General features: G+C 38.0%; 7 protein-coding genes and 1 long non-coding RNA gene across 20 annotated transcripts in view; 2 read left to right on the top strand and 6 right to left on the bottom strand.

The window, feature by feature from the left end:
• Nucleotides 1–4,033: 4,033 nt before the first annotated feature.
• On the bottom strand, nucleotides 4,034–12,732 carry LOC127641193 (methyl-CpG-binding domain protein 3-like). 5 transcript variants are annotated; one of them, XM_052124006.1, is made up of 9 exons: nucleotides 12,448–12,732; nucleotides 10,147–10,268; nucleotides 9,151–9,219; nucleotides 8,038–8,197; nucleotides 7,641–7,778; nucleotides 7,445–7,535; nucleotides 5,835–6,012; nucleotides 5,373–5,525; nucleotides 4,034–5,082 (listed from the first exon to the last, which is right to left on the bottom strand). In XM_052124006.1, the coding sequence occupies exons 2-8, from the start codon at nucleotides 10,149–10,151 to the stop codon at nucleotides 5,378–5,380; spliced, it is 789 nt and encodes a 262-aa protein (XP_051979966.1). In that variant the 5' UTR covers nucleotides 10,152–10,268; nucleotides 12,448–12,732; the 3' UTR covers nucleotides 4,034–5,082; nucleotides 5,373–5,377. The 5 variants fall into 5 exon arrangements, with proteins under 5 accessions (XP_051979966.1, XP_051979967.1, XP_051979964.1 ...); XM_052124007.1 differs by having other exon boundaries at nucleotides 9,151–9,216; XM_052124004.1 differs by lacking the exon at nucleotides 10,147–10,268.
• Nucleotides 12,733–13,741: 1,009 nt separating this feature from the next.
• Nucleotides 13,742–16,003, bottom strand: LOC127641127 (uncharacterized). Its single transcript, XR_007970147.1, has 3 exons — nucleotides 15,931–16,003; nucleotides 15,648–15,677; nucleotides 13,742–15,398 (listed from the first exon to the last, which is right to left on the bottom strand). It is a non-coding gene; the product is annotated as an uncharacterized LOC127641127 (long non-coding RNA).
• Nucleotides 16,004–16,799: 796 nt separating this feature from the next.
• Nucleotides 16,800–45,060, bottom strand: tcf3b (transcription factor 3b). Of its 6 annotated transcripts, none has more exons than XM_052123902.1 (21): nucleotides 44,555–45,060; nucleotides 41,211–41,307; nucleotides 39,786–39,861; nucleotides 34,048–34,115; nucleotides 33,874–33,946; nucleotides 33,626–33,666; nucleotides 33,368–33,500; nucleotides 33,211–33,257; nucleotides 28,609–28,708; nucleotides 28,163–28,299; nucleotides 27,905–28,001; nucleotides 27,588–27,646; nucleotides 26,265–26,343; nucleotides 25,927–26,003; nucleotides 25,163–25,366; nucleotides 24,871–24,982; nucleotides 24,614–24,767; nucleotides 24,120–24,173; nucleotides 20,478–20,713; nucleotides 20,044–20,196; nucleotides 16,800–19,847 (listed from the first exon to the last, which is right to left on the bottom strand). In XM_052123902.1, exons 2-20 carry the CDS (start codon nucleotides 41,283–41,285, stop codon nucleotides 20,051–20,053), a joined length of 1,968 nt encoding a protein of 655 aa, XP_051979862.1. In that variant the 5' UTR covers nucleotides 41,286–41,307; nucleotides 44,555–45,060; the 3' UTR covers nucleotides 16,800–19,847; nucleotides 20,044–20,050. The 6 variants fall into 6 exon arrangements, with proteins under 6 accessions (XP_051979862.1, XP_051979863.1, XP_051979865.1 ...); XM_052123903.1 differs by having other exon boundaries at nucleotides 25,163–25,363; XM_052123905.1 differs by having other exon boundaries at nucleotides 33,883–33,946.
• A 19,124-nt stretch (nucleotides 45,061–64,184) lies between these two features.
• zbtb7a (zinc finger and BTB domain containing 7a) lies at nucleotides 64,185–84,600 on the bottom strand. 4 transcript variants are annotated; one of them, XM_052124205.1, is made up of 4 exons: nucleotides 84,458–84,600; nucleotides 76,576–77,112; nucleotides 75,638–76,485; nucleotides 64,185–71,497 (listed from the first exon to the last, which is right to left on the bottom strand). In XM_052124205.1, exons 2-4 carry the CDS (start codon nucleotides 77,032–77,034, stop codon nucleotides 71,050–71,052), a joined length of 1,755 nt encoding a protein of 584 aa, XP_051980165.1. In that variant the 5' UTR covers nucleotides 77,035–77,112; nucleotides 84,458–84,600; the 3' UTR covers nucleotides 64,185–71,049. The 4 variants fall into 4 exon arrangements, with proteins under 4 accessions (XP_051980165.1, XP_051980166.1, XP_051980167.1 ...); XM_052124206.1 differs by lacking the exon at nucleotides 84,458–84,600 and adding an exon at nucleotides 83,272–83,424; XM_052124207.1 differs by lacking the exon at nucleotides 84,458–84,600 and adding an exon at nucleotides 83,106–83,225.
• A 2,003-nt stretch (nucleotides 84,601–86,603) lies between these two features.
• Nucleotides 86,604–98,273, bottom strand: map2k2a (mitogen-activated protein kinase kinase 2a). Its single transcript, XM_052124193.1, has 11 exons — nucleotides 97,650–98,273; nucleotides 97,175–97,385; nucleotides 96,930–97,076; nucleotides 95,794–95,871; nucleotides 95,060–95,111; nucleotides 91,977–92,101; nucleotides 91,569–91,782; nucleotides 90,917–90,981; nucleotides 90,733–90,794; nucleotides 88,926–88,971; nucleotides 86,604–88,369 (listed from the first exon to the last, which is right to left on the bottom strand). Exons 1-11 carry the CDS (start codon nucleotides 97,730–97,732, stop codon nucleotides 88,259–88,261), a joined length of 1,194 nt encoding a protein of 397 aa, XP_051980153.1. The 5' UTR covers nucleotides 97,733–98,273; the 3' UTR covers nucleotides 86,604–88,258.
• A 2,377-nt stretch (nucleotides 98,274–100,650) lies between these two features.
• On the bottom strand, nucleotides 100,651–110,940 carry pias4a (protein inhibitor of activated STAT, 4a). Its single transcript, XM_052123914.1, has 11 exons — nucleotides 110,883–110,940; nucleotides 108,836–109,214; nucleotides 108,631–108,715; nucleotides 107,047–107,088; nucleotides 106,838–106,928; nucleotides 105,436–105,564; nucleotides 105,163–105,268; nucleotides 104,899–104,972; nucleotides 104,617–104,777; nucleotides 104,382–104,533; nucleotides 100,651–103,108 (listed from the first exon to the last, which is right to left on the bottom strand). Exons 1-11 carry the CDS (start codon nucleotides 110,907–110,909, stop codon nucleotides 102,849–102,851), a joined length of 1,506 nt encoding a protein of 501 aa, XP_051979874.1. The 5' UTR covers nucleotides 110,910–110,940; the 3' UTR covers nucleotides 100,651–102,848.
• Nucleotides 110,941–115,249: 4,309 nt separating this feature from the next.
• foxq2 (forkhead box Q2) lies at nucleotides 115,250–116,578 on the top strand. The gene is made up of 2 exons (XM_052123614.1): nucleotides 115,250–115,648; nucleotides 116,225–116,578. Exons 1-2 carry the CDS (start codon nucleotides 115,250–115,252, stop codon nucleotides 116,576–116,578), a joined length of 753 nt encoding a protein of 250 aa, XP_051979574.1.
• A 24,364-nt stretch (nucleotides 116,579–140,942) lies between these two features.
• Nucleotides 140,943–144,179, top strand: part of onecut3a (one cut homeobox 3a) — an 11,773-nt gene continuing 8,536 nt past the window's right edge. Inside the window, exon 1 of the mRNA XM_052124454.1 lies at nucleotides 140,943–141,987. Coding sequence (XP_051980414.1) covers nucleotides 140,943–141,987 — 1,045 coding nt within the window. The remainder of the gene's footprint in view (nucleotides 141,988–144,179) is intronic.

The raw sequence follows: 144,179 nt of genomic DNA, 5'->3' as shown, positions 1-144,179 counted from the left end.
CACTTTCAATGGAAGTCTATGGGGCAACTGTACAATTATTCACTTACAATGGAAGTATATGGGGCAACTGTACAATTATTCACTTACAATGGAAGTCTATGGGGCAACTGTACAAGTATTCACTTACAATGGAGTCTGTGGGGCAACCTTACAACTGTATAACTCTACAATTATTAACCTACAATAGAAGACTATATGTGACAACCTTACAACTGTACAATTATTCATTTACAATGGAGGTCTATGGGGCAGCTGTACAATTATTCACTTACAACGGAAGTCTATGGGGCAACTGTACAATTATTCATTTACAATGGAGGTCTATGGGGCAACTGTACAATTATTCACTTACAATGGAAGTCTATGGGGCAACTGTACAATTATTCACTTGCAATGGAAGTCTATGGGGCAACTGTAAAGTTATTCACTTTCAATGGAGGTCTATGGGGCAACTGTACAATTATTCACTTACAATGGAAGTCTATGGGGCAACTGTACAATTATTCACTTGCAATGGAAGTCTATGGGGCAACTGTAAAGTTATTCACTTTCAATGGAGGTCTATGGGGCAACTGTACAATTATTCACTTACAATGGAAGTCTATGGGGCAACTGTACAATAATTCACTTACAATGGAGGTCTATGGGGCAACTGTAAAGTTATTCACTTTCAATGGAGGTCTATGGGGCAACTGTACAATTATTCACTTACAATGGAAGTCTATGGGGCAACTGTAAAGTTATTCACTTTCAATGGAGGTCTATGGGGCAACTGTACAATTATTCACTTTCAATGGAGGTCTATGGGGCAACTGTACAATTATTCACTTACAATGGAAGTCTATGGGGCAACTGTAAAGTTATTCACTTTCAATGGATGTCTACGGGGCAACTGTACAATTATTCACTTACAATGGAAGTATATGGGGCAACTGTACAATTATTCATTTACAATGGAGGTCTATGGGGCAACCTTACAACTGTATAACTCTACATTTATTAACCTACAATAGAAGACTATATGTGACAACCTTACAACTGTACAATTATTCACTTACAATGGGGGTCTATGGGGCAACTGTACAATTATTCACTTACAATGGAAGTCTATTGGGCAACTGTACAATTATTCACTTACAATGGAGGTCTATGGGGCAACTGTATGATTATTCACTTACAATGGAAGTCTATGGGGCAACCTTACAACTGTATAACTCTACAATTATTAACCTAGAATAGAAGACTATATGTGACAACCTTACAACTGTACAATTATTCACTTAAAATGGGGGTCTATGGGGCAACTGTACAATTATTCACTTACAATGGAAGTCTATGGGGCAGCTGTACAATTATTCACTTACAATGGAGTCTATGGGGCAACTGTACAATTATTCACTTACAATGGAGTCTATGGGGCAACAGTACAATTATTCATTTACAATGGAGGTGTATGGGGCAACCTTACAACTGTATAACTCCACAATTATTAACCTACAACAGAAGACTATATGCGACAACCTTTCAACTGTACAATTATTCACTTACAATGGAAGTCTATGGGGCAACTGTACAATTATTCACTTACAATGGAAATCTATGGGGCAACTGTACAATTATTCACTTACAATGGAGTCTATGGGGCAACTGTACAATTATTCACTTACAATGAAAGTCTATGGGGCAACTGTACAATTATTCACTTACAATGGAAGTCTATGAGGCAACTGTACAAGTATTCACTTACAATGGAGGTCTATGGGGCAACTGTACAATTATTCATTTACAATGGAGGTCTATGGGGCAACCTTACAACTGTATAACTCTACAATTATTAACCTACAATGGAAGACTATATGCAACAACCTTACAACTGTACAATTATTCACTTAAAATGGGGGTCTATGGGGCAACTGTACAATTATTCACTTACAATGGGGTCTATGGGGCAACTGTACAATTATTCACTTAAAATGGGGGTCTATGGGGCAACTGTACAATTATTCACTTACAATGGAGGTCTATGGGGCAACTGTACAATTATTCACTTACAATGGAAGTCTATGAGGCAACTGTACAAGTATTCACTTACAATGGAGGTCTATGGGGCAACTGTACAATTATTCATTTACAATGGAGGTCTATGGGGCAACCTTACAATTATTCATTTACAATGGAGGTCTATGGGGCAACCTTACAACTGTACAATTATTCACTTACAATGGAGGTCTATGGGGCAACTGTATGATTATTCAATTACAATGGAAGTCTATGGGGCAGCTGTACAATTATTCACTTACAATGGAAGTCTATGGGGCAACTGTACAATTATTCATTTACAATGGAGGTCTATGGGGCAACCTTACAACTGTATAACTCTACAATTATTAACCTACAATGGAAGACTATATGTGGCAACCATACAACTGTACAATTATTCACTTACAATGGAAGTCTATGGGGTAACCTTACAACATTACATAAGTGCCATTACTAAAGGAATATTCCAGGTGCAATACAAAAAAAGACAAACTCTGGGTAACAGTGAGGCACTTATAATGGTAGTCAATGGGGAAAATCCCTAAACTTTAAAATACTCAAGTTTCAATAGTATAGCTACAAGACTTAAAAAGTATGCGTGTTGTCATGATTTCAGTGTGATAAAATCACTTCCGAACCAAAGTTATAAGTTATATTTTACAACTTTGTTACTATGACAGAACCCTGTAAAACCTAAAATGACCACTTTACAGTTCAAATAATACTCAAGTTTTCATCAGAAGAATGAATGTACACTGGCGGCCAAACGTTTGGAATAATGTACAAATTTTGATGTTTCAGAAGGAAATTGGTCCTTTATTAACCAAAGTGGCATTCAGCTGATCAAAAAGTTTAGTCAGGACATTACTGATGTAAAAAACAAATCCATCACTATTTGACAAAAGTCATTTTTTATCAAATCTAAACAGGCCACATTTCCAGGAGCCATCACTCCAACACCTTATCCTTGAGTAATCATGCTAAATTGCTAAGTTGGTACAAGAAAATCATTTACCGTTATATCAAACACAGCTGAAAGCTATTTGGTTCATTAAATGAAGCTTCACATTGTCTTTGTGTTTGTTTTTGAGGTACTAGAGTATGCAATAGACTGACAAGTCTTAAGGTCAATAGGTCAAAAATGGCAGAAAAGAAACAGTTTTCTCTAGAAACTCATCAGTCAATCATTGTTTTGAGGAATGAAGTCTTTACAATGCTTGAAATTGCCAAAAAACTGAAGATTTCATACAAAGGTGTACACTGCAGTCTTCAAAGACAAAGCACAACTGGCTCTAACAAGGACAGAAAGAGATGTGGAAGGCCAGATGTACAACTAAACAAAAGGATAAGTACATCAGAGTCTCTAGTTGAGGAATAGAGACCTCACATGTCCTCAACTGACAGCTTCATTGAATTCTACCCGCTCAACACCAGTTTCATGTACAACAGTAAAGAGAGTAAAGAGTGTCTGGACAAACTGACAGCTAGAATGCCAAGGATCTGCAAAGCTGTTATTGCTGCACGTGAAGGATTTTTTGATGAGAACGCTGAAGTTCTGAAAAAATATATATATATATAATTCAAATTGTAATAGTAATTTTTCATGTTATTAATGTCCTGACTATACATAGTGATCAGTTGAAAGCCACTTTGGTGAATAAAAGTACCAATTTCTTTCCATAAGAGCAAAATCTGTACATCATTCCAAACTTTTGGCAGCCAGTGTAAGTGCTTTTATAATATGATAAACTTCACATTTTCTGTTTTGAAAGACTCCAAAAAAAGTTAAGGCTGTACGAGTCTAAATAACTTTTTGTGGTAATCAAAATATTGCCACTAATGCTGTCAATTATGCTAAACTTGTATGGAACTCTGAATATTTATTTGACTTAATATTGGGCTTGACTTGTATTTACAGCAGAATGTACCTTATAAATACTAGTGTAAAATTATATCATTACAGACAAGAGAATGAATAAAAAATATTGAACACACAGGAACATTTTATTTAGAGAAATGCACAAGTAAACATGGCAGTTAGCGTGTTGATGTGGGCAATGACCAAAACATGGAATAGATCTTTTGCAAAACACTTTCCACCTGGCAATGTGTTTTTCAATTGCTGCCTCACAGGATGATGTTTACACATCACATTGTATGAATCACCATTCACATTTCAATACCAAATTCAGAGGTTTTTTTTTTCCTATGGAAATGTTATTCAGTGTCAAGTATGAGTAGCTTATAAAAAACAGGCAATTTTAACAAGCACCATATGAGATTGGGATCGGCCATCTCTGCACCATAAGATTCCTTGTAACTATGAATATCTTTATCAATGCCTCACTTCCCTTGAGACAACATTATAAAATGTGTGGCATTGTGGATAATACTAAAACTTTTGAACTAAATTTGAACCAATATGAACCTATTTAACTGAATAATACTGAATTTGATTGATATTGGGATAGAAGTCAATGCATTTATCAAAAAACACTGTTATCTCTTCAATGAAGCTTAAAACATATCAACTACTTTGGATGCACTTGTTTGGTCCGTCTCTTACCCCTTTACTTACAAATCTATATTAATCAAAGACATGGGCATGCATCCACAGATTTTTTGTCAGCTGTGTTTTGTATTTTTAGCAACCACTAAAACTCGAGGATTGTATTTTTGACTTGATTGTCATTTTCCATATCAAATCCAAATACACCCTCCTTTGAAAACACCTTTGCAATATTACTCAATGCACAATCTTTCCTTTAGAGGGATAGTTCACCAAATGCAACATTTTTTCAACATTTTGGTTTTTTAGAAAATACTAAAATCTTCAAAAAATAAAAATTACAAAACAGAAAAAGCATTAAGCCTGAAAACCGAGCAACAGTCTTTGTGAGATCCCAACTTGTGGGCGCAAATGGATATTCAGTAAGGCTGGGAGATGTTTCATGGTAACATGGTTTGCTGATCAGTAGAGCATCTGGCTGTAGTGTGACTGTGCTGGGAAATCTGCAGATAATTCAGACACATTCGAATGCCCTGTGAAGAAAAACATTGCAACAACACTTGCTTATAGAGGGACATTTCAACGTATGTGACTATTGTCTTTAGGAAACAAGAGCAACAAGCTACAGTGACCAAAAATGTAGCAGTGATTCCAAAAGTGCCAATATGTAACTGTCATCTATGCATCCTAATTACACGACTTGCAGTAAAACTTTATTCTGATCAACTGTAGCATTCTGTGGTCAAGTATTTTTGTATAGTGACTAAATAGTATCTTTTTAATTATTCATTGCACATTAGGCTTTTCATATTTGTGTGCTTACCTTTGCTATACTTCCTCCTTGTCATCATTACAATTTCCCTCCTCTTTGACAGCATCTTCGTCATTGGACGTTTCCTCCACGTGAGCTAACATGTCGGCCATCAGAGCCTCCTCCAGTCGCTTCCGAACGCTGTACACAAGCTCTTCCTGCTTTCTGTGACGGTCCAGAAAAAGATGATACTGATACACAAGCGGCAACAATCAGCCACATAATCTTCTAAGGAATGTAAAATACATTCTCTTTCGGAAAGTAATAAAGCAATAAGTAATTACAAATTAGAGAACTATCCATTTTATAAGCACCTTTTTACTATAATATGCTCCATCACTGAACAATTTGGTTAAGTCAATCATACCTAGTATGTAACATCTTGCAATGTATAATATTTATTAAAACAATATTCATTACTAAAATATTGTGTATCATGCAAAGGAAAATCCAATGGATTGACATCTGAAATACCTAATATCCTCATCTGTGACAATGAAGGCCTTACAGAGAGGTTGAGCCGTGTTAAGCCAAACTCCCGGGTTCTTCTCCACAGCGGCAGACAGCTGGCCTGTGATAGGAGCTGCACTGGTATGTAGTGCACTGGCAATGGCTGACAACAGGGTCTTATCTGTGCACCCTGGGCCAACTCCTTCAATCACAATGAAATATTATAAAATAATTTTTTTGCAATCCTAATTTTTTTTTATGTGTATGGAAATAAAAAATATATTATTATAACATTAATTCTTTGTTTAGATTGAATTTTAAATGTAAATTACCATTTTATTTTATTTTTATAAATGTGTTAAATGTGTAAATGTTCATATGTCTTTTACTTGTAGCAAACCAAATAATAAAATGTGAAAACATTTATTACATTGAAAAACATTTATTACATCTTTCAAAATTGAAAAAATTCAATATTTGATATTTTTAATTTTTGAAAATGTAATTTACTTTTAGCAAGCCAAATAACAAATGTATACTGAAATAAAAAATAAGTAATATTTCAAATGAAATATTACTTATTAAGAATTTTTTTTAATGTAATCACATTCTAGGGCCCAAGCACTGAAAGTGCGGGAGACCTATTGTTTTTCTAAGGATTATTATTATTATTAGGGCCCAAGCACTGAAAGTGCAGGGGGGCTCTGTAGTGCCCCCTTGAAAATGGGCATGTAAGGAGGGCACCCCCATTTTCACCTACAGTCACCAAAATTGGAACATATATTGTTCTCATTAAGCCAAACAACTTTCATCAGCTCCGCCCAACAGGAAGTCGGCAATTTTGGATTTTCTGAAAATAGCAGGCACTGAACTTTAATATACTCCTCCTAGGGGATTCATGTGACTGGCACCAAATTTGTGTAACATCATGCCAAGAAATTGTAGCTGCTAAATTGTGAACCCATTTTTTATATTTTGAACGGTGTCGCCATTGCGAAGCAATATTTATGGCGAAAAATGGAAAACAGGAAGTGCCTTATATCTTCTGTGTGCATTGTATGATTTTGATGAACATTCAGCTGTATGTTTGGTAATGGGAGCTGATCACATGGATGTGACTATTTTGGGTCATGGACATAGCATCACCACCTGGCAGCAACAGACTTTAAAATAGTCATTTTATATTTACCCAAATTGCTTCAAAATTGTTTAGAATAATGTCAAATGCATGTGTCCACCTTGCATTGTTTTCTGAACGCCACCAGGTGGAAATGGACCCATGGTGCTTGGGCCCGTCATCGCTTTTTGCAGCTTTATTTACTAGTTGTAATAATTATACTTGTAGCATAATCGTGATTGAAAAAAGTGTTGAACATAGTTTTAATTATAGGACTGCTATTAAAAGTAATTTAATTTAATTCATTATTTAATCATTTATTGGTTCTTAAGTAGTTAAAATTACTTAAAACTGACATTATCACAAAGTATTGTATTTAAAAAATGTCTACCTTTGTTTACCTTTATACAATCTTGGATCACAAAGTATTAAAACATTGACTTTTCTTAATGTATCCTTTAAATGAAATAGCAAACATAGCTTTAGAAGTTCACCTCAACCAGGTGTGTTACCGTACCTTGTAAGCCTTTAGGTAGATCCATTGTTTTCACCAGCTCCTCTGCTATGTCAAAGGCATTGAGGCCACTCAACTTCTTCTCCCAAAAAAGCTGTCAAGGAAAACAATATTACCATCGGGCCCCTTTAACGAACTACTTATTTTGGCCAAGCACTTATGAATAAAATCTTCAATAAAACTGTAGCATTAGATTTACCTGTCTAGGTTGGTCAATAGCCTTCTGTGGGTCAGTCTTGACCTTATTGCTGGGGTGGTTGGTAACTTTTGTGACAGGCTGTTTGAAGATGGAGGCAGTCTGTCGCACTGGGAGGGATGTGTTTAGGTCGGGTTTGCTCTATCAAACAAAGATGTGCAATGGAACATTCTTCATTTCAATTAAAATTTCCTGCTATAAAAAAACAGTTTAAAGCAGCTTAAATTGCAAGATGGTCTTAAATGGTTTAGTGTAGTGCTGGTATATCAGCTTGACCAGACTAAAGACTAAAATCCTTTATGTTATGTAAACACTGCTTTAAAAACAATGGAAAGAAGTTCGAAAAATTACGAAATTGCAACTTTAACATAAAGTGCATAGCTGATGCAAGTCAACTCACCTTAGTCTGGCTATTGTTGTCATATCGGGGTCTCTGTCTGTTTTTGTTCAGCTTGCTCATGAGCATCTTTCCTGTGCGGAAATCAAAGGAACTGAAATCCATGGAGTTGCCAAGGTAACGAGCCAATTGAGGCTTGCTCCGGAACTTCTTCCCAGTGGGGCTGGGGGGAGCAAAATAGGACAGATCTGAGACATTTGATAAAGCCGTCTAGATGCAAATTTGGAAAGAAAATGAACTGTATGGTGACCATTTCGGTATTGCATACAGATATAAACACACAGGATATACAGATATATGCAAACAATGACATGCAATGACTCGGTTTTGTAGCCTAACTGAGAATGAATTTTGATATGTACCAAGTCTGTAATGACAAATGATAATGTAATTACAACATAAACACTGTGAGGACCAGAACTCTTGAAATACAATGAAATATATAAATGCATTGCTTTACTGTCTCTTAACATTGACAATTAGGATTGCATTAAAATCACATATAAAATGTGATTTTAATGCTAAATTTACATACATAAACTGAAAGGAAGTTCACCATTTTGCTGGACATTTAATCTCAATTAACTTTAAAATAAATGTAGTATGAAGCAGTAACTACGTCTAGAGTATGAATACATTTGCAAAGCGATGTCATTCAGTGCCATTCACCCTGTAAGCTGTTGTTGTCAATCTGTTCTGCCAAGTGTGTGCATTTGTTACGCTGGCTAGACTATCAGTAGACTGAGATAATGGTAATATTGTCTAGATCGCAGTGTGCAATTGTCGTGTACAACAGAAGGTGGGACTCTTTTTTCGAGATTTTCCAAAAACTTAGCAGCCATAGTTGCAGATCCATCCTCTCTTGCATCTGAAGTAAAGCCTTGCACAGTCCCGCTAACTTTAAATTCTATTAAAAGTTAGTAATAAGTTGAACAGGTGTGATGCAATGATTACTGAATATTCTGTATGATGATACCATGAACATTTCGTGTTTGTTTCAACTTCATGCAAGAATCTGGACAAACGTTTGGTTTTAGTATGGCTTTTGTCAAGCTTGTCAAGCCGTGCAAACATGTAACATCAATGGATTTTATAATTTATTAAATAATACAATACCACAAGCTATACAAACGACCTGACTCCCCCCTCTCCCGCCTCTGTTCTTCCTCCTCTTCCTCACCTCTGCTAAAAAAAAGAACAGTCATGTCTATTTACAATGTGTATTCACATAGCAGTCCTCGAAAATAGGTTTATTCAGACCAGAGAGTTTAGTCTAAAAGAATAAAAGCACAAAATAACAGTGTTGCCTTCACATCTCACCACCTGTGTGGATTGATCACACAGAAATGAGTTAGAATAGTGAGTTTGTTTTTAAGATTTCCGAATAAATAGTTCTTTTGAATGCATTAGTTTTCATGATTCGGCCTAACCGACTTGCAAAGCAGTTGTGAATCACTGCTTCACATGGTGACTCAGCTACAGAACTTCAAAGAGAAGAAACAAGTCAAATTATTCTGTAAAAACAGTGACAGCATGAAACTGAAACACAAATATAGTCAGTGAATATGACCAATACAATCCAACAAATGGAACTGCAAACATGAACTTTAGCTGTGCCCCAAATGATGCGGCCTACACTATGCACTCGGTCGTCTAGTGCATTTTCTAAGTGTAGTACAGTCCCAAATGGAACACTAATGGTTTTCCAGCTTAAGGTATTGACATTTCAAGTGGTTGAAATCTCATTTCAACACGTATATCTCAAATAACATAAATATTCACACAGCGTGGGGTGAAGGTAAAGCATTCAACTAACATTTGTAAGGTGCTGCATTTACAGAAGTGTTGCTAATTGCCACATTTACCATAAATTACTACTGTTTTGGCAGTCCAGATCGCGGCCAGCTAGGTAACTCTGCCCATTCTGCTAGGTAGGGCAAGCCACATCCGTTGAGTGCTTGAAGTGTCCAACATTCTACACTCCATTTTTTCGGTTGAAGTTGTACATTATTTGGGAACTTGTATTACTCTTTTTGTTGCATTTTCAATGTGAACACACTTATACTACAAAATGCCGTAGAATAGTGCAGAAGTCTGCGATTTGGGACGCACCTCATGTTTTCAAACAGCTTTCCGAATACACCCTCCTTCTGTTATTGGTCGAACAAACAGATAGTCCTGCCCCAAACTCATGCCATTGGTTGAGGTAATGTTGCTATGTCAGCCTGGACGGGCTGGTTAAACAAACAGAGCAATTTTTAATCGCCAGAAATACAGTGTTTACAGCTTTTGAGGTAATCAACTAAAATTACTTATAGTTGTCTCTGCATATTAAGCATTGACAAGAGAAAGTATTTTAACATCTAAAAGATATACACTTCAGCTATAAAAATAGACTTTTTGAAATTGTAATAGAAAACATTGTGAGATTAACAGCATTTGACCAAATATTTAACTACAAAAAGAAATCAAAAAAATGAAAAATACTGCGCAGGGACCCCTGGGATTACTATAGAGTGCAATAGTGTCCACCTACTTTTTCAGCCGTCTGAGTTCTGGAAGTATTTTCCCAATAATCCCAATAAGCCATGAACCAACCCAACCAGCTCTGAGGTGAACAACATTATAAACTTTTGAGGCAAAAAAGTGTTTGAACAAAATGACAAAGGTACAAGACTGTGTACTTACCGTCTTTCACAAGGGCACAAACTACAATCCCATGAAGCGAATGACATAGTCGAAATAAAAGGATGGGAATAACTAAAACTTTTAGGTTATATAAAAACAATATATTTCACATCACGTGTACTGTTAAATAGTCTGATATAAACATACATTTAAGTAGTTTAAGGGTGAAGAGACGCCGCCTGTATTGCGTCATTCACAGAACGTTATGGGAGTGGGCTCATGGGCTCATTTCGTGGGCTTTGTTGGCCACGGCTCTCTGATTGGTAAAGCTTTCTCTGTTGAACCTTGGGTAATGTAGTTGTTCACCAGAAATTTCACAATCAAACATGACATTTATGAAACAATTAAGTTATAATAATGCAGATCATTGGCTTCAACGGAAGCATACCATCGATGAACAACCTCGTAGCTCATATGGTAAGTCTGCCATTAAACTTTTCTAAGTTATTGTTGAAAATCAATTAATCTAGGGAAAAAAATTATGGGATTTTTACTCCCAGAACCAGACTGTTGCACTTTTCAGTGATGACCCGAAAAAAACAGCTTTAACCAATTTGTGAATACGAACCAATTCGTTCAACCTGAATCGAAATTCCCAATACTACTTGGGTTCACATGCTGTAACTACCCCCATATGAAAATTATGCACTCAAAATCCCCTTCACAGCTGGGCCTACTTTTAAATGACAATCTCCCCTTTATACTTAGTACCTGACATAACACACATGGCTTTTCCTTTCAGACAATCCAAGCAATGCACTCACACTAATTTACTCTCCATGATGATTCTGCACCCACTGACTTGCAGACGATCTCATATACGTTCATTATACACAAACATGTGTTATGCGAGCAATGGGCCTTTATAAAGATAATATATTAAATGGCTTTGATTTGTCATTTTGAAAATCGTTCCGCCTCAGCTTCATCATCACTAGTTTTGGGCTCTTCTAGTCAATGGAGGATTCATCCGCTTGGAAAATGGGCCACACTGAAATATACAGATTCAATAATCCTGCAGTGGTACTCATAGATGAACATGCATGCATAATTAGTTGCACACTTTAATGTTATTCCACCACAGTTTAATGAATGGGACATTCATCCGTGAGGAGCGTTGATAGATCGATAGTGTAAACAAACGTTTTACTAGCCGGCAGGTAAAACTGCAGACATTTTTGTCGAAACGCGACTATAATCTTTGATCAGGAGACTGAATGAAAGATCACAGGTTTTTAAAAACCGCGTAAACATCATGCTTTAAAACAAATCCATGAGACCCCAAAGAGCATTGTGCATTCAAATGACAATTCGTAGCGGGACGAAAAGAGATGTATGCTGCACCTGGTCCCGGGCGACGTTAAAAGCGGTGGTAGAGATGTATTTAGCGAAATCTGGAGCCATTGTCATTTTAAGAAAAGTAGTATTCGCTACCCACGACTTCGCTTTATCTGTGCATACATGTAGCATTAAACGTAGTGTTGTTATTAAGACAGTATTACATTGCATAATACTTTATTATCCCTAGTTTGCATTGTATTACTTTCTAAAAATAAACATTTTAAAGCACTGCGCAAAGCGCGACCCTAGTCCGGCAGAATGGAGACGATTCTACTCAAATTAACAAAAGCGATTGCTCCATTCGCAAAACAGCGTGACGATAAATGTACATGCAATCGAGGTCGCGATTAAATTATTTCGCGCTATTAAATCGGTTATACTTACTCGTTTTTATCCATCGTGCATTCTCTGTTGGTGTCGCCTTTTTCGTGAATGTTAAATCCCCCTCTCTTCCTCTTTACTTTCACTCCCCTCCCCCTTCAATGAGACAAATGAAAGACATTATGTCCGATTAGGGTTGACTTAACGAGACAAAGCCCCGCGGTAGGGTCGGGTAACCATAAACCACCCGACGACAATACAATACACCGTTTTGTCTTCAAGGAACAAAGACTGTCTGTTATTTTTGTGAAACAACAACAAAAGTATCGTCATTAGGGTCTACTTAAACAGGTGATGTTACTTTACAGCTATTCCTGCTGTGTACTAGAAAGTTCGTGTGATCGCACTGTCGAGTACAAAAACGTACCATACTAAACAGTTACAGAAATGCCAGATACTAAAGTTATTGCTAAAATAATTTCCGTGTTCAAATTATCTAACAAATACAAAAAGTGAAGCTCAATCGATTTGCGGAATAATGTCAAACCATAAAAATAATTTCGATTCGTCCCTCCTTTTCTTAAAAAATTGAGGTTACACTTACAATGGAAGTGAATGGGGCCAATTTTTTATGGGTTTAAAAGCGGAAAAATGAAGCTTATAATTTTATAAAAAGCACATACGTTCATTATTCTGTTAAAAGTTCTGTGTTTTATTTGAGCTGTAAAGTTTTTTCCATCAACGTCTTTGATACCGCGGACTAGGGCCTACTCCTTTATGCGTATTAACTTCTAATTATTTAATTGATGTTCATCGTAATGGCATTGAAGTTATAAAATTGGATATAACTTTACACAGAAAAGGTTAGAAAGCGATTTAATCACACTAAAATAATGTTAACACGCATATTGTTTGCGTCCTATTGCTATAGTTTTGCAGTGGTGAGTATTTTAGCGTTTACCGATTGGCCCCATTCACTTTTATTGAATGTACCTCAATGTACCCAAATTTGTTTCTGTTAGAGAAGGAAGGACAGGGCAGACTGATTTTTTGTGGTAATCAACATTATGCCACAAATGCTGTTGATTGAGCTTAACTTGTGTTGAAACCGGAATATTCCTTTAATACTGTAAAGCAATATAGTATCTGCTTTAAACAGTTTAAGAAGCTCTAAAAATCCTTGTAATTTTTTTTTTTAAAGGTGCACTCTGTAATTTTTTCCCTCATTAATAAAGTTTAACTCCTAAGGACATGAATTGTAATTTTGCAATATATGTAGGAAATCATGAGCACTCACATTAAAATGAAGACTCCAGTCAAATCAGTAACCTTAAAAAGTTGTTTTATTCCACATGGAGAGGGTCCACACATGGGGGCGGCCATTTTATAATCACACGACCAACCGAATATTGCTCACTTAATCTCAGTAACTGTCCTATTATTTGACACTTTCATCATTGATTAAAGTAATCACGACTGACTGTGAATCCTACATTTCTACAATGGCATCTGAAACTGAAAACTATTGATTTTAAATGATGCTGCATCCAAGCCGCTAGGTGTCAGTGTAAGTACAAGATGACACAAAGACAGAAGTTACTGCGTGTACCTTTAATCTATAAATTAATTAATGTACTTATCTATTGCAATGGTGGCTGATACCAAATTACCACAGTTTTGTTGTAGAAAAACCTCAACCTCAACACTTCGTTGTCATTCCCGTCAAAAACCAAAGATGTCGCTGCAATCCTTGAAATCTTGAAAGGATGGTTCTCTTCAATCTTCATTTTTTTCATCACCAGCGCCGCCTAATGGCCGGTCAAAGGACATTACCTAGATATACAGTGTGCAGTGTTGGGTGTAACGCGTTACAAAGTAACGAAAGTAAAGCGTTTCAAGATTTCATGTGCTCACAATCAATCTCAGCGAGCTCTGTGTCAGCTCCCAGCACTGGCTGGAGGAGAGAGAGACACGCAAGTCTGGGCCGTCAACAAATCCTCCTCAAATCCCCATTCTCGCGCGCCTCCCTCGTGTGTCCCCCTCGTGTGTCCCGCTGCAGCTGCCGAGCAGGAGGAGAGAGGATCGGCTTAGAAAACAGCGCACGTTTCCGTCTGACAGAGGTAGCCTATGTATAGCTCACAAGGTCAAACATTTGCAGAACAGCGTCTTGAAAAAGACGTCGCTAAGTTAACGCCTTTTTATGCCCTTTATGTATTGTACACAATAAAACACAATGCAATAGTGTTACAGATGCGCAAGTGATAAAGGATTCCCAATTTGTCCGAGCACAAGCAGGGAGGTAGAAATAATCCACTCTCTGAAAGTTGTGTAAACACACACATACTGCACATGTACACACAAACAGATATAATGCACACACATGCATGATGCATCACACAAGCAAACCTGTATGTGCACACCGAAAATAAACAACAAGCATTCAAATACACAATGGAAAGCTGTTTGCAAATGGGATTTCAGTAATGTTTTCAGTTAATTAGTATTCTTTTTCTGTCTTTCACACTAACACAAACACAGGTAAACAAGCATACTGTACACATACATGCCACACACAGCTAAGAAGGTTGTAGATAGCGGACTCACACACACACACACACACACACACACACACACATACCTAAATATACTACTTAAGCATATTTGCGATAAAAAAGTTAAGTTGCATTTTTAGAAATGCATTGTTATTTTTTTAATAAAATTTTTAGTCATATTGCTGTAATATGGTTAATAATTCAGTCAATATTAACGTACTAAAAGAGCTATTAGCGTCACATTTATTTTTTTCCCCTGCAAGTTGGATTGGTTTTAGAAAGTAACTTCAAAGGAAAGTAATTCATGATCTAATTACACAATTACACACACCAACCGCTTTCCACAAATCCATGATACTGAGTTAGACAACAAGTCATTCTTCTTGAATTTGCCTCTAATGTAAGGAACATAATCCAGAATGAGCTGCCAGTCTGTGAAATAGACAAGAGCCACTCCACCTACTGCAACCCAACCAACCAGTGTGGGAACCATGGATTGCATGGGAGAGAAAAAGTAATAAATATATAAAAACATTAAGATGGACAAAGATATACAATGCACATAAAATATAGAAGAAAACAATACATAAACACAACAGTATAGTAAATATATGCATCAATTAAACGTGCAAGACTGTATTCAGATATGCAATATTGCTTTGTTTCACACTGCATTTTTAATTATTTATAACTACTATAAACTTAACCAACCTGGTGTTGTTTCCTGTGCAAACATCAGTACTGTAGGGGTGCAAAAATTGGAAACACTTAATTGTTGACCAGCAAAATCAAAACTAGAGCAAAATGCTTATAGTTGATTTTCAATGGTAGCCTATAGGTACTATGCCAATATGTTTTCTGTACACTATCAGTCCACCTTATTGTTATTAGCATGTTGTTCCTGAATCATAACAGTGGATAGAAATGCTATTAATTCTAAGTTAACAACCTATTCTAAATGCCATCTCAGTAAATCAAGGATACGTCAACTTACCACGCTCTGACAATGGAGACATGTTTGGGTCCGATCAACTTTGTGATCTTTTGCATGTTGTCAGTGACCTTCTTCTGTTTAGATAAACAAGTTAAATGGCTATTTAAGGATCCTAGACTCAGGGGCGTAGATTCCAGGGTGGATGTGGGGGTGGTTTACCAACCTACAGGTTAATAACGAGTCATTAATTTATCACACATTGTTTTTATTTATTTTTCAACACAACTTGAACAGGCCCTTGAAGCCTTAGTTATTATTTATTTATAAACAATTTAGTAAATAATACACCAAAAACCATTGATAATACCTTGTATTGCATGCCAGAGCGGCTTATTTTGTGTTTAATTCTTTTTACCACAAGATGGCAGTAAATTGAACCTCATACAGAAGCTTTGAGTAGTGAACAGATTTTTAAAACATTTGTAATATAAGCCACATTGCCTCAGAAAGCTTCATTTTCCCATCACTACCACTGATCTTATTGAACTCATAAATTCAAAACCCCCATTATAAAAACTCATTGAAAAATTCCAGAGGGAACCAAAGGTGAATTAGATTTCCAGGTCACAGCTGAACAGCTCTATTCCAGAGACTAGCCCGAGACGGACCACTTCTGTTTAAATGAATGGGAGAAAATGGAGTGCCAAATATGGCGGATGCAGAAAAGGAAGCCCCGCCTTACAGGAAAAAGTGCCAATCGCCTTTTAGTTACAGACATCGTCTGCCAGTCAACTCGAGAACGCACATCCTTATTAGCTGGACCAGTCAGAAAAATAGCATCTTATTAATAAAGTCTTATTTATTACAATTTTAAAACTCAACACATTTCTCTGAAAAGACAAGCAATGACAAAACTTTTATTACAATGTTTTTATTTATTTAACTCATTTGAAGGTATACAAGATCCAAAGCAAGACATTGAAAAAAAAACTGTATAATTCTGTTATTAAAAATGGCACATTTATTGCTACATTACTGTTATATACATGACAGTTCTCAATACCTACTTTGTTATATATATATATATACAAATGACAAAAAAAAAAAGAGACAAAAACCGGAGGCACTCTGAAGACAAAACAGCAGTATGGTTCATGTTCCCTACTGCATCTGCAAGACACCAGGTTCTCTAAAATTCACACACATCGTAATAATGCTGGAAATCATTGGCAGCGATTTGACTTCGATGAGGTGCGTGATGAATATTTAATTCAAATGGTTCACGCGGTTGTACATTCAAGAGAAAATGCTTCAGACACTGGGGGGTGGGGGCAGAAAATCTCATGCATATTTTCAAAATCAGATGGTATTAGCTGGATGTGATGAGAATAACTTAGTCTGGAGCAGTGTTTGACACCCAATCCCACTCACGGAGCCTCTAATAACATTGAATCTCCCAAATAAGGGAGACAAGCGAAATGTGCAGTGTTGGGGGTACTCCAGGACCCAGTTTGGGAAACATCGGTCTAGAGTGTTCAGGCTCCTACCTTTGATGAATCAATTAAGATCCCTCCATTTTCTGGTGTGCTTAACAAAAATCCCAGGACTAGAGACACTAGCATCTCAAAACCAAAACCTAGTCATACCAAATGTGACTAGATCCTAAAACTGCCAAAGTGGGGCACAAACAGCATTGTAATGAGGACGAAAGACTTGTACACCAAGACGAGTCTAAATTGCCAATTAAATGCCAATATTTCCAGAAAAACAATATTTATGAGAAGAAAGAAAATTATAAATGAGCCATTTTTGCATTTTCAAATAATAACAAATGATCAACTTTACAACAACAAAAAAAATGAAGAAAGGTTTAGGCACTGACAAGGCATCACTCTCAAAAATGACAGTCTTGAGAAGAAGGCCACAATATATAAATGTTTGACAACTTTTTTTTTTTTTATCAAAAATTGATATTACACTTCCATTATGATTTAGAACAACCTCCTCTGGATGATGGCGAAATGTTTGAAATTATATCCATTGTGGACATTTTAACAATTGCACAGGTTTTAACACCAATTTTATCATACATATCAAACCATCTGGGACATCTTCTCACGCACATGACATCTGTGAAGCTGCACGCTGACTGTATGAGACATATACATTGAAATGACTAGAAGAATGATCAACTAAACTCACAGTAAGCCAGTCTGATAAGACTAAGCGAGTGCTCTACATTTGAATGTAACATTCAAACAAGTTGGATTATGTGCGTTGGTTAGACAGCAATGAATTGTATTGGCAAATGTTTCCTGACGCACTACACCATTGCCCAAGAACACCTCAAGCTTTTTCCTTAGAGCAGGAAACTAGGCTTCAATCATTACTCACCTCGAAGCACCCTCAATCACCAATCAAACCTCTTTCTATAATTTCATTTTTAAGTATCGTGTTTTTTAGGGGCATACCTTATGTTTCCAAAAATATATGCAGGGTCTTCTGTAAATGTGCAGTCCATTTCGATCATACTGGTCTCGGAGCGTTCACTTGCACTATAGACTCTACACTTCAAACTAATATGTTTTTGCTATTAAGAAATCTACAATGTATAGACTAACAAAAATATATTTATATATATTCTTAAATTTTTATCAAATCGAAATAACATCCCTTACATATTTGTGAGGTGGACACGTGTTAAGGTTGCAGACTTTTGGCAACAACGACAATGAGCCATCAATGCGAGTGAGTGATGATTGTAAATATCCTTACAAAAACAACAAAAAAAAATTGGCTTACAAAAGGTGAAAAGTCAACTTAATTAAGTGGAGGGGTTTAGGCCACGCCCTCACAAAGCGGTTCGCTATGTTTACGCTTCCCATCCATCCTCCACCGAAAACACTCTCCTTAACCGCATACTTCGAAAACGAATGACGTTTTCAAACTAAAACGGATAAATGTGGACGTGGCCTTCCTTTGAAAACGCATTGATTTTGCAAAGTTTACACCTCTCATTCACACTGAAACAGCATTTTTCACTGCTGAAAACACATTCACACATAGTTTGGAAAACGATGATGTTAGGAACCTAAAAACAGATTAGTGTGGACATGGCCAAAGAAACACAACATTCGGAATCCAAGCATTGTTGTTATAATGGTAACAGAAGCTGACACTCCTGTATGATGTGGTTGGCAACTCCAAATATGTCTGTTCATATTTCTTCTGATTGGCTGAACAATCCTAAACTGAAGTCAATGGCATTGTGAGAGCTGAATAACATCAGATGATGAATGATGCTGGAGAGGCAAAACAAACCTCCTGTTTTGAAACAGTCTGGAGAGCTGTGACAGCCCATGTGCTTTTCTCCCATTCTGGAAGAGCCCTGGGCCACAGAGCACAGGCATGCTGGGATACATAGTCCTCAAAAGCACCACAGTTTCTTCCCCACTTCTCATGGGGTTTGGTTACACAACGCACGTAAGACTGTACCTTTCAGTTGGGAATGACAAACCACTTTAAAAAAATCTGCTCATATACAAGCAACTCCCAAACGACTTTGTTCCACACAATTAAGCAGTTTGCATCTGATATAAAACGTAACAATTAGGCACAAATCCATGATTAAATTGGACGTTCGTCTCAATGAAACAGACTCTCTCTGCAGTGGTAAAATGTCAGTTGTGGTCAGAATGCATCTAGTCCTATGATCCATCCTTTTAGGGAAGCAGAAAAATACAAAAAACTGACAAAGAGTTCTTCACATTTGTGCTGGTAATTGTGGTCTGGAGTGATCACGGAAAAGCTGCGGTGTCAGTTTTAGCGGTAGGTTTGTGTCCAAAAGTTTGGAGGGTGCATCTCTCTATTTCATGGATGATGTGCTTTCTGAGTCACTATATGCACACAGAGAGGATGAGAACGATGGAAGAAATTGAAGGTCACTTCTTCCAAGTGCCCAAGAAATTTTACTAGATCTACAGAAGACAGAAAATTCAAGATGAGTTGCATTATTTTAAATAGTTGAACAATAAAACTGAAATTTTTAGCACTTTCTATACACACTAACTGAGCTAATGTTGGTGGAATATACAACTAGTGAAACGAAAACCTGACAACCTCACTATGAATGGGGCTTCAAACTTAACAGCTATGAATGGATATCTAACTCACCACATCATCACATGTGGCTGACAGAGTTGCGTCCATCTCCTCCCAGGCCCGGATGAGGTCCGGACAGCTGCATCGGAGTGTCTCCAACCACCCCAGACACTTTTTCTTCCTCACGTCGCTTCAAACATGCTGCTTTGGGGTTCAGGTTTCGTTCTGGATGAAAATGTATGTAAAACAAAATGAACAGAGATCACCTTAATTATAAGGAAGTCCAATAAATGGTTTAAGTATAGCCATTACTCTGGCACAAAGCATTTTATTTATAGAAAAAAAAATAAAAATTAAAATGTCCCTTTAGGAGTCATAAAACCCACTGCACCAGTATACATTCTGCAGAATATTCAAATTTCACTCAAAATTACATCAGTCAAAAAAGCTAAATGGGTTGCAAATGCTGTATTAAGCTGACTTTAAGTAATGAAACTTTAGTATACCGCGGACTTGTTGCTCCAGGTTTAGTATGACGTTGACAGCCTGGTGAAGGATAAGCAGTTTGGTCTGAGGTTTGTCGTTGCTCAGGTGGAGCTGACACATGCGACCCAGTTCTTTGAAGGCCTCGTTGATGTCGCGCACTCGCAGTCGCTCTCGTGCGTTATTGGCCACTCGCCGCTCCTTCTCTCGCTCAACCTTCAACTCCGGCGGCAAGTCCTCATCATCTTCATTGTCTTGACTGTGGAGTGAGCATTACATGAGTGAAATTGAGTTTACATTTAAATTGAGAGAAAATAAACTTAAAAATATAGCAATGCAAAACAAGAAAAACTTTAGAAACATTGACATGCAAATAGGGATGTTGCAACTATACAGTTTCACTGTTAACCGTAAATAAAAAGGTTAATTTAATCCTAAGAATTTAGAATCTACAGTTAAAATCCATGCTCACAGGCGGACAAAAGTTTGGACTAATGTACAGATTTTGCGGTTTCGGAAGGTATTCCTGACAAGTATTGTCTCTGCTTTCTCTAGAAACTCATCAGTCAATCATTGTTTTGAGGAATGAAGGCTATACAATGCTTGAAACTGCCAAAAAACTGAAGATTTCATAAAATGGTGTACACTACAGTCTTCAAAGACAAAGAACAACTGGCTCTAACAAGGACAGAAAGAGATGTGGAAGGCCAGATGTACAACTAAACAAGAGGATAAGTACATCAGAGTCTCTAGTTTGAGAAATAGATTCATCACATGTCCTCAACTGACAGCTTCATTGAATTCTACCTGCTCAACACCAGTTTCATGTACAACAGTAAAGAGTGTCTGGACAAATTGACAGCTAGAATGCAAAGGATCTGCAAAGCTGTCATGTGGATGATTTTTTGATGAGAACTCTTTTAGTTTTAAGTTCTTTCTACAAATTCAAATTGTAATAGTACATTTTCACGTTATTAATGTCCTGACTATAAACTTTTGGTCGCCAGGGTGAGTGATTACACACACACACTTGTGTTATTAGTATTATTGTGTAATATTAGGCAGGTGGTTGTAATGTTGTGGCTGGTCAGTGTATATTGTATGTGTATAATAAATAAGACATTTAGGTTAGTGAAGCTGATACTATGATTACAGACATGTCTGCATGGTGCTTTGCCAGGTACATGAACTAAACGGCTACACACAAACTATATAACAATTTATAACGGCATTATCCTAATATCCACCAAAAAAAGCGACTTAAATCTGCTATTTGGGAGCACTTAAATGACTGAGGGTTACTCAAGACAATGGATGTAAAATATGCAGACAGTCATATAAAAGGTGCACTTCTTAAAAATGGGACAGGATGTTCCACTAGTAATCCAACAACAAACTACTGCGATTTTAGCAGTGGTGCTCATTTAAAGGGATGAATTGAGATGCATCTTGATGGAATGTTTAAGTGTGCGCTGTGTTTTTGCATGTAGTTATCAGCGTGGTAAACTTGAACGAGAATGATTTCAGATGAAACTTCTTATTTAAAGCATTGCTTGTGTACAATTTCACCACATTCAACAAGACATTTAAACTGTAGTCAATATCGGAATTTAAATGATTTTTTTATGGTCGGGTGCCTGACAGACGATTGCTCTAAAAACTGTTGGAAATTACAAAAAACAAATTCAGAATGCCGTAAACTACTGTTCATGCTGCACACCCACAATAATCTTACACGTTATGCACTTACAATGCGGCACTCCGATTACATTGAAGCGCATAATTCTGTGCCCAGGATGCACATAAGCGGAGTTGTGCCCTATTTTGGATCATCTCTTATGATATACATCTTATGTACTTCCTAAAATTATTATTTTTTTAATACCGTTTTCAAGTTTGCTATAACTTTTGGTTTCGTTTTAGTTTGTTTCATGAATAGTTTTGCTAGTTTTTAGTTTGGACACAATTCAATTTCATTGTTATATATTTTAATTTCAGTTTTAGTGTAGGAATAAACAGAATTATTTACAATTTAAATTCTTACGCCACCCTTTACACACACAGAGTTGCCGTTTGCATTTTTAGCGCAATCATGTAATTAATATGTGCAGTGCTTAGAGTGATGGACTTGAGGTGAAGAGCACCATTAAATGTTTTTAACGCTACCAAATCACAGTGATTCCAGTCTTGACATACCAGTCTCAAACAAATTTACTAATGAGTTTTCGCATTTCCTATATTAATGGGAACCCAAACCACAGATATTGTGAAACACGAGGTCAAAGTCTGCTACCGACAGCACTCTTCCTTTCTGCATCTTAAACCATGAATAATTTGTACTTCAAGTGCACTCAGGTTTATTGGATTTTTTCCTTTAAATTTCAACACCACAAATCATACGATTGGACGGGACCATGCATTTGCAAGATTCATAATCAAACTCGACGTACCATTCTCCCATTTCTTACCAACCATCATTCATGACCCGGTCATCTTTATCAGTATGTATATTGAATTTCAATCGAAAGTTATCATCCCTATGCCCTACTCACAGAGCTTCTGATTTGGGCACTCTAAAGGCAGCATTGTGGGGGAAAAAAATATTTTTCCTGTGGAACAACACTTCAAGTGGCATTTTGAAAATGCTCATCAGTAACGAATGTTAGTTTAGTTTTTGTTTTTTATTGACCTTGCAATATATTTGTTTTAGTTTACGAAAATAGCCCTGGTGCTTAGCATCCACTAACATGATCAATTGCGACATATTACTTTTTTGCCTCAGTGCTGTTGCATAATCATAAAATTAGCAAAAAACAATTAACCACCTTTCTTTTTTTTTTTTCAGATGGTAATCGAACCGTCAAAAGTTCTCAGGCTTTAAAAGTGTGTTCATCAACCTGTTACATGTCCAACAGAATCAAACATGCATATTAAACTCCAGATTATTGGAATTATGTGGAAAAAGATAACGGACCCTTTTCTAAGATAACGGACCTATTATGACGCGTTTCTGCCTTCTTTAACATGTAAATGTAGCAAACATTTTTCCAATTTTAAAAAGTGTAAATTTATAAAATTGTAGCTTGTATTATATTAACCTGAAATACATTTTCAGTTACCACAGATGCGATTTTAGGATTTTAACAGCTGCTGAGGGAGTGACAGAACATTTGGCCTGTTCTCTCTTCTTACTTGCTGTTATCCAGTGCTTTATATATTTATCTTCTTTTGTAAAGCTTTCTTTTGCTGTTGGAGCAAACTGGTAAGCAAAATAAAATTAGCTGTGGTCTTTCATTCACCACCAATCAAGTATAGCCAACTTGCCATCCGATTGCGAATGCTGACATGTGAAAAGGGTCCATAATAAAGAATAAAAGTTGTGTCCAAATGTTTGATTGGTATTAGATTAGAGCCCATTGTACATCCAAAGACATTCATCCATAGCCAATTCTAGTTAGTAGTAATGACAATCAATACATAGGAGAAAGTTATCCCCACCTGCATCAAAATCATCTAAAAATCATCTCTTGGTCTTTCAAAGACAACACTACATTTTGAATTTTGTGTGTGTGACATTCATACATTCAGTGTTTAAAATCAAATCAATCAGTGTTTAAAATCATCCCATTTACAAACATGCACTCTATGGTTTGAGATAGACTTACTCTTCTCCCTGGTCTGATACACTTGAAAGGGCTTGATGGGTAAACATCTCCTTTCTGAAAACAATGTGAGAGGTTGGGAAGGGGAAGAACACCATAAAAACAGGGCAGTATGCATGTTGGAGAAGCCCAAACACTTTGAAATCAGGCATGGCCCAATGTGATAAAACATTTGCATAAACACAAACTTTCTTAGAGGCGGCATAGCTTAGATGTTGTCTGTTGCTACAAATCATTTATCAGTTAAATATATCATTTTGGACAAACAATCCAAAAATCAATTGTGTTGATCTGACTTAAATCCATTGATTTGTTTGAGATCTGAAAAGTTAAACAAGAACAAATGAAATACTGTTTTTACAAACCCAATCCAAATGTTGATCACATATGGCTTGAAATCAGATTAAATGTAGATATTTGGAGATGTTTTTCAGTCTGATTGGAATTCAAGTAATTTTATTTGTCATTTGAGACACCAAACGTATTTAGTTACATACCTTGGTCTGGTGCGAGATGGTTTGCTTTCCTTCTTCTCTTCCTCGGATTTATCAGCCACGGAGGAGTTCTCCTCATCTTCCTTGTCTTCCCTTTTAATGTCAGACTTGTTCGACGAATGTGTGGCAAGAGCCAGGGCTCCTGGCAAACCTGAAGCTAGAGACACGAAATTGCTAAAAACGTCCCACCTGCAAATCTTGGTTCTACATCTGTTGTTTACATGTTTTGTTGGTTCAAAAAGCAAGAAAATGTTCCTCACTGTTGAAGCCCTCTGGTGTTCCTCCAGGCTGTGGGGTGCCTGAAGCATGAGCTGACTGTAACAGGGTGCTGCTTGGAGGAAGGCATGCATGGTCCTCGTGGTGGCTTCCACCCTGTTGAACAGCATAACAAGGAGAATAAATAGCACATATCAAAACCCACATGTGCATTATTACTGCTACTTTGAAACTATAGCTTGGCCAAGCTAGTAGTTATTTTTCACTGAGCAAAATTCTTGTTATCCATTGTTCATTTTTCAAATGTTTGGTTGATAGTACCAAGAGTATACCAACCATGGCAGGGTGTCTGTTGCTGAGGGGCAGTGCAGGGTTGGAGTAGGCCTGAGAGAGACCCCCTATGGCTCCACTGGATGTTGAGACGGCACTCAGAAGGCTGTGCATATCTCCGTGGGCTCCGGGAATACCCGGTGGTTGACCCACCGCATGACTGCGCAGGACGTGGATAGCCTCCTCCAGTCGGTCTTCCATTTTGTTCTGCTGTAGAGGAAGATAATTGACATTTACCTGACAGTCAGTACGTTTACATGCACTTTAAAAGTTTGATTTCAAACAGACTAAATCAAGAATCCATCTTTTTAAAATATCATGTAAATGCTTCAATCTGACTGAAATTGACCAATGTTTTGCAAAGTTGTCCTAACAGACCTAGATAATGCTTCATCTGGCATGTATACATGTTAATTGGACCACAATTGGCCCCATTGCTGTCCGCATGCTCTGAAAGACATAGGTGAGGCGTAACGTATTTTACTGGCACATCCTCAGCTGACATTGTTTCTTCAAATATTTGATCATGTATTGAGTCATGTATACTTGGATAGATAAATGAAGACGCAAAGCCCAATGTAATTAGACAATTTATGTACGACAGGACTTGATTTCATCCATTAGGATTTGACTGGATAGTAAGAAGTGGGCTATGAGATTATTGGTCCATATTGTTCATTAATATAGACCAATTAACATTACCCAACACTATTGCATGTTCCTCTAAATCCCTCAAAAGTTTAGAGACAAAAGGTCCTTTATAAACCCACCAGTGCATGTAGTCCACCCTCATAGTTAGGAGACAGAGCAGTCTGGCCAGAGCCTCTTTGCCATTGAGCTGCACCTGCTGAGAAGAACATAAGCAGCTTGAGTGTGGCACATGGATTGCTGTAACGTTGTTAAAACAGCAGAGGGCACAGAAGAGCTTCACATTCACATTATGCCTCAATCTGCCAGCACTCACTAAACCAATCAATCTAAAGAGAATGATTTATGATTCTTCTGGTTCCTTCCTCTGTGTGCCAATATTAGTCTCTGTAGTTCTAACACAAAACCATCTTGCCCTCTGATCTAGTTTTGATGGAATACAATTGCTTATCAAGCTTACTTGCAATGGCCTGAGGGGAGCCCACAGGAGTGGAAGGAGTGGAGGGGAAATTGTTGCCGTTATGGTCTGAAGGGTAGATCTGTCAAATCAAAAACACATACGGTGAGTATTCTCTAAAGGACATAAGGTACATGAATATCAGTTAGTATCAGTATATCTGGCTAGTGTCCTGCTGTGTGATACTTTAACTAAACGCAATCAAAACAACAATTTTGTAAACCTTCTATAATGATTAAAATGCATGCAGTTTTTATGACCTCATATTATTTGAAGTGAGACAAATAATATCGGTGGACCGACATATCAGTGAAGAAATAATTTGGCAGATATTTGGCATTTTTTAATTATCAGCCGATAAATGTTAATTTTTTTTCAAATGGTTTGGAAAGCTGTGACAATCTCCTCCTTGCATGTGAAGGAGCCAGGAACGATATACTGCAGAGGCCGATACATCTACCGATATATATATTTTTTTTTATTATCGTCCGATACATTTTCCAATTTCTCCAAATTATTTGGAAAGCTGTGACAACACCAACAATCACCTGCTTGCATGTGAAAGTGCCAGGATCAATATACTGCATTTGTGGTGTTGTCACAGCTTTCCACACCATTTGGACAAACTGGAAAATGTATTGGCCAATAATTAAAAATGGCAAATATGTATCGGCCTCTGCGGTCTAAATGGTTTGGAAAGTGGTGACAACACCAAGAATCACCTGCTTGCATGTACAGGAGCCATCGCAAGCATGTCACAGATCGTTTTGTTGTTACTTGCTATCATGTTAACACAATAGACCAGTGGCAACAAGATTTTGTTTGGGCTAATAAATAAAAACAATATAAAACATACATATATATATATATATATATATATATAAAAATAACGTATCGGTCGAGACTACATTTAATATTTCTACTTGAATTATTTTGCCACACCGAAGTCTTATTGAAGTGAACTGCAATAAGCTGATCAACCATTATTAATCAACTTAAAATGATGATTAACAAGGACAAAAAAAACTAGTGAAATAGTGGCTGAATAAACAGAAAATATACACTTTCCCCTACATATTCAAATACATTTTTACCTAAAATCTAGATATTGTATAATATGGTAAAAAAACAAATTTGATGTCCATGTTATTTCAACTACAAGAGCACTGTAAAGCTTTGCGCTCTTCAGTTTCCTACAGCTGTGTCTAAAAATACTCAATAATTAAACGTAAAGATATGACAGAAAGTTTGACTGAATAATGGTACCCTTCATTAATGTCACATGGCCAAATATTCGCTCATTGTGATTAATGGAACATCACTCACCGAAGCAAGAGCTTTTCCGATCTCATCACCTGAGCTGCCTGCGACCGAGCCCCTACTGGCTGTGAGAGACAATGAGACAAACGTATTAACTTATTAATTACTGCACATGTTAAGTCACATTTCCATTCAGGTGATTCATAACCTGCTAAAAAGTACCATTCAAATTCTAAACGAATGACGGAAAGCCTGTTCCTCAAAATGAAGTTTCAGTCGAGTCAAAGACCAAAAATTTGTATTTCTTTACATTAAAACCGAATTTGTAGATGGATCAAAGCACAATTCACGACCATTCAATTAAAATGGTGAAGATAAGTTACCCATAAGGCTATCTGATCCATTCATAGGTGATGAGTGACTGTAGGCTGCGGAGCCCGAATGGAAACCATTGACGTCCGCTCCACGCAGAGGATAGTTCTGCAAAGACAAGGGTTGAAATTAGCCACAATATGAACAATTCTCCAGAACCACAATTGAGCTACTATTAGTCAGAAAACAAATTGGCTAAAATGTTATATCAGAATTACTTTTGATAATCATGACAACAGCTCAGCTAATTTACATGTCAGATGACATACCATCCTGTCTTGTGGGTTGATGGCAGAAAATGAGCCTGGTTGACTGATGTGTGGTGAATTGCCCAGTATGGCAGTGTAGCCTGACTGACCTAAAGATCCGGTGGGGGCCCAGGGGTCGGAAGAGGAGTGAAGGCCCTCTGCGAACAGGATAGCAGATGGGAAAAATCAATATTAGCAGTCTATGCAAGAACTAATGCAGTTGTGATATTATAATTGATATACATATTTGTCTTTGTGCATGGTTGCAATTTCAAATCAAATAAACAAAATACAACATTATTTAGTCATTAATAATCTATGTTTGTGCAAACACTGGTATGTGAACAAGAAATGTACATATTCATATTAGCAGTGGAAATAAGCATTACATTATGGCTTTAAGGAAATTTGGTTTTTAAATGTAGAAAAGGTTTCTGCTGGCAAATACACAATTTTTATTTACACACCTTGCATGTAAAAAGATCCTGGGTACACAGAGCCAGGTTTTGAGCCTGGGTAGGCAGCACTGTCACGGATAAAGTCATCACCCGAGGTGGCAGCGTAAACCTGTGTTTATAAACAAAGAATATGAAGGACATAAAGAAACCAAAATGACATTCAAAAGGCTTCATATGGACACCAAAATACAGCAAATCGCTTTCACATGGTTGCACAACTGGTACCGAGCCCTGAAGCTGGCAAGCACTTCACAATTTTTGGTACAAATGACGTGTACGTGTGTTTCCATAGTGCCCCCTCAGATAAAGTGGCAGGGACAGAGAACAGAGCATGCTGGGAAATGCGCCACGGCCATCTCATAGCACAGTCGGCGCTTCCTCAAACACTCCCATGAGCCAAAAAAGGAGAGGGAGGACAGCTACAGAGAGCTCAATAACTGAAAGAGAGTCCAAATCAAGCAAAATAAACAGTGACAATATATTCCATAACAATCGTATGGAAAATAGTTCAGGTTCTTGTTTTTTTTTTTTCGAATTTTTGTGTGATATTAAAACCTGACCTTCAGAGGGTCATTACCAAATAATTTTTAACAATGCAAAACATTACAATTAAAAAGCACAGGACAATACAAAAGATGTAAATGCCAAGGTATACTTCGGTTTTCCGCCTGTTGCCACATCACACTCAAGAGTGCGTGGTGCAAATTTAGTCATCAGCACAGATCGTGCAGACTATCCTCGTGCAGCCAAGTTTTTCTAGACAGTACTAAAGAAAATCACCAAGTAGTCATAGTAAGCATGCATAGAAACACGTCAAATCTGCTCGATGTCAAAAAAGTATACTTTGAAAGGCTAGAGTGCTTGACTGTGCGAGAAGCAATAGTACACTTAAAATTAAGTACACCCAAGCCTTTATGGAATAGTCATGGTTCAACACAAGTTAGGCTCAAACGACAGCATTTGTGGCATAATGTTTATTACCACAAAAATGTATTTGGACTTGCCCCTACTTTTCTTTAAAAAAAAAAAACAAAAAAAACAAAAAAAAAAAAGCAAGAATCTAATAATAATACATTTTATTAAAGGCGCCTTTCTCGGCACTCAAGGACACCGTACAGGAATACATAAGACATTTAAAAGCACCAAAATTAAATAAACAACAACATTAAAAACAAAAAGAGGTAGAGCAATTGAATCTGGGTTGGTACAATGGAAGTGAATCCGTAAACATTAAATTACCTGTACCTACTTTATGCCACAAAAGCTGTCAATTGAGCTTAACTTGTATTGTACCTGGAATATTCTTTTAAGACATTACAAGTATAGAAAATTATAAAATTAGCTTTACATCACTTATATGGAATATATGGAATATATGGAATCCACTTATGTTTTTCACCGTTTATACTATAAATTATTTTATAATTAGAATTTTCCATCAATACATTAAACCAATGAGGTATACATTCATTTATATATTATGGAGTGGTGGTGGCGTAGTGGCTAAAGCACAGGGCTGTTAATCAGAAGGTCGCTGGTTCGAACCCCACAGCCACCACCATTGTGTCCTTGAGCAAGGCACTTAACTCCAGGTTGCTCCGGGGGGGGATTGTCCCTGTAATAATTGCACTGTAAGTCACTTTGGATAAAAGCGTCTGCCAAATGCATAAATGTAAATGTAAATATTATATAGTAGATTTGTTCAGCCTTTCCAGTTGAGAAATATAGCCTTCCATTGCAATTTTAATAGATGGAGAAGAGAATGTAAAATAATAAGTTAAGTAAAATATAAATAGGGAATATACCATGATAATGAGCTTTGAATGCAACTGAACGATGATCAGCCAGCAGAGCCACAAAGCATTCCTACATAAAGTCACCCAACCAATCCCCCAAACATTACGTTCCCATTACGTACATTTTAACATGTATGATTTGTATATTTGTCTATATGCTTGAATACATGCGCAAGTGTTCGGGAGGGAGGGGGTGCCGGTGGGCGGGTGGGTCTCGGGCCAGCGGAGAATACAAATCCAGCAAAGCGATATTTCTCTTTTGCCTGTAATTTGATTTAACAGGGAGAAGTGGGAAGGGAACGGAGAGATGCACTTCTAATTACAGAGCCATCTGCCTGCTCCTGGAGCCTGTCCAACTCCACAGGCAGCTGGGCTGAAGAGGGGAGGGGTGAGAATGGTGGGGGAGGTCTTGCTGAAGACGTGGTAGGAGTGGAGGAAAATAGACAGGTCGATTATGCAGAAACCACATTAAAAAGAACAAACGAGAAAGGAAAAAACATGCAAATGGCCCTCTTCCCTAAAGATCGTAGGGAAAGGTACATATTCCCAATGATTTGTTGATGCTCTCAACAAGATCAAGGCAAACAAAGACAAGAATCAATATCACTTCAGTTTTGAGCAAAACTTTTACTGTAGAATGCATTTTAAATATTATTTTGAAGTTAAAGGTCACAGGGGAGTGCTGGCGCAATCGTTCTAGTATTAGAATGCTGTGGCTGCACAAGAGGAAGTTATATTGAGCAATAGAGTGGGATTCAGCAGGAGAGAGAACCCTAGCTCATCAGTAGCCATTAATCTGGGCTAAGACAAGCAAGCGAGAGAGAGAGAGAGACAAAGAGGTGCAAGGGGACTCACAACTGGGTCACTTTAGTGGAGGCAGAGGATGAGGTCTAGTATAGGCAAATCTGAAAAATAGTGTTTGGGGAGGAGGCTTTAGAGGGCAGGGGGTTCAGCTAATGTGGATTTAAACTAAAGCCTAGAGCACACTACCAAAGCTTGTCTCCTTTGATATTTTTATTCGCCAATTAGTCGGTAACTGATTTGTGTCAAGAAGCCTTACATTGCAAGTCCGGCGATTGTGTAGCGCGTGCACTTCTGCGACTTGCCCAGGCTAGTCGCAGAAGCTGTTTGATATCTGTTTGATATCTGCCCAATGAGTCATCAGGTGTGTGCAACATCCTGACGAGTGGGAGACCAACAATGAGCAAAAGCCAATGAAATACAGGGACAGCACAAAAGGGGAGCAATGCATTGAGAAGCAGGAGATAAAATTATTATTTTCAGTGTTTCCTCCTCCCCGTTTTGTGCAAATCAGTGAAATAAACGGGCAAGAACCTTTGTTTCATGTTGTTTGTTAACATCACGAAAAAACTCTTCAGTTGCTATGTGTGCACGTTTGTCATTGAATTTCAGGACCGTAACTTTAAGATGCATTTTGGGCAAAATGTTTGATCCGTTGCTGGTTACATGCAAATTTAAAAGGAAACAACCATCTGATTTGAACTAATACATTTACATGCACAACAACTACAGGGGTCTTCTTCAGTATGCCTAATATCAACATGCAGTGACAAAGCATTAAGTGACAGTTAATACAGATATTTCACTAAAATAACTGCTCTAAACTTTGTTTGGGCTTAGATTAATTGCAAGAATAATGGTAAAGTAAAGGGTGCTCCAGTAAATAGTGTATTTTTTTTTCTTTTATTTTTTTTCTTTGCACTTTATTATCATGCAGTAATACACTACACTGACTTTATGATTGATGTATGTCATCATGAAATCAGAGACTCGATATCCGAACACAAGTGGTCAAAAAGAGATGACCAAGTCTTTTTGTGATCAGATCACCCAAAATGTGTAATACCTAATAACTAACTAATACCTGGTGTAAACAGGGCTTCAGTCAGGGATGGATGGTCATGTAGTTGATACACCCAGTCGTGAAGTGTGCGTAGCACCACAACTGAAAACAAAAGACTGCGATTTGTTAAGTGTGCGCAGGGCACCGACTGAAAGTCGTGTAGTATGTGATTGGCTTAAGAAACAACAGTTACTCCTCCCGTGACTCAAAAGAAATAGTTTAGAAGGGGTATGACTACTCGTTTGATAAAGTTAATGTCGACTTGCAATTGTCGAAGGATTATGCAACTGAACTTCTACGGATTCAGCAACTGAGACCTAAATCAGGGTAGACGCCATTTAATTTGACACAAACTAAACAACACTTAGGGATAGAAGTACAATCCATTAAATACGTTGTACGGTCTTAAGATTTTAAAGTTATACTGTTTTTTTTTCTCCATGTGCAGTTACTTTTTGCACACAGTCAAGCATTCTAGCATTTCAAAGTATACTCTATTGACCGCAAGCTTGTAAGTATGCTTTCGCTATGACTGTCTTCTGATCCTTTTTCATACAGTCAACTCCAGAAACATGCACAGTATGTAGTATGCTTCGGTTTCTACGTGCTGCTATGTCTTCACCACAGTCCAGATTTTGTAACCTTGTACAGCTGTATGCATACACCTGTAAGGATGCATACTTTTCAAGACTTGTGACTAACACTGTTCAAGATGTAACAGAAGTCAATGGAATTCGAAGAATTCTTTAAAAGTCCTGTAATGGACACTTTATCATACATATGAAGTTCCAGTCTTCTAGTTATAAATGATCCTCTCACTTTTGTAAAAGGACTTTGCAGACTCGACATCTGTATAATTCTAGACAATTCAATCTGCAACAAATAGAGGTTTCCACGAAATGCTTCAGAAGGTTGAGTGTACAGTAAGAAGGTTTAGGAAGTGTTACTCACAGATGATGGTAGACCTGGTGGCTTTCGGATCTTTTTTGGTTGGGGGTCTGTGAAAAGATCAATGTACACATAGTATTCATTTTTCCAAGTAAATGGTTATTGATTGATCTGATGCCCAAAGTCTAGTAAGAGTTTGTTAATATTTCCTAATATTTACCCATGCCTCCATCTGAGGTGCGTCTCCGAGGGTTGTTTGGGTATGATGGATAGAACTGGGGGCCAGATTTTAGGCCAGATGGGGACATGGCATCTGCAGAGGGCATAGCGATGTCTGAAGGCAGGAACCCGGGCTAAAAGGAACAACAGGATGGAAGGTTGGCACAATAATGAATGGAGAATCAAGCAGGTGACAGAAGATGTTAGGTTTCAAGACGTTCTGAAACATAGCTCGGCTCTTCGCCTTGATTTAACTTACCTGGCCTCCAAAGGAAGAGTATGGACACCTTTCATTCTTACCTTCAAGGAAAACAAATAGAGGGTTTTGTGTATTTCAACAAATAAAGAATAGTGAAACTGATTTCACTCTAAAATAGAAGTCTAAAGATTGCAAGCATAGATTAAAAAATTGATAATCTACCCTGAGCACCTGCTGGGCAACCCATGGGTGTTTAAACATCAGTGGCCTTAAGACCAATCAACCAAACACGTATTAGTACAACTCACCACTAATACCTGTGCCAATGAATGGGGAAGAGAGTCCATCATGTTCGTTGTAGTGAGCGACCTCTCCATAGTTCTGGAAAAACCAAGTCAAAGCCTGGTCAGTACTTTAAATATGGTCAAACACTACCATTAGACAACCAACAAGGCTTTGGCATAGGTCTAGATTGTGCTTACCCTTACCTGGTTGAAGGAGGGACTATTTTGTTCTCCAGCATTCCATGGACTGCTTCGTTCATCCATTCCTACAACATATAAAGAATGCAAGCAATCAAAAGCTGAATTCTGCACTTTTGGTTGGCATCAACACCTTTACATCAAGGATCTTCTTAATTCTCTGTTCATTGGATGTTTGGTGGCCAGGTCTCAGTGCTTATCGGACAGCCTCTGGAACTCATCCAAAACCATCACACCAAACTAATATCCATGTCCTTCAGCAGGCTTTAACATCACGGACCATAAAGGGAGCATTCATTCAGTCACTGGATCTCATTAAGACGAGTGGGGAGGGGGGCAGGAATATCATGGAAAGCAGAACAAAAACATGCTGATCAAAGAATTGTGAAATTAGCATCATTGTTTAATTGTGAATGGAGACCCATATGGACAATAGAGTTCTAAGTTTATGGCATGAAAGATATGGGACTGTTTTTAAAGGTGTCAATATCCAGAAATATAGATTTTCGGAAATGTTTGCATGAACGTTTTAAAGTGTACTGGAGTACGAATTCCTCATAAAGCATTCCCCGCTCCCTCCTGTCTTATGCCTTAATGCAAAGCTCTCCAAAGACACATGGCTTAATTGCATGCTGATTTGCATAACTGTGCATATTAATGTGGTTGCTTTATGAATATTCATATTCTCCTTTAGATTTTTTTTTTTTTAAGGTCTAATTAAAAATGTGTGTGAGAAGAGGGGGTCTCAGCCAGAGCGGCCACTGAAGGCTGAGCATGAGTGATGAAGCTAACAAAGCAGAGCAAATAGCGACATCCACACTGACAGCCGTGATCTATTGAGCCTATGCAGGCAGCATGGGAAATGAAGTGAGCACTGAGTGAGTGAGTGAAAGAATCTCCCTGGCAGAATGATCTTGTGTGGGGAAAACGAAGTGGCAGGAAGATTCAGGACAGTGTTGAAGGACCATATAAAGACGTTTAACTTGGCAAATGATTTTGGATTGGATTTCTCAATAAGGCTGTTACAATGGGGGATTTTTCTATGAATGACCACATTACAGGGTACTCACATTTTCTGAATAAGTTCCATGACATTTCCAGACATTTGTGATTACTTTTAAAAATCAGAATGATTTCAACCAAATCATTTAGACTGATTTGATAAATTCATTAAAAAGTAGAACAATTCTCATCTCAATAGAATGATTTGCTGCCATACAGACCGTACTATGGCTTGCAAGCAAGTTACAATATGTTTAATAGTTGAAATATTTTATAGCAGAGTTTAACATATAGAAATATTTAAAGCCTGTGTGACTTATTGTGTGTTTACTGTAAAACACAAAAGGAGATATAAGGCAAAATGACTACCTCAGTCACTATTTACTTTCATTGTTTGGAAAAAATGTATGAAAGTATATGGTGGCTGAAGCCAACAACATTTAAAATCTTTTGTGATCCATGGATGAAAAGGAAAAAAAAAAAAATCAAATATGGTTTGGAACAAGAAGAGGTTGAGTAAATTATGACAATATTATGGAAACTTCTATAGTGAGCATACATTTTTCTACTTGTAATCGGTTATAAAATATTTCAGTTATTAAATTCATTAAACTTGCAAGCCATAGTGTCATTTGGTAAGTGACCAAACCGTACGGAGTTGGTTCTTTTCAATGAATTTGTAAAACCAGTTGAAGATCTAAGTACTTACTAAAAACAAAAACTTGATTTGTATGATTTATTTTGTTTTTGTGTGTGTGTGTGTGTGTGTGTGTGTGTGTGTGTTTAATAAAACAATTCCCTGATATTGGGAAGCCTGGGTAGCTCAGCAAGTAAAGACGCTGACTACCACACCTGGATTTGCAAGTTTGAATTCAGGGGGTGCGGAGGGAGTCCAGTCAGGCTTCTTAAGCAACCAATTGGCCCGGTTGCTAGGGTGGGTAGAGTCACGTTGGGTTGAGTCACATTGGGTTGACCTCCTTGTGGTCGCTATAATGTGGTTCTCAATGGGGCGTGTGGCGAGTTGGTCATGGATAATAGCTTGAAGCCCCCACACGCATTAGGTCTTTGCGGTAACGCGCTCAACAAGCCACGTGATAAGATGTGTGGATTGATGGTCTCAGACCCGGAGGCAGATTCATCCTCCGCCACCCGGATTCAGGTGAGTAACTATGCCACCACGAGAACTTAGAGCAGTACATTAGGAATTGGGCATTCCAAATTAGGGAGAAAATACAAAAATCCCCTGATATTTTTAAGTTTTCCCATTGGAAACCTTATATTAGCAAACTGAACTGGAGCATTTCTGGCAAATGTAGTTTTGTAGATACAATGAGGCTTTCTTAAAAGATACACAACTTATCTTTTGAGCTATTGGCCGCATTATTTGCTGATTATATGCCAGGTTCCTTTATACACTCGTTCACAAATAGTAGCTACATAGCATGCCATAATTCATGTTCAGATCACAAAAGATATAAAAAGCGAAGCCGTCAAGATTCACAATCTGAGGTGTCTGTGCAAATGTGCTTGCGTATGAGTGATGGTGAAGGGGTGTGTCCCATCCTAATGCTGTCCTCAGTGGGTGACGGATCGGGCAGCTGTGGAGGTGAGTGAGAGGACGCAAGAATGCCAGGGAAAAGCACAGTTATGCCCAAGGAGTGGAAGCGGGATGGGGGGGGTTGATGGCTTAATGCAATTAGCACCTTTCTGAGCACTTTTGTCTTGAGGAACAGATGCACTTCTGAAGGCCACTGCTTCCTCTGAAGAAGTACCTAATTTCTGGATTTTTTGTTTTGTATTGTTGCACATAGGGGAGAGTCTACATTTTTAGTTCTGTCTAATTCCTATAGTGCAGTTTAAATTTAGAAATGTTACCTAGTCCATGGAAGTCTTCAACATCATAACTTTATGTTCCTTGTAAACACTTTACAAGAATGAAACAAAAATAGTTTCTACTGCCTTGTTTATAAACAAAAAAAAGGAAAATCATGATTACAGTAAGGCGCTTACAGTGGATATGAATCGGACCGGTCCATAAACACAAAAATGCACACCATTTCAAAAGTATAGCCACAAAATGTAAACAGTATAAATGTTAATATAATTTTAGTGTGATAAACACTTTTAGTGCAGATTCCTCTCCTCAGTCAGGAGCGAGAATTACGCAGTTTACAGTCCAGATGCACTCTAAACTTCCAATCAGCTTCAGGTGATGTGGATCGCAAAGTATGAGGGAATTATAATGCAAAAATACAAAATAAGTAAATATAGAGCACTCTGTTGTGGAATAAGTGGAGCTGGAGCAAAACATGCGTGTCGGGCGTCTTTAAAGGAAACACCCATGTTTACTTTAACATAGTTATTTTTAATGTGTTATAGCTTTATTAAAGTTCAAATAATAATTAAGCAGGTCATGTAAATAACTACGAAGTGTGAAACTAGCATTCTCTGTGCAGTCAGCACCTCTTCTATGAGTTACGCTATAAGTACCGATCTAAGGGGGAGAGATAGAAACTGCATCCGGCTGAGGCACACTCTGTCGCGGGGACGCCCATCCCTCGAGCGCAAGCTTGCTGCAGCTAGATTATAACGTGATGGCTCGTGACTTATTGAATCATAATGTGTGTCACGGTGCATTTCTTATTGTGAAGAAAATCGGCAATACGCAGCTTTATTAATCAGAGAGAGTTTGTTTTTTGCAAGTTAAAGATAGATTGAAGTGAACAGAAAGGTGAGAGAGGGTAGTCTTCGCCCCATTACACAATTCAACAAAATATGTTTTTGATTTGTTTTTGCTTTGGCTTGTTTTCCAATATAAATATCTAAACATCCTTTAAAACAACGCACATTTTCTTTAGCAGCTATACTGCAGAAGAAAAATCTGATAATTTTTTATATAATATTAAAAATACAAATATTTTAAAATATCTTAAAATCCTTTTAAAAAGATGCATTCACCTGAGAAGCAGCATATAAGATATTTAGACTTGCTTTTAGAGAATAGATCTTGAATATAAGTATATTTTGTCTTTACTGCACTCGTATTTTTAAAAGATGATTTTGTCCTCTTTATTGTTAATAAGCATGTTTAAGACAACCTTTTAAGTCAGGGTACAAGCTAGATAATCAATTAAGACCTAATGATTAATCGTTGCACTAATCACCGAATAGTCGTTTAATCATTCTATAATCATTACATTTAATTGATTATCCAAAAAATCATTAGTTGCAGCCCTATTACTAACCTTTTATTTAAAGTTACATTGAATATTAAAACTTTGTCATCGCAACAATGAAACTCTTTAATCCTGGTTTTAGATACAACTTTACACAGATATGGTTAGAAAATGATTTTATTACACTAAAATCATGTTAACAAGAGTAAAGTTCACAGTGTATTTTAACATTTATGGACTGGCCGCATTCACTTCCATTGTGCCTTACAGTATGCTTTCCCATAGATGAGTCCAAATTATTTTCAGTGGTAATCACCATTATGCCACAATGCTGTCGACTGAGCTAAACTTGTATTGAACCCGGAACATTCCTTAAAGATTCCTTTAAGAGTTCAAATGACTACTGTTGAGGAACTGTCGCTTAGACATTTGATTCTCCATAATGATTGTGAGAACATGTCATATCCTGCTATACTGAGTTCACAGGTTAAAGTTAATGTTGACTGATGTGGGGATCTTCTAGAAGCATCTCACAAGTGACAGATTTAAGAGTCAGGGTCACCTCGGTGTCAGGTAGCTCTGACGATAAAAATCTCAATCCGAGACATTAGCTTGGCCCAACTATGTAATTGGCAGTTTAGGCCGCCACAGACCAAGAGTGAAGCTGGTGATCTTTCACAGTGTTTCTTTTGCTGTTTTCATGCAGGCCTCCTGCAGGGTGATGGGAGGTATGAGAAACCTTTGTTTCAAGAGTGGGTCAATTTCCTGTCAGTTGGCAGGGGGAGAAAGTGTTTTCTTGTCCGTGGGGGGGGGATCATTTGGAGACCGTAAGGCCTTTATTTAGGTCTTTGTTCTCAGATTGTTCTTATTCAGGGATAATGTTTGGAGTGTCCATTGGGAGACAGACAGGGAGGCTGGATAGACTCAAGAGTGCATTAGAAGGCCTTGGATAACTTCTTAATCTTAAATTCTTCTGGTCACATGAATTGGAGCGATTTGAGCTTACAACGGGTGACAAAAATAAACATTTAAAAAGGGGAGGTGCAACTGGCTAGTCCAAAAAAAGAACTTGGAAACGAAGCATGGCACATTTTTAATTGACAATGTGAAAGTTTTGGGTAGTTCATATTTTGGACCTTAAAACAAACCCAAACTATTACACAGCTGCATATAACTTAACTGCTACATAAAATGTACATAAAAAAAAAAAAAAGTCCCCAACAAGTTTTTACGACGTAAACTCCTACAAGTTTGTGCAATAGGTGCTTCAACTGAACAGCCGGTTCAAAGAGATCCAAACTGCCCCGAGCTTTGACTCTGAATATAAACTATGGTGTATTCATAAAAGCGGGGGTTTAGGAAAACAAGAAGCAACATGCCCTCCTCTTCTGTTGAGATGAACGAGCACTAAGCAACTGGCCCAACCACCATAATTCCCATACATAACACCTCTTTCTACTCATGTGTCTTTTCAAATATGGCAAATTCAAGTAATACACAGGAAATAACTTTTTAAAATTTTTTAGATAAAATGCAATGCATTTAGTAGTGAAGACTTACCTGAACCACCACCAAACTGACTGCTTGCAAGTGTAGTTGGCCTATTTTTCCCATTGGCCACAGGGGGCGCAAACATCTATGGTTGAGAAGGGAAAAGCAGAATCTGAGTTAAAAGGGCAAAGTATACTTTGGTTTTTCACATGCCGGTGCGTTAATATGGTCTTCAGCACAGTACCCGCCGACTGTCTGCGTACAGCCTCGTTAATCTAAACTTTGCATCTTTGCGAGTCATCGGCGCATACGCCTGCCACCGAAAAAGTAGCACAAATGTATTTGCATGGGCACGTGGTTAAGAGTTGGGACGGCACGACAAAAAATATAACCTAGCAAAAAGTATAACCTAGCCTTCAGCATGGTGGCATATCACGTCAACAGGTGCTCAAAGACAGGGATTTAAATCTAGATTATTTTCAATAGCATAGTTTAATGTTAAAGGGCACAACAATTTTTTTTTACCAGATACAACGCACTAGCTTAGAGGAAAATTGGTCAATCTGAAAGAAAACAGACGTCAAATAGTTATAGGGCAGGGCTATTTGAAGACATCCTTGTCTTGTACCACATAAAGTTTCACAGAAAGGGCAGAAGAGGTCTTTCTTACGTGGATGGATGATGTTTCTTTGTTTTTGAAGTGCGAAGAGAAACCTGTAAGCAGCAATGGTGCTAGACTTGCATGGTGCATCATGGGAGGGACTTTCTGGTGTGGTAGAAACATAATTTACACCACCATTAAGGAGATACTGAATACATAGTCTGCAAATCCTTCGGTTGGTGTTTTCTAAAGTGTTCACAGCTCGAAACTGAACACAATATATGGGTTCTAACTAAACCATCAACAATTTGTAATTAGATTTGAGATCATAATGCATTCGCTTTGGCGCATCTGATAGCTGCTTCAGTAGATGGCAGTTTTCCAATGCAATAAATGAGCATAGTCGAGCCAGTGAATCAAGCGATTAACATTTTATATTCTTAAAAAAAAAAAAAGTATGCTCTTTAGCCAAGAATAATCAAATTGCAACAACAGGTGAAATGAGAATAAAATAAATGGGGGTATTTATTAAAAATGCAGAGACGTTAAAAACAGAGCGAGTAAGTAATAAAGATTGTACTCAAGACGTTTCAAATGGCAGAGCCATAAAGTGGAATCTGTCAAAATCTTAAGCAATGTACGTCAAACTGTCCTTCCTTGGGGCCTAGTTGGGGGATGGCACATGATTTAATGATCCATTACAATGTTTATAGCCACAAACAACACTCTCATACAATCAATGTTGTGATGTGTGCTCCAATCCATCCAAAGAGAAAAAAGAATAAAGATAAACAGCCAAGCAGGACACATAAAACTCTGACTATGAGGTAAGATTGAGTCGAGGAGATTAAGGACGGACACAACTGAACTCGTAGCCATACCCTCTTCCTTACCGCACTAAAATCCAACAGGTCGCTGAGTTCCTTATCTGTTCCCACTGTAGTCATTCTCTGGTGTGGCTCGGTCATACCCCTCTGTCTTTAAAGCACCCTGAAGGAGAAAGACGAGCGAGACACAGCTGGGATAAGCCATCGAAAGACCAGATGCATCAGAAAAGCAGTGATGAAGTGCAAGTCGAGTGTCCTCATATGGAATAGTGAATAGGCGTGGATGATGTATATTGTAGCTTATATTTTACATCACATAAGAGAATATTAGCAGCATTTGGGCATAATGATTATGAATTGATCGTAATATCAGCAACAATTCTGGTTTCCTAATTGAATGCATGTTGTGCCCATGTAGAAAACTTTTAACAGGATGTTACACACCTGTCATAACTGCATGTTTTTTTGTTTTTTTTTGCATCTCCCACGTCCCAAAAAGGGATCAGGCACATTCAATTTCATTAATTAACTTTACATTGCTTCAGTATGCTTTAAGTAAGTGCCAGTGCCAAGTTTTAATCACTGTCCAAGCATCCAATCTTATTAACTAGCCTGATAATCGATTTGGCAGAGGACTTCCTGTGCATTTTACACTTTAAAATTAGTTGTGTGCCTCCCTTATGTTTGGCAAAAGGAAAATTATGCACCTAGATATAATACCCGTTGTATTCGATTCTGTTGCCCAAACACTACCTCTTAAAATTATAATTTAATACTAACCGATGACTATTGAAGGGTTCGATCTGTTCAGACAGGATATATTTTACTTTCTCAAGCACCAGTCCCTGGTTATTGATCCTATATGAAATGATGGTCTGAAACATTCTTAATCATTGTTGTTATTAATGGGATTGTTCACCCAAAAATAAAAATTCTCTCATTTACTCACCATCATGCCATCCCAGATGTGTATATCTTTCTTTCTTCTGCAAAGCATATCTCAGCTCTATAGGTCCATACAATGCAACTGAATGGTGATCAGGTCTTTGAAGCTCCAAAAAGGAGATGAAGTCATCATAAAAGTAATGCATACGACTCAGGTGGCTTAATTTATATCTTCTGAAGCTAACCAGTAGGTTTTGGGTGAGAACAGACCAAAATATAACTCCTTTTTCACTGTACATCTTGCCATTTCACATACATCTTGTGCAGTCTCTAGGCACTATAATGATTTCAAGCTTGATTACACTTCCTAGTGCTTGATGAATACGCAGATCACTAGATAGCGCTATAGGAAGTGTGATCAAGCTTAAAAACATGATTGCCAAGGAGACTGCTGTCAAAATGTACAGTGAAAAAGGAGTTATATTTTGGTCAGTTCTCACCCCCCAAAAAAGAACTGGACATTGAATAAACCACTGGAGCTTTAAGGATTATGTTTATGCTGACTTTATCGTCATTTTGGAGCTTCAAAGGCCTGATCACCATTCAATTGTATGGACCTACAGAGCTGAGATATTCTTCTAAAAATCTTTGTGTTCAGAAGAATATAGCTGAGATCATTTTCATTTTTGGGTGAACTCTTTAATATTGTTTTGTTATACAACATCAGAACAGCAATGAAACAGAAATCACCACCGGCTGTCAATCAGTTTCCGTGCAACCATGATATCACCACATGGAACATGCAAATCCATATTGTACATCTCTTTCCTGTGTATGAGTTATAGTCATCTGGCCAGTGAATTTGCATAAAAGGAGATCTTCATCAACATGTCAAGACAGATTTGGTAAATTAAATGGGTTCTTTTTTTATAAACTGTCAAATAAAATGAAAATGGCAAATATTGGTCAATGGAAACTTTTCTAAGGGACATCTTGAGGAGGCCTGTATGCTTTTGCAGATTTTTATATTAATTAGCCATTTGTTTTCCTCGACAGTTTGAGTAAACACTAATAGGAGCCATCAGCTAAAATAACAACAGTGTTTTGCACCTTTCTACAATTATTAGACGCAATGGTTTTAAACGCCCGACACCCAAATGAAAAGTAGACTGTGCCCCTCAAGTCGAAAGACGAGAAAGATAACAAGGGGCCCGAATCCCCCTCAAGTCCACGCTAACCTAAATCTAGCCAAGGGTTAAAAATATTATGCTTTCCCTTAGTACATTGCTATCTTTTCTAGTGGAAACGGTGGGAAATGTTCGGAAACTATATACATCGATCTATTTTAACTGGTCGACCTGAGAGGTGAAGGCCACAGTATAAAGCCACAAGACACGCAAAAAACGGCCGAGTTGACGCGAATGTATTTTCTCTTATTATGTATCTTTAGTTCATTGCCATTAAATTGTTGGTTGGTTGTAAGTGAGAACAACAGTCCTACCACTAACCGCCAATTAATATCTTGGGAATAATGAACCGTTGTTATACGGCAAACATATCATGGAAAAGTATACGAAAACCGTTTAGATATGTTGTTTAGTCAGGTCCTTTCTTTATGTAAGGTTACGCTTCACCCATACTGGAACAATGTCAATATTTAGCCTGTTCTCAATAGTAAACTTGTATTATTAAGATAGTGGACCATTTTGTTTTAAACTTAATAGGCCACATCAATGGCGCAAACACGTAATTTTGAATTATCGACATTGGCCAGGCGGCCAGGCGTCCAGTCGATCATTCTGAATTATTCATGTGTTTACGAGATACATGTGCTCACTCGAGTGAGAATAAAACGCGACTGGCTAACAAGTTAATAAAAGTGCCGCGACAAAATGTCAACTTTTTCTCCAGAGACAGGCAATTTTATAAGGCGGGTGGGGTGGTAGATGGGGGCATGAGGAATTTCCTGCCAAAATATGCAATAAAGTAACTACATTTGTGGAAAGCAGACATGGATACAAGGAACCACAATGGGACGCTTAAGTTAAGTATGACATGAGAAAAAAAAAATGCTTACACAAATTTTAGACACTTTGGGTCAACTGTTATTTGCGGATTAATTTGGCACTGACAGCTCTTGCTCTTCACTAGTCATGTAAACTCTGGGAAACGCACAGGTCACACTCGTCGCACTAGATCAAACTAATCCTTACTTTGATAAAAGGACAAAGGAGTCATTTCTGTTAGGATAGCACCCGGATAAAGACCACCAGCACAAAAAAACTGGGCAGGACTTCCACCACCACAGCCAACACGCCAAAAAAAAAAAAAAAAACTCTGCACCCCTCCACCAATTCCATAAGCAGACATCCCAAAAACTTAAATGGGCGATGGAAGTTCAACATGCAATAATGTGACTTCTCTGATCTAAATGTGGGACTAAAAAACTTGAGCTTCCATACCTATAAAAGACTAGAAAACAACTTTTTTTTTTAAATAATAAAACAATTAAAAAAAAGCATTACCTCTACTTATTAGATGTCTTCATCCAGTAGTATAAAAAGAAAGGTTGAGCCTCGTAGGGAAAAACCATAAAACTTGAAAGAATTTGAAGCACGGCACATTAAAAGCGTTGGATAGGCGCAACAATGTGGCTTATTCCTGCTTTGACATCCTTCTTCAAACACCGACGTCACAAATACAATGTTGCAGGTCTGTAGCCTATTCATACAACCTCGCGCCACGACTTCCTTTATGTTGTTACAATTGAGGTGAATTCATTCTTCTAGTAGACATCTTGACCACCTCCATCCACATTGTGAGCAGCAACAATGTATTCCTCCGCATGGAAAGAGGGGCCTCAAATGCTCGGGTGTCCAGTTTCATATGCCCAGGGGAGTCAAGTGGTTGTTCGTCAACGTCTACGAATGAAAATGGACGACTGAATCAGGAAGGGCACATTGGTTGTTAATCGTTTGTCAGTCTCGATATAATATGTATTAGCAAAACAAGAATTGATTGTAGGAACTATAATTTCCGGCGGAGGTAAATGGTAGAAAAGTAAGCGGCATTTATACCGGAGCAGCAAGAGATGGAGAGATAAACCTGGACGCCTCCGGCCAATAGGAAGGTGAGGAAAAGTGATGGGCAGTTGGAACGTCCAATAGACACAAGATTAATCACTCTACACCCGCCCATTTCATGACGAACACCGTGTGTTCAGTGAGGCTGACTGAAGGGGCCAGAGCTCAGCCTGCGTGACATCATTTTATTACTCTGGTTAACATCGACGCCCGCGCATCAAATTGTAACTTAGTTTACGCTTTGACAAAAAAAACTCTATGACAATATATGCAAGGTTAGCCTACCACATTTGATTATTTATTATCACATTTTGTTTGACAGAATTATTTTAATTGGTTACTCGTTACTTAAAGGAATATTCGGGGTTCAATTCAAGTTAAGCTCAGTCCACCGCATAATGTTGTTACCACAAAAATAAAATGCATCCTTTTCTTTAAAAAAAAAAGAAAGAAGCTAAAGTCAAGGATACAGTGAGGCACTTATAATGGAAGTGAATGGGGACAATTTGTAAACAATTAAATACTCACTGTTTAAAAAATAGAGCCCCAAGACACATTATACACATTATACATTTTATCATGGTTTTAATGTGAATATAAATCACTTACTAACCATTTCTTTATGTAGTTATGTCCAATTTACCACTTCATTGCCATAACGACGTGACTTTGTAAACCCTAAAATGATTGCAAAAATTATGATATAAACAACTTTACAGTTTAAATAATACACAAGTTTTAACAGAATATTTAATTTAAGTGCTTTTATAAAAATATAAGCTTAAAACTTCTGCCTTTAAACCTCCAAAACAATTGGCCCCGTTAACTTCAAGTCAAGTCAAGTTAAGTCCCCTGTAACTTACATTGTAAGTGCCTCATTGTAACAGAGTAAATCCTAAAATGGCCACAAAAATGACGATTTAAACAACTTTACAGTTTAAATAATACATGAGTTTAACAGAAAAATGAATTTATGTGCTTTTATAAAACTAAAGATTCAAATTTCTACCTTTAAACCCTCAAATAAATTGGCCCCATTCACGTCCATTGTAAGTGCTTCACTGTAATGCTGTAAACCCTAAACTGACAGCAAAGAAACGACGATTTAAACAACTTTACAGTTTAAATAATACATGAGTTTTAACAGAATAATTAATGTAAGTTCTTTTATTAAATTGTACACTTCAAATTTCCGCCTTTAAACCATAAATAAAAAAATTGGCCCCATTCACTTAAATTCCTCACTGTAACCTTGATTTTTGGTCTTTTTTTTATGTTTTTAAGAAAAGGAGGAAGCCTAAATAATAGCCACCATGTGCAGGAATTAAAATATTTTTTGTGGCCACAAATGCAGTCGATTGAGCTTAACTTTTATTGAACCCCAAATATTCCTCTAAAAGCTACTGTTATTCAAAAAGACTTACAACTTATTTGCACCCCTTATGACAGACTAAGGGGGCCGTATACACAGAACATGTTGTTCCTTTTTTTTTATGTAAGCATGCACTAGACTGATGTCGTTGACCATTGCACTGCATCTTGGTGTTTTATCAGTGTCTTGTAAAGCAGAATCTTATATGCGTCGTGCTGCATCTAGCTAAAGGACATGTCCTTCTCCAAAATCTTTGATTTTGGATTAAATTATGCCCTAGCCTCTAAAATGGTCTTAACTCTTCTGGTTTGGATATCCATCCAAAAACTTAGACTTGAACATGAAATCTTTCTATTACCAGCTCAGATTCTTAACCATTATGCTTACACCACTCAATTAAAAATTACATTCCACAGAAAGTGCTTAGTTAGAAAATGCATATTTTTGGAGAACTAAGCTGGTATGTGAAACCAAAGCAATAAAACTGACAGTCTACATTGATCATAACATCAAAAATGTTTGTCCCTACTGAAGATCTACTTCCAGCCACAAATCTATCCGCAACCAGAAAACCATTTCCATCTTTCCCTGTGGCTGATTCATAGAGCTGGTCTAGCAAGGGGGGAGCAGAGCATGGGATCACAGAATACAGGGATCATAACAGAGTGTGAAGTGGGGGGATGGGACGAGAGGCCGTGCAGCATGGCCAGAAGAAGAGCGAGGGATGATGGCAGGAAAGAACATATGAAGGGGACAAGTCAGTGCTCTACTTGTTTATGCCGTGTGTTGGAAATGTCCAAACCTATTCCACATAAAAGAACAACCAAAATGAAAAGTCAATTCAAAATGTGGTCAACCAAAGCAAGGTTTGGGTGTTGAAATATTGTTGAAAATCATGAAGCATTCTAAATTCCAATAGTGAATATACAAAGACATTTACTTGTAAAGAAGACTGAAGAACTGATGAAGGTGTGCTTTAAAAATATTATTAATAAGTATAATGCGTTAAAATAAATAGTGATTATGAAAAGTTTTGTGTAATTATTTTTAAAGAAACAAGCTTTAGTTTATGATTTAGTTTAGTTTATAATTGACAAAACAATAAAATCAAGACCAGGAAAAATTTACCGTTCAGATCTCCACAGCAGAGAGGGAGCGAAATTAGTAAATAATACCACGGATATCCCTTGAACAACTAAAGGCACAGTAAAATGTAATAATTAGCCCCAAGGGTCCTATATGGTGAACAATGGAGCTTTATTTCAAGGGAATACAGCTGGGTAACGCATACCTTTACTTTCACAGACAGAACAGCACATACAAATATTGCTATGCTACATCATAACATTTTGCCAATTTAATCTGTGTAAGTTATTTAAGTAAAGACAAACAAGCCATTTCTTGTGGGTCAGTGTGTGGTTCACAGCGAACAGTGGGACTTCAAGAGTGATATTAGCGAGCTTGTAAGATCTCCAAGTAGTTTGTAGTAACAGCTGGGTCTGACATGGTGAGCATGCAGTGGGTCATATAGAAAGGAAGGGTTGAAACAGACAAAAGAAAAAATTCTTGAAGCAAAGAGGCATTGTCATTTAGAAAGCTGTCCAGGGATTATAAAACAAAGATATGTAAATTTTTGAATGAGTTATCACTTTTGATGGACCACAGACAGAATTGTAATAAAGTAAACAGGAAATCGTGAGAACAATACAAAGACTGGCTGTGAAATCTGACAGATTAAAAAAAAAAAAAAGCTTGATGGTTTAGTGTAATATCTTGTTTCCATGCATGATAGGATACATTATCTAAGAGACTCTGTTGAATCCTCCCTCTAGCCATCCTCCGCCCTCTGTCTGTAATTAACGGCAGTTGTAGAAGTACAATTAGCATATGTTTCACACATTTCTGCTAATCATTCATACATTTGTGTGAGCATATAAAATAAAAAGTCTGAATATATATACTATTGTTTTGCTATTGTAATGTTTCCTTTGCATAATATTAGAGTACACAGTTTGACATATATAATGAAATTACCATGTAATTATCATTAAATTGGTATATGGAAATTATTCATGACAGCATGTATTTATTTGATTTAACAGAGCGTAAGTACTGTTTTCGTGTGTTTTCCATATGCATTCATGAATCTCGTTTTCAATGGTTCAAAAAGCACTTGTTGGGGAGTATAATAAGTTGGGTTTTATATAGACATATAAGAGGTAACTGTACTATAAAAACATACTGTACATTTCAGAACTCAATTCTTCTTCCCCAGTCTGAAAAGAGCATTTATAGTTGCCACCCTGCTGAAACATTGTCACAAGACATTGCTAATTTGTATTTGCACATCCCACAACAAGCATCATCCCACCCTTGGCCCCAGCCACTGGCGCTCAGTTCGAGAGAGCACAGACAGGCCTAGTGTTGCTAACTATTCCTGAACACCAAAGGGGAACCATCTGCAATACTTGAAATAATTTTTGTATATAAACATGAACTAAACAGACTTTGTGACTGCTGTCATGTATCTCGCCGCTTTTAAAAGATGCGTTTTTTAGTTATATAATGTTGTGGAGCTTTGATCATTTTCTTCCGATTGAGTTTCAAATATGGCTGTATTTCAGGGGCTGCATGATGTTAGCCAATCATAACAGTGGGCGTTTACGTTGAAGTTTAAAGGAGACGCTGAGGCTAAAAATGTGCACTTCAGACAGAGGGCCAGAGACAGGGTGGAAAATTATTACACTCATGTTTTGGTGCAAAAAACTTTAACATGATCATTGGACCTCAGGGAAGATGATACAATTATTAAAAAAATTGCATTTCATGACCCCTTTAAGAAGACATGTGGAAAAACGATGAAAACACATTTACTGAATATATTCCTCAACAAACCATGTGAATACATAATTTGCTCAGAAAATATCATAAATATAATCCTATAGAATCACAAATGTTGCTCTGGTTATTCTGAGATCGCAGAATCAAAGCCAATCATCAAAATGATTGGCTACTATTTCATTCCCAGACATAAGCAGTGTTGGGTGTAATCCAATTACAAAGTAACTAGTTACCGTAAACGTATGAATTTTTAGTCCAAAAAGTAGTGCAATGCTTTACATTTTAATTTTATGTAATCAAATTACAGTTAAAGACATTCAATTAATTGAATTATTTTTAAGTTCATTATAGGGTTATGCTAGTTTTCTAATATATTACTTATTTAGAATACATGCATTATGTCCTGTGATGAGTCATTGTGAAGGACAAATGTGAGGTGCTGAGTGTGTCACAATGAAAAAGGAAGAAATATTGAATTATTTAGAATTTGTTGAGTGGAAAAGTGTTTTAGAAAGTAACTTAAAAGTAACGGAATTAGTAATATGATTACAATGAAGTAATTATTCAAGTATTCTGATTACAATTCTGGTGAAATAATTAGTAATTTGTAGTGGATTACTTAAAAAATTATTTATTACATTTAATTAAAGAGCCACAGTGGCTTCAACTTCTATTTTGTGCCAATTTCCCCACAAGTGCCGATTTTGTTCTCTTGAACACAAGGGATGAAAATGCCGCTATATTCACAAATAGTTTTTGCAATATTCAGATTTTTCACATAGATTAAATGATTAACTTGGAGGTTAGCATGGCTAATATTAAGCACCTCTTGCAAGTATTTGCCAAGACTTCAGCAGAAGAATGGCATGGAAATACTGCATAACCTTTCAAAATACAATCAGTGCAAACGTGAAACAGAACACCTGCAGTCAGTTGGTTTGAACCCAAACCTTCTCACCGCATGCATCTACAGAATTTTGCTTTTCCAGGTCATCTTTGGATAGAACCCACCTTTTATCTCTGTTTGCTCTACAGCACTGTGCAGTATGAACCCCTAACCTTTTCATGCATTCATCCTCTCCACCAAACTCTCTAATCTCTGATTTACTTCTCTCTTTTCACATTACTAAAAGCCATCTGAGTTCTTCAAAGAAGCTCCTCTACGGCTGCTGTATCACACAGATGTTTGGGGTGCACCGCGCTGCACTCGTTGACTAGCTGCAATGGAGGGCGAGATCTTTGGTGCATACGGTAGTGATCAGACATAAAACTAGGCCAAGCTCCACAACCCCCAAAAGCCACACCAACCCCCCATGCCTTCCCATCAATTCAAACAGTGACAGTTCTTTGAAAATCATGAGCAGAAATAGTTTACTCTGAAACAAGAATGTCCATTAATTTGAAATCTTTAAAATGTATTGGAATTAACATTAATTCTTAAAATGGTTGTGAGTTTACATGCCCCATGGAAATTTATTTTCTCAAACTCTACTTCACAGATTGATGGCTTTGGCCCTTTGCCCATGTTCTGGGTTTATGCAAGTAGAAGGGGAGGAAGCAGACTATCTATCTGTTTTGCTTGCCCTGCACATGGTAAACTGACTCCCGCTGAGTTTGCTCGATTGGAGGCCAGACACTAAAGCTAAAGCAACCACCTAAACAGTACCCCTGCACCCTGGGAAAAGGACCATCAACATACCATGTTGATTATTAGTGATACAAATGATTACCGAATACCTCAATACCTTCCTTGTGTTGACTGATAGGACAAGACCAAATGCACCTGAGCATGTCTGTGTTCATTTAAAAACATTGAATTGAATTAAACACATTTTCGCCCAAAATTCGTATTACTGTAATTAGAGTTGCATCACTGTATCGGCCAAACATTGATGGAAGCAAACAGTGGCACCTGCAGCTGTATGGCTGTAAGCACATTGCATATCATTAGCGCTAAAACTTACCTGAGAAACATTTTCCCTGACAATATTTCAGCAATCATGACTTGTGTCCCATATTTCTGTCGCCTGTGTAGAATCCGAACTAGTGATAAGCAATGAATCACTCTTTTGAATCGGTTCTTTTCAGTGAATTTGCCAAACGGGTTTGAAAACATTCTGAATCGATTAGCGATTCAGTCCGATTTGTTTGCACCACTCTCACTGAATCATTTGGAGTGGTTTCTCACTCAGCAAAACAGTATCAGGATACTTAAGAACACAGGCAGATTTTTGGTGACTTTAAGACACTTCTATGGGAATAAGGATCCATTCACACTGAATGTGTTATTGCTATAATCTGTGCTGTTTCTAAATTGTTTTCCTATGTAAACATGTGCTAAATTGACTTCTTTTAAAGTTCTTTTGTCAAGATAAAAAGCATCAACTATGTTAAAAATGCGTCTCGAGACACCTGCGTTCTGCTTTAGTGCAATGAAAGCATTCGGGCTGAGTGGCCTCTAAGTGTTTTAGAAATGTTTAAGCCATACTCAAATGTTTAACATTTTTAAATGCTTCTTTCAATGTCACCTGAATTGAATGCTTTAGTCTTGTTTCAAGTACCTTGTGATGAAATCCTGCAGAGGGCACTGATAGCACTTATTGGACATCGCTCAATGGTTTATAACAGATGAATATCAGGCCCGATTATTTCCTGTCAAAAGGAGGTGAAAAAACATGTCGGACAATTAGCCTACAATTGGTGCTTGTGTCTCTTGTGTGGATACACTTTGAATTGGGTGACAATGACGGCAGAATTGCATTTGTCAATCTTTGCACTGCTAGAATTCCAGGAGGTGGAACTACCATTCTTAAAGTTCGACACAGTATGGAAAATGACGAGTTTGTTAAAGCTAAAGCAGAAGCTGCTATATCAGGACAAGCTTCATCATTTAGAATTCAGTTAAAGGATTTGTTCACCCAAAAATGAAAATTCTCTCTTCATTTACTCACCCTCCTGCCAACAGAGATGTGCATGACTGCAGAACACAAACAAAGACTGTAGCTCCATATAATGCAAGTGAATGGTGATCAGGCTTTTGAAGCTCCAAAGAGCACATAAAGGCATAATAAAAGTAATCCATATGACTCTAGTGGTGAAATCTATATCTTCAGAAGCGATCTTATCGATTTTGGTTGAGACCAAAATATAACTCCTTTTTCACTGTACATCTTGACAGCAGTCTCTGGGCACGATCCTGATTTCAAGCTTGATTACACTTCCTAGTTCTTGTCACATGCTCAGAGCACTAGATGGCACTAGGAAGTGTCAAACATGAAATCATGATGGCCAAGGAGACTGCTGATGTCAAGATTTATTGTCAAAAATGAGTTATATTTTGGTCTGTTCTTACCCAAAACCAATAAGATAATTTCAGAAGACATGGATTAAACAATTGGAGTTATATGGATTACTTTTATGCTCCCTTTATGTGCTTTTTGTAGCTTTAAAATTTTGGTCACCATTCACTTGCATTTCACTTTCTTTCTTTCTTTCTTTTCTTTCTTTCAGTACATTTTAATTTTTTTAAATAATTGAAAAATTAAAAGCATGTAAAAAATCTCAGTCAGTCTAAAATTAGGCTTTGTTTTCTTTATGTAAAACGTAGTTTAGAACTTTTTTTTTTTTTTTTTTTTGATTTTGGGTTAAAATATAACCCTGACATGTTCTTAACAGGTTTCGCAAAATTCATCCTCATGCTTGTGAGAACCTCTAAAAATGGGGCAATGTGGCTGCCTGAGTGTTTTTAAGTTTTTCCAACCATTTCACTTCAGATCTCAATCACTCAAGTGTCTGGTACGATTATATCATGTGTTCCCCTATCTCTGACACACCTGCCATTTTTGGATCCCAATGTTGCACATCATGCTCGGGCAGCCCCTGCTTTGTCACCCACGCATCAGGTACAGTGAGTGTATTGTAGACTTCCTGTTTCCTGCCACACGGACCTGCGGTCACACAAGCGCCAGTTAAACGTAACATAGAACGAGATGCAGTATAAGTACATTAACCCTTTCACAATTAGTTACAAGTCTAAAATAATCAGTGTGTCATTTTTTCCATGTAAAAATTTATTATCTTGTCCCAATTTAATATGCAGGTGTCAAATCTAGGTAAGCCTTTTGTAAGTTAAATCACAAAAAAGTGTAAACAATGTAGCTCTGTGGCGATATCAAAACAATGCTTTGTTTGTTTGAGCATCCCAGCAGCTAGAAAACCCCGTACACGCTGCAGCGACTTTCAGCAGAAAAGCGTTCTCATTCATTTTCAATGAGAGCTGGCGACTTCCAGCGACACGAGCAACAGCGACCTCTGGGGATTAGATGTGGGTGTGGCGAGCAACATGACAAAGTTCAGAAAAGTTTAACTTAATGCAAATGAGGAGCGACAACTAATAGGAGGGAAGATTGTGTTTATTGGAGCTCACATCATCCATCTCTTTTGAGTTGAGTGAAGACTAGATGGAGCATCGTTGTGATGTTTCTGTGAGTGATTTTGCTGTTCTATAATTTGTTTGTAACAACATACATGTATATAATAAAAAAATGAAACATAGGAAAGTGAGTTTGATTTGTACATTAATAGATCGATAGATTGATGATACGATGCAATGAGCACTGCTGCAGGTCATATAAAACACTCTCCCCAGCAGAATGTGCATTTTAGGGATAAGAAAACTGATTATTTGTCAAATTAGATATAAATCTTAGTTTTACCATCTGTGATCATATTTTCAAAAGACACGGCCAGATGTACAGTCCACCAATAAAGTTAGTGACAGCAGTAGAAACACCCACTGGAGACTTCATAGTCCAGAGACTGGCGACATCAAGCGATAAAGTCGCTGCATGGGTGTACGGGGCTAGACACAGCAACATTAGCTGCTTCCACTGTTGGGCCAGTGCGAGACAGGGCTATCACTGGCCAGTGCAGTGAAAAGTATCACAAAACTATCATAGCGGGCATGGGTCGAATGTGTCCATACAGGCTCGCGATCAAAATGCTAAGCACTTCACTTTGCGCAAGATAGAACGGCACACACAAAAATCAATGTATGCCCTAGCCTTCATTCACACTTCACTTTCATTTCACGGAAGAAACAAAGTCATATGAAGCGAATGAAAGAAGGAGAGATGGATGAGGAGGGAGGAGAGGTGAAGAGGGAGATTGTTGGTGTCCTGGGACTACTTCAGTAACAATAACAGCATGTTTGTGTGTATCTGCGAGAGCGAGAGAGAGAGAGAGAGAGAGAGAGAGAGAGAGAGAGAGTTTTCACTTGCAAAAGTCATTAAATAACATCTCCTCTCTATAACACAGCTGGTGCTGCCATGCAGACATTCATGCTACCTGACCTCTCTGTCATTCTCTCCTGTCTTTGTATTTCTCAGGCATGCACCTTCAGTGTTACACCGTAAAACAAGATGTCTTCAGCACAGCTCAGCTTTCAGTCAGTATGCCGTTTATTGTTCAGGAAGAAGCTGTCAAAGGGCTTTTGGCATTTCAAGGATGTTTGCGAAATCTTTTGATTCGGTCCTATAATTTCACCTAGGGTCGATTGTTAGCATATCTAGGAAATGTTTGCCTGCGGTCACCGGGTGACCCATGCACATCTATGTGAATGTTGTTTTAGTACATGACTCTAGATAATAAATGACATCTTTATAGCTTCCATAGGGGATTATATGATGATAACATATAGGAACGACTTTTCAATATTTCCCTCTTTTTTGTTTGATTCTTTCATGCTTTTCTCCTGCATCCCCTCCCCCCTTCTTTGCAGATTAGAATTCATTAGCAATCAAAGAACCTCTAGAGAGCTCCAGCTCTTAATTACCCACTCATTTGCATTTTTGCATATTAATGACTGCAGAGTTTTGGTGGGGATTTTTGCCGCAGTGGTGTCAAGGCACCTCGCTCTCAATCTCCAGGGACTGAGAGATGTCCAGAGGCAAGGCTTCGGGCTGTGGTGTGTGTGCCCTGAAAGCATTTTTGTGTCGAACGGGGACATGAGGTTCAGGGGTGAAAGGTCAAGGTGCCTAATCAACATATGAAAGGGGGGGGTTGTCATGAGCGGCACAAAATTATTGACATATGGAATAGTTACCTGCATATTCTCACTTGAATAGAGCCTGGAATGGTACTATTACTTTAATATTAATTCAAACAACCAATGTGAATGACAGCCTATTCCAAACACCAGCTTCAAAATCCAGGTCTGATTTAAATCTTTCAGTAATAATAGGCTGTCAATGAGACCGATTAAGACATATTTTGTCTTTGCGATACACCTCCTGGAGTTAATTGTTGGGAAACCTGCAGGGGTTTTATCTAGTCCTGTCATAGCGTGAAATCTCTCTCAAACTGACTCTCTCTCTGCACACAAACACACAGTTTGCAAGAAAAAAGAAGAGAATACATAGAGTGGGCACTGTTAGCGACGAAAAACTACACGGGCTGCTTTAGGGCTGTCTTTGATCCCTTTGACCCTGTTTCCAACTCAATCTGTTCAGACAGAAAAACACCCCTAAGTGATAAAAACAATGTAACCCCTTCACCCTGCTCTGTTCTGCTTAATTATTAATCTCCCCTCAATTCTCTGTTTTCATCCTGTTTCTGCCATGTCTGGGACATTAAAAGGACATAAACACAACCCACAGCCTCAAGTAAGCACTTTGAGGGGGGAATTTATTGCTGTGAAGATTCACATATTTTTCATACGACAGCCCTGAAAACTATGTCCAGACCCCCTTAAAAACAATTAATAAAGAACGATGTAACAACCAAAGACATTGAGGAAGACATGTCCCCCAATATTGGTGTATCAATATAGCTTTGTTCAGTGACATATTCTTAAAATTTTCCATTTGAACCCTCAGTCTGGTTTCATGTAATCTAGCGTAGATTGGCACAAGCGTGGAATCACAGTTTTGACAAAGTAAGATTATTGCATGGAACAAATTAGAATGGTCACAGCTCTGAATTAGCTATTTTATTATAGTGTTAATATTATATTATAACACTTTACAATATGGTTGTATTCATTAACATTAAATTAACTACATTAGTTAACTCTTATATTAGTCATTTTCTTTATAATAAAATTTGCACACTCACTGGCCTAATAAAGTGCCTGATGTGGTCTTATGCTGTTGTGGCCCATCCACTTCAAAATTCGACGTGTTGTGCACTCTGAGATGCTATTCTGCTCACCACAATTACACAGAGTGGTTATCTGAGTTACCGTAGAAATTCTGTCAGTTCGATCCAGTCTGGCCATTCTCCGTTGACCTCTCTCATCAACAAGACGTTTCCGTCCTCAGAACTGCCGCTCTCTGAATGTTTTTGTTTTAAACTCTGGAGACTGTTGTGGGTGAAAATCCCAGGAGATCAATGCCATGGTCTAAATCACAGAGATCAAAATTTTTCCCCATTCTGATGGTTGATGTGATAATTAACTGAAGCTCTTGACCCATATCTGCATGTTTTTTTATGCATTGCACTGCTGCCACACGATTGGCTTATCATTTGATAATCACATGAGTAAGTAGGTGTACAGGTGTTTCTATTAAAGTGTTCAATAAGTGTATTATTAACATTAGCTAATGCATTATGAACAAACATGAACTAACAATAAACAATTGTAAATGTATAAATTATCATTAAACAAAATGAGGGCACAATGGTGCTAAAGGCCTCCCGGGGTAAAAGGCTGTTTTGATTTTATTTTCTCCTAAAACACTAAACAGCAACAAAAACTACATCAATACTTTCCTTAACACCTGTTTGACATTTAACACTACAAAATATTCCAGATCCATGAGTTCTTTGCGTGCAATGTGTAAAGTTTGATTTTGAGCAATAGCGGTTCTAGCTTGTATGGCGCCCTGGAAATAAAATGGCTGGTGGAATTCAGGAACCCCCCAGATGCGCAGTCGACCATGCCTACATCCACCCCTGATTTTGAGGTAATTTGATCTATTATTGAATAATTTTTAAATGTTGCAAATTTATGTAGCTAATGAAACTCCCTAAAATCATTTATTTTTGGACAAAATACTTATTTGTTATTTTCACTTTTGTTCAAGTTCATTAAATCAAAAGTTTTAAATAATTGTCCAATAAGTGATAGGGTAGTATTTGCAATAAGGATAGTATTTAGGGTCAGTGTTGGGGAGTAACAAAATACATGTAATGGGATTACTTATTTAAAATACTAAATATAAGTAACTATATTCCACTACAGTTACAATTTAAATAATTGGTAATTAGAATACAGTTACATTCAAACAGTATTTTAATTACTGAAGAGATTACTTTGCATTTTATTGTCATTTGTTTAATTTAATATTTAGTCCTTTCAGATGGAAAACATTTATACATATAAATGATGCGATCCAAAGTGCATTTGAGCTGCGGTGAAACACTTATGATGTTACAGTCATACGAGCAGACAGAGAAGTAAGTTTGAAGTAAGTTTGGAGCAGAAGAAATAGAAATAAACCTTGTGTAAATTATCAGCTTTACGCTAAGTTAAAATGCTATTTCTAGCCATTTTACATGCACATTTTTCCAGCACAATCATATTTATTTAGCAAAAAAAAATAAAAAATCAACCAGTGCTGAAGAAGTAATCCAAAGTATTTAGAATCTGTTACTGACCTTGAGTAATCTAACTGAATATGTTACAAATGGCATTTTACAGCATGTATTCTGTAATCTGTAGTGGAATACATTTCAAAAGTAACACTCCCAACCCTGTTTGGGGTAAAAAAAAAAAAAAAGTTCCCTTGTTGCAGGGGCTAAAGGCCCCCATAAAACACACTGTTTTTCTTAATTGGGGCAAATAGATTAAATGTTCAAAGTTGATTCAAATTGACTGATCCAATTTCAGTGGAGATTAATTTGCTTATAGAATAGTTGAGATATTATAAAATGCTAAATGTGACTGAAATTGACAGAAAACGGTTTACCCTTTTCTGAAGTGGTTATTTTGAAAAACATTATCTTAATTTGTTACTCAGAAAAAGCATCTTGCAGTCTTAAAAGTGTTTCCTTACGCTGATTTTTTTCATTTTTTTTTTTTTTTTTAACTATAACTATTGTGCAGAGTAAGGCTCACGCAATGCCTTTTTTTTTTACATTGTAAACATTTTAATCAAAACAGCCTACTGTTGTTATTTATTTTCACACATATTAAGTTGCTCCATCAATATTCAACCAAAATCAAAAAATCAATCTTGATACACTTTGTGACCAGAAAAAAGCTAATTTTCCTAAAGGTGTGCCTTTAGCACCGTTGTACCCTAATAAATCATGTAAAAAATATTGTTCATTGTTAGTACATGATACCAAATATGTGTGATGTTAAATATTGTTCAAATATAACCTTATTGTAAAGTATAGTGCATTATTTAAAGAATTATATTTATTAACGGTAGTATTTTTAAAAAAAAAAAAAACAACTACAACAACAACAACAACTCCAGTTTACACAAAGAACCTTGCAGATCACTCCCCAGTAAACCGGTGATCACATTGAATCTATTTCAGATTTTATGGCGGGAGAATGTTTGAGGTATGGTGCCATCTTGTGGCCATGTACTGCATTGCACAGATATGATTAAAGTCTCTAGGGCATTAGAAGAGGCTATTTACCAGAGACGTGTGAGAACGCCCATCCAATGGATGTAGAAAGGAAGTCCCGCCTTACAGTTAAATGAGCCAATCACCTTTTAGAAACATACATCGCGTGTTTTAGCGTAATATGAGGTAAAGAAGTACATTTTTAACACATTTTATTGCTGATTTGAAAACATGTTATTTGATCTTAATCTTGACCAATCGTTTTTGAGATTTTGATCTTTCTCCGTTCAAGTAGATAGGAGCTGCACGGGCATAACTGGAAATATCCTCCCGAGAGCGTTCCAAAGATGGCCGCCAGTGGACTGACTTGCTAGAAAAACTTTGGCATTAGTGTGCGGTCCAGTGACCTCTAGAGGTACGCAAGAAAATACACATTTTGTCTGTAGAAAATGTATCCCCTGTTTAATTTAGGCTACTTGTCTTACGAAAGTGTTTTATTTCAATTCTAATATTTAATTTGAAATTCACAAGCATTACTTGATAGCAAGGTGTTCAAATTAATGTATCAGCACCTAACTATTGTTCTTCTCGCGATTACCATAGAGACGTCTGTCATAACGTAGTTCCATCTATTTTCATAAAAGGCGGGAAATGACAGTTAATTAGCATACTGTTGTAACCTACATACACCAGTGTGCCCCAATACTTAATTTGACGAACTTTGTGCATCTCGCCAAGAGAAGGTAAGCGGTTATCAATTTCTTAAGAAAGTGTGAGTTAGGCTAGCACACCAGTCCTCAACAAGCTGCATGATTTGAGGTATTATTCATGTCCCTTGCCCAAATGTTATGGGAAGTTTAATAATTAGGGTTAGAGGTTGGTTAAAACAAGCACCACTAATTATTATTATTAATTATGTCACAAAGTGAACATTTTCACGCATTCATTTCAATATGATAGTTTTTCCAGAATAATAATTTTGACAACATTGAAGAAACATTACAACATACAACATTCTTCAATCGGAGTGGCTAACCAGAGGCAGAATTTGAAACACAATGCTTTATTTAATAATCTACTTTATTGCTATGTATTTAAAAATAGTTTATGCTTTATCTAGTAAAATGTATGCTTAGAGATATTTCGGTTTTTTTAAATAATTTAGATCATATACTGATGACAACCTCTTTAGTCTGTGTTGTTACCAGGTGTTGTGCCAAATTTGGACTCCCTATATCCTTAAGTTTAGGGGTATGTTTAGTGATGGGATTTAGCATTAGAGACCAATGACGGTTAGGGGTGGGTGTAGGGGGTGTGCTTTAGGGATAAGGGCCAATCAGGTAGTGCGGAGTCAGAATCTGGCAGGGAGTCAAATTTCAGCACTTTATTAGAAGTGAAATTCTGGGTTGTTCTAAAATGAGTAAGTAAGTAGTTGCAACTTTAGGGATTTATTCGGAGAAATGAATAACTTTAAGAATCCATTTTAATTGATTTATAGTCATTTCAGTTTTTAGAAAAATGTTTGGAATATTTCAATTTAGACCCTATTTCTGTCAAGGGAGAATTGTTGTCTCTATTTATTTTGACATAATAGGGAAAAAAGACATGTCAATAGTGTGTGTTATAAAATATTAAAATCACTTTAAGATTTGAAAATGTCAAATAAAACGATTAATTGGCTCTGAAGGAAAGAGTTGGATACAATTTAAAATAACACCACAGTCAACTTGCATTACATCCATGTTTCTGTCTGTATATTCCTGTGGTGTTACCATGAAAGACAGTAACGCCAAAGAAATATCTGCACAAATCTGGGCTTTTCTTTAGTGGAGGCATCCATCATGCTAGTTTCAAGGTCAGGGGACATTTTGGAATTATTATTAAAAATCTATACATTTTGCAAGGTATGATTGTAACACCACAGTCTCTGATATAGTATGACAGATGAAATTGTCAGAATTTATTTTTGCTCTTTCCTTAAAGGGGCGATTTCCAATTCCCTACATGCATGAATTGAGGGAGAGATCTTTTTCTTGAAATATCAGTTTTTCTTAACAATTTATATATATATATATATATATATATATATACACACTACCAGGTCAAAACTTTTGAAACTCTTGACTTAAGAATTATCTTAAATATCTTTTGATCTGGAGGCGTATTCTTAAATGTTTGAAATTAGTTTTGTAGACAAAAATATAATTGTGCCACCATATTCATTTATTTAATTATAAAACTAAAATTTTATTACAAATAAAGTTTTTGAAATTGATGACTTGGACCAAATAATAAAGAAAAGCAGTCAATAAGTGCCCATCATAGATGGAAACTCCTTCAATACTGTTTTAAAAGCATCCCAGGTTGATTCCTCAAGAAGTTGGTTGAGAATATGTCAAGAGTACATATCTGCAAATTCTAGGAAAAGGGTGTCTACTTTGAAGATGCTAAAATATAACACAGTTTTTATTTACTTTGGATTTTGTTAAGTCACAACATAATTCACATATTTGCATTTATATTATTCCATAGTTTTGATGACTTTACTTTTATCCTAAAATGTGAAGAAAAAAATTATAATAAAGAATGAGTGTTTTTCAAAACTTTTTACTGGTAGTGTGTATATATATATATATATATATATATATATATATATATGAGAGAGAGAGAGAGAGAGAGAGAGAGAGAGAGAGAGAGAGATATTACACAATTTAATCTATTTTGTAATATAACCAGGATGCCTCTTTGTATAAGTATAAGGGGGGCATGCAGATAACTCCATAAAATGCGTTTTATGACAAAATTCTAACTCATGTAACAGCCGAATGGGCCGGCTCACTGAACTTTTGTTTGACTGCCCGAGGAAATTACGTTTTTTTTTTCATGCTGGTTCCTCTAGTAGCTGGAGCTTGTTTGGGGAGGAACACATCTTCGGGACAGTTACTTGGATTAATCTACACATTCTTTGTGCTTATTCCGACCTATTGGCTGGAGTTTGTTTTATAGATTATTTTCAGTAGTGTAATCCTGTCTCACAAAATTTGTATTGAAGCACCGGACTTGAGCAATTGGACAATCTGAAAATTGTCGTGGGGACTCTCTTAGTCGTACATGGACTGTTTGAGTTTATAGGGATGGATGCTGGATGGCGCCGTCGTGCACGGGGTTAACGTTCACGATTTTCTATTTTCTGTTCGGGTGGAATGTGGCCATTCCCCAAATCTGCTGGTGGTGAAATTTTTACCTTAGCCATTGTTATTAATATTGCTTTTAAAGATTTCTATCTTGATCTTTATAGTTCCACATCTTCAACTACTGATGAAGATATTAGAAACTTTGTGGAACCATTAGATCTCCCCTAAACTGACGACTGAGCAAAAAATGTCTCTTGATTCTGAGATAGCCTTGGAGGAGCTTAGCGATGTAATTAAGGCCTTGCCTACAGGCACGGCTCTGGGGCCAGATGGTTTTGCCATACAGAATCATTAAAGAATGGAAAGCTTCAGCCAACCATGACACAAGCCCGGAGAAGTCTGATTCTTAAAAAGGACAAAGATTCAAGCGAGTGTAAGAGTTACCATCCAATATCCCTGGTCCAGCTATACGTTAAAATATTATACAAAATTCTGGATGGGTTGATTATGTAAAGTTATGACATCTCTTATACACAGATCAGGTGGGTTTTATTCGGGGCCTCAGCTCTTCTGATAACATTAGGCGTTTCATCAATATCATGTGGTCAGTGGCGAATGATCAGACTCCATTCATTGCCATCTCAATTGATGCCAAAAAGGCATTTAATATGGTAAAATGGGATTATCTTTTTAAAATTTTGGAAATATACGGGTTCGGGAATACTTTTATTGGATGGATTAAGTTACTTTATAGACACTTTTTAGCGGTGGTACAAACAAATGGATTAATTTCAGATTATTTTACTCTGGATAAGGGCACCCGGCAGGATTGCACCTCTTAAGGGCACCTCTTTCCCCATTATTGTTCGGTCTTGCCCTGGAACCAATAGCTGCCACAATAAGAAAGGAATTTGATTTTCCAGGGCTGGTGGTGGGAGGTATGGCTTTTGCATTTCGCTGATATTTTATTATTCATCTCCGACCCTGTTAGATCTATGCTGCCACAGAATTATGAATTACTTTTCTAAGTTCTCAGGATACAGAGTCAACTGGTCTAACTCTGAAGCTTTGTCTCTGACAGTGTACTGCCCAGTAACAGCTTTTTAGCCAGGTGCCTTCCAGTGGCCCAAACAGGGGTTTAAGTATTTGGGCATTTTATTCTCAGCAGATTTGTCTGATTTAGTTAGAGTTAATTTTGGCCCCTTAATAAAAAGATTTTCGAGCAATGTGGACAGGTGGACTTCATTACATTTATCTATGATTGGGAAAGTTAATGTTAATCAGATGAATTGTATGCCAAAATTTAACTACCTGCTACAATATCTCCCTGTAGATGTATTTCAAACAATTTGATAGCATAGTGAAGTCCTTAATTTGGAATGGAAAGCGTCACAGATTATATTTCTATAATTTACATAGGTTGATTGACAAAGGTGGGCTAGACCTTTTATTACTATGCGTTCGGTAAAAAATGGAATTATGGTTTAATTCAGACATTAATTTAACTCAAATTCATTAATGTTTTTAACTCATTTGGCTCATTTGGCAAACATTTGGCTCATTGGTCGCTTCCAGCTGAGAGAGCCTTTTGTTTGTTGAACAGGAAGTTCTTGCCCCTATTTCGCCATTGCAAAGCCTTTCTATCAAACTAATCAGAGAAATTAAGTTACTCCCCTTTATCTCGCATTTGCACTCGGTATGAACAAAAGTGTCCAGAGTGTTTAATTCGGATATTTATTTAATGTTGGCTTGAGCATATGGTAGATCCCAAAAATTATTAATTAATAAATCCCCTTTCTGCTGGTCAGAGTGGATTGTGAGGGAGGTTACTACACGCTGTGACCTGTATGAGAGTGGAGAGTTGAGATCTTTTGAAGATTTGGTCCAACATTTTGGGATTTACAGCTGCGCCATATGCTCTGTACTACTTTTTGGGAGTAGCATACACCCCCCTAAAGCGGCAGATACTCTGGGAATGTTGATTACTGCTTTTTGTGGTTGTGGGGTTTAAATGTTGATACTATGTATATGATGTGTATATGGTTTTCTTTATTTACTGTAGGAATCAATAAAACATTTTAATTACAAAAAAATCATGGGTGACATATGTATGCAAAATGGCATTTCTACAATGGCATCAGGTAACTGAAAAAATGTGTATGATGCTGCAGTCACAAAGATAGGTGTCCGTATAAAGTCCAAAAACTGATGAATCGGTCAAAATAACAAAAAAAACCTTATTCATTCTACAGACATGCATATAGAGAGATTTAAATATAGAGATACAAATAGCAGACAAAGGCAGGATGGTCGTAAACATTCTGTTTTTAATAGAAATGTCTTATTTCTTAAACGTCAGACAGTTTTGGATATATTTTTGAAAAAAAATAAAAATAGAGTAAAACATAAAAGGAAAACAAGATGGAATTGTTTGATTAAGACGATGTAGATTTAGTGGTCTCATATACAATACAAATTCTTTTCATCGCCAAAAGTGCAAATTCTCCCGAATTCTCAAATACATCTCTATAGCTTCAACACGCACTGACAGACAATGGAAAGGAACAGGACAGGATTTAATCAAAACGAAAAAGAACAGGGTTTCTGCTGTCCAAGCCTGAGACTCTGGGAATTTTTCTGCCGCCCCAAAATATATAGAAGTGTTTAAAAGTGCCCCTGAAGCCTGAAAATTATTTATGGTTTTCTCTGCAGAGTTTGCATCTGTCCTACAGATTCTATACAAGAAACATTAAATAAACAAGAGATGCAAGCTTGGAATATGGTATGTAATGAGTCCCTTATAAATGTCTCAGAAAAGAAAGAAAAAAAAGACAATTTCACACTTGAGAAAAAAAAAACTAAAATTACATTATGTAATGTGGAAAATACATTATGCTAGTGGATTTATCACCTAACAACACAGAAGGAAACTAATTAGAGATATTGTATGCTACCCATATGCAGTAAAGTTTAATAGTGTTTCAAACTTGACCGCTTTTAAGTGGACATTAGAATTTTTTGGGATAGTTAGGCCCCAACAATACTAATAATCTAGATCTACTCTTTCAGAACCATGAAAGCCCAGGAAAAAAATTCCTTAAACAAATGTAGTCTTCTTTTGATGAGATTTGGGTGGGGAAACAAATGCTAAAATAAAACAAGTACAACAACCTGAACATATGACATTCTATGTTTTGCTGTGTCTTTCCAAGTATGTGTGTGGTTCGGGGCGGCAGTTAAAATGGACTTTAACCCAAATATAATCGCATATTCAAGTTTCTTTTCTTTTCATGTAGTTTTTGCATTTAAATAAATCATTACATACACGAGATAACAAAAAAAAAAAAAAAAAAAAAAGCATCAACAAGATATTGTAAAAATTAACAATAACAACAACATTAATAATCAAAGGAGACCGCACACATTATTCTGGATGGCCTTTCTCAAAGTGCTTTTTGTTACAATCACAGAACTGCAATCAGCTTGATGGCTTTGTGAAGCCCAACACACTCTCAGGACATTCTTGGTAGAAGAAAAGAGAAACAAACCTTTAAGTCCTTTAAGACTTAAGAAACCACTTCTTGTCCTTCTACCTGTATCTGTTTGTTATAACAACTATTACTCTTAAGTTATGGAATGCATCCTTGACTTGTTGAAGACTTGATGTCTCCATCCCAAAATTCACCGCTGTCTTTGGCCACATCCACACTAATCCATTATCATTTGAATTATTATTATTTTTTTCATAAAGTCATGGTTTTCCAAAATATGCCTTTAAGGAGAGCGTTTTTGTAGTGCTCCATTTTCAGTGGAGGAAAACACAGTTTTAATGTTGATAAAAGGCATAAATGCAGCGAAAATTTATTCGGGTGGACTTGGCCTCATTCTAAGATCTACAAAAGGCCAAATACTCACTAATACAATTTTTAAACTTCCATTTTCAGTTTGCTTACATCATCGTTTTCCAAAGTATGCGGTTATGGAAACTGTTTTTGAAAGTCTCCATTTTTGGTGGACAAAAATGCTGTTCCAGTGTTGATAAGAGGCAAAATGGTAGCAAAATCAATGCATTTTCAAATGAAAACAGATAAGTGTGTATGTGGCCAAAGATAATACACAACCCATAATTCTAGAATGTTAAAACTGAATGCTGACTTTTTGCCATTCTTTTTCTATAGGCAAGAACGTTCAGTTATTAGGCAAATAAACTAGGGTATTGTGGTCACATGGGCAATTGGCTTTTGATATCATATCTTCAAAACTCATAATAATATATTCAGATTGTGTACTTTTAGTACAATATAGCTTTGATTTCACAGAAGGCGACATTTTAGCTTCAACCAAACAACAAAAATGGACATGGACTGCAGATATATTTAACCTGAGAAGCATAAATTATGGCCCATAATCCCCGAAATCCCCCTGCCTCCCACCATCTAACATTTTCTCTCCACAACATCTACTTGATCAGTGAAACATAACCAGCTGAGGCAGTCAAAGAGTTAGATGGCTATAATTCCTTAGGTACACATAATGGCACAGCAATACCTGACAAAGGCTCTCCCAAGCCCACTATAAGACAACACTGCCTTTCCCAACTGGACATAAAATGCTACCCACCCTCCCCGATCTGTGCAAACTAGTACCCACTGCCCATGAGCCACTCCTTGTGCAAAGTGCCAACTGGGCATCCAACAGCAGTGGGTCAGGTGAGAACAAATGTGTGAATCTAGCCATGCATTTTGTTATCCTCAGCTAGTTGTGCTTCGACCCATCCAGAACATCTAAATAGCATCTTATATCTTCCATGATTATTACAGTTATCACTGTCATTGTAATCTTTAATGCTTTTGGCATACTGCCAAATAAGTTAAACAAATAAAGACACAAAACAGAATAAGATTTGGATATTACATACATGGATATTCTAAAGTCATGTAAATGGATTTTTGAGACACTTTCTCAGTGTAGTGTCCGTCATTGGGGTGGAAGCAATAAACAGCGCTAAATGGAAGATGCCAGAATCTCCTTACTCAGTTTTACCAAGAGACAACTTTAAGAATTGGTTTGTATTTACAAGTTGAGGTGTATTAGACAAGCTCTGGACAAACAACCTTTTGGTTCTTAGAACTGTCCACAATAATAAATTTATTTTAACCGCATTTTAAATCTGACACAAGTATTCAAGAATCATTTGGGAAGCGGGAATGGAAGCCATCTTTTGAGGAATCCTCCCAATTTCCTTTCATGTTAAGGCACATTCTCTCCACAATCCTTCTCCACTTAGTAAGCTTCAAGACTCTGCCCCGATTCCTTTTGGACCCATTGAACAAAGCTTATGCCCCTCTCCAGACAAAGCCAATTAGTTCCTGTGAACTCACAGACCTCTAATAACTCCACCAAACTGCTACGTAGACACAGATGCTTAAGGTTTGATCCTGTTAACCATTGGAAATAAGCCACTACTTGAATACTGTTTCTTTCCTCAAGCAACTTACTTCAGTTGCCATTGCCCTGGAGAAATTATGTTTTACATTGAGGATAATGTAAGATTCAAAATCTATTTTCTTTGAACAGTCTAGAAACTTCAAGTAATCCAAGTCTTTGCCAACTTTGGTTTTCAACTGGTCAATTGAGGAGATTTAATGGGGTCTGCATTCACAGAAACTAAAAGGCCTTGCCTGGTTCTCCAGTCCCCCTCCTCCAAGGACAAGCACAAGGACACGAGTGACTTTTAGTGCAAAAACTCTTTCTCAGCTAAAGCAACATTTCCAGTGCTATCAAGCTTTGTACCTGCCACCCACCCATTATCCACCACCACTTAACCCATTGCCCCTCCCTTTCTTAACCCCACCCACACAGCTAGCATTATCTTTGCTTAAAAAAAAAATAAGCCAAAGCAACACATTTTAAAATAAAACAAAAGAAGCATTGCAAGTTTTAAACTCTCACACTAAAGATCATAGAAAAAAAGAACAGCAATAAGACAAAGGAAACTCAAGTAAGCTTTTCTCCCAACAATTCCACTCCAACTTCTGCAACGAGGAAGGATACATTTGGGTTGTGGCAAAGGTCCGAAATGTCCTTACAAATTTAACATCTACTGTGAACTTCATATTGGATTGCAGGCCATAAGTGAAACAGAATTGATAATTATACCAGAGCTGGCCTTGGTCAATGTGCAACCACACAAACCTATGCAGACATGATGTAATTCTAACGCAGTGTGTTTTGGAGTATGAAAACACACGCTCGCACACAAACATTTCCAGATGAATTAATTCTGCTGTGTCATCCAGTCAAAAACTTTCTAACTAACTGTAGTGTGATGCTTAAGGTGTGGCCTTTCACAACATATTTAAAGTGACTATGACACTTCTTGATGCATGTTCAGAGACTGTAATGCACAGACAGAAACTAAATGATTTAAATGGAGTATTTAACTTGTACATCATACATAAAACCCTGTAGACGCTTACATGCTGCCACATATCTCACTTCTCTTCCTTGTATTAAGACAAAACAGAGAACTCTTCAACCTTTTATCATATTTTAACTTTAAGTGCAATTGGTCATTAGGCTTACAAATATATTTATTTTGGAGGGGTATTTCTCCTTGTTGCTTTTTTCAGTTAACATCTCATCAACCAACATCCTCCAACAACACAATGACTTCACCCTGCTCTTTCCTCTTCTCAAGTGACTGTGAACTTTTTTGGCAGCTTGGTGTCAAGACCTTAATGAAAGTAACGCAAATAAACAAGCCAAAAACAAAAAACAAGCTAAGCATCATTACTTGAATGGGCCTTTTTTTTTATATCACATTTGGTCTTTTGTTAAAAATACCCGTTTCTTTTGACTAAAAAGTGCCCTTCATAACAAAGTGCATTCAAATCTTGCTTTTTTTCTTATTAAGGTGCAAAAGACTGATAAAGAGGGTACAGCACTGCAGAGGCAGAAGGAACGATACTGAAAATGTCCTCTCAATTGCCACATTATCATGTATGTGGGATCCACTTGAAATATCCCGTAAGGATAAAAAATTAGCTGCTCTTTGGATGCATGTGCCTGGTAAGTTCCTTTCAAATCCGCCACTTTATTAGCAATAAAAGGATCCACCTTTGTCAAGTCTTGCCCTCATATTTGCCTTATTTAATCAAGAGTCCTAACTTAACCAAAGCACCCACTCTGCTGGATTTTGGGGGGAGCCTGTCTAGACATGCCCACAAAGTGCCTGCTGATGCTCCAGGCCCCTCTCAGTGAGTCATCCGGCTCTGATGTGGCCATAGGACGTAGTTGCACCCATTCTCATCTACACAAGGAAGCACATATTACTTCATAACAGTCTCAGTTTTTAGGAATCTTTCTCCCAAACCCTCTGCCAGTCGTTTGCATCATGAAAGGAGTAATAATGTATGTATAGCTATTTTATCTCATTGTATATATTGCATTAATGGATGATGTACACTAAAAACTGGACCCGCCTTCTTACTCTGCTACAGCTGTGTGCTTATTTGGACATTAATTTATTGCTCACCTTAACGCTCAGTTTTTTTAACGTGGTCCCTTGGGCAAAGAATTTGAATAAGCACTTTGTTTCTTCCTAACCCAAACTGCCTCCTTAAATATATATTTCTCTATCTCTGTTGGATATCTTTAGTAAAGCTGTTCAGATGCATAAAAAGGTGCTCGCCTCTCTTTCTGTCAACAAAAAAAACAATAAAATATTCCCTGCCTAAGTAATCACCAGCTGTTTATAACAGTGGTGCCCTCACTCCTCTGTTGCATACAGTTTCACTCCTGTGGAAACACTCAAAATGAAGTTTATCACAATTTATACTTTGGGATGAAACTTCTAGGTTTGATTAAGTGCAGTTTAGGAAAAATGGGTTTCTCAATTAGAATGCTCTAAAACAGCGTATTTACCCCTGCAAACGTAACTCAGTAAGAAACCTGGAGTGAAGCTAAAAGAAGATGTAACCCTATCTATCTGCAATATATCTCTTATAAAGGGTTTCATAACATTACAACCTAATATATACACACGTATACAAATGTAAAGTGTCAAGTACCCAAAATAGTCAACTCAAAGGAAAATAAAAACATCAATAATAACCAAATATTAAGACAATCCCAAAAATAAGAATGATGCAAGTAAGACTGCCAATAAGGAAAAGCAGGCCCATGAGAGGTAAGATTTAACATGATTGTGCCCAGTGGCGATAAGGTGAAGGTAGTGCTTTAAAAACACAGGACCTCATCCCTTCTCTTACCCTCTCCCTGCCTGAAACAAATTAATGAGAATGTGGATTTTACTCAAAAAGTTAACCTTTTAAATCATAAACAGACAAATTCTCAAAAAACATATTTTATAGAGAAAGTAACACTTTAAATCAAACCCCTGTCTGATTCTTTCTGAAACATTTAGAAAAAAGGTGCTGCATCAGAATATTGCATATATAGCAATCTGAGACAATATAATTATTTTCATCGTGTATGTACATGTTGCTCATTGCATTAGAAAAAGAGATTTATTGGTTGCCTTGGTCACTTCTTAAACCATTCATAGCCAACCTGCTGAAACAGCAGTCAGCATGGTGTTTGACACCTAACTATTTTGAGACAAGGCCCTATAGATGCAACCCAGAGATGAGGAACATATTTTAACTGCATAGTAGCTTTTTCTCATACGCATATGGCTAGGCCATTATGCCAATGTTACAAAAAAGACCAAAAAAAGACCCAGAAAGATGTTGACAGCACGGGTGAGTGGTTTGAAGTGCTCTTCGCTCTTTCAACAGACCAGTAACTCGATGGTTAAGTCTCTATATGGAATGCAAAAGCTAAAAAGGAGAAAAAGAATCTAGGAGATTAGATTTGCTTGACACCCTGATTTGTTTTTTTTTTAAAGAGGACCATGTAGTTTAAAAACAATTTGTTTGATTCTTATTTTTCTGTTTTATTCTTCCTCTGGTTTTCGAGTGAAGACCTCTCTAACGAAGTTTGATTCATGTAGTTGCAGAGTCCCTTTGTCCTAAGGTCAAATCTTCGCTACCTTCCCCATCAGCAATGGGGCTGTGTGTGCGACTACCATGATTTTCCTCAATGAGCGATGTTCCGCTGCCCCCATCTAGACAACGTTGACCTCTCTCAATATTTGCTTCTGGACCATGGAGTTCCAGAGGACCTTCCAGGAGCTCAGGATCTCGTATGCGTGGCTTGCGGCCTCGTCGGGATGGGATGCCGTTGCAGCCGTCTTTCTTGAGATGACGGTGGAGGTGGTCTGACCGCACAAAGGTTTTAAAACAGCTGGAGCACTGGTAGGGTCGCAGGCCCGTGTGTACGCGCATGTGATTCTTCAGATCGTAGTTATGGGCGAAGGCGGCACCACACTGAGTACACAGGTAAGGCTTCTCTCCCGTATGTTTGCGCATGTGAACCTTTAGCTTGTCCTGCCTGGAAAAGAGCATACAATAACTTTAGATGAGCAAATTTTCCACAGCTACTGACCAAGGGTTTGTGCGAATTAAGTGAATTAACATTGAGGCTGAACAGCATTTTAAGTTTACAGGATTAGCAAAACAATACAACTGTACAAATATTATTCAACCTAATACACCTATTATTCATTAAAATGCCTGCTTCCACATTACTTGATGTCCCAAATAGACTGTTAACGCCTCTGTTGGTGGGATGAGTCATTAACTTTGGCCTGATGTTAAACCACAAGACACACAGGTAAAAATAGTCACATAGATCACTAGCACAGGCAATCCACACACATTTCATAAGCCAAGTATAAATACATAAATCTAAGGAGGAAATGTATATAAATCTGTATGTTCTTACACATCAAGAAAACATATATACTCAAAGTCTGACCTCCTTATCTTTACTTTCAAGAGTCAAGTCAAGTTTATTTATCATTTGCACTGAAAACACCCAAGGTCATATGAGGAGAAGAGCCATAAAGCTCACAGTTTTATCACCATAATTTATTTTTAGGCCAATGAGCCACCAAAGGGCTCAATGTTCAGTTTAAAGTCAAAGTGGGCCCAGAGTATCCCAAAAGAGCCGTTTTGAAAACAGTGACATTTTACAAGCAAAATCTGAAATCTTTATTTGCAACTGAGTTCACATGAGGAGAGTGTTTATGGGAAGGAACCAATACAAAATTGAAATTCAAAAGGTGGGCTTGGTTGAGAAACAGGTTTGGAAAAATGTGGTTTAACCTTTAATGTCTTTCCTCAATTGTCGTTCAGTTGAACCATTTCAAAGTGCCGTTAAACTATATAATAGGAGTTAGCAGTTACGTTGCATAAACCCAATTTTGGGAATACATTTTCATGCTATTAATATAACATTATGATCTAAGGCCATCTAAGGCATCTGGTCTAAATGTTTAACATTTATAGAGATTTAACTTACACCTTGTTCTAACCAGATGCAAGGTGATAAGATTGTAGCAACAAGCAATATGTCTGATATGATGATAAATTACAATAAAATCAGAACAGTTAGAAGGAACAGTGTTTCTTGAACATAACACATTTTTTCACTGAAGCTGTGTACATTTACATTTATGCATTTGGCAGACGCTTTTATTCAAAGCGACTTACAGTGCACTTATTACAGGGACAATCCCCCCGGAACAACCTTGAGTTAAGTGCCACCAAGGACACAATGGTGGCATCTTGTTGGTGCTGGGGCTTGAACCCCTGACCTTCTGGTCAGTAACCCTGAGCCTCAACCACTGAGCCACCACTGCCCCAGTGGTGTATGTGCATACGCTTTCTATGGCAAGCGCTGAGGGGTTCATACACAATCACACAAATACACAGGGCAAAGTTACTTTATGAATCACGTCCTAAGTCAGTCTGTTACCATTGTTTGATCAAGCGGTATTCCAGTTGTAATTTTGCCAATCTCCATGTTACATGGAAGTGGAGAGAAAGTAAAATGGCACCAGCCAGTTCTGAACTGGTGTGTATATGAATGTGACAGACCTCCGACTGAAGAGAGCGAGACCTCAAGCACAACATCCGGTAGGTGTGTGACACTCTCTGCAAAAATCTATTTGTTCTGAACCGGCTGGTGAGACGGCGACTTTAATATACTGTTATGAGAAGGATTTTAAACCCATTTGTTGACTTGATTACTTGGTAGAAGATAGCAGAAATAGAAACAATTTCATCATGTCACTCATAGTGGCTGGTTAGGACAAAAATGTAATAACATGGAAATTATACCTTTTATCACGTGTCACGGTGTGTCTGGTTAAGACACAATGTAAAGGAATGAAACCAAGAATGACTAAAGAATAGGCTCTCTTCAACAGGAGATGGCATACTGTCAAAATGTATTGTTTTGCACCATTAAAGGAGCTATAGTGTGGTGTCAAATGCAAGGCCTTCTGTTGTAAGAGTCAGCTCTCAGCTTACCCCTCTCTGTCCCTCCCTAATGCTGCTGACCAGGACAGAGTACAGTTAAACAAACTAGGGTGATTGAAACTTCCGGAACTGTGGAGGCTTACGGAACACACAAACAGGTGCACACACGTTCATGTACAGACACACCCCCGAGTATGTAAACAGACATGTGCTAACGTTAACACCTGCCCGTGTATTTAAACATGATTATGTGTATATAGAGAGTCGGTCATATTTTCCCACCTTCCTTCCACTTCTTACATTCATCGTAAAATGTATGGTACATACATACATACATATATATATATACAGTACATACATACACATTTTCACACACATATACACAATGGGGCACAGACAGATGGAAAATTTAGAAGACTGGACTGATTTATTGCAGTGTGAATGAGGCACACTCTTAACCCTGATCAAACAGGATTAAGATTACAATACCCCTTCCCAATAGGTGGCGTATTTAGATGGCACATTTAGATCCATTCCTACGCAAATAGGGTGCAGGATATTTTCAGTGCAGTGTCTATTTCCAAAGTGTGTCTCTTGATTAATTCATTAAGGCAATGGTTTCATGGAAGAGGTGATGCCCTTAAGTGCAGCATAAGCCATGCTAGCAGTTTGATAGCCGAGATTCAGTTTTGTAGCACACAGTAAGTTTCAGCAGTTGTCGGATAAAGGGGCTGTATAGGCCTGGGGCAATAATCAACGTAACATCCAGGGTCACAAGTTCAGCTGACTCGTTGTCATAGATAGGTCACCATGCTGTAATCCCTTTCAATATCGGCATGAATAGATTTATAACAGCCTTTTCCCTGATTACAGTCGACCAGGCTGTGCTACCACAACCCACTTTTATTGGACACCCCTTGTTAAAATTCCAGGACTTTGTCATGCAACCTTTCTGTCAACATAAAACCCAGCTTTATAGCTGACTGATGCCTCTTTGGTATACAAAATAGTAGGGATGTAAAAAAAAAAAAACATCTTATAGAACCGTGCTATACTACACTCTCGATACGATAGTGTATGTATCGTTTGATATATAAATAAATACATATTTGGTAGTGTTAATACGACTACTGTTTTAGAAGTGTTTAAAACCCCGGAGAGGCAGCACTGAGCACTCACAGACCAGTAGTATCTAATTCAGAACCGAGCAGCTAGTCTAAAATAGTCGAGTTGAGAGTTGGCAAGTAGATTGTAGCGTTACATTTTATCAAATTATCCAAACAATAATGCCATGTCCTGGTGCTGCATCAAACATGTTGTTTTATTTATGCAGACATCACCATGCAAACCGGTGGAACTTGCAAAAAAATCTGAGCAAGTTTGCCTCACTGCTGCATTTAAGAGACAAACTCTCCCAGCTAAAATGTAAACCGGTATGAGCACAACACAAGCGCACATGTGATAAGCCAGTAAGAATGGCAGTAAAGATGTTTACAACAACATGGAATCGGGAAAAAAATAAAAAATTATGTGTGCTGATTTTTTGCTCAAACCGCTAAATAATATGGACCGAATAACATATATTGTAAAGCAAGAGGTCAGGGTCCTCTCAAGGATTTTTCTCTCCACTAACATTGAATGTAGTATTTATTCTTGCCACATTCACCTTTAGCTTGATTATCAGGGGCATTAGACGTTAAGGCATAGTTTGATGTTTGCTGAAACTATGTGCATTGTGAAAAGTGCTCTATAAATAAAAATGATTTGAGTGTAGACAAACACATTTTCATGAGAAAAACATGAGTAAACATGAACATAAGTCTGCTGATAAATACAGTGCTGTTGTTTAAATTTATTTTATTATGGAGCTCTGCTTGTTGTGGCCAATGCCAGATACTGTTGTGTCACTTAAGATTTAAAATACACAAATAAAATTTGTGTCGAATCCTTGAACTAGTTTAAGCAAAACATTTGTGGGCACTGTTTTTATTTTATATACGTATCGTATTGTATCGTGAGTCTACTGCATGCTAACGTATCATGATATTTGTGTATCATTGCATGGCTTCTGAGTACCTGACCATTTAAATAGCTGCTTAGATTTGTTTAGCAATGTTTTTATTTTATAAGTTGTATCTAAAAGGATAAATGTATAAATATTATATCAATACATAATTCAAAATGACAAAAAAAAAAAAAAACATACCTTGTGAATCGCACTTTGCAGATGGCGCACTCGTAGGGCTTTTCTCCTGTGTGTGTACGAATGTGGCGTGGAAGCTTGCCTGCGCCTTGGATGACCTTGAAGCAGATGGGGCATTTCTGGAAGGCCTTAGAGCGCATTTTCCTTTCACCACTGTTACCCCCTCCAGTCGCTTGGTTCCCACTTCCGCTGCCCCTCATCGACCATAGTGGTAGCAGACTTGGTGAGATGGGGGCACTGGCGGCCTCTTCATGCTGCGCACTATTGAAGTACTTCAAGTAAAATTCCACATCCGGCTCTTCACCCTCCGGCCCGTCCTCCTCACCCCCACCACCTGTTGTGGGCTGCTCCCTTTTCCGCTCTAAAGAGTCCATCATCTGTTGTAGCAAAGCACTGGCTGGGCCTCGCTCATGTTCCCGCTCGCCTGCCACCTCCACCTCTCTTTCTGATTTGGGCTCTGCTTGATGGAGGTAGAAATGTCCATTCTGTGTGGGAGCATAAAAGGACATCAGAGCCTGTGCACCTTTCCCTCGAACCAAAGCCCCGTCATGGTGTTCCTCATCAGCATCATTGTCTTCAGGTGCACGAGGCGGCTGCGCTAAGACTTGGGCCAGTGGGGAGTAGCTGTCAGCAGGGCCGGTGGGCGTGCCATTACTGTCAGCACTGTTACGTTGGCTAAAGTGCAGGTGTGTGGGCAGGTCCCTGAGCTCTGGTGTGCTGCAGTTGCTACCCCAATGCGCCCCCCTCTGGAAGAACTCCAGATACTCGCGGGCACGCAGCCGGATGCCCTGCTCTCTTCCATTCTTTCCTCGCTCTTCTTCTTCCTCGTCATCTTCTTGCTCACTGCCCGCCTGCAAAACATAATGGAACCACATCACCACACCATTAATTCCAAAAGTTTAATCAGTCAAGTTTTAAAATCAAAACAACAGGTTACTCACCGGCGGGGAGAGCACTTTGGTGTCCAGCAGGTGTGTGCAGACATCTTGGATGGGTGAGATCTCGAGCACACGGGCAGCGCTTAAGATGTCAACCACACTGTTGCGACTGACTGTGAGTGTGGCTGTGTAAGCAAAGTCCAAGAGGGCAGCCAGCGCTTCAGGCCGCACAAAGTCCAGTGCATAGACTCTTTGACGGTCAGCAGCCAGACCCGAGGTGAAAAGCTTGTGGAAGTAGGTGCTGCAGGAGGCCAATACGGAGCGGTGGGCAGGGAATTCTCTCTCTTGGGCCACTAGCAACACATCACACAACAGCCCACTTAGCCTTTGCTGGTTGAGACTGCCCAGCAGGTCAGCACTGTGCTCAGGGAAGGGGATGCCCACTGGACCTTCCTCCACCAAGCCTGAACTCCCGGAGGCTCTACATTGCTGTCTTCCCCGCCCACCAGCTCCTGACGACATTTTCCACCAGCCTGCCGCCGAGCCGTCAATCGCAGCCGCCGCCCGTCCGTCCGTTCTGCCGCCTGTTCGTCTGCCTGTCTGAGAATGTCAAGGAACAACAATGGATATTATTACTTTTTTTCAATTAGGTATTTGATTAGGTATTTGAAATACCACCATTCGAGGCAGTGACTTGAAGATAGTAAAGCCAATATTATTATTGTTCTTTTTATTTGACTCATAAAACATATTAAATCATGCTATACAGATCAGGAAAACAAACAGATTTTCAATGACCTGGATATTATTTAATAATATCTTAACCTTAAGATGAACAAATCATGGTGCTTCTAAAGGCAATAATGTTTTGTTTGTTTGGAACAAATTTATAATGTCCCTTCTCTCTGTGATCTATTACCATTCTGGGTAGGATTACCAAACCCTGTATGCAAATGAGGCAGAGATGCTAACAGATAGTGGCCAAACGGTTGCTACTATACACTTGAAAAACAACTGGTCAAGATTATATCAACTAGAAATGGAAGACTCAGGTAAAAGAGGATTGCCAGTTATTTGTCAATTCCCCTTTTCGGTTTCTTTCTCACTTTTAAAAATGTAAACCTAATTTGATCAATATGCCTTTTAGTTATGATGCCAGAAAATGAGCTCTAAAATTTTTTAGTGGAAGTTTCTTTATGACTGTCAAACTGAAAAGCAAAATCCCTAGTTTACCAGTGGTGTACAACACCTTTTGTGATGCTGTCAAAATGCTGATTTGAGGTGGTTGTGACTTTAGTGTGTCTGCAGAAACACTGTGAAGAGCCTTCTAGTTTACTGCAATCAGTTCAGAGTGTTGATTGAATTAAACTGTATCAGCATGGGGGAGTGTGGCAAGCCTGCTGGCAGTGAGAAAGGAGAATCTGTACATTGCAGGTTTGCTTGGGGGGAGTGCATGGCGCAGAGGGTAGGGCTGGGCAGCATGTGCTTTCAATGGCATGTCAGTTGGCTGCTGGGGTAAGGAGGTGGAGCAGGGGGTTGCCAGCTACAGGCCTGAGTGGAAAAAAACCCACTAGAGTAGGAGGAAGAGCAGGAGGACACACTCAAGGCTGCAATGGAACAGTATTAAATAGGGAGGTTGTCAATCCGGTCTGAGCCGGTTACCCCACCCTGGACTGTGTGCCAAGTTTCAGGAAAGGCCTGTCCCCTTGATCACGTGTGTGTGGGGGGATTAAAATGATCGACCGCAGTACAGGCGGGCGTGGAGGGAGGGGGACTTTGGAAGGCAATCTCCCTTGATTTGTCCATTGGAAAACATACACCCTCACACGCGAAAGTCAAACAGCCTAACTACCCCCAACCCTCCATCTGCCCGGAAGACCCAGCATGGGGTAAGGTCAGGGGGGGATTATACTCAATAAGAGCAATGCATTTAAATGACATTCCATCAGATCAACCTCCTTGGTATGTACGCAGGACCTGCTCAACCTGGCTGCTAGATCTCTCTCACACAACTGCCTTCCTCCACACCTAGAGTGTTGGCACAATGTCAGGTCACTATTGGTGTATCACTAGAAAGGTAGTGGGTAGGTAAAACACATATACAAATACAACCTACACTACCTCCCTTGCTTGTATTACTATCTTTAGATGACATTCAAGCTCACCTTAAGTGCATTTGTTTTACATGCCATCTTACTTTAGCACATATAATGAATATTTCAGGGTTGGAATTCCCTAATCTAGGACACATATGCACTACACATTTCTATTTAGCACACCTCATGTGAAGACATTCCAATAATAGTCCCCCACTGGACCATGTCTTGACTTGTTAAAGTTTGATGGTAATGCCCATAAGCCATTTGGTTAAGCCCGTCTCTCTCTGTCTCTCCATTCACCTTTGAGCCAAATGATGGGCACTTGCATGCCAAGCTTTGATACCTCAAAGGTTTCTCTTTGGGTTTAAGTATTCTTTCTGATAAACCCCCATCTACCTGACTAACAGGTGCTATCTATCTCATTGTTTTATTGCAGGGTATTTGAATAAGCCAAGGTGGAGGCCAGGTTTGAGTTTGGGAAAGGGAATAAGTGTCCGTCAGGCAAAGGTTTCACATGAATTAAAGTAAATTGCCTGATTTGAATAAAGACTATTTCAAGTGTGAGAAAATCTCACAGACAGGGGTCAAGGGTAGGTTTGCTAATATAAGGGAGTTCTCTGCTGTCAGGTCTCTGTACTTCAACCTGTTAGTGATATCAAGGCACCAGTAAAGCAGCATCCCAGTCCCTGAATAAACCCAGGGCAAAGCTGAAAGAAAGAGGAAACAGTGCAAACAAACCTGATCCTGACACCTTCTCAGGGCTCCCAACATTCTTCATCACTTATTCATGGCTATGGGTGACAGGGGCCATGCAACGGCCCCAACGTCTCATTTCCAGACCTCTTCTGCTGGCCGCACGCACAGGCCTCAGCTACTTTGCAAGTCAAAGCACAAGTTACTGCGAATACTCATACCACCTCAGCCCCCACCCTCCCCCAACAGCCCCTCCCAGCCAACGTGACGAGCTGCTATAGAGAATAGATGTCAAACTGTCTTAATAAATTATCTGCATTGTTTGAGTTCTTTTTGTTAATCTGGAAAAATGTAAACCACATCGATTAAGAAATCCAACTAGCAAGTTACATTTAGATGAGTATGAAAGTAACATCATATTTGCATTTTTGCTTCATATTACAATATAACTGTTGACCAAAAATTGTTTAGTATTGTGTAACCAGTTGGAAATAACACAGCCATAACAGTAAATCTTTTTTAAAGAATCATGAGATAGCTAATGTCAGATTGTGTCAAAGGCATTTAATTTGTTCATTGATTAGGTTCTTAGAATGCAGCTGCTTCTTTCCACAACTAACACTAAAGCGAGGCTAATCCAGCAGAGTACACCAAACGGCTAATCTACTTGCTCATTATATAAACTGAAAACTGACACCTCAGAATGAAACATCTTAGGCAAGCACATGCCATGCATTCCAGGAACACACTTTGACTTATGACATAAACCAAAACAAGCACTAGTATTTCGCAGAACACCTCAATGTATTTCTATTAACGTTTTTCTTTTCTGAATATAGCCATGGCACTTTTTATCATGTATTTCATATGGGGTTAGAAGTGTGAGCTTGGGAATCCCTCAAAAGAGCTCTGATAAGAAAGGATTATTGACAAACATGTGCATTAATTCAAAATACTTCAGCATGCATTTCAACTCAATATGTATGTGCAAGTCTGCTGGTTCACGATAAGTTCCTTCTACCTTATGAGGGAGAGAAGGGGAGTCACTGGACTAGATCAACAGAGGTCAAGGCCAAGAGCATATTATAGGATAATCATAAACATTATGGAGGGGGGCTGACCAGTTCCAAGAAGAACAGGATTTTGAGCAAGGCCTTGCAAATGAGTCACTCTTGCCACCATTGGTTAGGGAAGCATGATTGGACACAAAAAGAGCAAGCAGGAAGTGGGCGAGCAACTGATAAAACTGGAGTTGTGGGGCTGGGCTGTTTAAAATCCAGACTTGTACTCACAATGCCCCATGAAAGGTATTGGGTGAGGTTGCTTGAAGCAAGTGCACACAAACTTGTGAGTCGGCAAAACTGTCATTTTTAGTTTGTTTTAGTCTCTGGACCCTTCTGTAGACACATAATACCAATAATATATAGTAATGCTTACCCTTTATGGTGGAAAATCAAAGGTCTTTGTTCTGGAAGAATTTTCAGATAGGAGCAGAGTAGACAGCAAGAGGTAGAGCAGATATGTCAAGAGATCAAACTTTGAATGCAACAACATGCCTACAATTATTCTAGACCAGCAACAGCTTTATTGGAAGATGAAGCCTATGTGTGAAAATATCATGACGCCCCCTCATCGTTTGACAAAACTTTTCCAGGCCTAACTCCCTGCCTCTCTGAGCTGCCCACAGCATCTATTAGTCTTTTGGACAATCTGTGACTCAGCCAGGAAACAAGGAAAGAGAGAGCACACCAACACATGAAACAGAAACAAAATGGACTAATGGCGGCAGTGTTTCCAGTGCCCTTATGCTCAGGCCACAGCCTGTGTTGCTCTTTTGCTGCTGCAGCAGCCCAGCCGGTGGGGCGGAAGAAGACTTCCTGCGTGACTCTGGTAATGGTGTAACAGAACCCGCTCTTGTTATCAGATGACCAGCTCTCCCAGACACTGCATTGCACACTCCACCACCAGTCCACCACAGCTTCCACTTCCCTCTTCAGCCTCTGCTGAGGAGGCAAAAAGACACAACTACCCACACAGGATTTCTTTTTCAGTTCTACCTCACAGCATATTTTTGAAGGATCACACTAATTTAAGTATGTCAAGGACTGCTCCACCTGCTGGAGGTCGAGATTCGCAATAGCGAATGGGGGGAGAGCATAAACTTAAAAAAAGAAATTGGATTCCATGTTACTGTCAAGGCAACCAAGAGGAAGGCCTCACTCATCTTGTCGTCAGACTCGCGGCAGATAAGGACAAGTGGAAGAAGGCCCTTTAAAGAGCACAATGAGAGAATAATGAGATGAGCTCTCTGATTACCAAGAGTGATGCTAGCTTGCAGCAGCCCATCTTGCAGCATCAGTGTCTTTAATTTGATCACTTTAAAAACGCTTCACAACGGCCCACCCAGTGCACTGCCCCTCAAATGTAATAAAACTAAATCTCATACAGAGAGCCAACTCAAAGTGTGTTCAAAAAGCTCAGGGATTACTTAAGCCTGAATCTCACTCTTTAGTGAACAGTCACTTCAGATGCCCCAGCACCTATACATTTCTGTATACTCAGTAAAAGGACACACATTTATATATTTCCGAGTATACATTTCTCACAAGAGACCACTATTTTACTTCCATTTTCTAGAGGACTGGGTAAGTTTGCTTTACTTCGTACAGTCAGATGGTGTTCCTGCTTGGTTTTAGGCATGCGCACCTCCGTCATTGACAAGCATTTAGATGTTAAATGTTTCCTATAAGCAAGTGCATAAAAACTAACCAATTCACATTTTGTGTGAATCTAGAAATTAAACGTTTGTGTTCGAAAGGACAGATATGCATTTACATTTTAGTTAAACAAAACTAATATTCAATGAAGTTATATAGATAAAAATTATATAGCAGTAGAAATGTTCAGCGCAAAAAATCTAAAATAGGCCAATACATTAGGTTATTAGCGTAATTAAAACAATACTGCTTGATGTGTTTTGGCATGAAGTTGACATACATTCGCGTCATTAATGCTGACCTGAAATGACCCTGTCAGATTATTTAACCATACACAGGGTTAACTGGTTTATGGTGGGTACAAATGTCTTAACAAGACAATAAAAAACAGCCTCACCCCAGTGAGACAAGGAGCCTTGTCTGTGCATTATTCAGACACTGGGCGTCATCTGTGAATAAAAAACCCCTGTACCCGCACTAGTGAAATCGAGTCGAGCAAGTATGGGTTGGAAATGATCTGCATACATCTTTGAATAAAAAAAAAAAAAGAGAGCGAAACAGACTACAGCTTCCTGCAACACATTTGAGCTCAGAGAAAACACATGCAGGCTACAGATTTGACAAGTCATGAGACCTTGCTAAAGACCCTTACTGAGGGTGGAGAAGTGCATTATGATGTGCATTATGGCACAGCTATAAATAGAATGAGGGGGAAAAGAAGCCTTCAAGGGATCTGTCAAGAAAAGAGGGAAACTTTTCATAGTCCAAGGTTCTTGAATATCACAATGGTCTTGTTCTTTGATATATAATAAAGTTTTTCTAATAGTGTTGCTGTCCACCAAAGGTGCCAAAGTATCATAGCGTCGGGCCATCTATCATAAACCAATTACGTGAACCAAATTTGTAGTAAAAAAAAAAACTATTTGCATATGCTTGAAAATATCCTTTTTAAACAACAGTTTAAATTTGAAGATACAATTTGAACAGGTGTGGTAACATTTTTTTTATATAAAAACAAACACAGAATTAAATTTAAAAAGTACACCAAAAGTGAACCAAGCAAGACGATCTCGATGAGCATTACCTTAACATAGCTATCTCTATGCCATCTGCAAGTGGGTCAAGCGCTTTAAACTCAATCAAACCAAGTCCCTCTCTCTTTCACCCCTGAAGATTCCTCTGTTTCTTTTCTAGCCTGCCTTTCCCTTCTCAGACACCAGAGAGAGTGAGAGTGCATTTGGAGCTCTTACCGGCCAGCTACAATTTGTTTCCCTGTGGGTCAGCTCAGTCTCCCCCCTGCCTACTCGCTTGCCTGCCTGCCTGCCTCCGTGTCTGGGCAGGGCCCTGCTCTGGAGCAACTGCAGACAGGAAACTTCCGAGTGGCCCTAGATACACAGGCAGGCCTTTGCCTGATCCCACACAGGCAGACACCTACTAACTCCCCCACTCTATTTTCAGCCCACTGCTCTGGCTTCACTTCCCCCTCTGTGATTGGCCTGCCAGCTGCTCAATCACCACACCTCCCCACTAAGATAGGCTATCGGCTGTTCCCTTTCCTGTATGGCCAAGGACAAGGCACTCTGGGATGTGAGGTTTTGAGTGCTACTTCACCTGCTTCCAAGCCACCGCTACAAACTACAAGTACCAAACTGTCTGACTTTTGCCAACCCCACACCTCTGAGCCTGCGTCAACGTAAGCACTCAGAGCTGAATTATACATTACCGTGTGTTGCTAGCAGGATACCAGGTATTAAAAGTACAGACCATCCAACAAGCAGTGCCAAGCTCTGTACGTATGAAATAAAAGATAAAAGAGATTCCAACTACAACTCAGAGAATCAAAAATTTAATTGCAGTTCTGTCACACCACCTCATGCAAAAACTTCAGCCTTATTGACCAAAATGAGTTTTTAATCAAAAATATTGCATCGTAGTAGTAAACAGGGCAAACATATTTCGAGACTGAAAGAAAAAAATGCAGAAACTTGAGTGCGAGTTATCAGTTTGTTTTTGAATGACTGACAACAAACCACAAAAACTGGACCCTAGTGCGTACCACTGTACCTTGTCCTATGGAATTACTTTTAGTTCCTTCTTCCTAGTGTACTACCTTCTACTGTTCTAACCTCTGCCAAACACCCACTTTAAGGGCAGCCCTCAAAACAACAACAAAAAGTTAACAACTGTAAGAATGAAAACATTCAAAGCAATACCAGTAAACCAAAAGGGGAACTAAAGCTCTTGTTCTGAAGAATAAAGAGCAAAAATTTGTCACTGGCATGGGAGCCCCCACCCAGCCCCCACACTCATACTCTGTCTCTCTCTCTCTTCTCTCTGCCCCCTCCCTCATTCCTTCCTCCTCTCCTCAGCCTTGCTCCTTTCGGTCGAGAGGCCCCGAGCAGACAACACGGGGGCAAGCGGGTGGAGCGAGCTCACCTGCGATGGCCGTGGTGGGTGCTTGTTATGGGTTAGCTCTGCCCTCCTCTTCTCTCCTCCACTATGGAGCTCTCTCTCTCTCTTTCTCTCTTAGCTGTCCCTGCTGTTCAAAGCTCTGTATGTGCTAACCAGGCACCAGCAGATCAACTCAATTCCCTTCCTGGTTTCTGGAGGGCAAAGAGGTCCCTCCCTTTCTCTCTGTCTCTCGCTCTCCCTCTCTCTCTCTTAAAGAAACAGCATTCCCCCATGCTGCTCTCCTCTGCTTCTCTCTGGGGAATACAGTAAAAGGCTGTTACCATGCAATAGTGGCCACCACACCATCATATAAATGGATTAGTAGAGTTCACAAGGATGTCTATGGGAAAATCGATCTGTATCTGTACAAAGTTCTTCGCACGGGTGTTGCACATGCACTTTGGATATAAGAGTTAACCATCCTTCTCTCTCCCCTGTGAGTGTGTGTGAATGCAGTCGCACCCACCCATCCCATTGCCCGAGGTCATAGAGTCCCACCCCAGAACAAGCCATGGCACATTCCAAGACACTCAGGGTCTGCCAGCAGTCCCCCTCGCAACACACGTATACACACACACACCCTCTACTGTCTCAAACTAACATATCTCTTAAGAGTGCACTCACACTCAAGTGGTCGTCAGAGAGGAGTGACACTACTGTCTTACCTTTCTCTCCACCCTATGGTGAAACATTCAAATCTTCTACAGGAAAACAATTTACAATTCATAAACACAAGTAACTAATCAACGAAACAGGTACCACTTTGGTGTTTCATACTCACCAAAATCATGTTGAGAAGGGCGATGAGCACAGTTGACCAGCAAGACAGGCATGGATTATCTTCCACCACTTAAGACACCCGTTCGCTGGTTTAACTGATACCGGACTGAGAGTTTCTCAAAAACAGGAGGAGTAGTACATGACCTCCCTGAAAGTGACTGTACAATTGAGGACTCTTCCGTAAAACAGGGAGTGGACGTACAGTAGTGTATTTGCGCAGCACTAGTACAAAGTAGGGGAGCTGCAGAATTAACTTATGCACACCAGCCACAGAGGGCGGTATAGGGCAGGGGCACTTAAATACTTTAGTTAAATTGTATTTTCTTAGGCATCTAAGATATTAAGTGGTTTTTGATAATGTTCCAGAAGCATGGAACATTGGTTTGATAACAACTCACTTATCCCTCCTAGTTGGTGTGCAGGGAAACATTGGCTGACTGGTTCTCTCCCTCATTACTTAAATGTTATAGATACCTCAAACTACCTAAAGTGTTCATTTTACATAGGTAACTATGCAAACAGTGTTATACTAGCTAGCCCTAGCTATATTATTGTTAGCTAAAATCCATCTGTCCTGCATTAACACATTACTTACAGTACTATAGGGGATGCATGGGGGGGGGGGGGGGGGGGTTAAGTCAGTGGAAAGATTTTAGATTTGTTTTTTTTTAACAACATCTATTTTTAGAGCTGTCAAAGTTAACTAAGTTAATTAAGATATGAATTATCTAGGTTCAATGCAATGCAAATAACTTAAATTATTATAACAGTTTTATTCTGCATTCAGACTGGTTGGAAATCAATAGAATTAATTCTATTGACAGCAATAATTCTTTAAAATACAAAATTATAAACCAAATCAGCATTTTGTGAAAAAAAAAAACATTTTTTTTTTAATACAATAAGAAAATAATATATATGAAAATAAATACCTGCTTTATATCTAATGAAGGGGATCCCTCCCTATGGGATAACCATATTTTAGGGTCCTTGGAATCAAAAAGTTTGAAAGATCCCACTATAAACCTTAATCAGATTAGATGCCATGTTTAATTTGACACCCATTAAAATGAGGCTGTAAGGGATTGATTTTTTTTTTTTTGTTAAGACAATTTCAATGATTTGTCAGCAGAATTATCAACACCCAGGTACACAACAGTACAACCTATTGAACGAACTACGATTATCACTACTCACTCACAGCCTCATTTTCATTTGTGACATGTCCAATATGGTTTCTACCTTCACTAAGGTCCATTAGGCAATTCACTACGTTACATCTCATGAATTTTTACATCATTAATATTTTAATTATGTACAAACATTGTTTAATCAAACATGTATAAACAGACATGCCATTCATCAAGACTGATAACAATAAATGCAGGAGAATAATCATTCACAAATAAGTTTTATTTTTATATTAGAATTGTATTCAACACATTCCATATGGTAATAAAATGGTTTATATCCTCTTCTCTACACTAGTCAAAAAAACAACAAAAAACACACCATAAAATGAAAAACTTTTAAGACTGAAACACAGTACCATTTGTACTGTACATATAGTTTTATACACGCAAGTGTGGAGATGCATTCACTTGGTCAGAGCTGAATGCCAGTGTGCCAGTAAATTTCAATATTACTGAAAAGTACTCGAGAGAGAGAGAGAGAGAGAGAGAGAAAAAAAAAAGAAACACCAAGCTATCCAGAGCAAGTGGGCTTCAGCCACACTTCACAATGCCCATCTGTAACACCCGTGTATTTATGAGAGAGGTTCATTTGATCTGCATAGCAATGTACATGGTGGCCTGAGACATTCCTTGCACTTTATAAACCACTGAAGTTCAGTCTCAGAATGTACATGGAGAAGCTTAGATGTGTTAAAATTCATCAGGCTCTCAGGAAAGCACTATAATCTGGGGTGCTACCCTGGTTGTACTCAAGAGCAAATAAAAGAAAACATTAATGTTTCTTAGAGAACAGAACATTGAAGCATAAGTAAACTGTAATTTGCCCCAAAACATAACCCTTGCAAAGACCATTTCAGAATTTAAAAACAAGATTTGAGATGGGAAAACCATTCAAGCATTGGTTTGGAGTAGAACACCATGATTTCAGAAACTTAAGGAGAACATCAACAAATTACTGTAAAAAAACATGATGAAAGTGCTTTTGAGAGCCAATGTAAAGGGGACTACTTGTCCCTCTAGAAAACAGTAATTACATGAATACTAAATTACTGATCTTTTTTACAGGCACAGCAGTAGAATTACAGGAACTCAAAATAGGTGCGTGTTGTTTCTTTTAACTGGTAGTGTGTTCAAACTTACAGCATGGCCACTGGTTGGTGTGACAGATTACTTGGCCTGCAATGCAAGAGCACTCTGTACACATGCGCCTGGATGTTTCTGATTTGGCCATCTTGCGTTTTTATAATCGCCCATATAATAAACAAACCTGTACGATCCACAATAGCCCTCTCTTTGGTTTCAAATTTCTTAGATGCAAATGGCAGTTTCTCAATTAAATGCTTCCCATTAAATCATGCTATCCATTTTACACAGTGTAATGATAACTGCCAATGAATAGCACTTTAGCAACAAAGCATAATAATATTAAATGTTAAACCGACCCTGAAAAAAAAAAAAAACTCCAAAAATTAATGAAATGGCTGTTTTATGGAGAGAAAAAAACCTAGTTGATCTTTAGCATTTTGGACACATTCCTGAATAATCTGGTCTTTAAAAATACAGCCACTCCACTTAAGTGACTCTAATCTCCATATTCATTCAAATGACTAAGTGTTCCAACACTAGAGGCTCTCCATTATAAAACAATGCCCCCAGAAAGTACCGCAGCAGAAGGGAAGAGCAAGCAGAGTACTGCAAAGAGTGCACAACGGTGTGTCAGACGCTTACAAGCATACAGGCCTGTGAGAGAAGAGAGGAGAGAAGGAGAGCCGAGGATGAGGATGACATGGCTGGCTACGCTGTGAGCCAGCATTCATTCAGCGCTATGGGTAGGAGTGCTGGGCTGATGGAGGACCATGGTTTTACACAACCATCCGGCAAAATCCACCTCCTCAACCTCAGCCCGCTTGATAAACGTATGGCCCTGGAACAAACAAAAAAAAATCACATGAGTTACAATATGAGCCAGTTCTGCTGGCAGGAAACAAATCTAACACAATTATGGATACTACCTTGATTCCCATCAATATACTCCTAAAATGCTATCTATCCTATTATGCCATTGTCAGTAATAACATGGTCTTCCGTAATACACGGTGATATCCTGTTGTGCTTAACTACAGGCATTTCAGTACCACAAAACTGACTAAAGATTCCAACTGAGTGGGAAGGGAAGAACATAGGCCTATCAAATTCAAGTCTTAACTCGAGCAAATCGCTGTACAAACATGGCCAAAAATCGACAAATATAACTGGATATGTGATTAGTCACTCTTCAAGTGGAACTTCCAACAGTATTAGTTATAGCCTACTCAAACGATGCTGTTCCACTTTGGAATTGTTTTGTTCATGTACAATGTGGATAAACTTACTGAATTAAAATTTCCTTATTTTAGTGTGAATGGTTCAAGTTATATAATATAATATTGTTCCGATGTCTTCATTTTAAGGTTCCATTAAAGAAATATGACATTACAAACCATTAGCATCTTGAGGTCAGCTCTGTCAGCAGGGTTCTTCATGAGGCTGTGAAACACACAAAAAACAATCAATAAGACGAACCAACAATCCCAAATTAACACACTGTTAAAACAGAAATCTCTAATGTGAGGAACATGCACTCTTCTTCTTTCTTTTTTTTTTTTTGAGTTTCACCAACCTCAAGCCTCCATGTTTTAAACACTGATGGCAAATTCGTCTCATAAGTTTGTACAACAAAACGGTATCTATCATTGTATCCAGCTTGTATGGTCTCCGAAACAATGCCAAGGCTATGCACACTTCACATCAGTGAATATGACATTTACTTATAGCACACGTGAAGATTTTACTTTGAAGTTGCTCTATCGCTCTTGTGCGGATCCAGCAAGAGGAGCAATCTACTGCTTCCAGTTTATTCAGCCCGGATCACCTGCTAGGAGTGCCATGGACTGACTGCCGTGCAACATTTGTCACAGTTTTAATATATGTAAGGAACAATTGGTGATGGACCATTGAATTATTGAAAAATAATGCACACCCGAGGTGATAACACGGTCATGACCTGCAGCGGGCCAGTGTCAATACCTTATACCTAGGTTACCACACCACAGTTACCACACCTTAAGACATTGTTCAGGGTTATCTCAAGACAGTTTCTGGTTTTAGCCTCTAAAACAATGTAGTTCTTGTTAGTGAAACTACTTTCTTCCACCACGGATACAGCATCTTGTGTTGATACAGTCTGAGCCTTTGTTGTTACGAAACACTTTTTGTTTTGGTGAACAGGGCATGCAAAACCTACAACTTCACCCAGTAACATTTTGGAATTTAGTTGTTATTTATTAATATTATAACCCAACAATTATTTATTGTTGTCCAATTTGTCATTATAATATATATTATATTCTTATATTCTGACACTGCAGTGTATTGTTCACCATGTTGCAAAAGGCTGCATTTATTTTAAGCATCATAGGCATCATTCGTAACAGTAAACATACAAGGCATGGCGCCCCTTCAGCACACTTAAGCTGAAGGAAAAGAAAACATTTGCATTTTTGAAGCGCTGGAACTTTGCTTGGTGCAGAACAATCTGGAATAATGATAAACATTGTAACGGTCACCACTTTGCAACCTGAACTTGTTCAGAATGTTAAATCTGTTTTTAACACAGGTGTCACATAATCTAGACGCAGTGCAGGAATGAAACAGAAAGCAGGTGTCTCAACATTAACATTAACATTAATTTGACACAGTGTCTAAAAAAGTGCCGATCCTGTGTGAGACACTGAAGAAACTGTGAGATGCAGTGCAGCAGTCAAGGATGTTCGTCCAGCACGTTTAGAAGAAAAAAACACGTTTGGAGTGAACGGCCCCCAACTCATCTGTTCGCATGTATCTGTGAGTGAGAGCACGTGGGTGAAACAAGTTCGGAAGGCCTGTATATTTTTCCATAAATGATAAACCCGAACCCAATGTCCTACTTAAAAAACGGACCCGAAGCCAGCAACTTCTAATGTGAACCGCTCTGAGAGCGCTAACAACAATGTATTTGCACGTGTACCCAGAACATCATGGTTTTTGCAATGCTTTCCTTTTGAGTAATGTTTAAAAGCACTACTGTTAATGTGCAAGCAGGTGATTCTTAGTGTGGTTGTGGCTTGGAAAACGAATCGGCCAAACAGAATGTTTTTTTTTTTTTTAATTCAGAATATCTGCCAATATATTGGCCACGGTGATATATCGGTCAACCATTACTTACCTTACCCACAAAATAGAGATAAAGATACAAACACGAGAACTCACCATTTCGTCACAAACTCTTCGAAGTCAGTGGTGTAGACACCATGGGGCAGCTTGGGTGGTGGCTGCAGATGCAGAGACAGTGGGGAGCAGAGAAAGGGGATATATTGTAGTAAAACTTCTACATCAAAAATACTACAAAACAAGCACAAAGGAACTAAGTTGCAAGCGAAGCAAATTCTCTGACCTCATTGACAATGTAGTCCAGTAGCTCAAATATAGCCATGGCTGGCCTGCTGTCCATTCCGTGTCCTGCGGGAAAAGAATTTGCAAGGCTTGACTAAATTTTGTATATTACTTGGACACAGTATTTTCAAAGAAGCTTCTCTAACGCAATGCTTATTTTTCACTAAGCTGGACTAAAAACAATGCTGATAATGAATCTGAATAGAAAAGTCCTCTCTTTAACCCTTCCGTGCCGTTGAGGGTCATTTTGACCCGGTTTAAGCTTGAACACAGATTTTCATCAATGGATATTTCACCCAAATCACATTTACTCACCCACATGTTGTTCTAAACCTTTCTTTATAATGTGGAACACAAAAGATATATTTGAAAATGTTTAAAATAACATGAGGGTGAGTAAATGACATAATTTTTCATTCATCTCTTTAAAGTTAACTTTTTAAAAAGTCAAATTAGTAATGTCACAGTTGGAAATAAGTAATAACCTGATTATTGATGCAAGATGTTGAGGGACAATGTACAAATTGTGGCTTTTGAGCAGCAATTTGTTATGCAAGGTCAATTTGACCCTGTAACAGCCACGCTGCATCTTCAATACATAGAATGGTTTATATTCTTAAGAGGGATGTAAGGGAAATTAAATGAGGTCTTACCACTGACTGGTCGTCCTGGAGGCCTGGGTCTCGGGGACATGCTGTGACCTTCTGCCCCACCTGCATCCAGTACTGGCCGGCCAAATATGGCCTCCAGTTCCTTGGCATCAGGTGGAGGGATGGGGAAGCGTCCAATAGCTAGCTCAACCAATGACAGGCCCATGCTCCACACATCTGACTGAACCGAATAGTGCGTGCCCTGGAGTCTCTCCGGCTGTCAAGGAAGAGAGCAGAGCAAGTCAAAGCTGTACCAGGGTTGGGAACCGCACCCTCCAGGTGGCTAGGAGGCGTGGGGTAAAACCTGGCAGCAGCTTCCTCCTCACCACATGGAAGAATCCTGGGCACTGGCTCAGGTCTTGGAACGAGATGGGCGGAGGGGTTGGGGAGGGGAGTGGGAGGATGACTCACCGACATGTATGACCGTGTTCCAACGAAGGAGTTGGCCATGGAGTCGATGAGCTGGCCACTCACGCCAAAGTCGCACAGTTTGATCTCACCGCGTGAGTTCACCAGGATGTTTGAGGGCTTAACATCTAAAGGGACCAGAGAAAAATCATGTTAGACGGGGGGAGGAAGAGAGGGCCGGGGTCCAAATCCCAGCAGTACCACCTGGCTTTCTTCCTCAAGCCCAGTTCAAATGCCCTTTCTCTTGCACAGCCAGCATTCAGGCAGCAAAAACATTTCACAAGATGCTCTGCATTCTGCAAGCTAACTCCAACAGTTGTATCACAGAGGACAGACATGCAGGCCTCTACTTTCCAACTCCCTACTCTTAAACACAGGGAGAGAAGAGCAAATAACAGTTTGAACATGTAACGACTCCACACATGGCGAGCACTCCTTCAGCCCTAACACCCACTGGGAGTGGACAGAGGGGTAAGATGGGAGAGAAAAAAAGAAGAGAGGGGGTTGCAGGGTGCGGCTTCCATGTAATCACATCTGAGAGGCTGTAATTACTGGCTGGGCTCTTCAACAGCTCCTTGCAAGCAAGCTCTCCCGGCCACAATTGCACAACTACAGGCCTGACTCTCCCTGTCTAAGACTAGAAACAGACTTCACGCAAGTACGCGTACGAAAATGCTTAACGTGCGTTCTTGCGGCAGTAAGAAAAACCTTAGTACTCAAGGGGGTGATTAAGATACCTTCAAAAGTCTGTGCCATTAAATTATGTGTTTTTATTTAGGTAAGCTTCTATAAATATATTAACTCTTAGATTGAATTTGTTGCTCTGCCATGTAGGGCTGGGACAACTCGTCGACGTCATCGATGACGTCGACACAAAAAATACGTCGACGCAAAATATGCGTGTCGATTTGTCGGACCCAAAACAAAGATGGCAGCGCCGGCGAGTAGTAGCAACACGAGTTGCCTCAGACTATCAGAAGTGCAAGGCGGCATGCACTCGTTCCTCTAAAGTATGGGAATTCTTTAATTTAAAAGGAAACAATTCCGTGATATGTCGTCTTTGCAAAATGGAGATGCCTTCCATTCTAGCACCACGGCAATGCACCAGCAGATGACAGAGCACCGTAAGTTTTTTTTCAACTCCCCACTATGCACTCGATGTTGGAGTAGGCTATAATAAGTTGTCGACACCTAAAGTTTTCGCTTACAGCTATTAATAATGTGCTTATAGCTATGAATGTAGTGAAAAATACATAGAGGACACTGACAACGCGCTGACAGACAGGACCAAGCAGGTAGTAACATTTAATAAAGTCTCAACTTTCAAATTTGGTCATTCAAAGAAAATTAAACCATAAATAGGCCTACTATTTTGTGGCTCTTTAATGTGTCGTGACAGATTGCCTCAGTTAAAGCTGCTCGTGAACCGATCATCTTTTCCTTGGTTAATTTATAGCATCAAATAGGCTAAACATGAATGTAGCCTACATCAGAAGGACTGTTGTTTTAACCGCGGAAAGATGTCAGTACAGTAGCCAACAATCCATTATTCAAATTCAAATCCACCGACGTTAATCTTCTCTCTCCTGACTACTTTGTCGGACAAAAATGCCGTATTATGATTGATTGATCAGATCGCCAGTCAATCAAACTCCCGGCAAATGTTTTTTTTTTACATTTTATACACCCCCACCCCCGATGAAACCGGTATTACCGGTGTTGTCACAAGTCGATTAATTGAATCGAAATCGAATCGGACTGAAAAAAAATATATTAATCGTTAGATTAATCGATGCATCGGAACAATAAATCGCTAGATTAATCGTTTAAAAAATAATCGTTTATCCCAGCCCTACTGCCATGACAATAACCATAGAACCATAGACCATAGAAGCAGACAGTTTACACTAATGTGTGCTGTAGTGCTCCTTGAAGCAACGTTGAGACTGCAACGTGTACTTGTTTTACCTTATAAATTGCAGTCTGACACATTTTGAAAAGCAAAAACACACAAAATCAAGCTTTTGCATCAGCAATCACATACTTGCATAGAGAATGTTTTGGCCTTTACCGTTCAAACCCAGCATGGGTCAAACCCAGAAAATTAAGACCAAAGTATACTTTGGTTAGACATGAATGAAAGGCGTCTTCATAAAAGATGTGTGATGCAAATTTAGTTATCGGCAGAGTGCTCGAGCACTGAACGCATGCCATTTTTTCTAACTGTGCGTCCTCTAAAAGTGCAGTATGTGCATGCGCCTGGAAATAATTGCACTAATTAGTGGGTCCACAAGGTGGCAATACTCACCGTTGAGACGTTGCTGTCATGAAGAAGCACTAAAAGATGTAATCGCCACTAAACAATAGGAAACGAAGGTGGACACAACAGTAGTTGTGCACATCAAGAACGCTTGTGTGAGGAGGTCAGGAGACACCAGCATTTGTATAACTCGAATTTGAAGGTCTATTAAAACATCTTTATGGGTCTAAACTCCTGAAGAGAAATAGTCCAGTCTCTCGTAGCAGTTGTAGTGCGCATGCGCCAACTGCCTGTGTATGCTTGCAAAGTCAAATGGAGTATTCTTTGAAAGGTCGAGCATTCAACTGTATGCCTCAGCTAAGCGTTCATGTCACAACCAAAGCATACTTTGAGCTGTATACAACCTGATGGTGAAACACTTTCAATGTCTTCTATACTACATATTTAGCACAGTAATCAGTGATGTACTTTGAATAAGTTGCTATTTTTTTTTTTTTTATCGTTTAATCTTTTAGTGAAGATGAGCTTTATGTTCAGTTTATAAACTGACATAAATAAGATAATGAAATATTTGTTATGTTAACTTTGCGTTGCTTTTACATACAGCTTAGTTTATTTTCAGGTTAGGAACTGGATGACTTTCTGATGAGAGTTCAAGGGAAATCAGAAAACCATTCAAAATTGAGGGCTAATCTTTCTATAATAATAATTTAAGCTTCTTACACAATTTCAATAGCTGCATTAAGGGGCCTACTTCCTGCACCCCGTTCTGTGCATGTACACACACGTAGTTCTCTAAGACACTAGTGAGGAATGTTTCAAGTACCTCTGTGCATAATTTGGTGCTTCTCCCGAAGATATGCAAGTCCTCTGAGTACCTGTGGAAAGAGAATTATCAATGGAGTTTGTCATGCTACAGTCAACGTTGCGTTCAGCTTCCTTAATTTACAGCAAATGGTCTAGACTTAACAAAACAACTTCTGCTTAGTGATTAAGGAAAGCTGAAATGCATTCACTCATGCAAATAATAAATTGTACAAACACTCATATATACAGCTTTATGTACAATGTTTGTACTCTGTCCTACAGCTTTTATTTCTGCCATTTTCAAATGTAAAATGAAATGTCTCGTGAGTTTGCAGATCTGTGGGTGTGGTCACAGCTTTATTATATTTTGGTCTGTGTTCACTGGTGTCAGACATGTTAAGATGGAGGTTTTGTGCCAGTATTTTTGATTATAAGGATAAAAAGAAGAGCTGGTTGCCATTTAATAGTTTCATTTTGTGTTTTCCAATTGATATATAATAACAATGTTATTATTACACATGCCTGGCAGGCTCACATGTTTAGATTGTGTGCTTCAATTCTATCAAAACAATTCAATAAGCCAACGTAAGCCAATAAGAGACAATACTCAGAGAGGGTTTAATTGTCAGCACAACAAAATCCTACAACAATTTGAAGCTTGAAAAAATAATCTACATGACATCTCACTAGTCAACCATCCTGACCATTTTTAAATGGCATTATTTCAAAACAGAAGAGGACAGTTATACTTACAGCTATGCTAACTTTTCCCAGAATTTCTTCAGGGATTCTTTTGGCTTCCTTAAGCACTTGATCCAGTGAGCCTCCATCCTGTGGACAAACATTTCATTTCAAGCCAAACTACATTCACATTATCTTAGTGTGTCAGCCCAACTTTGCATAAAATCGGACTGGTATGATTTCAGTCCTACTAAAGTGTTTACATGATGTTTAAAAAGAAGATTTTAGTTTAGTGATTAAAAACAAATAATGCTACATTGAGTGCTGCTCCCTGGAGAGGCAGCACTGAGAGCTCACAGGAAAACAGAGCAACTTGTCTATTGGTGAGTTGAGCTCAAAGACTGATGGAAAACGGCAAGAAGATCGTAGTGCCAGCTTGTCGTATTTGTCAAACAATAGTGTCATGTTCCTGTGCTACAGTACATCAAATGTGTTGTTATATTTATGGAGATATCACCTCGAAACAACAGCAGAATGTTACAATTACCAGAAAGCTTCTCCTAGCCCACACCGAGCGTGATTACATGAACAGCAAGATGCTCATTACTATCAAAACCCACCTTTAAAAAAAAAAAAAAAACAACAACATAAGAAACCAGCGATTACATGAGACTTATTCTCTGTCTTTGACATCGAAAGATAAACAGGCATAAGCACAAAACATGTGGGCATTGGATAAGCTGTTAAAAAAAAAAGAACTAAATTAACCTCTAAATAATTTTTTATTTAGTACATGTACACAAATAAAGCCCGAGTTTGGGCTCCTCTCAAGGTTGAAATTTGTTTTTTTTTCCCCATGCCACAGTCACCTTTAGCTTGTTCACTGGGAGCTTTAAGACTTTAAGGCATGATTTTCTATAAAACCGCTTTGAAACAAAGTGCATTGTGAACAGTACTATCAAAAAAATAAAAACAAATTTTCCTCAAGACAAAAATTATAAATGTGAGTTTACGAGTTACTTTATTATAGAGCTCTGCTTTTTGTTGCCAATGTGAGACATTGTAATGCTATTTAATATTTGATTAAAATCAAAACTACTACAGGCTCCTGGAAAATGAATGTTGTCAATCTTGTTTGAAGCTTTAAAATGATGGTGAAACACTTGCAACCATCCATAAACTGCACAACCCCAGCTCTGATCTCTCACCATGTGCTCCATACAGATGCTGATTTCTCCATCGCTGTAGAAAGCACCATAAAATCCTACAATGTAGGGTGAGTTGCACTCATGTAGAACCTGCAGCTCTCGTATAATCTGGTTCCTGATAGCTGGTTTGATTTCCAAATGGATAAGCTGGGAGAGACAAACAGTGGTTCGGCCTTTGTCTACATCACATTACATGTAATAACAAAGTTGCAGCAGCAGATACAGGAAGCTTGTAGATTACTCACCTTTCTTGCCATGACAAGTCTTGAAGGTTTGTGACGGACCTTGTGGACCACGCCACCGTTACCAGCGCCAAGTTCACATATGGGGTCAAAATCTTCATCTTTTAGTTCGCCCACCTGAGCTTTCTGGGTGAGGAAAGCTTCAAGACGCTTCCTCTGCTGTTCATCCAAGTCTAGCTCACCCAACTTCCTCTGCAATGCCTCCAGGTTGGCCCTGAAGACCAGAGAAATGGTTTTAAGGTAAGACATACTTAAGTCCGCACAAAGCAGGGTTCCCACACTTTTTTTTTTTTTTCAGGCCAGTAATATGTGATTACTGAATAAGGATTCAAAAATAGCCTGTATTTCAGAGATTGTCACTACAAGAAGCATTATATGAACTATAGAATTTATTTTAAGATCCATGACTTTTACAAACTTTTTTTTTTTAAAGTGTTATATCACAACTTTCCAATGATATAACCAACGATCTACTCACTCTGCTGCCGCATCAATGTTGGTTGACTGTCCCTCTCCAGTGGGAGTTATGATCAATGGGACAGGTCTTCTTTTGGGTGCCATAGTTTCCTGTAATCTACCTCAAAGAGAACAAACAGGTTGCGTCTGCTCACATGCAATTCCTCCAAATGCAACTGTCTATTGATCACACAAAACCCTTGCAATAGTATCTACAGAAGTTTCTGAAATCCTGCAGCCCAAAATTTCACCACCCTGTCATGCCTCTAGAAGCAGTATCAATGACTATGAGGGTGTCAAGTAAAAATAGACGCTGCCATAGGCGTGAAAGTGCATTGAGGGTGAATTAAAGCAGTTTATTTTAAAGCGTGCAACGCTGGAATGTGTCTTCGATACGGCCTTTGACTGTCGAACGCTCCACTTGCAGGCGGCAAAAGACAAGTTAGATCTCGCGTTCGCTGCCACTGCGACTGGCCGCGTAAAGCAGTACGAAATTGCTTGGCTACGAGGACGCGCGGTGTCGTTCCTGGAAAACTCAAGCTGAAATGCCCCCCCAAGGAAAATAAGCAGGGCTAGAAAAAAAAGTCCGGTCAGGAAGCCGATCTCCAACCAAGAGGAAGCGTCCACAAGCTCTCGCGAAAACTGCCGTCAGAGCGCTTGATATATCGCGTGATTTGAGTGTCGCAGGAATAAATATTGGAGTAAGCACGGCATCTAGTGGTGGACTAGAGAACATTCATGTTTATTTTTTTGTCAAAGCAAATTACTAGATTCCGACCTAAACCCCTCAACCAAAGGTGAGCCTTCAAGGTTAACAAAACATAGCGTAACGCGGCGGTACACAGACGACGGGACAAGAGGCCGTTCTTTTTGAATGTATGTTAATGGAGGAGATACTTTAGTGTGCAAAATAAACTGCTTTGGTGAGCAAACAGCTCATAACTTAATTAACTGACCGCCTGTCCGCTAATCTTCAAGATGTGTTACACTAACTATCAGTTTGGAGTGAGCTATGTGTGGAGTTCACTACGATAAACTCCATATGTTTTAGAATATGTCACGGACAATTTTGCGACAGGTTGGTGACTGTTTACGGCTCGCAAACGGTCACTTTCTGTCGTAACACACTTCTTTACCGTTTCTGTCAGAGGTCTCAGAAGAGTTTACCATTAGAGAGGGCGTAACGTAACGGTCAACTACCGTTTAAAGGATTTCATTACATTTCAATTACTTTTCTAGGCCTGAAAATCACAATTGTAATTATTTTTCATGTTTTACAATGAACATTTCAGAACCCCTCACTTATAAAGGTGCACTCAGTTATTTTTTTCCCTCATTAAAAAAAGTTGAATCCCTAAAAGACATGAATTGTAATTTTGATATATATGTAGGAAATTATGAGCACTCACATTAAAATGAAGACTCCAATGATACCAGTAACCTTAAAAAGCTGTTTTATTCTACATGGAGAGGGTCCACACATGGGGGCGGCCATGTTAGAATTGACCAGCCGAATACTACACGCTTAATCTCAGTAACCGTCCTGTTATTTGACACTTTCATCAATAATTAAAGTAATCATCACTGACTGAATACTACATTTCTACAATGGCGTCTGAAACTGAAAACTATTGACACAAAGACAAAAGTTACTAACATTTAAGTACCATGTTTTTTGGCCATGTAGGGCCTACCATGGTATTTTGAAGTACCTTTGACTATCATGTAAATACTAAAATCATTCAGCATCGTGGTATTCAAATCTTATACCATCACTTTTCCATTCTTGATTGCACATGTACATCACCCAGACATCTATTTGATAAGAGATTACATCTGGAAGAGATATTTTTTTTTACGTTGTTTGCTCATCTGCAATATGTATGTCTATAAGTATGTCTATGTCAATAAGACATTCAGCAGATGTCTGTTAATCTGATCTTTTTTTTTTTTTATGTTTACCAGATGCTTATTATATCTAAACAGACATTTTGAAGATGTACATGTGCTATCTGGGATGGAACCTCCACAGTCCTTTTTTTGTTAAGGTTATCTAATTTAAATGTCTTTTTTTCATTGTGATGTAAAGTTTCCAGTTGTGTTGTAGTTACACTAACTATAGTAACTACAGCATTTTGGCAGAAACTATTCTACTACTATTCTTTAAATAATCAAACAAGCTAAACCCAGTATTTAAAATCACTGGAAAGACAAATGTATTTCTTTTAAATCAGTTTAATTGCACACATAATTGACAGGTGTTAGAGTTTTTACAGATTCAGACTGGGACAACTGACTCGCTCCTACCGAAAAAGCCCACTTCAAGGAATTAACATTTCTCTTAAGGAGGGCTTGAAATAGCCAATAACAATATATTTGTGACCACCCATTGGAGCAACTGGAGGCCATTCAAAACTTGATAAAATATTATTAATTTTATTGGCTTTTAATATGAACATATAAAAAGACACAAAACATTTACATCAAAAACTGCAAGCCACTTCCCATGCTGTCTTAAGCACTGTAACAAGAGGGTACGCCTCCTTTCCCAAATAATTGCTTTACATCAAAAAATCCATTACATTTCAACCTCACCTGGCTACACAGAGGCCATTTAAATCCTCACCTCAGAGCTGGAAATACATTTTGTTGTCATTAACCATCCTTTCATCTTTTAATTGTATGCAATTTTACACTTTATCCACATTTTTCTAATATACAGATGTATCTAAAGATGGAAGTCTATTTAAAAGATTCCTATCCTTATACGTTAAAGTGTAGTCAAATTTAGGAGATCATACTACATTTGGGCCTTATTATATGAAATTGTCAACTTTAGCACAGATTACTCTAAAAAAATAAAGATACAAAAGTTGGGTGCATCATGAAGAGAAAGTGGAAGACCATGCCGACTCAAAGACAAACCTAATTACAAGCAATTAGAACTTGTTCATGGCAATGAGACACTCCCAAGCAAAGATAGGGTACAGTACTGAGTTTTCAGTTTCTGAGTTTCAGGGGGCTACTATAATCAAAATTGCCAGTGGAGCATCAGTGCAGTGGTTTTATCTGAAACCTTGGGAGAAATATACTTTTGCTATTCAAAAATACACTCGTTTTGCATGCTCTCAGTTTAATTGAGGGGGCTACTATAATCAAAATTGCCAGTGGAGCATCAGTGCAGTGGTTTTATCTGAAACCTTGGGAGAAATATACTTTTGCTATTCAAAAATACACTCGTTTTGCATGCTCTCAAAACAAAACACCACTAAATTTTCAGATCTAAGCAGTCAAGATTTCTTTCTCGAACCTGATGGTAAATGTAATATTGTACGCACTGTTCTGGTTGATCCTGATTTGAGCATCATCTGACTGAGAAGATGATGTAAAGTATTACTAACCCGTAATCCCAGTGTCCTCTGCAACAGATGAGCCACCTGGATGTGCCATTTGTGTTTGGTATTTAAGCGCAAGTTCTTTTTATGTTTGTGGGGATTTGTTTAGGTTTAGGTCAAGTCTGCATTGACCTGCCTAAACCCCTTGTGTTCGGACTGTTGCAAATGGTTGAATGTGCTTTGACAACAGTAGGCTGCGAGGACACAGCTCATCTAGCCATAAACATAAAAACTCAGTTGACAGAAACCAGCCTCAAACCAAACTATCTCAGCACCTAGAAAAGAACCTTTGAAAAGTGTGAAATTGCTGCCAAATGCCTCATAACGCACAAATAATACCAAACGCTATTCAAATAAGGAGAGGAAAAATGGTTAAACCAATAAATACTCACTCACATCAAATTAACATATCTTTAAGAATTACACTTGTCATGAACACCAAAGTCCACAAGACATTATGCAAATCAGCCATTAATCTTAAAAGAAACAAGTCAAACAGCAAAACCAAGTGAACTGAAAAGACTGCAAGTTACTTCGTTTTCGGAGTTAAAGGAAAAGTAAAAAAAAATATATATATATTTCTGGTATTATGCCAACAGCAGCTCCGATGCTAAATAAACCTAATATTAACCAGTCATGCTGTGACCTCTGTGATACTTTAGCAGCCTTTACTGAGCAATAAAAACTGAAAGGAATAAAATGACATTGACATGAGACCTGCGATATTCGAATAAATCTTCAGAAATAATACATCATCATCATTACATTATCTATCGTACAATATTTACTTGCACAAAAGGACCATCACTGTCAAAACATCATTCCCTCTGAAGGTCTCAGTTGTTAGGATTGATTTGTGACAAGTGCACCACAATCAGCCAAGGCCTTGGGCTCAAACCGCAATGCATAGTACACCACTGGGTGTTGCTGTTGACCGCTGTTGTCACAGACTTGACTGGAAACACATCGCTCAAGACAGAATTGTTTTTAATATGATGGGTAATGGGGCAACCGCAAAGTAATGAGCAATGCTTGATCCTCTCCAGTGTTGCTGCATTTTGAAAGAAAAAAAAGAAAAAGGGGATTGAAGAAAAAAAAAAAAATCATGCTTAAGAACTCATCCCCCTTTCAATAATCCTCTGGTGAAGTCTGCTTTTAGACTGAGGTAGCTTGTCAACTTCTGTGTACAAATTAAAACAAAAAAGGGACATGAGGAGATGAAAAATCTTCAGTATGTCACCAAATCACAATGAAATCTAATATAAACTTATGATGAGATCTGAGGACTAACAGAAAACTCTTTAAAAAAAAAAATTACAGAATTGTGCGGTCGTTTCATTTCTACTGTCAGAATGAACATAAAAAAATATATATATGTATGGTTTGACTTGTATGCCATTTCTGCTTTGATTCTACAATATTTAGCGAAACCTGAAAGAGTGTCTGGGACAGCTCCTTATATAACAAAAACGGTAAGAGCATAACATTGTAATAGCCAAGTGATTTACTCCAAACACAAAGTAGAATGGAAATAGAAGATGAGAGAATAAGAATTGAATATGGTGTTACTTTTCCATGGTCTTTAAAGGGAGAATTCATTAAGATTAGTGAATGACAGGGAATGGCTTTACGGGGCATCTATGGATATTCCACGGGTGTCAAGATGATGCCCCAGTGCTCCAGAGGTCAGCAGTGCATGTGTGTGCGTGCATGAATGTGTATGCTTTCAGAAGACATAGGGACACATTTCTTGAAAATCCAAGGCTCAGATCCCATCTACACCCCCCACCCCACCCCACAAACAAGTCTAAGCATCCTGTCCAGTCTCAGTACGCGGTGACCAAGTCTTTGTCATAATCGTATCTTCCCCTCTTTGGGGCTGGGCTGTCCTGGCTGTCGTCTGTGTCTTCGCTGTCCTCGGCCCCTCCCCCCGCTTCCTCATCTGATGAGTCGTCCAGAGTCAGGTCCACCACTGCCGCACCTCCTGACCCGCTGCTGGTTCCTGCCGACGAGCCACCCGATCCAGACTTCCCGGTCTGGTTCGAGCCACTGTGTGCTGGGGAGTGGCCGTTCACCTCAGGAACACCTTGGACAAGTTTAAGAGTTTTAAAACTCAATCCAGGATTGCTGCACAGTTTTTAAATGTTAATGCAAGACTTTTTAAGACCTATTTAAGACCTAGAACTTGTAACACTTCTTATTAGCAAAACAGGGTATCTTCAACTTTTAAATACTCTTAATTTTTTTTCTCCATTAAATCATATAGATCTCATTAATTTTGTATTTTTTTTTGTATGCTTTGAGCATGATTCTGTGTTTTGACATATTTCCTAATGAAACAGAAAGTGGGGGCAGGGCATGTCGAACAATTTTACCCATTTAAAAAAAATAGCCAATAGGCTTTCATTTACAGACACTCACACAATTCTTTCCACCATGCTAATATCAGACCCGCTTACAGTGGAAACTTGAGAAGCGATTTCAATAATGGCCAGCTTTTTCACTGACTTTTAAAACTAAACCTTGATACATTTTACAGTATATAGCAACCATTTCTGGATCATCTTGCCCAGTCTAATGTTGACTCTGACCAGCAAGGTAGCGCACAGTATGCTGCCTGCCCTCTCTTGAGTGCTTGTTTTGAGGTGTGTTTCATCACTGAAATTGCCTACACACATGGTTGTTCTTATTTTTTTGTTTTATTATTATTATTATTAATAATAACTCATTTGTATATTCTTTGTATTATTTTGTTTTGCTTTGTTGTATAATGTAAAATTCTAATAAAAATACTTGCCAAAAAACTAAACGGTGATAAAATATAAATCAAGCAACTTCTCTCGCATCCGGCTCCCGTGTTGGCGCGTCCCATTCACAAGTAATCATCCCTATGTCCAATTCCCTTGGAAGACAATTACCCTCCACTGGGAGAGCTTTAAATGGATGCAAGGTGATAATGGTCAGTAACACACTTAATTCTTAATGGAAAATCTGTTTGGAAAAACGTCCCTTCTAAGTGCCCTGCGCTGATAATGCCTTCGCCAGTTAGAACAAAGCCGGGAGCGCTGAACAGATGTAGGGGGAGGGTCTGTTTTAATTCTAGAAAGCATTTGATTGGACAAGGTATGTGAACCTTGGGTGTTGCTGCATCGTTTTAGTCGGAAGAGAGAGAGACAGCTGATTTTAAATGCTTATAACTTCTGAAAACTAATTCAGTCAATGTTTAGAAGTACACTAGCATAAAGACAACCTTAAAACCTGTAGATATGGACTAAAACCAGAAAAACTTTCATTTTGATTTCATGGGGCCTTTATGCTGTATTGAACCTGGAACATTCCTTTAAAAGTACATGTCTTACTTATATCCAACACTGGATAGTCGGGTGTGCAGCTGTTTTCTCGCTCTCTTTCCTTCTCTTTTTCATCCCTTATTGGCCTCCATGAGCCATCAGTTAAATATTCAATCTCCTCTACATCCTCTGGCGTCTCTTTAAGGATCTCAGATAACAACCTGGACAAAGACATGTCATGTTTTTTGAGCATCATCATCAGATCCATTGAAAAATCATTAGTATCACTCATAAATGTGCTAACCCATCAATAGTAAGAAGCTCAAAGGGCGCAGGTTTGTCGCATACAGGGCAGGTCCATGTGGGTTTCTTTTCATTCATTTGCAGGAAGAAGACTGCATCAAAACACTGTAGGTGGGCACACGTGAGGACCCGACACGGCACTCCCAGCCTCATCTTCACCAGCTGGATTTGAGAGAGAGAGAGAGAGAGAGAGAGAGAGAGTGAGAAAGAGAGACTTGCTCCATTGGTTACAGAGCAGTTAAACTTTTAAATGTCCAATGAAAGAGGCAAACATGACACCTACAGGGCAAATGAGGGACACTCGCAGTCCTGTAGTGGCAATCTCACTCTCAGGATCAAAGCGCAGCTTGTCCTGAACTGTGTACAAACAAGTTTTCTTTAACAAAATACTGATGATGTTGAGCATAAATGCCGAGACAGAATGACTCTTTGTTGACTCAAAGATCAAACCTGGTGTCCTATATAATTTTACTGAATGCATTCTTCGTTGCTTTGGATGAAAGTAAAAAGTAAAAAAAAAAGATAAAAAAAAAAGAAAAAGACTTACTACGTTCACGACAACGCTCAGGACTCTCAACTGAACAGTGTTTCAGCTGGTTGAAGAGCTCTTCAGATGTGAACACCCTCACCAGGTACACCGCAACAGAGTACCTCTGCATTAAAAGTTAGTAAGAACACATTTATTCCAATGACACATTAATTCCAACTCTATCTAGTATTTTTCATTCACAAATATGGATACGGCTTTGATTTATTAAAAGGAAAAACAGTTAGGTCTACTGAGCAATAGTGCATCAGACACCTTAGTGAACCGGTATACCTTTCCAAAGTTGCCCCATGTGATAGTGACTCTGTTAGTGACAGAGGAAAGGTGTAACCAGGGCGTTATGTTGACAGGTCGACAGGGCCGACGTGGCTCAACACCTGGTTTGTTGGAGGGGTAGTAACCCTGAACAGAAATGCATTGAACAAACAAAGTGTAATTTATAACAACATTGTTTGTAAAGAGGAAAGACTACTTAACACAATATACACAAATGTGACATGAAAAAAAAAGAAAGTTGTTTCTATAAAGTGGTTTAGAACTCCCTCTTCTTTCAGCTTAACCCTTTAAGCTTTGAAGGTGTTTTTAAAGATTTCCTGTTTCAGTGGCATACCCAAAATTAAAGGCTTATAACTCGACAAAGAAAAAAAGAATCCACACAAAATAAACAAGTCAAGTGCCAAAAACTGCTTTTGTTTGTTCCCAATGATGTCAACTGTAACTGAGTAAAAGTTTGTGTTGAAACAACAAAGCAATAAAAAGTTATAGCATTACAAAATTATTTATAACAATAACATCTATAAGTGACCAAAAGCCTATACAAACAATTAAATCAAACATAATAATTGAACACATTAACTATTTACACATGCAAACACAAGAATGACCAAAGGTTTGCATAGCATGCAGACATGATTTTAGTAATGAGATTTCACAGAATGTGTGCCATATGTCTCAACGAGTCTGCATCGAGTCTGCGTCGTGTACTTTGCGGCATCTTCTGGTGGCCATATGTGACAGACACCAATCACAGGCCTCTCTCTGCCCAAATATGGATGATTTCTGCACAGATCTGAACCTTAAACATTCCATGATGCTACATCACTGTGCTTCTTGTGGATTATCTAACGATCTATGCATTGATTATGTGTGTGGGCTCGTTTGAAAGATAATCGTATTCTTTAAGTAATGGTATGTGCCATTTTATGTTCTTTTTATTTTTGTGAGGTTATAAGCGAAAAACGCAGCATATAAGTAACATCTGTTCACATGAAACAAAGGACAAAGACATACTTAGCTATTACCTGCTATATTTTGTCTGTAAGTAAAACAAGTTTGGCTGTATTGTACTCTTTGAGAACTTTCCAATAACGTATGACACATGGCTAGTTGTTGAGATTGATATTTTTACTGATTACAATTACACGTACAGTGCAAATGTTTTAATAAATCATCAAAATTTCATTCTGATTTGTCTGCAAATTTCAAAGCACTTGTTCATTTTTGTTCATAGTGCCTACATGTATTGTAAAGTAGAGCTTCTAAGCTTACAAACGACACATATTCTGCATTGGTCTAGACTATATTTATTAATAAAAAATAAAAAAAACTAATAATAAAATCTTGCACCGGCCTACCAATCAGAGCTTAAAGGGTTCATCAAATTTTCAACACTTACCGGCACATGACAGTAGGACTGATTCACTTTCACAGCAATATTGGGAGGATACTGGTCCTCCTGAACACCGATAGAGTCTGTGTAGCAGATTCTATGAGACAAATAAGGGAAGAAACATCATTACACAGAAAAGAGCTTAAACACTGACACCTTTGAAAAGAACTTGATGCTTCATAAACATGATTTATCAGAGTGATCACCCAACGTACCTGAGAACAACCTGAACAGATTTCATCCCTGGGCGAAGTTCACTGTGCATGTACAGGCACAAAAATAAATGCAATGAATAAATACAGGTTAAACTATTTTTTAAGCAAAGTACAAGTACTAATTCTTCTTTTCTGGTACTCTCAGTATTTTTAAAGCAATATTGTCAGGGCTATCAATCGATTTTATTTTTATTTTATTGATGTGCATGATGTACATGATGTGCCGTTGAATCAAATTAAACACAATCACATATCAATATTTTCAGAGAATGCTTTGCATTTTTAATAGTACAATAATAACATTACAAAAATATTATCATACAGCCTACATATATTGTTACATCAGACAAGTAAAGCATTTAGAGAATAGAATAAAAAAAGGTTTAAAAGTAAAAATTGTTTATTTTATTTCATATCATTGAACATAGCCCTATTATTGGATTAATTCCATCTTCGTTATTTTAATTGTTGGTCTATTTTAATATTCCTTATTACAGAAATTACAAATGGTCTGGGGCATGATTCATTGCATTTTAAATAGAATTAATCACACTAATTTAACAAATTAAATCAACAGCCAAAATCAACACGTTCTAGTACTTCAATACTGATTTTTGTTTTAGGACAGTGTTTATTTATTCATCTTTTCACACGTAGCACGCAAAGCATTTAAAGTAGTGCTGTCAGTCGATTAAATTTTTTTAATTGGAATTAATCGTATAATTTTAAGTAGTAAATATTATTTAATCACAGATTTAGAAAGTGCTGAAATTTGACACTACATATACTTCTTTTTCTGTCAAAATGCATTTATTTCCATCTTAGGAAACAAATCAAAATGTAACAACATAATGCTTTATTAACATTTTCCAAACAAAGCCTTGCACAGTATTAAGATTGAAATGCACTAAAATAGCACCCATTCAAGTAACATTAAACATATCCCAAAGTCTAAGGCGTTCGACTAATTAAAAGAACTAGTCTCATAGGTTTCATATTCATTGAAAACTCATCTTCCACGATATTAATCAGCCAGGCAGACTGTGGCTCTCAACTTTGTCACAGCAATCGTGATGCCGCGTTCAGGGGATCATTGCCAACATCAAAAGCGCAGCTTTGAACTTTACGTGAAAAGTGCTTGCACGCCTCATTCTGCGTTATGATGATAGTTAAGAATTCGTGTGCTTCTGTGGTAATTAAAATGGACCTTAAAATACTTTATTTCTGTCACAAGTTCCATCTAGGCTTGGTTTTTTTAACAACATATAGCGTTAAGAGCTTCTTTCCCATCACTTTATCACTGATACTGAATCAATGCTGTGTGTTTGTGGTGTGTAATGACTCTGGGCGGACACATCGCAAAGGTTCCACCCTTCCAACCAGCGTTTATGCTGCATTAACGGAAAATGCGTCAAATGCGATAAAGAAAAATGTACATATTCAACTTTAATTAATCGCATGCATTGACATGTTTATTTTGACAGCTCATTTTAAAAATACAAATCTAATTTAAAGACATTGTATTCTTCTGTATTGAGAGTAAAAACTACCAGTTAGCAAGAAGATTACACATATGTTCCTCACCTGGAATTCCGAATCTGTTCCACTTGGCTTGGTGTCAATTCGAAAACACGTTGACTCTCTTGTAGCTTTTCACTGTTCTGAGCGACTGCAAAGAGCGGAAAAAAAAAAACCTGAATTAGCTCAAAGACTTTCTCTTCTATACACACCTTTTAGAACTAGACTATTTATTTATTCATGATGATGTTGTTGTTGTAAAGTGACTCACTTAGTTCTGTGGGTGGCAGCAGTGTTTCTAGGTTGTGGTAGAACGGCAGCGGCACCAGTTTGACTTCGGCTGAAGAAGGTGTTGGTTTGGGGATGCCGTTGAGGTAGTCTGTGCCCTGGGCTGTTGCTCTGGGTGAAGAGTTGAGGGCAGGGTAGGTTACGGGTACAGCATCAGGACGTCGGGCAGTCAGCCAGGCTGATGCTTTTGGGAAGCGCGTCTCATAGAGTTGTCTGACATTTTTTAGCAGCTCTGGACTGTACTCAGTTTGCACAAGCCTAAGCGCTCGCCCCACTAAATCTTGCTTCAACCCACTTTTACTGCGGCCCATGGAGGCCAGCAGCGTCTGCAGGTCAGACACCCGGAAACTCTTCACCATGTTCTGGAAAGACAGGCAAAGAGAATGAGAAACTAGCAATAAACAAAACAATAAGGATACCCATAGCTCAATCTTTGCACAAAATCTTCCATATGGTTTGGCATCATGCCCTGTTCACTTGGCACCTAGTTTAATATAGTTCTTAGTAAGTGGGGTGGTGAGGCAAAGTGATTAAGATGTGGGCTTGAAACCAAAAGGTTGTAAGTTCAAATACCACGTTACAAAATCAAGAGCTAATCATCATTTATTCAAACTCATGCTATCCTAGATGTGTATAAATTACTTTCTTCTGCAGAAAACAAAGATTTTTTTTAAGAATATCACAGCTCTGTTGTTGCATTTTATTTAAGTGAATGATGGCCACAACTTTGAAGCTCCAAAAAGCACATAAATGCAGCATAAAAGCAACGCTAGATGGTGCTATACAAAGTGTAATCAAGCTTGAAATCATGATCACCAAGGAATCTGCATATATCAAGATTTATAGTGAAAGGGGAGTAATATTTTGGGCTGTTCTCACCCAAAACCGATTAGATATTTTCAGAAGACATGGATTAAACCACTGGAGTCTTATGGATAACTTTAATGCTGCCTTAATGTGCTTTATGAAGCTTCAGAATTTTGGAACCCATTCACTTGAATTGTGTGGACCTATAGAGCTGAGATATTTTAATACAAATCTTAATTTTTGTTGTGCAGTTGTTCCAGAGTGATTGGGCCTATAGTACTGGTATATGCAAGGAGTACCCTACATACTAGTAAAAAATAAATTAAAAAAAATACATAACGTGACTCTTTCTTGGATTTTCCAAATAATCCAATGCAGAAATGTTCAAGCTTTTAAGTGACTTCAATTTCTAGTTTACCATGATCCAAATCATGCAGGCAGCTGACTCCATGTAAACATTACATAGAAATCAGTTCTGCAAAACAGGTTCCCCCAAGCAATCCGTTTTCCCATGAGTGATCAAACGATATCTATCTATAGCTGGTCAATGCAGGCTACTAGAAAACAAAAATATCTCTCTCTCTCTCTCTCTCTCTCACTCACACATATATATATATATATATACACTTAAATGCACCACTGGAAACTGGTTGCACACCAGTACTACACTTAACTTATAGTCAGTTCACCTCTAGTATATGAGCATGCTTTTACAATAGACATGGTGCATGGAGAAATTCGATTTTTTTTATTTTTTATCAAAGAGACGTCAGAACGTTTTGTTATTTTGGCACCCACATTGTGCATCCTAATCATTCATTTTCACAGCTAACAAGATAGCCTGCTGTATCCCTTGACCCGGCGCGCACATATACACTGGCTGCGTCTCATAGCCTAAAGTCGCCTGCCTAGACAGTTTTTGGGCATCAAAGGCGCGCTCCGTTCCAACAGAACGTTCGAAATTTTAAACCGAACGTTCGAAGGCGCCACTGATGCCCAAATAGCTGAATAAGCAGGCAGCACACGAGCTTTTGAAACATAGGCACACATACATACACACAAATTGGCAACACACTTTAGGGACTGCCACGGGTCGTTTCAGAGTATGAAATAACACAATGTGAAATTAAGCTCAAGTTGTCTTTAAAAACACAGCTTCTATACTCAGTGGGTTTGGTATTCTCTTTTTACTTCCACTATTTTGAAAAATCTAATCAACTCACCATTGCTTCTACCAGTTCGGCCGCCATCTTCGCACAGCAGCCCCGCGAGAGCCTGAAGCGAAAGGCAGCGGCGGGCCAATGACAAGTCGAGAAGGAGTTCGACGACCGCGTCCCGCGTCCAATCAGCGCTCTGGATCGTCCAGAAGTAGGCGGGATTTCTTACAAAGAGGCGTGACTCTGAGCTTTAAAAGTGACAGTGCGCTCAAAAAAAGCGAACTTGCGCTGAGGTCTACCCTTCCTGATAGGCCTCTGGTGCTTGTAAGACTACCCACCGTCGCCTGCACTTCACAGTCTGATTTGCCCGCTTCAATAGTCTGGTGTAAGAACGAATGCGCATTGCATTTTTAATTCAAATGCTGTATGAGAGGTGGGCATTTCACGACAAGTGGAAGAGGAGCGCATGGCTCCATCCGATCCATTCCGCGTTGAAAACTCCACTTCATGACTTGCAAAATACCAAAATTTTGAGGAGTAAACGCTTTGTCTAATTTCTACCCAAATGTGATATCACGAAAGCAACAAATATATTCCCAAGCATAACAAATTGCGTTAATAATGTTTTGTCATGCACAATATATTGGGCATTGGCGACGGCCCGGTAAACCAGTCTGTTTTAAAACGATAAAAATTCACATTGGATAGAATTCACAATCCTCAGGAAACTCCATGCCATGTTTTTCTGTATTGCATTTGGTGGGGGAGGGGACGGCAAAGAACGTTTGAGAACAATTTGCAGAGGTAATAATAAGAGACATGAACATTACAGATCAAGAAAACGCACATGCATCCTTAAACACGATGATAAACAAAAAACTATAAAATATACTAGACATTTCCATTGCGTGATTACAAGGTTACAAATATAACCAAACAATATGCACTAGAGTAATTTCATAATTTGACCAATGTTTTTTTTTTGTCCTGTAGTTGTACTAATCTCATTTGTAAAAAAAAAAAAATAATAATAATAATAGTAACGACAACGAATTAGATTCGTCACTCATTTCCTTATAATTATGTGAACTAATTGTCGAAGACTTGTTTTTAATGGAACTCTATGCTGCTTTCCCTGTTCTGGCCACACGGTGGCGCTGCTGTCTACATAATTCGTAACTTCGTTTTTCTGAAGCTCAGGTATTCTGTATTCTATTAATAGCTATCCATGATGAAATGTGTTATATATATGTATTAACATTTTATTGTTTAATTCACCAACTATATACACAAAATGTCTCTCTCCACTGCCCATCACTGAGCAATACTAAACAAAGTCGTAAAATTAATTATTAAAAGGGGCCAGACTTATACATTTTCCAGCGAAATCTCTAAGGCTATGCTAAAATTTCTGCATTACATGTAAAGTACTTTGTTTGTTGAGGGGAAAAAAAGAAAATGTCCTTTTTGGCAATAAGATTTACTTATTATCCTCTTACAAAAGATGATGGTACCAGGTTGACAGAATTATTTATTTTTTTAGGTTAATAACTGTGTTCATCCTGCAGTTCATTAACCAGTCAGTTATCAGGTATACTGACACCCCACGCATTAGCCAAACTCAGATCAAGATAAACCAATTACAAAAGTCACCATTGGGTTAAGATATTGATCTGGAAATGTTGACAGTGATTCTATTCCACCTGTTTTGCCACAAAATCCATATTAACTCATTCCCATAGTAAAACATTTCAGAGAGAGTGTTTTTAAGGTGAGTGCTTCTTTGCATCTGTACAGATACAGTATAACTGAAAAAACTATTAAAGTAAAAAAATAAATAAATAATATAATAATAATAATAATAATATATATATATATATATATATATATATATATATATTTTTTTTTTTATTATTTTTATTATTATTATTATTATGATTATTATTTGAAGCAATACCCTGTTATTCTACAAACTTTAGTATTTCAAAATACAATTTGAGCTGTTTGCTTAGATGTATGTGTAACAAAGTAGTAATCCCAAGCATGTGATAAGAAAATATGAAACCTACAGTAGTTCCTGTTTCCTACAACTCTTTATTAATAAGATATTACTAATTCATTAATTGGTTATTAAATAAACTAATGATCAAATACATTAAAAATACAAAAATAGTATACATGGTCAGACTCATTTTCAAGTGAATACACACAAAATTAAGCAGCAATATATAATACAGTTGTCTCTAAACTGAAATATTAAGGTATACTGACTGTAAAACATTGGTCAGTCTATACTGTATGCAAGTGGAAATATGTAATATCTAAATTGTTATCACTATATTTTTGTTAAACATGAAATTTTTTAGAACAACATTGATATTAACATACAAAACAGTGTCTCTGTGTGAGTTAGCATGATGTTGCTCTCTTAATAACTAATAAAAATCACACTTTTAAAGTATATACATTTTCACAAAAGCGCTAGCATGGCAAGTTGCCAACTTCCTCATGCAATTCACTATAAAAACATGCAGAAGAGCAGGTAGACAATGGGTCATGCACACTTTCCACTTATCATGATGCTCCAAGAAATGTTTAACTGCAGTAATACAAAACACTGTTCAATCTTTCATTGATAATTTTGTTTTTCAACAGTTATTTAAAGGCTAAGTAAAATCAAATATGCAAGTGAGACATAGTGATATGCTGTGGGCTGTGTGTTTTAATGTGCCGATTCTCCCACCTTTAAGTAAAGCACTTTTTGTCCCAGTAATTTCATTGGCCATGCCAGCATCTGGTCAACAACAGGCAAACAACCACACAAACAGTGGCTTTACCAGGATTTTAGTTTTACCTGTAATCCAATCAACACCATTATCTATGGCCTGTAATGAACTGATTGATAAAGACATTCCAAGCACATTTCAAATGTTTTAGGACATTAATTTGGAACAAAACATACATTTAAATACCCTTCACACACCAGAGTGGTTGCAGATCCATTGGACAGGAAATAATACAAAGAAAGCAGTAGAAATATCCATCACATTTCGTCATAGCTTGTGTGGATTATTCTCCTTTTAGCGTATTTATTTTGAAAATCTAAAACCAATACTTTTAGATTTGTTCACCTAAGTCTTCCATGGTAAACTCTTTATGTTAATTAAGTTTAATGTCTATGATAAACTTTTAATTACCATGAGCATGTCATATAAAGTTACATTAAGTCGTGTGTTTGTGTGTGTGTACATGTCTACTAAACAAAAAATGAGATACTACACAATCTCAGCACATAATGTATTCATTCTTAATGTGTTGATATCAGATTTCATGTTAAAGACGTTTTTGTTCTATTTGCAAGCATTACAGTTATTATCAAGAAACATAAACATTGATGAAAATCTGCAAATAATGAATAATAATATTTTGTTGGTTATTCTATCTAATGCTTTTAATGACTGGAATAATGGTTTCATTGAATATTTTGTTCTGTAAACAGTCTCTAATCCCTTAAATTGAAGATTGATGACAAGCAAAATGTTGGCATATGTAAAAACATTTTATAATGGTAGAATTTATTCAGAAGCATCTGAACTTGGTTTATCATAGTTTATAGTCATCAATATTAAAATGAGTGGTGAAACATCTTAAACAAGATGGTTCAGACTTAATTAAAAAATTTGAAATTCTATTATTATTTTGTAAAAGTCAATCCAATCCAACATGAAAGATTTTTAAAACTCTTTTAAAAAGGTTAACTTCTTCTAGAATCGTATTAATCTAAAAAGTGCAGGATGCCTTTGTTTTGGTCCGAAAGAATTGTTTCTAATGACCAAAACAGGATTAGCCCATTCAAAGGTTGTGCTGTATCACTGAAGCCACCACCCAAGACAACTTGTGTACATTCATCTGAGTAATCTCTCGTAATTACAAAGATTTGCTTTGGGTAATAAAAATAATCCTCCTCAATTAAACCCCCTGCCTCTCTCTTGTACCCTGTGTTGTTTCTACATGCGATGTTAAATATGTGGAGCAATTCAATGAAACATTGTTAACTCCTTGGTCATTGTAGGAGAAGTCCATGTTGAAGAAAGCTTTCTAGGACGATTCGTAACTCATGTTATTTTTGTATTTTGGTTTGAACAGGAGACAAAATCAACAGATACAACTTAACAAACATGATTACCTGTTTACATGATTTGCGCATGTCTTGGAGACTGACGTCACATCTGTTACCGAATTAATCGTTTGTTTAGTCCAACAGCAGGGACTAGTCTTTTACAGCACTTTTTTGAAAAGGCTGACAGCTCAAGGAAAGACAAAGATACTTGAACTAGAACAAACAATGTTATAAATTTGGATGCAAAATCTGAATTTACATGAATTCAAAGATTTCAACCATCAAGCGACGGATTCAAAGATTTCATAATACAATGGAGGACAACAACACATGCCGCAGTGATCGAGAGCAGTTGGGACTCAAGTTCACCATTGACTACCTGTTGTACAATAAGGGACGCAACACTGAGAGAGTTGAACCAGAGGACAAAACATGCCCATCTGAAGAGCTTCAAACCACAGTCAATGAGCAAACACAAGGAACTCTCTCATTCAAGGACAGTGAAAAATCAGAGGAACAAGAAAATGAAGAGGATGGATGTAAAGAGGAACACGAAAAACAGAATCTACAGACTGAAGGAACAGAGGAGAAGCCAACCCAATCCTACATTGCCCTCATTTCCATGGCCATCCTGGATTCAGAAGAGAAGAAGCTTTTGCTATGTGATATTTACCAGTGGATCATGGATCACTATCCTTACTTCAAAAGCAAGGTATTGTACATTTATGAAAGACACTAGAACAGCTTCCTCAACTTGTGGTTGTTGTGTGGTTAAGTAATGATGTTGCTGACTAATTTTGGATGTTTTATTTTATCTGAACTACAACAGGTCTCATTTATACATCTTAGAAATCTCCAATGATTAAATAATTGCGACTTCTTACCTCCCAGTTCAAATAGTTGCTTGAATACAACATCTAAATGTTGCCTTAAGTATTCTGGTAACCAGGGAGTCTACAAAAGTCTTACAGATTAAGAAATCCTAACAATAAATCCAAAACACTTCACTTAAAGAATTCAAGACTCTAAGTTAGATTTTCACAATATTGTTTTTAGGGAATGGTAACTCTTAAACCATTCAAATTTGGGTAGCAATGGGCTTGTTTCCTCACACAAGATAAATTTCTTGATAATAACTTGGTATATTGGAACATAAAATGTTACATTGACCATTTAGTTTACAAATCTTTCCAACTCATCCAACAGAGACTAATGCTTTTATAGATGTCAATGGATTCATTATAAGAGGCCAAAAGATTGTCTCATTTTCATGGTTTTCTTTCAACAGGACAAGAACTGGAGAAACAGTGTGAGGCACAACCTCTCTTTGAACGAGTGCTTCGTTAAAGTAGGTCGCAGTGACAATGGCAAAGGCCATTTCTGGGCTATTCATCCGGCCAACTTTCAAGACTTCTCTAACGGAGACTACCACCGCCGTCGAGCCCGGAGAAGAATCCGCAGAGTAACGGGGCAGCTTACCTTCGCACTGCCTGCACATTACCAGACCCTCAACCGTCTGAAACGGACACCATGCTGGTGCTGCCCGCCAACCCAGTCATTAATGTGTTTCTCACCCAGAGTGTACTGGAGCTGGGCTGCACTTCAGACACATCGCCCACCCTCTCTTCATGCACTAATATGACAATATGAAACCTCATAAGGCAGCATTTGTGGATTATAAACTGGATCTTCTCTGAAATTACTGCTGTATCTAAAGGTGTTGGGAATTAAGCAATGCATGTTTTGTAAGCCATCTTGTATATAATGTGAAAATGTGTTTGAAAAATGAAAATAAATGAATATAGATAATGAGAAGTTTTGTTGCCTTTTCTTTTTCTTTGCATCCTCTTGATCCAAAAACCTCATAAGGCAACATTTGTGGATGAGTGTTACTGATTTTGGGGTGTTCAAATATGTGAAATTCAACATAACATAAGTGTTCTAATACAATAATACCATTTCATTTCTTACCAATTGTGTGTTTGTGTGCAATCATCGCTTTGAAAGCACATTGTGCATGGTGTAAAAAAGTGAACACATTCCTCAAGGTTGTGGCCATTTCAAATAATAATTAGACAGAAGATCTCAGAAGCCAAATCTTCAAGCTGCCCAAAGCCGACTCCGGGATAAGTACACAGATAATCCCATAAATCTCCACGCAGTTTCGAAAAATAGGAAGCTTATCACACAGCATAATCTGGTAAGCGTTTCTCGGGTGAGGACCTACACTGCTGGTGGAGAATAAGGAGGGAGGAGTTAGTCAAGTGTGGGGTGAGATGAAGCCTCAACACTGTATTACTGCAAGCAGAAGACAAGATTGTCATGAATTAATATGGGACAGCTGAACAGTATAATTAGTGCCTAAATTATGATTTTGGCTTACATCCTTTCTGATGTCTTTAATGGGTCTCTAAGAAGACAGCAGTCTTGACCCACTTCACTTTCGAAAAGATGAACTGATGATGCCATTTACACATTCATTTATATGAAACTGGCCCACCTTGAAAAGAGAAACATATATAAGGGAACTAAATAGAGCGACCCTATTTATTCATTTATTGAATGAAATTGTGCTTTGTAGCAGTACAATTATTCATTTTAAATACATGACTATGGACCTTCCTTAACATACTTTTTGACCCATTCAGAGAGGGCTTTATGACAATGTCACTCAAGACAAAAAGGAGGATGTAGATTTGTTTTTAAAAAGAAGACATATTTGAACAAATTGGTAAAACATTTAGCTTTTTTTTTTTTTTTTTTACTCAAATGTAAAAAAGAACCTGCATTTGGGCTTTTGATTGTTTATCAAAAACAACTGAATTATTTCTTGAATTACTTATGCACTTAAAATATTTAATATATGATTTATTATTATTATTATTGTTGTTCACTCATTTTTTAATTAATTAATTTGTGAGAGAGACATAAATATCCCCAATCATGGGAGAGACGGGGGGACACCCAAGACCCAAGGTTTTTAGGCAATTATCACTGCTACAAAGCCATCTAATTAATTTTCTTAACCAAATCGTTCTTTCCTTTGCATTAATTTGCTTAATTCCCATGAATGTTCCTCGACATGAAATCCTCTTGCCTTTGACAGCTTTAAGACTTTAATTCTATTGCATATACGTGCCTTATGTTAATTAAATATAAGCTGTTGAACAGGTTGCACTCTCTCTCTCTCTCTCTCTCTCTCTCTCTCTCTCTCTCTCTCTCTCTCCATCCACACTCATTTACACAGTTTTGGGTATCTTCTTTTTTTGTGTGTCATATATGTATAATTTTTTGTGGGGAAATATAATGATAATGAAGAATGTAATTGCTATTTTGATGCAGTTTCATCATAATGGTAATGAAACATAACCTTCGATCTGCGCTCACCGTTATTGTAATGAACTCAATTACTTCCTGGTTTCCATTGTCTTGGAGAATGTTCACACAACGTGATATAAGTAGCACCAGAGGGAAATGTGATCATATTTGAATTGATGCAAAAATGCATGATAAGGGAAAGCGCTTGGAAGAATAGGGTAATTTGGCAGAATGGGGTCGATTTCAGAGTACATGAACATCCGAGTGCTACATATCGATTTCGCGTGTGATCATGTTGAATAGCCTGACTCCATTTTGAAACATTGCATCTTTGGCCAATACCCACATCCATGTGTTACCAACTTTTGTTGATTTTCTCATTCTAATCAAAAGCCCGTCCCTTCAGCTTCCTTAAGCTGTGGAGCAGTGCTTGGTGTGTTGATCCCCTTAATCTAATTAGATACATGGGAAGGGATGGGGAGGGGACGGAGATTAACGTTGGAGACATGGGCCTGATTAACGGACAGTGGGGTAAGAAGAAATGAGTCATGGGGCAAAGGCCGATCAAAACATTCTGTGCCTTCTTCAGCATTCCAAAGCTGATTTGATCAAACGCTACTTGGTGCCAAAGCTTCCTGCTACCTGGCGATTAACGGCCCAGGATCAGCACAGTTTGGTTAAGGCAGACTGTCTAGAGTATCAATACAGATCTAGAATCTGAAGCAGAACGACTGATTTTATTTGTTGCAATGTATTATATAATATGCTGGAGACCAGATCTAATTATTGCAATTTAGTTTCAAAATTCAAGTATATTCAAAATAATGCTATTTCATGTACACGTTGGTAAAGCCACTTTGAAAGTGTAGCTTGACAGCTACAATCAGGATGTCAGCTAGGCTGAAAACTGTAACAACTGGAACAAATATATTTACACCACGCCAAATTTATTATAAAACTAATTTAACTAAACATTTATTTCAATGCAAATCTAATATGAAAATCTAGTGTGCCTACAACTAGACAACTGCACAACATGTCTTGAAATGGAAGAGCTATCCAATGGATGTGAAGCACAGGCAAACCAAAACTGTATGGTAGAAAATTGGAAATATGTCACCTGGTCTCCCAAATCTCAGTTTCTTCTTTTTCTTCACAGTTTCTTAATTTCCATTGTTGAATTTGCATTATGAATGTGCAGCCAACAAATCTGTAGCAAATGCTTGATGCTGTAAACATTTTGACTCTATGGACACTAAAATGTAATAACTTAGAAAGCAAAACATTAAACCAATTGGCACCTGGAAACAAATAACCAAGGGTCCCTGTAGCTCAACTGGTAGAGTAAAGCATGGCACTGTCAATGCCAAGATGAAGGGTTCGATTTCCAGAGAACACACAAACTGATAAATGTATAGGCCTACCCCAAATGCTTTAGATAAAAGTGAATGCCAAATGAATAAATGAAAATATTGCCAAACATTTTCTCAGAGCTAACTTTACTTTTCTCAACTATTTTTGTAGTTGCTTTTAACTAATTGGTTCCAAAGTAATTTTGAAGTAAATTAAGTTTACACAGTAGCACTGCCATGTAGTACTATACATTTTAGCATCTACTACAATATATATATATATATATATAATAACATAATGGAGAACAGTAGTAATTTAGTTAAATCATTGCCAAAAAGATTGTTCCATTGCTTTGCTGTTTGTAAGTGCTATCAAAATCAATAGGGATGTCACTTGATGTCAAATTATCTGTGACCCTGTTTACACCTGCTATTATATAGATAGATAATTGTATGTTATTTCACAATATATCTGTGATAGCGCCAGTGTTGGGGAAGCTACACAAAATGAAAAAGGGGACACACATCATTACTTAACTAAATACTTGTTTCCCTATTAAATGTAGAATGTCGAGCAGGGACTTTTGTGAACAACTATGTGACCGGTTTGAATTGAGGAATATGTTTTTTGAACCAGTTTATTGAAGAGAGAGAGAGAGATAACTCCTACCTCTGTTGGGTTGGTTGTAAGGCTGTGCGATACAATTATACTGTAATTTGTAAAATATAATTTTATTAAGACACAGCGCTACTAGTTGGAGAAATAAGCTTGTTACTGTAAAATCTAGCAAATGGACCTATTCACAGCAGCGCCATCTTTAATTTTTGACGGGAATGACAACGAGGCTATGAGGGATAGACGTACAGGCTCTTCAATGGGTTGTACAGTTGTTTAAATTCGTTCCGCTGACGAAACATTGGGCTTGATGGCTTTATAGTGGATGCCATTGAAGATAATGTAAGTCTATCCTTTACAACCTCTTTTTCACTCACGTCAAAATTCAAATATGGCACTGCTGTGATTAAGGTCTCTACTATTTTAAAAACTGCAACAACACGACGATATTGCACTACAGAATGGCTGTATACCCTCTTTGTGACGTAAAAACAGGATGCAGTTGTTGACATCTTTTATATTATTTTCAGAACAAAAACATGAGAGAAGAGAGACTTTCACGTTTTGCCTCGCATGTACCAGAGCAACAGTTTCAGCGATCCATTCGGAAACTAACCACAAGGTGGCGCAATAAGCTCACCTTTTGGGGTTGTACTTAAACATTCATGAAACTTTATTGGTGGGGTCTAAAGGACTGAAAACACTCGTGAAAATATTTTCACTTTTTCCTCATTTAAAACAAAATGTTTAATCACAAATGATTAAAAGTGAATGTTTACATGAGTTTCAGAATTTCTTAGTTAGTGGTGTGCCCACCTTTTGTTTTAAAGACAGCATGTACTTGAGCTTGCATGAATGTGCAAAACCTGATGATCCATGTTATTCAGCATGATTTGAGAATATCCCAAAGAGCATCTTTTGTGCTTCAGTTTAACCAAGGAAATCTGACCTTTTGTACAAATTAGATCACAAGGCCAAAGTGACAAATTTGCTTGGTTGGATAGGTAACTTAGTAATAGTGCAGAATGCAAAATTTCAATGTGCTCTCAGAAAGCATTTGGACCCCACTGTATGTGGTGTGCTCTTTTAACCAGAGCAATACTGAAAGGCAATAAAGGAATGAATGAAATAAAGAAATAATAAATAAAAACAAAGATTTGAAGATAGCAGTAATATAGTAAAAAATAAAAAGGCCTTCTGATTCAGTATTCAACTTTAGAATTACTCGTCTCGTCCAGCAGGGGGAGCCTAAACCTACAATACCACTGGACCATAAAACAAAGAGGACCTTAGTAAGTGCCATGATTTTTCTGCAGAGGCCAGAGCTCAATGCTCGCCTAAATCTATCTCTCTATCTTCATCGCCAGTGGTTTCCATGGTGACCACTCTTGGACCTGCCTGAGTGTGATCCTGTTGACCCCTTAGGGTAACCTTTGGCCAAAGGGGTCATGGCCAGGGTCAAGAGGTCAGGAGTGGCAATAGGGCAGTGAAAGCACTTCTGTGATTGGCTCTCTTACCAGCCCACATATTCTAATTTTTATCGTTTTTGAATTCTGTAGCTGGGTAGCAGAAAGACCAACTAAAGAACTTTATATTTACCAAGACTAGCTACACAGCATCAGTGCATACTGTGTTGCTATCAGTAGTTGAAACCTTGCATTTAGCTCAAATCAACATATTGCCTATGTCAAATCAAGTCAGTTTATCTGATTTGTGCATTTTATAAGCAGCTTTACAGAAAATCTTGCCACAGTGTCGTAAAGCTCTCAGTCAGAAAAACCTTGAGAGGAATCAGACTCAGCTGGAGGAGCCCAACTTTAAACTGCAAGAAAAAATGGTTACATTTTAAGATTAAAGATTAGTTTATGGTCTTTGAAGTTCATCCTAAATTGACTGGAGAGATGTAAAGTGCTGTGTCTTTCGCTGTCTAGCTTGCACTGGTAGTAGGCATCTCTCAGCAACACCTTCCTACATTAACTTATTAACAAATGAAGTATTTAGTTACACACCATGTACGGTGTATAAATACACTGAAAGACTCTATAGAAAATGTAACATCTATCATATTCCCATTGTGGACATAGGTGAGTGTGTTTATATGAAACTTCTTACTAAGAGCTGTGACCGCAACTGCTTTCTTTATAATAGTTGCTGCTTTGCATCACCAAATAACCTATTCATTTAGTCTCTTACCTCTGTGTTTATCAGTGAAGAGAAACGGTAATGAATGAGATGCTTTTAAAGACAGTAATGCTTCTCCTTCTCCGGCTCACACTGAAAGGACCTCATTTCGAGTCGCTGTGCATAATGGCGTCTAAATGGCCGAAACATAATGTAAAACCTGATGGTCACATGACCATAGCCATCCACAGTCCGGTAATTCATCCATCGGATGATGGGTCGTCAATATTGATTTATGAGCGTAATGGTCGTGGACTGATAGAAGGGTAGGATGGGGGGTGGGGGGTTGATGAGTTAAGAGAAGATGGGGAGAGAGAGATAGGAGAGAATGAGGATGAAGGGGGTGCAGAGGTGAAGGTGGACATGAGCAGATGTTGAACTGGAGGAAGAAATCTGTGGTGTATTTCTTAAAGCGATGGGAGATGGCCATGTAGAAAGGAGATGGAACTAAGTTTACAATAATGTTGTCTTTTTTATTAAATTTGCTGTTTTGTATGACAATTTAAGGATTTTGATAACAATTTGCATTACAGTGTCCATTTTTATCCCTGTTACAAGTATACACTCACTGAGCACTTTATTAGGTACACCTGTACACTTACTTATTCATGCAATTATCTAGTCAGCCAATCGTGTGGCAGCAGTGCAATGCATAAAATCTTGCAGATATGGGTCAAGAGCTTCAGTTAATGTTAAAATCAACCATCAGAATGTGGAAAATATTTGATCTCGGTGATTCCAACAGTGGCATGATTGTTGGTGCCAGATGGGCTGGTATGAGTCTTTCTGTAACTGCAGACCTCCTGGGATTTTCACATACAATAGTCTTTAGAATTTACTCAACAACGAAAAACACCCAGTGAGCGGCAGTTCTGCAGATGGAAATGCCTTGTTAATGAGAGGTCAACAGAGAATGGCCAGACTGGTGCGAGCTGACAGAAAGGCTACAGTAACTCGGATAACCACTCTGTACAATTGTAGTGAGCAGAATAGCATCTCAGAATCCACAACATGTCGAACCTTGAGGCGGATGGGCTACAACAGCAGAAGACCACGTCTGGCACTTTATTAGGACCATAGTGTTACTAACGAAGTGCTCAGTGAGTGTACATACTGTAATTATTACAAAACTAACAACAAAAACAAAGTGCAATTGAAAGTACATGCTCATGCAAAGTGTGTTTTCTTGCTCTTTTGAAATGTAATATTAAAATACATCATACATTATGATAACTGGTTAAAAATGAACATTTCTGTTTTGCTAACTGATCATGTCATCACATCATGCAAATTTACACGTTTAAGGGGAAGGGTAACAAGAACAGCTACAACTATACAATACATGCTCCCTGCACACAATTTTACAAAATAGGCATAACAGTAAATTTTACGACAAAACAGTACTATGCTTCCCCACCCTACACTGTAAAAAGTGAATACATGGAGTTGCAACCTTAAATGGATAGTTAACCCAAAAACAAATCCTCATGCCTTCCCAGATGTGTATGATTTTTTTAAACTTCTACAGAACACAAACAAAGATACTATCAATCTCCACTATTCACATTTTGATTCCCATTTTGTGCATATCAACACCTTCTGGGAAGGGAGGAGAATTTACAATAAAAAATGACTTAAATATTGATCTGTTTCTCACCCACACCCATTGTATCGCTTCTGAAGATAAAGATAGACTGGAGTCTGATGGATTACTTTTATTCTGTCTTTATGTGTTTTTTGGAGCTTCAGAATTTTGGTACCCACTCACTTGCAAGTACATTTTAGGTTAATAGACAGCAATGACATACAGCATAAGACCATACAGTATTGCGTGATAATTCAATTATCTTTTCTTCTTTTTTTTTACTTTAAATTTAATATTTTATTTATATCATGCAACTGCTTTATAAAACACTTGACCAAAATTAATTTACATTACAACAAGCAAAAATAACATGTCAACAAGATGATTCTTAAGGAAAGACTCTTAAACTTTACCATCAATACATAAAACTTCTTCATGTTCCCCTAAAATACCGCAACACAGGTTGTTGAAACACATTCAAAAGGAAGCATCCCTCATATGCAAACTCACAATCTTCAGCCATCCCACTGCTATTACATAAGATCTCTGAAGGACTCTAAACATTATTTTAATAGGAGCAGTCCACTCCTCTTTCATTCCTTCTTCCTCTCCATTTCATTAAAACTGCTCCTCTAATATAATAATAGTTTTTTTGTTTTTTTAACTACTTTCTTTTGGTTCATTGTTATTTCTAGTGAGCCATGCAGAGGTAACATAATTTCATGCATCTTTCAGAATTTATTGTGACAAAATTGCTCACTATAAAGAATAACTTGTTTTAGCCAGCTTGATCTCATGTAAATGATGTGACTGCAGTGACATTTTTGCAAAATTAGAAGTTCAGAGATGAAATGTCAACTATTTGGTACTAAAAGCAAGTTAAATGTTCTCCCAAACAGATGGGCTTTGAAGGTTAATGCTCTATCGAGTTTGAAATCAACAACACCGACCACCCTAACCTAAACCTTAAACCTAAACCTAACTGATAGTGTCAAAAAAGGAAATGTGAGATGAAAAATGCATTGCTGCAGCAACCAAGTCATTTTGTGGCGCTTCTATGACTTTTTTGCCAAACGTGTCAACTCACGTGCTCTTCAAGACTCGTGCCGCGGCCCTTTGCATCACAAGTAGAATGCAAGTAGTAGATCAGTTGAACTACTGTGAAATTTGGAATACATACAATGAGTCACTTAAAAATAATTTTGGTAAAAAGTAGGTATGGTAACATTATTCTATGAGAACAGGTTGGTTATAGCACATAGCTTTATATTAATGTACATCAAGTTACTGGAGCTGTGGTCAATTTGCTTAAAACACATGCCATTGTGCTCACAGTGTTGAAGATTCAAGTCTGACCTGCGTCATGTCCCGAACCCATTCCCTCTCCAGCCTCAACTTTCCAGTAAACTGAAGTAAAAAAGCTAAAGAAAATCTCATTAAAATGGTTATTGGTTTGTTCAGGGTTTCCATGCTCAAGGAAAAGCGTAGAACTGTTCTGGCCTAGATATTGTGATTTCCAGGCCTGGAGAAGTCACCATGGAAATTCATAAAATCTTTAAAAAATCATAAAGAAAGTCTTGTCCTTTTCTATAGTCAATATATTTTTCCTAGTTATGCATCAGCTACAAATTTGTTTGTGAGTGCAAAATATATATAAAAAAAAAAAAAGTTTTTTTTTTTATCTTTGGGTTTGTGTAATCACAACCGTCTACAAATGTAATTGAAAAGTCATGGAAACTCATTGGTCCAAAAAGTGAGGAAACCCTGTTTCTTGTCAGAACAGTGCTATTTGATTATACCCAGTGGGAATAATGAATAATTAAAACACTAATAATCTTTCATGCAATGGTTTTGTAAATGCCTACAATATAGTGCATTAAAAGAAATTAATTAAATGAAAATAAGAAAATCAAATCAGGCACATTTATGGGGATGAAAAGATCTGCGCATTAAACTAGTCTTCTCACTACAACTCCTACATCTGTGTGGAGAGTGTGTCTGAGTGGCCATTTGGCTTTGAGCAAGCGAAAGAACACATTTAGTGACACCATGACAATTGACAGAGGTTAAGCGATGTCAAGACTCTTGGAGAGGAGAGGAGGACTCTCTACCACTAAGACTAACACACTAAAGGACCTCTTGGGCTGATTAGCTGCAGTGTCCTCCACTAAAGAGGCACATGCAATCACACACACATTTAACACAATAACAATAGGACATATCGCAGCACACAAGAGTCCTTTTATCTCCCTCTCTTCCTCTCTCAAGAAAGCTGTGAGCATAACAGCCAATGTCCACTCTCTCACTTTATCAAGCAATACCATGGGGTGTTCTGTTGAAGGTATGGATCTCATACACTATTACCGGAGGTGTGAGGAGCTCATTGGTCTCTCATAGGAACGCCTGACGCTACAAAAATGGATTTTCGCACATCAGATAAGTGATGGGCATAAGGACAGCAAGGTGTCAGCTCATGTAGAGCTGTTTCTTAGAACACCCTGTCAGTCTTTAAAAACATTATAGATTCTACAAAGAATATTACACTATGAATTTGCAAAATAAAGACCGGTTATGCTTCCCATTTGCCCAGGTTAAGACAACAATGGAAAAGCTTTAAAAACCCTTAAGACAATTCATGGAAAAAAGGAATCGAATCTTCACAGATTTGTGTAGCCAGTTATCTTCAGGGGTCAGAACCAAAGACAAGCTTAATGTTACTGCAACTTTTCTTATGAATTCTTATCAAATTTTGTAAATGTTGATGCAGTGCAGTAATATCATTTACATGCTAAGAGAACATATATGAAGAAATATGAAGAAGATTTTTTTTTGTTTTTAAGACATTTGATACAAATAAAATACACATCCTCTCTGCCGTTTCAGGATTTCTTCCTCGAGTCACTTCAGCACTTAACATCTGTAGACATTTTAAACAAAATAACTTTTTGAGCTTTAGCACCTCCAATTGTGCTGGTTTCGGTAACTGTAGCAGCTCCTGAAACATGGTTCAAAGCTCATAGTTTTTGGTTAGGGCATTCCATCGTTGGGTGAAGAAAACAAATGGCACACTCGCTTTGTCAGCACACAAATGTTTGCTCCAAGTGTAAAAGGCTGCATAGGAATCCATTGTTTCAATTAAAGATCTTCATCACGTTCACTTAGTGCAACTTTGTTTGGATATTTTTTTAACATTTGATTTTTTAAGCTGATAACGAAGTTCTCACAATGTTCTGAATGCTACTTTAAAGGAACTTCCTTGAATCCTCGGAATGTTATGTTATTAATGCAAAAGCCATTGAGTGAACATTTTCAATAATTTTATGCTGCTATCATGGAGCTGGAGATGTTAACTTTCCCAAAACTAACAAAGAATGATTCATAGATGTTTTCAGAAAATACATGTGTTAGCTGGGAATATACTGGTATGTTCAACTTATAATAGGTGCTTGAGCCAATTATATTGAGTACTGGCTATGCCCTGGATGCAAATTAAAAAATATTGTTTGGAAACCATGACTGAAAGAACTAAACAAGGACAAAAAAAAAGCTTAAAACGAGGTGGTGGCTTGCAAACAAAACTTTCATATCTATAGGAAATTTTATTTAATGTTCTAATCGATGAGTCCTGCAGGCCAAAACAAAAGGGGAGATAGATTAAAAGACCTGCACAAACATAGCCGCAATATCCATCAATCCCTCTTCCTCTGGGCTGTGATGTAGAAAATTCAAGGATGCAGGCCGTGGTCGACAGTGATAAAGAGAGGAAGGAACAGATAGTGTTGTTGGGGTGTAGATGATTGTTCTCCACACCTTCTCTCTGTCCCTTTGCTTCCTCCCTTTTGAAAATGTTTTTATTAGCCCTGTCAGGTTGCAATTCTCCTAACTGCAAATACACACAGCAGGCTTAATTAAGAATTTTTGACCAGGGAGACTGTCAAGTCCGGAAACATTAAGGAGCTGAAACCAGGTGTCGTAAAGATAGATGGAGACAAAAATGGAAGGATGCTGGATGAGGAGAAGAGAAAGATGGGAGGGGGAGGAGCGGTTATAGAGTACGCCAACATGGTATTCTTCTGTTGCTCTGGGCGTCCAATTGAGATGGGGAGGAAAATATGGGGACAAACGATTTTTTATGCATTAACAGCCTGGCGGTGTAGGGCAATAACAAGGACAAGATCACCGCTAAAATGTTTGACATCCTGCACGGAGATCAATGGAAGTCCAGCTTCACACATTAATGCACCATACGCATGTATCACCACACATCCGCCTGCGATACTGGCCAAGATAACACATACTGTAGCCCAGTACCCCAAACACTAGAAAGTGCTGGCGAATTGGCCTCAAGGATAGATTGATTGGAACTTACTACCAAATGCAGAGATGAAGGAGAGCGCATGTGATTGCAATTGGTCTGATTGTAATTCTGTTTTCTGTGTTTTGTTAAAGCACTTTGATAACTGGAGCGGTCCAGTGTGGACACGTTTTCCACACTGAAGCAGACTGAAGAAAAGAATAGTTCATGGCCCTAATTAAGAAATAATAGAAAGAGACAACTATAAGAAAATGTAACTCTTAAAAAAAATTATAATTAGATCCAAAAAGTACTTTTGATTTTAAGAGTGTAGAGCCAAACATACTGGTGCATTTCTGGCTTCTATCTCAAATACATGTATGTAACTATGTAGCAAATGCTAGTAAATTGCAGCAGAATTTAGCCAGTCTTGAATCACTATAATTAAACACGGTGCAAAATTACATTCTTGTAGATTTTAGACACAGTGTCTCAACAGATACTTATTGAACATGTTTTGATAGCACAGTTTTAAGAGACACACTCTGCCTCGTCAATCAGCCAATCCACAATGCACCAAGAACTGTGTGAAAACAGGCGTGAGTGGGGAGACAAACAAGATCACCTGCTTCAAGTAGGTGCATTCATCTTCTAAACAGAAGATTTCAAAAACCTACATTTTACAGTCAACCCGCACCGCCTCTTTCTTTCTTTCTCTCATTTCTTTTCTCTCAATTCCCCCAACTCCATCCAATGAAAATCAATAACCTATTGATCAGTTCCCTCCATTTCCATTATGCCCCTACGACAAAAGAGCCTGCGATTGTTGCTGCAAAATTATATTCTTTTCATCCATTTTGCAATTGACTAACTTACTAAATTCATAGTGTACTTGAATGGAATTGTCTGGTAAAAGTTAGGTGCATTGGGGCTCAGAGGAACTGAGGACATGTTAAGGAGCAAAGTTGATGAATCTGATTGTGTGGTGTCTGGAAATTCAAAGATTTTATAAAAAGTGGATAAAAAAAAACCTTATTTGAACCCGTTTTCTTTTTAGCTTTAATGTTGGTTCCATTGACTCCCCCTTACCTCCATAAAACACATCCAAAGATTCACACATACATACGCACACACACCATAGACAATGCTACAGGCAAAATCAATATTTTGAGAAAGAAAGGGAATATTTTTAGCAGCGTTTGACACAGAATGTTTGGATAAATCATGATTCTGGAAAAGAAGGGAGTCAGAAGCAAGAGTGGTATAAAGAAATAAAGAAAGAATGGAAGAGGGAGAGAAAGAGAGAGATAATCATTTCAATGGGTCAAAACTGAGGGTCAATCTGAGAGCAGTAGGACATTTACAAATATGTAGATGTATGGACCTTAATCAGGGTACTTGCCATGTTTAATTTAAACGAGGCTGTGAGGGACCAATGCACAGTTTGCTCAGTAGATTTTCCTGATGTGTATGGTGTCGATCATTCAGCAGACAAAACATAGTCTCATGACATTTCATAATAATTTGCACGAGATGGCAAAAATCACAAGATCGTTTTTGACTTGGCTCATATGAAAAGGTACGACTTTTATTCCCACGGACACCTTCCAGAATTACAAATCAATACAATACAGACATCAAATTTTAGGCAGCCTCCCATTTAACACTTTTCCAAAAATACCAACACGGTATTTTTAAGAAAGGAAATGTCTGTGAAAAAATGTGGTTACTCATTTAATCATTAAAAAATAAATAATATTTTTTGTTTCATGCAATACAAATTACTAATGTATGTTAATTACCTATAAAATGCTTCCCTCATCTCATAGCAAACCCTGATGTTTTCTTACTTCCATGGTATTCAAAAGTTATTTTCCTATTAAAATCATGGTTTAGGTTTAGGGTTTGGTAAGGGGTTGGACTTCATGGTTAGGTTTAGGTTTGGGTTTGGGTTTGGGGTTAAACTTAAGAAAAATCGTAAGAGCGCTGGTTTAAAACCTAGATTTTCTCTTTCTTTTGTGGTACACAAAAGTTATTTTCCTACACTTACTAAGTACTATGGTCCTACTGAAGTACCCAAAGTGGTCTTCTGCTGTTGTAGCCCATCCGCCTCAAGGTTTGACGTGTTGTGCATTCTGAGATGCTATTCAGCTCACTACAATTGTACAGAGTGGTTACCTGAGTTACTGTAGCCTTACTGTAAGCTCAAACTAGTCTGGCCATTGTCCATTGACCTCTCATCAACAAGGCATTTCCATCCGCAGAACTGCCGCTTACTGGATGTTTTTCGTTTTTGGCAGTAAACTCTAGAGACTGTTGTGTGGGAAAATCCCAGGAAATCGGCAGTTACAAAAATACACAAACCAGCCCACATGGCACCAACAATCATGCCACAGTCGAAATCACTGAGATGGATGATGTGAACATTAACCGAAGCTCCTGAATTAAATCTGCATATATACACCAATCAGCCACAACATTAAAAACCACCTGCCGAATATTGTGTAGTTCCCACTTGTGCCACCAAAACTTTGCCAACCTGCATCTCGGAGTAGCGTTCTTCTCACCACAATTGTAGAGCGGTTATCTGAGTTATCGTAGACTTTGTCAGTTCTAACCAGCCTGGCCATTCTCTTTTGACCTCTCTCATCAACAAGGCATTTCTGTCTGCAGAACTACCGCTCACTGGATCTTTTTCGTTTTTGGCACCATTCTGAGTAAACTCTAGAGACTGTTGTGTGTGAAAATCCCAGGAGATCAGTAGTTACAGAAATACTCAAACCAGCCCGTCTGGCACCAACAATCATGCCATGGTCGAAATCACTTAGGTCACATTTGTTCCCCATTCTGATGGTTAACTGAAGCTCCTATCTGCATGATTTTAGTAATAATCGCATGAATATGTAGATGTACAGGTGTATCTATTAAAGTGCTCATTGAGTGTAGTTAAATCATCATTAGGTTTAGAGTTTGGGTAAATGGTTAGACTATATTGTTAGGTTTAGGGATTAAACTTAAAGAAATCGTAAGAAGAAATCGTAATAACACTGTTCGTTGGGGGCAGCATGGTGACTCAGTGGGAAGCACTGTCGCCGTACTGGACCTTTCTATGTGGAGTTTGCACGTTCTCTCATTGTTCGCTTGGGTTTCCCCCACAGTCCAGGTTAAAGGTCCCGTATGTTAGATTCAGAATCCCTTGTTATTAATGACACCTGTGGCCGTTAAGTGAACTGTAGCCTGTTGCTCCTGCACACACTCCATAGGGACATGGGCAAGGGAGCATCGACCAAAACATTGACGTAACGTTCAAAGAGACTGAACGTGCTTCACCGACATCATGCTGACAGATGAGGTAGCATTATTAAAATTACAGTTATGATTATTTTACAACAAACTTTGAGACTGTATATTATATTTGATTCTGGAGTTCTGGAACAGGGCTGAAACAAAGTGTGGATATAGGTCTGACTATGCAAGACTGTAGTTTGAAGTAATCACTTTTCTTTGCATGATACATTGACTGCATTTATACGATAGCCTATGTCGGTGTTAGCTAAAGGCTATACATTATAAATATGTTGACACAATTCAGTATGATGTCATCATCACAACTGACATTTTGATATATCGATGCGCTATTGTTTTATAATAATAAATATATATATTTTCTGTATAACCAAGTTACATTACACTAATTAATGGGTATTTTTGCATTATCTTGAACATTGTCTAAAATTAATTTCATGAGTTATAGTAGTTTACCTTGCTGAATAATTACAGATTAGCATTGTTTATGTCAGTTAATGTGAATCAGCATACCTGACTTTTAGTATAAAGACAAGATCATTGAAATTATTTGAAAGTTACGAAGCAAGGTAGCTTGCAATTTGTCAGCGTTAGCAGGCACGATCAAGTTAGCTAAAATTACACCGATCAATCCATATTGCACTATATTTCACATGCTTTACAGTTTTGTAAGCTTACCTGTCCAATAAGAAGAACGCCAATTCAGGGTCGAAGGTCCCTCAAGGAATCAAATGCCCTGACGATGTTCACTCTAGTTTTGCTCGACCATGATCACGTTCCCACTTGGCCAGATGGGATTCAGTAGATAAATGTTTGTGTAGGAATCGGTGTTGTGCTGGGAGCCAGACGTTTACTGGATTCCATATCTAATATAATATTACCTAGTGTTGCAGATTGTTATCGCTGTTGAATAGCAGAAATACAGAGGCAAGTCTCTCTGGAGAGTGTCACATCCGTTGGATATTCCCGGCAAAAGCAAACTGCTCCCTTCGCATGAAAATCAGTCTACATGCTTTAATAGGCAACCTAGGAAGTCCGGGAAGGTCAAATTTTTTTTAAGTTGCATTAAAAGCCGTTCACACATTGGCAAAACAAAAAGGCGAATATTACATAAAATCTTTTACATATTGCAACTTAATTGGAGACCCTAAATTGCCCATAGTTTGTGAGTGAGAGCGTGCATGTGTATATCTGTGTGTGCTGCCCTATGATGGACTGGCAACCTGTCCAGGGTTTTTCATTGCCTTCGGCCCGAGACAGCTGGAATAGGCTCCAGCACTACCCGCGACCCTGCATAGGACAAGCGGCTATATATGGGATTTAAAGTTGCATGTTTATGTTCGAGCCAATGATTTCGCCATCTCATGCTATTATTATGATTTGTCATGAGACCAGATTGATCTTCCACCCAAAAAATTTCCAGAGGCCAAAACACTCCGATAAACAATTACTATTTAGTTGTGAAAATAGATAATACATCTATCAATCACAGCCACATTCTTGTTCAATTGTAAAATCAAATATGGCATCTACCCTGAAGGTCAATACCACAGCAAAACAGCTCCAGGTAAGAATTACACATACTTCTGTGTTCAATTTTGGCTCTAAGTCAATGCAGCAGCAGTGAATAACAGCTCCCTTGCCAATGCCATTTTGATTGACTCCATCCAATGTTGAGCACTGTCCCAATGTCAATCAACCATCAGTCCATCTTCTATTGGCCGAGGAGGTTTGTTGATCCAATGACACTTCCTCTGATTGGACGGAGAGATGGAGGGGGGAGGGGGGACATTGATTTATCTGTGGTATTAAGGGATCAATTAATCCCTATTGTGTGTGCCAGCACAGATAGAAGCCAATGTCTTATTGCTCATGGCTTGTTTCTGCATGGCTAAGAATCCCCATTACTTTCTCTGGCTCAAATTTCAGAGTCAAATTTGAGCCTGCCGCAGAAACTCCTGAAACTCAAACATAAAGAGTTTCAATACTGAGACTTGAAAGAATCAAAACAACATGTAATTCAGGCAATACAATTTAAAGCAAGCAAGAAAGCTAGCAAGAAAGAAAGAAAGAAAGAGAGAAAGAAAGAAGTCGGGGGTGTGGAGAGAGGGCGAGTGCTGATTCCTACTTTTCAGTTTAAATAAAGATTGCCGCTGGATAAGGGCCATTAATGGAGGAATCAGACAGGCCTTGCTATGTAGGACAAGAGCTGACTGCAGGGAGGTGAGTGGAAGGATCAATACACAGTCAATACACTCAACACTGCTCTGTGCAGTCACACACTGTGGGGTGTGAGTATGTGTGCATGTGTGTGTAGCTTGCACTGGGGGGGGGGCATCTGTTCAGATCTGTCGAATCGGGCTGCGAATTGTGAAATACACAACTTTTAAAATTGCTCCATCAATGGGTGTGTGTGTATTCGACGCAGGTGAATGAGCAGATTTGAGGTCACTCGGAGCATGGGGTGGACAGAGGTAAATGTATTAGTGGAGGCAGGTATGTCTAACAGAGACAGATGTGCAGAATGATTCTTTCAACTGAGCTTAAAGATTTCAGTGAGCATTTGGCCGCAGTCGCTTTCTCCCTCTCTCTCAATCTCTTTCTCTCTGGTCGACTCTCTCCTTTTTCCCTCACTCTCACCGGAATTGATCGAGTATGCCTTTTCAATCCATCTCTCCTTTGCCTGTCGCCTAGCAACCAGTGCTTTCTCAGCTGTGGAGGCTGGGAATGTTTTTTTTCTTAATTTCTCTCTCAGTCTAAACCCCTGTATTGAAAGCTAGAGGTGCACATGTACACACATACACTACAGCTCAGATATTGATGACTCTACATTTACTGCTGTATGTTGAGTGATTACATACGATAAATTAATACAGTTTGCAATATATACAGTATGTTGACTTTGCATAACTGTATAATGCTGAGTAACATTCTTTCTGGACCACAAAACCTTCTGCATGTGTTCCCTTTAAAGGACAAATATAGGGTCTAAATGACATTTCAAGTTAAAGGATTTAAAATGTACATTAGATCTAGTTTAGTGAGAGCTATTGTAAAATATTGAAAGAAAGCATATCGTAAAGTGTTAGGTGTGAGATTGCAAAATGGATGTAAGACATTTTTTAAAGAGCATCTTTCTTTTTTTACTTTTGGCAGATATTTAGAGTTTCTATGCCTGCTGTGCAGATAACAGTATATAAACAAATAAAAACATTATCAGGATAATAATTCATATTTAAGCTTGTGGTCACCAATCAGTTATCGGTGTGGCACAGTTACTGAAATTAAGTATTATGATTAATCACTGATAATAATAAATGCATGGTTATTAGTTATGTTGATAGATATGTTTAGTATTATTATTGCAGTTTAAATAACACTATATTACTATAACACTAGTTATTCAATACTATTATATGCATCCTAATTTTAATTTTCAAGGGAAGGTGCCAAATGTAATTATAAAAAAAATCACAAGCAATTAATCAGGAAATAAAAAGAAGTAAAACATGTCTGATCACACTTCTTTCAAGTTGTATTAGCCTTTTGTGGACGTTTTGAAAAAGAGGAAAAATTGTTGAGTTGAGGTGTCTGACATGTTCCAGTCATGTGATACTCCAGTCATAGGAAAAATATGTTGACATTACTCAACAAGAACTAAAGACGAAACGAGATAAACTGCCTATATGAAGAAAAGATGTTCCTTATAGCTTTAGCAGTTGTAAAAGGTTAATGCGAAATAAAACTACATTCGATTAAAACGTACGACACTGTGGGCAAACTAAAAGGTCTTTCTTTATTTTCAGAGTAAATTCATGAAATTAAAGAAACGTTGAAAGAGAAATTGTTAAATATTAAAATATGGCAGATGTTGCTGCATCAAATGCAACAGTTCGTGATTAGAGATAGTTTATCTTTTTTTTTTTTTTTTTTTTTAAAAAAAAGCTGCTTTTCACATAATTCCAAAATTACAACAATGTAAACACCTTTATTCTTATTATTTAAAAAAATAGGGGGTCAGCTAAAAAAGGGAAAGTATAGGCCTATGACATATGTGAAAGAGGCGTTTTTATTTGCAAGCTTCAATAATCGATACAGTCGATCATTTCTAAATGATGATGCATGCTGACTTTTCGTTAGACTGAGAATCAGACATTTTTGGGGTGTTTTGAAATGGGTATCATTCTATGTGCAAGTGGACGAACGACAGACGCTCGGGAAAATTAGATCTTAGATTTCAGAATAGTCTATCAATAAGTAAATGAAATAAATATATAAATAAGCATTATGAATAAGAGAAAAAATAATAATTTAGCATATCTCTGTCTGTTTGGAAATTAGTTAAATATGTATTCAACAAAATCGGCAAAATACCTAAAATGTGTAATTATACAAGATAATAAATATAAAATAAATAATAATAAAAAATTAAAAATATATATTCGTGTGTTTGGGGGGGTGCATGTTTATGTGGTTTACGAGGACAATTTTTTAGGTTACAAACTGGTAATTACAAGGGTATTATGCTATAAATGTGGTTTATGATGACATTTCTAGTGTCCCCATAATTGAAATAGCTTACAAACATATTAAACGATGTATTATTGAAAATGTAAAAATGCAGAAAGTTTTTGTGAGGGTTAGGTTTTGTGTGTGTAAACTATAAGAAAAGTCTAATGAGCATTAGGCCTAAATCACAGTTTTGGCACAAATATTTTTGATGTGAGCAGCAAACATGTATTATATAATATATATATATATATATATATATATATATATATATATATATATATATATATATATATATATATATATATATATATATATATATATATAGCGATCTGATTTTGTGGATTTTGAAAACTATGAAAATAATTAACGCACTTTAACAAAACGGGCTAAATATAACATTTTGATTTAAAAAATTTCTTAAACTAAATTTTTCAAAGAAATACATTTAAATGAGCGTTTGAATAAGACGAGACCTTTTTCTGATGGAAAGCCCCTTACTAATCCTTGACATTTCTGCCATACCAATCGATCAGAATGCAGATATATCGATCAGAAACCAGAGCAATACATCACATGGTCTCTTTCGCAGAGCGGTTTCAATACACTGGTCTCTAAATACACAGCTAACTCCAACTGAGAGAACATGAGATTATTTTAATACATAGATAGAGAGATTTCAACTAGAGATATTATAATAAAGAATATGTCAAGAGACACATCCTGAATAGTCCTACATTTTGGTAAAAGTTCCTATAATGTTGTATAGCTAGTCCGAAAGAAAGATAGCCGGCATGTTGTTTACTAAACTAATCTTAAATGTAGCAGTTTAAAGATAACTTTTTAATTACGATACAAATGTATCGAAGGAAAGTATAATTAATAAAGTTAAAATGATATTACAATCAAATATTTGTCGTGCAAGAATGAACTTCCAGCAGAGACAAACCAAGATGTGTCAAGTGTCCTCAAAGTGTCACTCTAATTGTTTTGCGAGGATTAAAGGTAATCTGGAAGATAAATTATTTCTTCTGGGAATTATTTGAGGTCATACGTAGTAAATTCTGGTGGACTTTATGTCTGACAGAGGAGACAGTGAATTTCAACTCCACGTGAATAACATGTTGCAATGGTCAGTTCAACAGGGCTGCTTGACTTCTGCCAATAAACCGATTCAAGTAAATTTACTTTAGGATGTGATCGATCAGCCAAGTGATACTACTAATGCAGTCAAGCAATTTTGAGTCTATCTTTGTCACACTGTGCGAAACTGATGATGCACATAAAAAGACTTAATAGAACACTCGTCGTTGTTTTCCTTGGTTACACACTTCCCGTATTATGACTCACATTCTAAAGCTTGTGTCGAACTTCCATGAACGAATGAAATATTCAACAGAAAAAACACAAGTCTAAAAATATACATTTAACATAAAAACGGGGTTGAAAAGAGGTTCAAGAAAAGTGTATCAATATATGAAGACTTCAAAACGCGAATGGTTTTCAGCGCTTTTTACAAACTTTGTCCATTTTAATCTCTTTAAATATTCCAATCGGTTTCTAATTATGGACAAATACTGATTGTTGCTTATTGACAGTCCTATAGCATGCTAATTAAAACTATTAATCACAACCATTAATCAGTATGGGAGACAAATAATTATCACATGTTAATTTGAAAGACAGATTTTTCAATCAGTTTCATATGACTATATGACTTTTATGTGACTATTATTTATAATGCAAGCGATGGACACGCTTGTGTTTGTAGACCTCAAGACTCAGAAATGCAAAGTAAAATATGAAGTCTCTATGGCATCCTTCGTCTCTATTTGGATATCGACAGCGTTAATATTTCATACTGTGTGAGCCACAGGGTATGTCTAGCCTATTTGAATATTCGAGCGAAAATTAAAGCAGGGTCTGCTCTCTAATGATTTATGCAGCGAGTACAGTGTTGCAATATACGCTTCAAGATATTATTCAGAGAATAAACACAATTATTGAGAGAAGTTATAAAAAGATAACACCTTAGAATTCAAATTCTGATTGGAAATATGCAATATGTAACATTAGTAACCTCTCAACCCACGCACGCAGGCCACTATAAGAAAATTACATTTAGAAAAACAGAATACATTATTTTTTTATTCAAACAAAAGGAAAGGTATTTCTTGGTGCTGCATTTGGGGAAGGCACTTTAAAAAATGTAAGGATATTTTGAAGACCAATTCATTTAATTATACATAGATAGATAGATAGATAGATAGATAGATAGATAGATAGATAGATAGATAGATAGATAGATAGATAGATAGATAGATAGATAATCGAGGCCTGCCTGTTTCATGTTTTAATACGGAAACATACTGTACTGTAGCTTGAATCATTTTTCAAGAGCATGTACACACTGATTCAAGATGTACGATATTTCTTATCATTTACTCGCTAAAGTCATTGGTATTACCAATTTATGACCTTTACTCATAAATATATCTACAGGTATAGGTGTGTACAGTATCGGCTAATTTAGCCTCACAATTCTATAAGTCGTCTGCCTATCATTGCAAAAATCACTTTATTTATTTATTTACATATTTTCATTAGAACTGCCTATAGGGTTTTCACTCATAGCAACAGCAACAGCATCAGCAGAGCTGTTACAGTTCATCCCTACATTAAACCGCACTCAAGTATCCTGTCAATGCGTGGTTTTGTAAATAGCAAGGAACAAATCAATGCAATAATCAGTTGTGGTTGCGTTCGGATATATGAGCCAGAAGTATTTGAACCATTTAATCGTTTCTTGCCGCCGCCACAACATTGTCGTATCACTGACCTCGGAGTTCATTTGGATCTTTCTGATTAATGTGTAATAAAATAAACATTGGGTTTAATGCTTATTTTGCATGTGCTCTATTAATAACCAATTACTTGACAACTAGAGAAGAACATAATGATATAGGCTACTTATTATATTTTGGATGTATGAAATGGCTGGACGCCCAGTCGGATGAAGATGACGAATACTGCGACGCATCAAGCATAATTCATTTTCAGTAACACTATTGCAAGGATCAATAGGTGAACAGCAATCCCAGAGTCCGAGGTTGTTTTTCTAATGTCATTGTCCTATGCATCATTATAATTAAAATATAATTCAAATCTTTTTTAAATAATTCCATATGAAGCTAAATATTTTATGGTGAAATTAAACTACAGGTCTCTTTGTTGTTGCTTAATGAGCTCAAAATCTGAAACTAATAGCAGTTTTGTTGTTTGGTGTCCAGCGGTAAAGAAAGGAAGGTTTCAGAAATTCTACACAAGAGTTTTTCGGTTTAACTGTGTTTGGCTATACGTAATTTATTTATTGACGACAAATAGGCATATAGTCGATAAACGATTGGGCCTATATGGATAGGATAGTCATTACAATCCTAATTCACCATTTGAGAGCTAAAACAAATAGGCTATTACATTTATTACCAATCTCATACTGAATGATCAATTTATTGACCGGAGACTGAGCGCATTAATTATCGCTGTGAACCGGAACTGATCATCTGAAAAAGGTGGAGACAACAGTAAAGGTCGTATCAAGTTTAATTAGCAACGAGTATCGAACGAGATTAAGGTGAATAATTGTCCTGAAAAGTTGGGACATTTTTATATTATATAGACTAGGCCATATATAAAAAAAATACGGTTGTATTCCGACAACTAGAAAATAAACAGATCTATATGTTCTACTGAATCACAATGGTAGGGACCATGAAAACGGAAAAAAAATAGTAGGCCTAAATAAATGAATATGATGAATATGAATGTCCTCCACAGAAGCATTTGAAAAACATTTTATTTAAACCGAAAAATAGTTTCACATTTTCTTTTGTTTTCCTCACTTTATTTCTCGTCCAGGTTCAGGGCCTCCTTGAAATATATACAAATATAGGTCTATGCAACCCGTACTGGTTTGTGTCAACCTATGTGTTGTTCTGAATGTTTTTATTTACATTGTGGCGTAACAGTGGCGTTAATTACATCACATAAGTCTCTGCCATATAAAGCCTACGTGCAAATGGCCCATTTTCTTAGATAATCTCATTTCGTTAAACTTAAAGGTCCAACACAAAAATAAATGATACAATTAATCACGTGATCTCATATAGTTCAAAAGGAACTTGACTATCTTATCTATTGTACTTGGGGTTTGGGAAATCCATTAATATTTAACCGTTAAGATGTCGCGCGCTGGCGCCAAGTTAGGCTTTATCAGGAGAAACCGATGAATCATGTCCATAAAGGAATCCCCAATAATTCACAACACTGCTGGTGTCAAAGTGTGGAGATATGAGTCAAAAACGTTTTATTCAAAAACATCATTAGGTCGAATATTGGGAGTAAGTGGCCTTTATCACCCATTACAGGTGTCCGTCCTCTGTACGACAGACAGTAGTGGTGACGTCAAGTCCTTCGTTGTCTGGCTGAAACAGCGTGAATGTACGGTGCGCGCGCCCGTGCACACATCTTAATATATTGCGCGGTCACGAGGCAGACACTCTTACTCGCTCAGCTTGGACTGTCAGTAGTAAGAGGCGCGCCACGGCGATAGAAGCGTTTACAGACACCAGGCGTACGTGCATGTGCGTGGTGGGATTGAAGCACTGAGAGAGCCCCGTGAAACGCTGGATTGACAAACAGTGAAGATCTCGGGATCAATGGCGCGCGGCTTTCAGATCGTTTAAAATTTATTGGAAGGGAGAGTGTGACTGGGTGAGAGAGAGGGTGAGAGAGAGAGGGTAAGAGAGAGAGAGAGAGTGAGAGAGAGAACAGTGTCTTTCAACAATGGAACTTACAATGGAAAACATTGGAAATCTGCACGGCGTGTCACACTCCCATCAAACGGGGGACTTGATGAACTCTCCTCACGCACGGCAGTCGGCGACACATAGAAACTTGGTATCATCGCATGGGAGATCAGCGATGGTCTCCAGCATGGCCTCAATACTGGACGGGGCTGGAGAGTATCGCACGGACCATTCGTTGTCCGGTCCCCTGCATCCAGCAATGACTATGTCGTGCGATTCAAGCATGAGTTTCAGCAGCACTTACACCACATTGACGCCGCTGCAGCACCACCTGCCTCCCATATCCAACGTCTCAGAAAAATTCCACCATCACCCGCACCCGCACGCTCATCATCATCCCGCGCACCAGCGTCTCACCGCCGGGAACGTCAGCGGCAGCTTCACACTGATGCGGGACGACCGGGGCCTCGCGTCCATGAGCAATCTTTACGGCCACTACTCCAAAGACTTGTCCGGCATGGGACAGCCTTTATCGCCTCTATCTAACGGACTTGGGCCATTGCACAACTCTCAACAGTCTCTGGGCGCTTATGGTCCTAGTTCACACCTAGGGAACGACAAGATGATTTCCACGGGAGGCTTCGAGTCCCATGCAGCTATGCTCGGTAGGAGCGAGGAGCATCTGACGCGGTGTTTGGGGGGGCATGGGGCGGGCATCATGTCTTCCCTCAATGGCATCCACCACCACAACCACTCGCACTCTCAGGTGAACGGGTCGGTGCTCTCAGAGCGCGACAGACAGACAGCAGGAGCCGGCGGACAAGGTGGAGGGCCCGGGCAGGTGGAGGAGATCAACACCAAAGAGGTGGCTCAGCGAATAACGGCGGAGTTAAAGAGGTATAGTATTCCACAAGCCATCTTCGCCCAGAGGATCTTGTGTCGCTCTCAAGGAACTCTCTCTGATCTCCTCCGGAATCCTAAACCCTGGAGTAAACTCAAATCAGGCCGAGAGACTTTCAGAAGAATGTGGAAGTGGCTACAGGAACCCGAGTTCCAGCGTATGTCGGCCCTCAGGCTTGCAGGTGAGTGAAGGTGACCGAAGTCTCCTCCAGCGAACTTTACAGCCCAAAAGGAAATGATTGCTTATCGCTATGTGACAGAACCATGTGATCCAGGTGATATTGCCCTAGAGGCCTGCCCCAAGTCAATCAAAACAGTCACACAAATCTATACCACTCTGGTCTCATTCTCTTCAACAGTGTAGTGAACACATTGTAGGCTACACTTGACCAAAAATAGGAAGACCCCAAGAAGCCATGACCTAAAACACTTTTTCCCCAAAAAATATTTTTGAGTGTTGAACTCACTTTATTTGTGCTTGATTTCACACAGTAGTTTTCAGCTGCTTGTTTGATACTCTTTTACAGACAGGAAGATGCTTTAACACAAACATCTGGGGTCTGTTACTACTCAAAAATATAATACATTTAGATGGCAGATGAGAATGATAAATAATAGATTTAGAGGCCAGACAAATAAGCAATCTTATTGAACTAGAATAAAAACTGTTTTCAGAGGCATCAAAAAACTTTTTTTTTTTAAAGATTAATTTCAGTAATTCCTGAATACTTGGATTTTGACATTAACATGCACGTGCCACGTAGCAACTTACCTGCATTTATTTCCAGAAATATCCCAATATTCCTCCAAACTGAGACAGAGGTGACCCTTGCTGAAGTGCAAGGCAATAAAAACTGTGTCCCCTGTTTGTTTGAACATTACCTTTGATTAGCATAGAGGCCGTTGAACCGTCCAAACCATCACCTCATGTCGTATTTCAGTAGGGGGGTTCAATTAACCAGGATAGTGGCATATTTTAGTTCCAGTCAATGCCCTGTTGAAAAGCACTTAATGGAATGTAAATGGTTCCTTTGCGCATTTAAAGTGGTTCTGATAAATAAAGATAGCCGTTGCTGTTAAAGCTAATTGGGCATCGGGTTTGTTATTACTTCCACACATTGAGTTTCCCTGAACGGGAGAAGTGGATTGCAACAGGTAGCAGCATTTATGCAATTGGGGTAAACTTTTAAGCTTTGGTCCTCAGGTTAATTTGCTATTCAACTCTTTCAATGCATTGCTCACACACAATTAATGTTACACCAATTCATATGTACTGTATCATGAACAGTATAAAAGTGTGAATGCAAAGGCATGAATTAATGCAAAGGCATGAATTAAAATGACAATATCGGTTTTTATGATTAAAAATAATAATAATAATAATACAAATTAAATATGACCTATGTAATATTAAAACCAGCCTTATCCTTGAATAAAATAAAAACAGTTGGCTCACTTCCTGGATCTATAAATTTAGCGCAATGAGGAATTAGGGTACTATATTATGCAAATATGTTATGGTTTTACAAAGATGCATTTAGATGAGCCATTATGCATCGCGCGCATGTAGAAGTTGGGGGTTGTGTTTAAAAAAAGAGAGTATGGAAATACTCGTTCACTACATCAATCAATAATCAAATTACTATTCCAAATTCATCACAGTCACAGAAATCAATGTCATGGCAATGCTTGGCTAATGTGATGCCCGTGTCTGTGGGACCATTTGGTATTGCTCTACTGGGGCGGTAAACCATTTAGCCACAGAATAGGCACAGCTCATGCTAGTTAAATATACATTAATATTATACAATGCATTGATGCAACTCGCTGACATTGCGTTTATGCATTTTATTGGTCAACAGTATAAGCAGCCTATAGGCTACAATATGGTATTTGAAATATCGCATTCCAAACTAATTCTCAAAGAAAAAGTACTCTACAATCCTCGAATAATGCGCAATGCAGGCGACTGGCGCGGGCCGTGCAGTTGGGAGGGACGTATAAAGATTGCATTAATGATGAAAAACAATTCATCTCAGAATCTGTGCTGTATTCCACACTCCGTCTCAATATATTTGGTCCAATCAATAGAGCGATCGATAAAGATAGCCAGTACATCTATCAATACAGGCTCAGCACTCTCTCCCCGACTCTGGCTTTACCTACGGTTTAGTTTGTAAGGAGGTAGATTTTACTGTTTAGCCTCCTTATGCAGTCTTTCTTGTAGTCAGATGTGCACGAGACAAGGACATTTTTACCTAAAAAAAGTCAGCCTTCGATTCTATACGCAATGCACCACAAAGAGTGAGGGGACTAACCCTTTCCACCCCTTTTTAATAAATTAAGAGCATGACTACGCAATTTTTTATGGCCT

The sequence above is a fragment of the Xyrauchen texanus genome, chromosome 50 (genome assembly GCF_025860055.1).
Source record: "Xyrauchen texanus isolate HMW12.3.18 chromosome 50, RBS_HiC_50CHRs, whole genome shotgun sequence".
NCBI classification, from domain to species: Eukaryota; Metazoa; Chordata; class Actinopteri; order Cypriniformes; family Catostomidae; genus Xyrauchen; species Xyrauchen texanus.
Note: the sequence above shows the minus strand (reverse complement) of the source record. Positions and strands in the feature narration are given on the sequence as shown.

Coding starts and splice junctions, on each gene's coding strand:
- tcf3b (XM_052123902.1), bottom strand. CDS start 41,285: ATGACCGAGCCACACCAGAGAATGACTACAGTGGGAACAGATAAGGAA. Junction 33,501..33,625: donor ACTCTTCCTTTGGAGGCCAG/GTAAGTTAAATC, acceptor TGTTCCTTTTAG/CCCGGGTTCCTGCCTTCAGA. Junction 20,714..24,119: donor GTATCAGACCAGGGAGAAGA/GTAAGTCTATCT, acceptor CTCACTCCACAG/TCAAGACAATGAAGATGATG.
- map2k2a (XM_052124193.1), bottom strand. CDS start 97,732: ATGGCACCCAAAAGAAGACCTGTCCCATTGATCATAACTCCCACTGGA. Junction 90,795..90,916: donor TGGACTACATTGTCAATGAG/GTCAGAGAATTT, acceptor CTGCATCTGCAG/CCACCACCCAAGCTGCCCCA. Junction 88,370..88,925: donor CTGACCTCAAGATGCTAATG/GTTTGTAATGTC, acceptor TGTTTGTTCCAG/GGCCATACGTTTATCAAGCG.
- pias4a (XM_052123914.1), bottom strand. CDS start 110,909: ATGGCGGCCGAACTGGTAGAAGCAATG. Junction 108,716..108,835: donor GCTGCCACCCACAGAACTAA/GTGAGTCACTTT, acceptor CGCTCTTTGCAG/TCGCTCAGAACAGTGAAAAG. Junction 104,778..104,898: donor GAGTGTCCCTCATTTGCCCT/GTAGGTGTCATG, acceptor TCTCAAATCCAG/CTGGTGAAGATGAGGCTGGG.
- zbtb7a (XM_052124205.1), bottom strand. CDS start 77,034: ATGTCGTCAGGAGCTGGTGGGCGGGGAAGACAGCAATGTAGAGCCTCC. Junction 76,486..76,575: donor CCAAAGTGCTCTCCCCGCCG/GTGAGTAACCTG, acceptor TATGTTTTGCAG/GCGGGCAGTGAGCAAGAAGA. Junction 71,498..75,637: donor TGCAAAGTGCGATTCACAAG/GTATGTTTTTTT, acceptor GCTCTTTTCCAG/GCAGGACAAGCTAAAGGTTC.
- LOC127641193 (XM_052124004.1), bottom strand. Junction 8,198..9,150: donor GGTCGTTTGTATAGCTTGTG/GTATTGTATTAT, acceptor TGCTCCCCCCAG/CCCCACTGGGAAGAAGTTCC. Junction 7,536..7,640: donor CTATTGACCAACCTAGACAG/GTAAATCTAATG, acceptor TTTCCTTGACAG/CTTTTTTGGGAGAAGAAGTT.
- foxq2 (XM_052123614.1), top strand. CDS start 115,250: ATGGAGGACAACAACACATGCCGCAGTGATCGAGAGCAGTTGGGACTC. Junction 115,649..116,224: donor ATCCTTACTTCAAAAGCAAG/GTATTGTACATT, acceptor TTCTTTCAACAG/GACAAGAACTGGAGAAACAG.